Source organism: Scyliorhinus canicula, chromosome 7 (genome assembly GCF_902713615.1).
Source record: "Scyliorhinus canicula chromosome 7, sScyCan1.1, whole genome shotgun sequence".
NCBI classification, from domain to species: Eukaryota; Metazoa; Chordata; class Chondrichthyes; order Carcharhiniformes; family Scyliorhinidae; genus Scyliorhinus; species Scyliorhinus canicula.
Window position 1 is genome coordinate 160,528,046 of NC_052152.1, and position 121,896 is coordinate 160,649,941.

At 49.7% G+C, this 121,896-nt stretch overlaps 1 protein-coding gene across 1 annotated transcript; it reads left to right on the forward strand.

Moving 5' to 3' along the window:
- Nucleotides 1-42,591: 42,591 nt before the first annotated feature.
- On the forward strand, nucleotides 42,592-105,793 carry LOC119968657 (opsin-5-like). The gene is made up of 7 exons (XM_038801275.1): nucleotides 42,592-42,805; nucleotides 59,871-60,023; nucleotides 61,074-61,164; nucleotides 85,732-85,894; nucleotides 86,571-86,698; nucleotides 87,910-88,244; nucleotides 105,155-105,793. Exons 2-7 carry the CDS (start codon nucleotides 59,991-59,993, stop codon nucleotides 105,551-105,553), a joined length of 1,149 nt encoding a protein of 382 aa, XP_038657203.1. The 5' UTR covers nucleotides 42,592-42,805; nucleotides 59,871-59,990; the 3' UTR covers nucleotides 105,554-105,793.
- Nucleotides 105,794-121,896: the final 16,103 nt, after the last annotated feature.

Here is a 121,896-nt window from a genome sequence, read left to right on the forward strand (position 1 = left end):
GACCCACACCCCCAAAAGTACCATATCCCTTACCCCCCGTGGGGGCAGCGAAGGGAATCCCTCCACCTGCCGCCTAGCAAACGCCTTGACCTGAAGGTACCTGAACATATTCCCCGGGGGGGAATCAAACTTCTCCTCCAATTCACCAAGGCTCGCAAATGAAGGCTCAATGAACAGGTCTCCCAACTTCCTAATACCTGCTCTGTGCCACCCCAGGAACCCGCCATCCATGTTCCCTGGGACAAACCGGTGGTTCCCCCGCAGCGGGGCTTCCACCGAGCCCCCCACTTCCCCCCTGTGTCGCCTCCACTGCCCCCAAATTTTGAGGGTAGCCGCCACCACCGGGCTCGTAGTGTACCTCATTGGAGGGAGCGGCAGCGGCGCCGTTACCAGTGCCTTCAGGCTCGTTCCTTCACAGGACGCCATCTCCATCCGTTTCCATGCTGCCCCCTCCCCATCCATTACCCACTTATGTACCATCGAGACGTTAGCCGCCCAGTAGTACCCAGAGAGGTTGGGCAGCGACAGCCCCCCTCTATCCCTGCCCCGCTCCAAAAAGACCCTCCTTACCCTCGGAGTCCCGTGCGCCCAAACAAATCCCAGAATGCTGCTGTTCACCCTCCTAAAAAAGGCCCTCGGAACGAAAATGGGGAGGCACTGAACCAAAAACAAGAACCTCGGGAGCACCGTCATTTTAACGGACTGTACTCTACCCGCCAATGACAACGGCAGCATGTCCCACCGTTTAAATTCCTCCTCCATCTGCTCCACCAACCTAGTAAAATTGAGCTTGTGCAGAGTCCCCCAGCTCCAAGCCACCTGAACCCCAGGAACCTAAAACTCCTCACTGCCCTCTTTGGCGGGAGCCTACCAATCCCCTCCTCCTGATCTCCCGGGTGTACAACAAACAGCTCACTCTTGCCCAGGTTCAATTTATATCCCGAGAAACTCCCGAACTCAGCAAGAATCTCCATCACCACCGGCATTCCCTCCACCGGGTCTGCTATATACAGCAGCAAGTCGTCCGCATACAGCGACACTCGGTGCTCCTCCCCACCGCGCACCAAACCCCTCCACCTCCCCAACTCCCTGAGAGCCACGGCAAGAGGCTCAATTGCCAACGCAAAAAGCAAGGGGAACAGGGGGTACCCCTGCTCATCCCACGGTGGAGCCTGAAGTACTCGGACCTCCTTCCATTTGTCGCTACACTCGCCATCGGGGCCTCATACAGCAACCTCACCCATTTGATAAACCCCACCCCAAACCCAAACCTCTCCAACACCTCCCACAAGTACCCCCACTCAACCCTGTCAAAGGCCTTCTCCGCATCCAATGACACCACAATCTCCGCCTCTCCTTCTGCTGCCGGCATCATTATCACATTTAGCAGCCTTCACACGTTAGTGTTCAGCTGCCTCCCCTTCACAAAACCCGTCTGATCCTCATGTATCACCCCCGGCACTCAGTCCTCTATTCTAGTGACCAAGATCTTTGCCAGCAACTCGGCGTCTACATTCAGCAGTGAAATTGGCCTGTATGATCCGCACTGCAAGGGGTCCTTATCACGCTTCAGGATCAGGGAAATCAGCGCCCGAGACATCGTCGGGGGCAATACATCCCCCTCCCATGCCTCGTTAAAGGTCCTGACCAACAGGAGGCCCAGCAGGTCCGCTTATTTCTTATAGAATTCAACCGGGAACCCATCCGGTCCTGGCGCCTTCCCCGACTGCATGTGACCAATCCCACTGACCAGCTCCTCCAACTCGATCGGCGCCCCCAGTCCCTCCACCTGCTCCTCCTGCACCCTTGGAAATCGCAGCCTGTCCAAAAGACTCTCCATTCCCCTCCCCCTCCCACCGCCGGCGGCTCCGACCGGTACAGTTCCCTGTAAAAGTCCCTAAAGACCTCATTGACCTCTGCCCCCTGCCGCACCACATTCCCACCCCTATCCTTCACTCCACCAATCTCCCTAGCCGCGTCCTGCTTATGAAGCTGATGCGCCAGCATCCTGCTCGCCTTCTCTCCATACTCATAGACCGCTCCCTGCGCCTTCCTCCACTGTGTCTCCGCCTTTCTGGTGGTCAATGAATCAAACTTGGCCTGCAAGCTCCCCCAGCAATCCCTCCTCCGGGGCCTCCGTGTACCTCCTATCCACACTCAACAGCTCCCCCACCAGTCTCTCCCTCTACCTCCTCTCCCCCCTCTCCCTATGGGCTCGGGTGGAGATCAGCTCCCCCCTAATTACTGCCTTCAGAGCCTCCCACACCATCCCCACCTGGACCTCCGCAGTATCATTGACCTCGAGGTACCTCTCGATACATCCCCGAACCCTCCTACACACCTCCTCATCAGCCAACAACCCCACGTCCAGACGCCAAAGCGGGTGCTGGTCCCGCACCTCCCCCATCTCCAGATCCACCCAATGTGGAGCATGGTCCGAAATCGCAATAACCGAATACTCGGCCTCCTCCACCCTCGGGACCAGTCCCCTGCTCAAAACAAAGAAATCAATGCGGGAATAAACCCTGTGCACATGGGAGAAAAAAAGAGTACTCCCGAGCCCTCGGCCTCCCGAACCTCCAGGGATCCACTCCTCCCATCTGGTCCATAAACCCCCTCAACACCTTGGCCGCCACCGGTCTCCTGCCTGTCCTTGAACTAGAACGATCCAGTAGGGGATCCAGCACCGTATTGAAGTCCCCCCCCCCATGATCAAGCCCCCCACCTCCAGGCCAGGAATGCGGCCCAACATACGCCTCATGAAACCAGCATCATCCCAATTTGGGGAGTACACATTTACCAACACCACCCTCCCCCCTGCAGCTTACCGCTCACCATCACATATCTGCCGCCACTATCAGCCACAACCTCAGACGCCTCAAACGCCACCCTCTTCCCCACCAGGATCGCCACCCCCCCCGGTTAGAACATAGAACATAGAACAGTACAGCACAGAACAGGCCCTTCGGCCCTCGATGTTGTGCCGAGCAATGATCACCCTACTCAAACCCACGTATCCACCCTATACCCGTAACCCAACAACCCCACCTCCCCCCCTTAACCTTACTTTTTAGGACACTACGGGCAATTTAGCATGGCCAATCCACCTAACCCGCACATCTTTGGATTGTGGGAGGAAACCGGTGCACCCAGAGGAAACCCACACACACGGGGAGGACGTGCAGACTCTGCACAGACAGTGACCCAGCCGGGAACCGAACCTGGGACCCTGGAGCTGTGAAGCATTTATGCTAACCACCATGCTACCGTGCTGCCCGAGTCCGAGCCCGAGCCTGAGTTGGTTGTTTGCTGGTTCTTCGAGTCCAGCCCTGAATGGAAAACCTGCCCCACCCACCCCTTCCTCAGACAGACCTGATCCTCCACCTTCAGGTGGGTCTCCTGGTGCATGGCCAAGTCCGCCTTCAGCCCCTTCAGATGTGAACACAACCGGGCCCGCTTAACCGGCCAATTCAGCCCCCTCACGTTCCACGTAATCAGCCGGATCAGGGGGCACCCCGCCCCCCTCCTCCGTTGACTAGCCATAGCCCATCGACTGCTCGCCCCTGGCCAGCACCCATTCGGCACGTTTCCCACGGCGATAGAACCTCACCCCGACCCTCCCGAGCCGCACCAACTCCTCCCTGGCCAATCCAGCAGCAACCCGGTATCCCCCCCCGCCCTCCCCCCCAGGCTTGGACCCCTCCTAGCCGCGACGCTCCCTCCACAGTACTCCCGTGAGCCAGCTGACTTCTGCTGACCCCGGCAGCTCCTGCCCTAACTCCGACCCCTCCCGATATGAGGTCCCCCCCTCCTCCCCTGCATCAGCTCCTTGGCACCACTTCAGCGCGGGAAACCCGGTCTAATAACCACGCCCCTCGCCACCAGCTCCACCCCCCTCGTCCCGCAGTGCAGGAAACCATAGAAAAGCCCGCGCTTTCACACTGCCCCACACCACCAACGCAGCTCCTAAACAGCAGTCCCAACCCATCCACCAACAAAGACACAGATCAACCACAAACCCCAATACCCCCCTTAAAACACAAAACCATAACCCACATCATCCGAAAGCGAGAGAAAAAACAGAAACAAACAGAATAACCAGCAACAGCATAAACAGTGATACAGAAATAGAAAAACTCCCACAGCCCCCAATCTCTAGTTCGAGTCCAGCTTTTCAGCCTGCACAAAGGCCCACGCTTCCTCCGGGGACTCAAAGTAGTGATGCCGGTCCTTGTAGGTGACCCACAGGCGCGCAGGCGGCAGCATGCTGAATTTCACCTGCTTTCCATGGAGCACCGCCTTCGTCCGGTTAAACCCAGCTCTCCGCTTGGCCACCTCCGCACTCCAGTCCTGGTAGATACGCACTACCGAATTCTCCCACTTGCTACTCCTCACCTTCTTGGCCCATCGGAGAACACACTCCCGGTCACTGAACCGATGGAACCGCACCAGCACCGCCCGCGGGGGTTCATTCGCCTTAGGCCGCCTGGCCAGTACTCTGTGGGCCCCCTCCAGCTCCAGGGGCAGATGGAAGGATCCTGCCCCCACCAGCAAGTTCAGCATCACGGCCACATAGGCCAGCAGGCCCGACCCCTCCAGCCCCTCCTTGAGGCCCAGGATCCGCAGGTTCTTCCTCCGTGACCGAAGCTCCATCTCCTCGAACCGATCTTGCCACTTTTTATGGAGCGCCTCGTGTATATCCACCTTCCCCATGAGGTCCGAAACCTCCTCCTCGCGCTCAGAGGCCTGCTGCTGCAACTCAAGTATCGCTGCACCCTGGGTTGTCTGGGTCTCCAGCAGCTTACTAGTCGTCACCTTCAGGGATTCCAACAACTCCCCTTTCAGCTCCGTAAAATAGCGCAGAAGGGCCGCCTGCTGCTCCTCAGCCCACTGCCTCCACTCCTCAGGGGCTCCACCGGCCGCCATTTTGTCCACCTTCCCCGCTTTTCCAGGGGAGCTGATGCCGTTTTTCTCCTCACCCCACTCCGAGTCCCCACCATAAATCCCGGGGGGCTTTGCTCCAGACCCTTTTATCCACCGGGAATCGTTGAATCGATGCCGTTTGGGGCCCTTCAAAGAGCCCACAAGTCCTATTAAAGCCGGAGCTGCCGAACGTGCGGCTTAGCTCCGCATAGCCGCAACCGGAAGTCCCCTCTCTTCCCTTCCTATCCGCTATTGGCCTCTAAGAAGTCTTCGAACAGGCTGATGAATAGCTCCCACACTTTGTGAAAGAATTTGTCCGACACTCGGATGGTGTATTTCATCTTCTCCAGATGGAGCTATCCGGCAGGTCTGCCAGACAGTTTCCAGTCTCGAAGAAGGCTATCCAGAACCCGACAAGTCTGGGGCCAGCCCAGAACATGTGGGCGTGTTTGGCAGGGCCTCCCTGGCACCGTTCACACTTGTCTCCACCTCCGGGAAGAACCTGTTCATTTGGGTTCTAGTTAGGTGAGCTCTGTGCACCACATTGAACTGCATGAAGTTTAGCTTTGTGCAGGAGGAGGTGGAGTTTGCCTTGCTCAGTGCTTTGCTCCAGAGTCCCCACCCTACCTTCATCCCTAGTCCGTCCTCCCTTTCTGTCTTGCTCCGTCTAGTGGTGTCCTCGCCCTTCCTAACAGTCGTCTGTAAATGTCCCCACAGTTCCCCTTCTCCATACCCTCCGCCTCCAGCAGTTCCTCCGGCATTGTGACTCTCGGGGCCCAAGAGTACTTCGTCGTCGCCTTGCAGAAAAAGTTTTTGATTTGTAAATGTTGGAGCTCCTGTCCGTTCAGTAGCTCCAGTATCTCTGTCAGCTCGTCTACGGTTACAGGTCTCTCCCCCATGTTGAAGTCCCTAATCGTTAGCACCCCCCGTCCTGTCTCAATTTCTTAAAAGTGGCATCTAGCATGGCTGGTTATAATTTGCAGTTACCGCAGATGGGGGCCATGGTGGACTCCATGGTTAAGCCGAAGTGTTGTCTCATCTAGTTCCAAGTTTTTAACCTAGCCACCGCCACTGGGCAGTTTGCCGGGGGGGCGGGGGGGGGGGTGGGGAATGGAAGCGCTGTCATGGCGAGGGCTCGGGGGGGTGAGGGTCATTCCTGTATAGGAGACTCCTCCATTTTCACCAATTCCTTGTTTGGCTCTCTTACCCATCCCCTCACTCTCTCAGCTGTGGCTGCCCAGTGTTAGTATTGCAGGTCCAGAAGGTCGAGGCCGCTCATGTGTCTTCTCCTCTGCTGTGTTGTCTTGGGAATTCTTGGATTCCCCCCCCCCCCCCCCCCCCCCCCCAAACAGCCTTGGGGATGAAAATCAATATGGATCTAAACATGAAAAGGAACCTTGGCAGTACATTAATCTTGATTGATTGCACCTCCCTGCCGCAGGTCCTTTTTAACTTCCTCCGGTAGACTGGTCAAATTCCACTTATGGATCCATGTCCAGTTGTGGGCGTTCTGAATCCCCAGGTAGCGGGATTTGTTTTGGGCTAGTTTGAATGGTAGACTGTCCAGTTCTGTCCCTCCCCCGTTCGGGTTCACTGCGAATGCCTCACTCATGCTCAGGTTGCATTTGTAGCCCGAGAAGGCCCCAAAATTTCCAGGAGCCTCATGATTTCCTTCAAGCCATTCTGCGGGCCTGAGATTTAGAGGAGCAGGCCATACACATAGAGTGAGTCTGTGCTCTCTTTCTCTTCTTTGGATACCATTTCAGCCTTATGCATCTCGCAGAGCGATCGGCGAGGGTTCGATTGCCAGGGCGAACAGGAGCGGAGACCATGGGCATGCCTCCCTGGTGCCTCTGTGCAACTGGAAATATTCAGAGCTGGTGGTGTTGGTCCGAACGCTTTCCTTGGGAGCGTTGAACAGGAGTTTCACCCATGAGGTGACCCCGTCCCTCACCCAAATTGCTCCAGTACATCTATGAGATACTTCCATTCGACTCTGTCGAAGGCCTTTTCTGCATCCAGGGAGACGATCACCTCTGGTGTTCTCTCCCCGGATGGGGTTAATTTCAAATTCAGTAGCCGTCTGATGTTCGCAGTTAGCTGTCTACCCTTGATAAAGCCTGTCTGGTCCTCTGCAACCACTTCTGGTACACAGTCTTCCAGTCTCTTGGCCTGAACTTTCACGAGTATTTTCGCATCTACGTTAAGCAGTGAAATGGCTCTATATGATCTGCATTCCATCAGGTCTTTGTCTTTCTTGGATAGCGGTGATATGGTGGCCTGTGTTAGCGTAGGAGGCAGGGAGCCTCTTGCTAGCGAGTCTGCGAACATCTCCCGTAGGTGTGGGGTCAGAGCTGATGCGATTTTTTATAGAGGTCTGCTGGGGACCCATCAGATTCCCCGTCTGCATGGAGCTGATAATCGCCATGGCCTCACCCAGTCTTATTGGTGCTTCCAGCTCACTCCCCCTATCGTGCCCCACGACACATGTCCAGTCCATCGAGGAACCATTTCATCCCTGGGTTCCCGCCTGGACCTCAGAGGTATACAGCCCCCGGGGGAAGACCTCAAATGCTTGGTTGATCTTTTTTGGTTAAGCTACCAGTCCGCCTCTGCTATCCTTTACCTCGGCTATCTCCGTCGTGGCTGCCTGCTTTCTCAGCTGATGAATCATCAGGCGGCCAGCCTTCTCTCTGTGTTCATAAAAGTTCCCCCGTGTTTGGCAGAGTGGGTGCACTGCCTTCCTAGTGGATGGCAGGTTAAAATCCATTTGTAATTTTTTCCTCTCCACCTGAAGCTCTATGCTCGGGGCCTCGGAGCGCCTTCTGTCGACCTCCAGGATGGAGTTGATCAGTAGTTGTCCAGCCGCCCTCTCTACCCTATCTCTACGGGCCTTGTAGGCTATAATCTCTCCCATAATCACTGCCTTCAGTCCCTCTCAGAACGTGGAAGGTGAAACTTCCCGATTCTGGTTATTAGTGATGTGCTCGCCTATGGCCTGTGATGTTTTCTGGCAGAAGACCTTGTCAGCCAAGAGGTTTGTGTCCAACTTCCATGCGGGTCATTGGGCATGGCCCATCTCCAACCTCATACCAATGTAATGTGGAGTTTGGTCAGAGATGACTATCATGGAGTTTTCCGTTCTTACTATGTCTGAAAGCACCAATTTCCCCACTGCAAAGAAGTCAAAATAACATAAGAACATAAGAACTAGGAGCAGGAGTAGGCCATCTGGCCCCTCGAGCCTGCTCCGCCATTCAATGAGATCATGGCTGATCTTTTGTGGACTCAGCTCCACTTTCCGGCCCGAACACCATAACCCTTAACCCCTTTTTTCTTCAAAAAACTATCTATCTTTACCTTAAAAAGATGTAATGAAGGAGCCTCAACTGCTTCACTGGGCAAGGAATTCCATAGATTCACAACCCTTTGGGTGAAGAAGTTCCTCCTAAACTCAGTCCTAAATCTACTTCCCCTTATTTTGAGGCTATGCCCCCTAGTTCTGCTTTCACCCGCCAGTGGAAACAACCTGCCCGCATCAAACCTCTCTATTCCCTTCATAATTTTAAATGTTTCTATAAGATCCCCCCTCATCCTTCTAAATTCCAATGAGTACAGTCCCAGTCTACTCAACCTCTCCTCATAATCCAACCCCTTCAGCTCTGGGATTAACCTAGTGAATCTCCTCTGCACACCCTCCAGTGCCAGTACGTCCTTTCTCAAGTAAGTAATATGGGTGTACACCTTGAGCACTGGCAAAAGGAACAAGAATTCCTTCTCACCAGGGTGCAGGAACTGGATCTACTGCCCCCATCTGCTCCATGAATGCCTCCAATTTCCCAGCCATGTCTGTCTTGTTCCCTATTGTGGGGTTTTATCAGTCTGTCAATGGGTTCTGTACACAGTTAAAATCCTCTCCCATGATCAGTCGGTCTGTGTCGATGTGGGGGATCTCCGCCATGGTCTTCTTCATAAAATTTCTGTCGTCCCAGTGGGCGAGTACAAGTTTACCAGGACTACCGGTGCACCGTCCAGCACACTGCTGATCATGATGTACTGTCCCCCTGAGTCTGTAACCGTCCTCTTAATAATCAGTGTGGCTATCCCCCTAGCCCACATCCCGTAACACGAATGGTACGTCTGTCCCACCCAGTACTTCCTTACCCACAGTTGGTCTTTCTCCCACAGGTGCGTCTCTTGGAGGAAGACTATGTCGGCTATCAAACTTCTCAAATGGGTGAATACTCTGGATCTTTGCACTGGGCCATGACTATCGGGTTTGGGAGGGGGGGGGGGGGGGTTCTATCCACTACTTCCTATGTGATCAACCGTACTTACCTGGTGCACATGCCCCTGCATTCCAGGTTTTCCCTTTGTTCGGGGGCTGTCCAAAATGACCGTGTTTGCCGTTTTCACCATAAGGCTGAGCCACAGCACTCCCTTTGTCCAGGGGGCACACAACATGGCTGTCAACTGATCTTTTGTGGACCCAGCTCCACTTTCCGTGTGTACGCCATGTGGGTGAGCCTCTGCACACCGGGATTTCCCTTTGTTTAGGGACTCTCCAAGTGGCTGCTTGCAGAACCATCTTGTTCCTTCAACCTGCACCTTACCTGTTGAAGCCAATCTGAGACCCATCCTTTTCTTTTCCTTGTGTCCTCCTAGTGTTACCTCTTCCCCTCTCTATCCCACCTGCTTCCCCCTCCCCCATTATTGCTCCCTCCCCAGATCCCCCCTTACATACCCCCTCCTGCCAGATGCTCCTTCCCTGCCGGGAGGTGCTCCGCAGCCCCTCTTGCTTTCACACTTGCTGCGCTAGCTTACCCCGCTAGTATGGTGGCCCTCCTACCCGGGTTGATCTTACCCCTTTCCCATGTCCACTAAATATCTGGTCTTCCTGTCTCTGCCTCACCCTCTCTCGAGTTCCGCTGCCCTTGCCCTTCCCTGTGGTCTGATCTTTCTGATCAAAGCGAGGCGGTAGGGTCCCATGCAAATATAGTATGTGTCCATCATAGTTCTCTTTTCTCCCCTCTTTCCTCCTCTGCTTCATCCTCAGCATTGCCTTGCCTGCCCCTTATCCAGGCCGCTCGTCTGAACAAACTCATCCGCCTCTGCCATGGTGTTGAAATAATGTCCTTATTTTGGCACGTGACCCAGAGCCTGGCTGGGATCAGCATTCCAAATCTCACTCCGCTCCTCCACAGGGCCGATTTTGCCTGGTTGGACTCGGCCCTGCGCTTTGCCAGGTCTGCCCCAGTCCTGGTAGACCTGGATTCTATGACCTTCCCAGCTGCTCGCCTTTGTCTGCCTTGCCCACTGTAAAGATCCTCTCACAATCCTGGTAACGATGCAGTTTCTCAATTATCAGCCTTGGTTGTTCCCCCGCTTTGGGCTTCGGTCAGAGTTATCTGTGTGCTTTGTCGATCTCCAGCGGGTTGGGGAAGTTGACCCTCCTGACTAGGTTGCCCAGCATTTGGGCCACATAGTCCGTCGGGTCCCTGCTCTCGATTCCTTCTGGCAGGCTCATGATTTGGATATTCCAGCCCATTTGGTCTATGTTTACTTTATCGAGGCCTATTCTCCTGGTCATCGACTTTCCTCTTCAAGCTACAGATTGTGTTGCCGCCAACCTTCTGATCTGGACCTCCAGAGCGAAAATCCTGCCGTTCTGGTCGGTCAACGCCTTTTGCAGCTCGAGGATCATCTTCCCCTTTGACTCCACCTTCTTCCCCAGTCCACCGATCACCACCTGCATGGCGACCAACGCCTCCATTACTGCCACCTTGACCGTCACCTGGATTTCCACTTTTATTGCCTCTCTCATCGCAGTCAGTTCCTTTGTCAGGAATGTCTTCCATCCATCTCCAGGTTGTTGGGCGGAGACGAGGGGGGGAGGCATTGGTCGGACCGTTGGTCTCTCTGGGGTGGCCGGGGTCCCCACATCGACCTGTCCACCCACTGCTTGTGGCCTTTCCCTCCGCTTCTGCCGTCTCTGTGGCCTCTCCAACTCCAGTTTGCTGGCATGATGATTCTGCCCTTTCCCTTTCTTAGCTGTGGGTGAGGTGCGACCGCATCTTTGGGCTAATTTCAACTAAAAGTGCCTATTTGGCCATGTTCTGGAGCGGAGCCACCTGATGTCTGTCTGCTCAGCACATCACCATCACCAGAAGTCACTTGATAAACAGAGTTAATGAAAACTTGAACAACTGTATTATTCTTTGGCTGCAATCCTACAAATATCACATATCTCTGAAATAGAGTATTAAAAATGACCATTTGTTTTGTTTTTAGAATATTCCCTCCTGTCCATGACACCAGTACAACAGACCTTGCTGCAAATTTGGAAATATTAAAACAAGAAAGATCTGAATTTAAATAGTACCTTCCACAACCTCCAGACATCCCAAAGTGCTTTGCAGCCAATGTGTTTCGATGTGTCGTAATAGTTGCAATGTCAGAAACACAGCAGACAAATTGAGCTTCCACAAACAGCCATATGAGAAAAAGAATAGAGGAACAAAGGAACAGAAGTAGGCAATTCAACCCCTCGAGCCTGCTCCAACGTTCAATCAGATCATTGCTGACCTCTTCCTGGTTTCAAATCTACCTCCCTACCTGTTCCTCATATCCCTTTAACCCACTTTTAAAATCAAAAATATATCTATCTCCTTGAAACCAATTAATGATTCAGACTCCACCGCACTATGGGGCAGTGAGTTCCACAATTTCACCACCCTCTGTGAGAAGTAGTTCCTCCTCATCTTAGTTTTAAATCTACTGCCTCCCAACCTATATCTGTGACCACTCGTTCTAGATTGCTCCACAAGAGGGAACATTTGGTCTACATTTACTTTATTAATCCCTCTTAGTATTTTATATACCTCGATCAGAACCCATCTCATTCTTCTAAATCCCAGCGAGTATAAGCCCAAACTGTTTAATCTCTCCTCATACGTCAACCCTTTCATTCCCAAAATCAATTTGGTGAAACTCCTCCGAACTGCTTCCAATGCCACCACAGCCTTCCTCAAATAAGGAGACCAAAACTGGACACAATACTCTAGATATGGGGTGCTCTTCTCCGGAAATTGGCGGGGTGGGTCAAAACGGTGCAGTGGAGTGGCGAGAACAACTCCGGCATTGGGCCGCCCCAAAGGTGCGGAATCCTCCGCACCTTCAGGGGCTGGGCCGGCGCCGGAGCAGTTTGCGCCCCGCTGGCCGGCGTGGAAGGCCTTTGGCGCTGCGCCAGCCAGGGCTGGAGAGACTACGCCGGCCAGCGGGGGTCCGCGCATGCGCAAGAGCGTCAGCGTCTGCTGACACCATCCCCGCGCATGCGCGAGGGCGTGTTCGCCTTCGCGCCGGCCATTGTGGAGGCTTACACGGCCGGCGCTTAGGAAAAGTGTGCCCCCACAGCACAGGCCCGCCCGTGGATCGGTAGGCCCCGATCGAGGGCCAGGCCACCGTGGGGGCACCCCCCCGGGGCCAGATTGCCCCCCCCCCCCCCCGAGAGGACTCTGGAGCCTGCCTGCGCTGCCAGGTCCCGGAGGTAAGGGATTAACTCCAATTTACGTTGGCGGGACCGGCATAGAATGGGTGGGATTTCGGCCCATCGCGGGCCGGAGAAACGTCGGCAGGGGTCGGAGAATCCCGCCCATGGTCTCACCAACACCCTATACAATTAAAACAACACTTCTGTACTCTTTTATACTTCTAAACACTTTTATACGTCAGTCCTTTTGCAATAAACGCTAACATTCCATTTGCTTTTTATATGGGCAGCAGGGTAGCATGGTGGTTAGCATAAATGCTTCACAGCTCCAGGGTCCCAGGTTCGATTCCCGGCTGGGTCACTGTCTGTGTGGAGTCTGCACGTCTTCCCCCTGTTTGCGTGGGTTTCCTCCGGGTGCTCCGGTTTCCTCCCACAGTCCAAAGATGTGCAGGTTAGGTGGATTGGCCATGATAAATTGCCCGTAGTGTCCTAATAAAAAAAGTAAGGTTAAGGGGGGGTTGTTGGGTTACGGGTATAGGGTGGATACGTGGGTTTGAGTAGGGTGATCATGGCTCGGCACAACATGAAGGGCCTGTACTGTTCTATATTGCCTTTATGCTGTACCTGCATTCAAACTTTCTGTGTTTCATGAACAAAGACACCCAGATCCCCCTGCCCAGACGCATTTTGAATCTGCTTTCCATTTAGATAATAATTTGCCTTTCTATTTTATCGGCCAAAATGGATAACCTCACACTTATCAACATTAAACTCCAACTGCCCAATTTTGGCCCAATCTCCCAGCCTATCTATATTCGTCTGTAAAATCTTTATCTTCTCTTCATTACCTGCTTTGCCACCTATTTTAGTATCATCCACAAATGTTGCTATGTTACACTCTGTCTTTGCTTGCAGATCATTTATATAGATTATAAATAGTTGAGGTCCGAGGACTGACCCCTGCGGCACCCTGCTGGTTACATTTTGTCAGCTAGAGAAGGAACCATTTAACCTGACCCTCTGCTTCCTGTCAGTCAGCCAATCCTCAATCCAATCCAATACTCTACCCCAATCCCCTGCGATCTCACCTTCTGGATCAGTCTTTTATGCGGCAACTTGTCAAATGCCTTCTGGAAGTCTAGATATATCCCATCCACAGGTTCCCCATTATCCACCTTGCTGGTTACATCCTCAAAGAACTCAAGCAAGTTTGTAAAGCAAGGTTTACCATTCACAAAACCATGCTGACAATGGTGGATTGAGCTTTGTTTTTACAAATGTTTAGTCATCTCCTCCTTAATGATTGATTCCAGCCCAGCAACCTTCCCACCACAGAGGTCAAGCTAACCGGTCTATAGTTTCCTACTTTTTGCCTCTCTCCCTTTTTGATTAGGAGCATCATTTTATCGTGTTTCCCATCCACTGGAACTCTTCCAGAATCCAAGGAATTCTGAAACATCATAACCAATGCACCCACAATCTGTGCTGCCACCTCACCTAATACCCTAAGGTGCAGGCCATCAGGTCCCGGAGACTTATCTACCATTAATCCCATTAGTGTATTCAATATTATCCTCTACCGTGAAGACAGAGGCAAAATATTGGTTCAGTGCCTCTGCCATCTCTGGGTTCCCCATTATGGCCTCACCAGTATCGTTCTAAAAAGGACCAACATTTGGCAATGTGCTTCCTCTTTTTATAATTATAGAAGCTTTTGGTATCAGTGTTGCTAAACCTTAAAGTTCTCCCATCCTCCAGCTTACCACTGTACAGTCCTGACATGGTGCTATCTTCATGCTGACTTCTACCAGACTCACTGTTACACTCTATTACTGCCATGTGTCAGCCTCAACATGATGATGTGGGCGGCACTGTTTCACACTCCCACATTAACCCTTACAGTCCCTCACACACTAATATTATAACCTCCACCATCACAACACCTGTCTCAGGCCCAATCTTGCAGCTGTCTCCCTCAGGACTGGGCAGTTTTCTCAGTAGTGGTACTACTGAGTCACCTCTGAATAATGGACATTGATGTCCTCCCACCCAGAGGAGCTGTCAATCATAGCAAGAGTGTTTATAAACATTATGGTTGGTATAAAATCGGGTACTTAAGAAGCATTCAAGCATGAAGGGAAAGATAGATAAACAATCCACCAAGCCCCTGTCTCTGGATTAATAAAACTGTCAACCATTGGCTGGTGAAATGCATTGCTGTGTGAAATTGAATGGGAACTTTGTATTTCAAAGGCTGTCAAGGGATTTGAAGCCCTTTGAAGTGTACTTGGCTTTCAAGGAAGCCTCTGACACTTGTAACAGCTGCTGCTTTAAACACTTTAGTCATAGGCAGCAGATGTTAATGAAGGGTAAGAGAAAATGCAGTGAGCTTTCCTAATACTGCCTGGGCTGCTCTTCAGCTTACAAGCAGGGGTGACCGATGGGGGTTTCTGATGTGCGGTTTCTGATGTGGGTCTCTGACTGAACGCTCTGTTGGCACCCTCTGATGCGGGTATATGAAGCGAGGTCCAAATATGTCCCTAATGCGGGTGACTGATGGGGAGGTCTGATGGGGATGGTTGGTGAGGGAAGGGTTCAGGTCACCCTCAAGCCTACTGTGGGAAGGGGGGATGACCCATTACTCCTGTGGGGGAGGTGGATTTGTATTGTGGGGCAAGGGAGCATTGCGGGGGGTTTTGCAGTTATGCACTGACACCCTCGACCCACCTTGGGGTCCACAGCTCCAGGACCACGTTTGGGGAAACTAGCACCAAAGTCCCCCCAGTGGATTTTCTGCTTTGGGAGATCAGTGCATAACAGGAAGGGTTGAATTAACGGGTTGAATCGGGCTTCCAACCCGTTAATTATATTGCCATTATATACACCCTCGTGGGGCGGCTGGTGCACTGAGGCCACCCGTGGGGTGCGGATGGGAGCATCACAACCCACCAAATCTTTATTCTGGGCGATGCTCCATTCCCGATGGCGGCATTGGGCAAGGGCAATGGAGAATCTACCCCTTAGTTTATAATTTAGCTCAGTTGCATCACATGACGAGGAATGCACTTTATTTCAGCTGAGTGAAACTATATCCTTATTTGGTAATAAGTACCAAATGTGTTGTCTGGGAAATGTTTGGTTTGTCATGGTTGGCTCAAACAGGCTTTCAATTATTTTCATGTATTAAAGTGCCCCTTATTATGTGTAAAACCTATATGTGGCGACTGCATAAAATGTGTCCTTTATAAACAATGGCCTTCACCTTTAACTTTCCCAGAACACAGTTTTTTACATTAAGAGATAAGATAAAGAATCTGGAGGCACCCTTATATGTGACTCCCATAGATTTTCATATTAAAAGTCACAAATTGGTTACATGCCAGAATTTCTAATGGTGCTTGAAGCGAAGCAGAGGAGTACTAAAACAGAAAATGCATCCTCGTTCTTGCCTGAAGTCCCTAAAGTAATCAATTTTTAAAAAAAATCCACGGGCATTCAGTTTATATGTTTTACTCAAAACTACCCCTCTGAAAGGCTGGCACGATCCTGGGGATAATTTTAATCTTATTTCAAATCTTTTAATTAAAAAAAAAACTTTGGTGCCAGGGGAAGCAGCAATTAATCTCAATTCAATAATATTTGTCACCACCCCAATTCCCTTCAGAGTAGAGTTCAAGCGCTGCCATTGGCCAGATGGTTGGTCCAAAATTGGTTACTGCAATTGGTCAAGATCCCTGTTAATGTCACAAGGAGATGGGGCTTGAAGACCAACGGCCAATGATCCTTAGGCTCTCAATTTGGATGTGGGTTGCAAGAACAGTCCAAAATTATAATGTATCCTTTAGCTCAAATATTTTCTTTTCTTGTCCAAAGCAAACTTGGCAGCACTAATTAGCTCACAGTTCAAGCCTTGTTTTTCAGGCACGCAGGACCTAACGGCCAATAAAGGCTTTAGTCATGAGTTCTGACATCAATAAATAAATGAACACTTATGTAATTAAATCAGCAGACACCATGAACATATGTAACTAAATCAGCAGACACCATGAACATGTAACTAAATCAGCAGACACCATGAGACCAAACGGAGAGTGACAAGATGTTCATTTTGATAAATAAGTAAGATGTCCTGTTAGAAATGAAAATCATTCAAATCAAAAGCAGATCTAAATGCCAAACACTTCAAATCAGAAAATTTCACAAATTAACTCAAAAAGCCCAATCCAAGGGACAGTAAGTTGCAAGTTCTATTATTCTACTAGTTATTGTAATGGCTCCAACAGTGGAAATGCTTTACTCTGCCCACGTGCTAAACTCTGGAATTCCCTCTCTAAACCTCTCTACCTTTTCATCCCTCCTTCTTCTTTAATAGCTACTTTTTTAACCAAGTTACTGTTCTAATATCTCCTCACGTGGCTCAATGTCAAATTTTGTGTGATAAATGCTGTTGTTGAAGTGGCTTGGTCTGTTTTGCAACATTAAAGGCGCAATATAGTTGCAACTCGTTGTTATTCATCTGTAGAAATGTTTGAAATGATGCTGCTATGGCCTTGTTGGTGTTGACAGTATTTGTAAAAAGTTGCAAATGTAGTTTCAGTCTAAGGATATAAAAGGTAGAATTTTTAAATCTTTTACTGAAAGGCGTTTCGTCCCTCATAGTAAAGCTTGCTTTAAAATTTCATACATGACTACTATTTTCACACTTTGGTCCTTACAATATACCTCAGCATCTCAAAGGAGAACTGAGTTTGGGGGGAAATAAGTCCTTTTTGCATGTTCTTCTCAAAGGGTGAGTGCGATATATAACTGGAAGCAACTTGGATTAACTCAAAAATGTCTTTGGCATTTAACGTCTTTTCTGTGTCTGAGAAGCCGTGCGCTGTTTATAGTGTACGTTCTCCACTGACCCGAATGTAATCATTTGGACCATTTCAGTCAGCGTGCAAAGGATGCGTTTTAAATATATATGGCCTTATGTGCAATCCTTTCAGCAATGAGTCAGCCCCCGGCCTGAGGTGTCGCCCCAGTCTGAAAATAGCTGGCACCTGCAATTCGGTGCAGTGGCGATATTGCTGACCAACCCATCCCGTTTGAGCGCCTGTGCGCTCTAACACTCCAGTGGCAAACTCACCACCACAATTGTCCTGGAAAATAATTTGATCGTGCTGCAGTGAATGTTTAGCTCACTGAGATCAGGATCAGCACCACTCTTTGTGGTGATTGCACATCCAGCGCTCAAAACAGAACACAGTGCGAAGTCTGGTTAAACTTGTTTAAATGTCTTTGAAGAACAGTGAAGGTGCATAAAACATATGTAGGACTGTGGTGAATGTGATTCACACCGGATTATAATCTGTATATACATGTGTCTATATTGTAAGTGCAGGTGCACTACCTGACCACCAGGGGGAGTAGCTCTGGGAATGCTCGAGAATTGTACTGGGCTTCTCCCTTGGCTCCGCCCAGGACTCCCCCTCGCTGGAGCTGCTGTATAAAGATCAGTGCCACATGGTCAGCCGGCCAGTTCACCGAAAGTTCAATGGCTAGCAGGCTGGCTCTGTTGTGAGTATATTAAAACCGCTATTCTAATCCTACAAGCACGTGTCCGTAGAATTGTTGGTTCCAACAAGGACGTGATTCGCCGGAAAAATATTGAAATGTGATAGCGAGTGGCAATTGTCGCGAGGGCACCAATGCAATCACGGGCTTCTCACCACAAATGAAGAATCGGCAGCTGATTCACCAAGGCCGCACTTTCAGGTCCCCGCTAACAAGGTCGAGCAGCACTTAAGACCAGCCTGAAGATTTGGGGACACTGACCTGGGGAGCCTCTTAGAACCATGGAGGCCAGGAGGCATGTCTTGATCCGCCGGGGGTGAGCCACAAGGCAGCCAGTGCTGCCTGGGACGAGGTAGCGGCAGCTGTCAGCTCAGGGAGTGTGACCAGGAGGACTGGCCTCCAGTGCCGAAAAAAGGTCAACGACCTACAACGTGCAGCACGAGTGAATAGACTCCAACGCTCCCTCCCGCACCCGAGGTCTGTCTGGCCCCACTGGAGCATCTACTCCCCAACTCCCCATGTGACCCTCAACCCCCCCTCCACCCCTCTACCCCTTCAATCCCCTCCCCCCAACCGCTCCTTCACACCCCCCTTCAGGTGGAGGCAGGAAACCCCAGGCGAGACAACAGTTGGAGGTTTGCTGGATCCCAGGACCCAGCTGGGTCCCAGCCTGATGCTGAGCTCGTGATACAGAGTTGCCTGGAGCTGAGGAGATGATAAGGAGCAGCCGCGACATTCAGAGGGAGATGTTACTGCCACTCCAGCAGATCCATTGCCGCTTGGAGGAGTCTCAGAGGCTATGAGCCCGGGAGATGTCACTGGAAATGCATGGCAACAAGGCAAACACTGCTAGTGAAGGTATCCAAAGCATCGCGCAGTCAGTGACGGCCATGGCTGAGGGTCTCGGCAGAATGCCCGCCTCACTCGGGGATGTCACCCAGTACCAGGCTGACCTTGATGAGGTTCTGCGGGATATGTCCCATTCTCAGATGGAAATGGCCGAGGTGCTGCAGAGCATGTCCTCGTCACTGAGGAGCATCGCCGAGGGCGTCGACACGATGGCACAGACATTGGGTAACCACCGGGGCTGCCAGAGCCAAATGATGCAGGGACAGCCGGGGCTCGAAACAGTTGCCCCTCCATCCCAAGGTGAACCCCAGAGTCCTATGGAGTGAAAGGAGGGGGCACTAAGTGCTATCCCGGACCCATCCCATGGTGTGGCGATGGTGGCCACCAGCTCACCCGAGTTCCAACCCTCTGATGAGGCCACATCTTGAAATCAGCACAGGGGACAGGGCGGCATGGCTGTGCATGCTATTTATGGCTGTGCTTTCTCTTATCCAAAAGTGGTCATATTACTAACTTTATTTTGTCCTTTTGACAATAGCATGCTGAACGATTTGGCAAACTACCAGTTCCAAAGGCAGCAAAGGGGCTGGTTTAGCTCGAGGGGCTGGTTTAACTCACTGGGCTAAATCGCTGGCTTTTAAAGCAGACCCAGCAGCATGGTTCGATTCCCGTACCAGCCTCCCCGGACAGGCGCCGGAATGTGGCGACTAGGGGCTTTCCACAGTAACTTCATTGAAGCCTACTCGTGACAATAAGCGATTTTCATTTTCAATACAATACAGATAAAGCCATTATTAAATGTATCAAAAGAATCGCCCTAACCGGTCCAGGTACAGGAATCACATCTTGAACAGTCCAATCGTCTGCACATGCATTGATGCGTGTGCCTCATTGTAGTGAGCCTCAGTGGATGTTTGTGGCCTCCGCACTGGTGTCATCAGCCACCTCCTGAGTGGGTACCTTTTGTCCCCAAAGAGGGATCCCTCCAGCCGTTGCTTTCTCTCAAAAACAGCTGGGATCTGCGAGCACCCCAAGATGTAACAATGATGGCCACTCCACAGGAAACGGGCACACACCTGCATGATGCTTATGCTGTGGTCACAGACAATTTGGGCATTGATGGAATGGTATCACTTGCAGTTCAAAAATGGAGCCCCATGCTGCCATGGGGAATGCAGAGCACAAGGCTGCAGATGGTGACACCCTGCGCCCGGTATGCCTGCTATGTGGGCGAAACCCTGCCATCCTGGCTCGTTTTCTCCCAGCCCAAGTTGATGTTCATGTGGGCCCTTGCAAACAGCGCATCTGTGACCTCCCTTATGCACTTGTGCGCTGCTGACTGGGACATTCCACACAGATCACCCATGCATCTCTGGACCCAGCCACTGGCATAGACGTTCAGTGTGGAAGTGAATTTCAAGGACACAGGCAATGGATGACGTCCCAGTCCATGTGGTGCCAACTCTTGCATTGCCTGGTACAGGAGGTCTATCGCTCCCAGGACAGACACAGTCTTCTACAGCACTGAACCTCTGACATCTAGATAACCACAAAATTCCTACAGTGCAAGGAAGCCATTCAGCCCATTAGTCTGCACCGGCACTCTGAAAGAGCTCCCTACCTAAGCCCACTCCTCTGCCCTATCTCATAAACATACCTAATATTTTTTGGACACTAAGGGGCAATTTATCATGGCCAATCCACCTAACCTGCACATCCTTGGACTGTGGGAGGAAACCAGAGCACCCGGAGGAAACCCACGCAGCATGGGGAGAATGTGCAAACTCTATACAGATAGTCACCCAAGGCTGGATCTGGGTCCTTGGCGCTGTGAGGCAGCTTTGCTAACCACTGTGCTATCGTGCTGCCCCAAGGTAGGAAGTTCTAATTCGGAACATCCGTGGCTGGTAGTGTTTCACCTGAGGTTCCAACATCTGTGGCCCTGTTCCAGGAAGATCAATGGGCCCTGCCTCCCCCTCCTGTGCGGGGCGCTGGTCCAGGCCATGTGCAGCGACTCATTAACGCCTCTGCTGCTGGTCGATCACAATCAAAAGAATTGCCAACTCGACTGACTCGATGATTCTCCAGAATCAAAAACTGAAAGGAAAAAGACATCAAAGTGAGTGTTGAGGAGTTTGGACAATGCCCTGACCCTTAATCCTCTCAGGACCTGGGACATCATAGAATTTCATAGAACTTACAGTGCAGAAGGAGGCCATTTGGCCCATTAGGTCTGCACCGGCCCCTGGAAAGAGCACCCTACTTAAGCCCACACCTACACCCTATCCCCGCAACCCAGTAGCCCCACTCAACCTTTGTTGTTGGACACTACTGGCAATTTGACACTACTGGTTTGACACTACTTGACACTACTGGTTTAGCTCACTCGGCTAAATCGCTGGCTTTTAAAGCAGACCAAGCAGGCCAGCAGCACGGTTCGATTCCCGTACCAGCCTCCCCGGACAGGCGGCGGAATGTGGCGACTAGGGGCTTTTCACAGTAACTTCATTGAAGCCTACTCGTGACAATAAGTGATTTTCATTTCATTTTTCATTTTCATTTTCATTTCATTTCATTTAGCCTGGCCAATCCACCTGACCTGCACATCTTTGGACTGTGGTAGGAAATCGGAGGAAACCCACAATAAACCCATACGCATCTCCCAATGTAAGCGCCTGTTCACTGAACCTCATTTCCTCCCTTGTCACACAATAGCCACTTCCCGTCTCAACTTCACCTGGATGAAGCGCTTTGACCCTTGAGAGCCTCACTGGTCTCCATGTGTCCTCAATTGTGAGGAGTGAGGATAATTCAATGGAATTGTTTTTTAACCTCATAGGGGAACAAGACGCTTCTTACCATCATCCCTTGAATGGGGTGATTGATGAGTGAATTCACCATAAAACCTTGCATTGGGGGCCACATCTGTGTCATGTGGACGTGTCATGTACATGTGAGTATGAGCTTGGGCACTTTGGCGCCAATCAGTGGCACACTGCAATGCTGATGAAATTGGCACAATTGACTCATCAAGGAAGGGTCCGATTACACCTGATGTGGCTGAAGACTGAAATTATCATGTCAACTTTATCCTTCGAGGGCATCCGCATACTCCCAGCTCACAAGAACTGCAGATTAAACAATCCTTCCAACTTTTTTCTTAGAAATATTTTTATTCTCCTCCTTTTTCACATTTTCTCCCAAATTTGCACCCACCAACAATAAAGAATAAGCAGTAACAAATATAATGTCAATCCCCATATCAACAACAACAATCCCATCCTTCCACCAACCCACAAACCACTGTCCACATGTTAACATAAACAAATAACAAAAAGGAATCAGGAATCGCCCATAGTCACCATTAATACATACAGTCTCTCTCCCCCAAACCCTCCCAACCCTCTGTGGTGAATGTATTCACCTAATGCATGTATGATACTGTAACCTATGACCTATGACCTAGAAGTGGTGATACAAGCTGCTTCCAGGTACTGTACTGTAACCCCGGTGGGCTTCACCCCTGGCTCCGCCATATATAGACCGGCCGCCTATGGGTGGCATTCATCTGTACAACCGACGCTGGCAAGGCAAGTTCATGATTAATAAAGCCTAATATTCACTCGCTCTCTCTGCCTCTCGGTGAATTGAAGGTATATCAATTTATTAATCATAGACAGCACTATGGAAGCCACTCTAAACTCAAACTCTAAGGTTTGAACTCGATGCCCGCACGTCTGAAGTCAAGGAGATATTCGAACATTGGCTTTGATGCTTCAAGGCCTACCTCGATTTTTCCACAACACCTCCCATGGAGACCCTCAAGCTGCGACTCTTCCACACTCGGGTGAGCCATCGGATCTCAGTAATGATAGAGAAAGCGGCCACGTACGAGGCGGCGGTTGCAACCCTCAAGGCACACTTCGTGAAGCCCATAAATGAGGTGTTCGCCAGACACCTCCTCACTCCTCACTGTCAACGCACCGGAGAATAGCTGGACGAGTAGCTGGGAACCCTGACCCTACTCGCGAGACACTGCAGCTATCGAGATGTAACGGCGGAGGAACACATGAACTCACAGATCCGGGACACCTACGTGGCGGGGGTCCGCTCGAACTACATCAGGCAGCGCCTGCTGGAAAACGGGACCTCCGACCTGTGGGACATGGTAAAGCTAGCTACCTTACTAGAGGTCGCCTACTAGAACCTCAGTGCGTTCCTCGCGGGCCTGGCGAACCCCTCGTGGAGACCCTCATCGCGGCCTCCATCGGACCCGACAACGTCGCAGGCCTGTGCCGCGTGTCTGCCAGCCCAGCCCAGGGAACTGCAGTGCTACTTCTGCGACCAGGGCCAACACCCCTGGCAGCGTTGCCCAGCCCGCACAGCGACGTGCAGCGATTGTGGGGAAAAGGGACACATCGCTAGAGTCTGTCTGGGCCGACCTAAGGCACAGAAACCAAAAACGCACCAGGCCCGATCCATGGACTCACAGCCCCACAGACCCAGCAATGTAGCTGCGTGCCTGCCCGAAACGCCCCCATCAGATGCGTCATCAGCATCGTGCAACTCGTGGGGGCCGCCATCTTGGTCGGCGGCTCCGGCACCGACCAACACGTGCGACCAATGGGGGTGGCCATCTTGGTCGCCATCTTCGCTCCAGCCCGGCACGTGCGACTCATGGGGGCCGTCATCTTGTGATTCCACCAACCACACAGGCTACCCACTGCTGGGCACAGTCACCCTCGATCAGTCGCAGCCGAAACAGCTGAAGAACTCCATGATGGTCGTCCGGGTCAACAGGCACGAGACCCCCTGCCTTTTCAACTCCGGGAGCACGGAGAGCTTTGTCCACCCCAACACGGTAAGGCACTGCTCCCTCCACACCTACCCAGCCTCCCAAACAATCTCCCTTGCCTCCGGTTCCCATTCGATTCAGATCCGGGGGTACTGTATCGCCAATCGCGCGATGCAGGGCGCAGAGTACGCTCATTTTAAGCTCTATGTCCTCCCCCACCTCTGCGCCCCCTACTGCTCGGATTGGACTTCCAATGTAATCACCGAAGCCTGACCTTACAGTTCGGCAGACCCTTGCCCCCCTCCCCCCCACGGTGTGCAGCCTCGCGACCCTCAAGGTCTCCCCCCCCCCTTCACTCTTTGCGAACATCACTCCTGACTATAAGCCCATAGCCACCAGGAGCAGGCGGTGCAGTTCGCTAGACATGACGTTTATCAAGTCGGAGGTCCAGTGACTGTTGAGTGAAGGGATCATCGAGGCCAGCAACAGCCCCTGGAGAGCGCAACGGGTGGTCGTCCGCACCGGTTAAAAGAATCGGATGGTTGTGGACTACAGCCAGACAATTAACCGGTTCACGCAACTGGATGCTAACCCCCTCCCCCACATAGCGGAGATGGTCAACCAGATCGTGCAGTACCGTGTGTTCTCAACGGTTGATCTGAAGTTGGCCTACCACCAGCTCCGAATCCGCCCAGAAGTGCGTCACTACACTGCCTTTGAAACAGCCGGCCAACTCTTCCACGTCCTCAGAGCTCCCTTCGGCGTCACTAATGGGGTCTTGGTCTTTCAGAGAACAATGGACCGAATGGTGGACCAGTACGGTTTGCGGGCTACATACCCATACTTGGACAATGTGACCATCTGCGGTCATGATCAGCAGGACCATGACGCCAACCTTCAGGGGTTCCTCCAGGCCCCCCAATCCCTCAATCTCACATACAACAAAGAAAAGTGCGTCTTACGTACTACCCGACTAGCCATCCTCGGTTACATCGTGGAGAACGGAGTCCTCGGGCCCGACCCCGACCGTATGCGCCCCCTCAAAGAACTCCCCCCTCCCCACAGGCTCAAGGCCCTAAAACGATGCCTGTGGCTGTTCTCATACTATGCCCAGTGGGTCCCCAACTATGCGGACAAAGCCCGCCCACTTATTCAAACCACCAGTTTTCCCCTGACAGATGAGGCCCGCATGGCCGTCAGCCGCATCAAGGCCTACACCACCAAGGCCGCAATGCACGTGGTGGACGAGTCCACCCCCTTTCAGATAGACAGCGATGTGTCAGACGTCGCACTGGCCGCCACACAGGCGGGCAGGCCAGTAGCATTCTTCTCTTGGACCCTCCACGCTTCCGAAATTCGACACCCCTCGGTCGAGAAGGAAGCACAAGCCACAGTGAAAGCCGTGCGGCACTGGAGGCACTACCTAGCCGGTAGGAGGTTCACCCTTGTCACTGACCAGCGGTCGGTCGCCTTCATTATTTGACAACACACAACGGGGCAAAATAAAAAATGACTAAATCTTGAGGTGGAGGATCGAACTCTCCACATTGATGTGACCATCAATTCACTAGAGACACGATTGGAAGTAAACTGTGGTTTTAATAGTCTTACAACTGAGCATGCCTGCGACCAGAGGAACTGAGAGCAGGCTTACGGCTGCAGCACTTTATACTTCCGGTAGTGGGAGGGGCCATGAGTGGAGCCATGGGCGGAGCCAAGGGTGGAGCCCTGTACAAGCTCCTCATCTCCCCCTATGGGCAGAGCCACGCAACGGCTCACATACAGAGCCCACAAGGACATAATACAATGCAATGTAATACAGTGTGAATTACAATATAGTATAATTCACCACATTCACCCCCTGTAAAAAATCAAGTCCGGCGGGGGTGACGGGTCTACAAGTGGAGCCGGTCCGGTGGCCGAGTCATCCTTTGGGATCGGCGGAGCACTGGGGTTGCAGCCTCTTCGAGTGGCTGGGTGGTGACGATCGGTATGGGTATGAGGGCGGACTCCGGGGGTGTTTCGGTCCGAGCTTCATACCTGACCGGTGCGACGGGGGGGGGCAGGAAACCTACAGGCGCGGGGGTGCCGAGCGTGGGCAGGGAACCTATAGGCGCGGGGGCGCAGGGCGTGGGGGGTTGGGTGGGGTGTAGTGTGAGGGGTACCTCGGCTGTGGTGGTGGTGGTGTTGGATCCTGTAGGCGCCAGGTCCTGGAGGGAAAGTGTCCTGACGGCCGTCGGGGTATTCAATAAAGGTGTCTTGGTGGTTCGAATGAAGCAGTAGCACTCTCTCCACTAGCGGGTCTGTTTTGTGTGTGCGGACGTGCTCCCGGAGGAGAACCGGGCCGGTGTCCTCAACCAGGATGGGAGTGAAGCCCCCGTGGTAGTGCCCCTAGAGTAAACAAATAGTCGTTCGTGAGGGGTCTGGTTGGTGGCGGTGCATAGGAGGGACCTAATTGCATTGAGCGCGTCGGGGAGGACCTCCTGCCAATGGGAGGTCGGGAGATTCCTGGACCGGAGGGTCAGTAGGATGGTCCTCCAGACCGTCATGTTCTCCCTCTCCACCTGCCCTTTCCCCCTGGGGTTGTAGCTGGTAGTCCTGCTCGAGGCGATGCCCTTGTTGAGCAGATACTGACGCAGCTCGTCGCTCATGAAGGACGAACCCCTTTCGCTGTGTACGTAACTGGGGAACCCGAACAGGGTGAAGACATTGTGCAGGGCTCTGATGACTGTGTGGGAGGTCATATCGGGGCACGGGATGGCGAAGGGGAAGCGGGAGAACTCATCGATGACGTTCAGAAAGTACACATTTCGATTGGTCGAGGAGAGTGGCCCTTTGAAATCGATGCTCAGGCGTTCAAAGGGCCGGATGCCTTTACCAGGTGGGCCTTGTCTGGTCTATAGAAGTGCGGTTTGCACTCCGCACAGATCGGGCAATCCCTGGTGATGGCTTTGACCTCCTCGGTGGAGAAAGGCAGATTTCAGACTTTGACGTAGTGGGCGAGCCGGGTGACCCCCGGGTGGCAGAGGTCATTGTGGATAGCCTTCAGGAGGTCATCTTGTGCGCTGGCGCACGTGCTGCGGGACAGGGCTTCTGGGGGATCGTTGAGCTTCCCCGGTCGATATATGATATCGTAATTATAGGTGGAGAGTTCGATCCTCCACCGCAAGATTTTATCATTTTTAATTTTGCCCCTTTGCGAGTTGTCAAACATGAAGGCAACCGATCTTTGGTCGGTGATGAGGGTGAACCTCCTACCTGCGAGGTAGTGCCTCCAGTGCCGTACGGCTTCCACAATAGCTTGAGCTTCCTTTTCGACTGAGGAGTGTCGAAGTTCCGAAGCGGAGAGGGTTCGGGAGAAGAAGGCGACTGGTCTCCCTGCCTGATTTAGTGTGGCTGCGAGAGCGACCTCTGAGGCGTCGCTCTCCACTTGAAAGGGGACAAATTCATCCACCGCCTGCATGGCAGCTTTGACGATGTCCTCCTTAATGCAGCTGAAGGCCTGGCGGGCCTCAGCTGACAGTGGGAAGAGTGTGGTCTTAAATAGTGGACGGGCTTTGTCGCATACTGAGGGACCCACTGGGCATAATAAGAGAAAAATCCCAGGCCCCTCTTGAGGGCCCTGGGACAATGAGGGAGAGGGAGTTGTAAGAGTGGGTGCATACGGTCCGGGTCGGGGCCCAGGACTCCGTTTTCCATGACATAGACGAGGATGACTAGTCTGGGTGTGCGGAAAACGCATCTCTCCGTATTATCGGTGAGATTGAGTTTCTGGGCGGTTTGGAGAAATCGGTGGAGTTTGGCGTCGTGGTCCTGCTGATCATGGCCGCAGATGGTGACATTGTCCAAGTACGGAAACATGGCCCGCAGCCCGTACTGGTCCACCATTCGGTCCATTGTTCGTTGGAACACCGAGACCCCATTCATGACGCCAAAGGGGACCCGGAGGAAATGGAAGAGGCGGCCATCGGCCTCGAACGCCGTGTAGTGGCGGACCTCCGGGCGGATTGGGAGCTGGTGGTAAGCAGACATCAGATCCACCGTGGAAAATATGCAGTACTGGGCGATCTAATTAACCATGTCTGCAATTCTGGGGAGGGGGTACGCATCGAGGTGCGTGAACCGGTTAATGGTTTGGCTATAATGAACCACCATTCGGAACTTTTCCCCGGTCTTGACAACCACCAACTGAGCTCTCCAGGGGCTGTTACTGGTCTCTATGACTCCCTCATGTAGGAGCCGCTGGACTTCGGCTCTAATAAATACCCTGTCCTGCAGGCTATGCCGCCTGCTGAGAGTGGCTACGGGTTTGCAGTTCGAAGTGAGATTAGCGAAGAGTGGAGGGTGGTCGATTTTTAGTGTCGCTAGACTGCAGATAGTGAGTGGAAGTAGGGGTCCGCCAAAGTTGAGTGTGAGGCTCTTGAGATTACATTGGAAATCGAGTCCAAGTAAGAGTGGGGCACATAGGTCGGGGAGTACGTACAGCTGGAAATTAGAGTAGCTGGCGCCCTGAATCGTTAGGGTCGCAACGGTGCGCCCTTGTATGTGGACTGAGTGTGAGCCCGAGGCAAGGGAGATAGTTTGCCGTGCAGGGAAGATAGGGAGCGAACAGCGTCTTACCAGGTCAGGATGTATGAAGCTCTCGGTGCTCCCGGAGTCAAAGAGGCACGGTGTCCTTTACCCATTGATTTTAACGGACATCATCGAGCTCTGGAGGTGCTTCGGACGCGACTGGTCCAACATGACTGTGTTGAGTTACGGGTAGTCGGCGGCTCGATCAGCTGTGCTGGAGTGGCCCCGTGATGACTGTCCGCGCTTCGGACGCGACTGGTCCAACGTGACTGCGTTGAGTTGCGGGTAGTCGGCGGCTCGATCAGCTGTGCTGGAGTGGCCCCGTGATGACTGTCCGCGCTTCGGACGCGACTGGTCCAACGTGACTGCGTTGAGTTGCGGATAGTCGGTGGCTCCATCAGCTGTGCTGGAGTGGCCCCGTGATGACTGTCCGCTGAGGTCGTAGTCGTCGAGGTTCGATTCGGTTGATGGCCAAGATGGCGGCCCCTGTTGATCGCACGTGGCGGGTGCTGAAGAAGATGGCGTCCAAGATGGCCGCCTCTGTGGATCGCACGTGGCGTGGAGGAAGGTTGCCAAGATGGTGGCCCCCATGAGTTGCACATGTCGGGTGGAGGCGGAGTCGGCAGACACGCTGCAGCATTACGGGGCCTGCCGGCCTGTGAGTTTGGGAGGCGATGCTCTAGACTGCGGGGGAGTTTGGAGTTTTTGACTTGGCCAGGCATACTCGGGCCTAGTGTCCTTTGCGACCGCAGCTGCTGCAGGTCGCGTTGCGGGAGTCGGGCAGTGCTGCCGTGGATGCTGGGGCTGGTCGCAAAAATGGCGTGCTGGCGCTCCATCGTGGGTGGGTGGCCGCGCGGTGCATGCCTGGGGCAGTCGCTGGTCGGGGGCCCACGATGGGGTCGCTTGGTCCGCGGGGAATGAGTTCAAACTGCGCTAAGCGACCTCCATAGTCGTAGCTAACTCTACCGTGTCCTCCAAGTTCTGGGCCCCTTTTTCAAGCAATCGCTGGCGCACATAGTTGGACCTGAGCCCTGCAACGTATACATCACGGACAGCGAGTTCCATATGCTGGGAGGCTGTTACAGCCTGAAAATTGCAGTCCCGAGCTAGGGCTTTAAAATCACGCAGAAAGTCTTCCAGCGACTCCGCGGGGTGCTGGCGGCGGGTCGTGAAAATGTGCCACGCGTAGACCTCGTTTATCGGCCGCATGTACAGTCGGTCGAGCATAACCAGGGCCTCAGTATATGAGGTGGTACAATTGAGTTGCGTAGAGATACAATGGCTCACCCGTGCGTGCAGTAGACTGAGTTTCTGCTCCTCTGTAGTCTCGGATGTGCTTGATTCAGCCAGGTAGGCCTTGAAACATCAAAACCAGTGTAGGAAGATTTCCTTCACCTCTGCAGCCTGCGGGTCGGGTTCTAGTCGATCAGGTTTGAGGGCTGATTCCATAGTAGTTTTCTTCAAGTTTTCTAAGACTATTAAATTGATGTGACCATCAATTCACTAGAGACACGATTGGAAGTAAACTGCGGTTTTAATAGTCTTACAACTGAGCCTGCCTGCCTCCTCCCCCCCTCCTTCCTCCCCCCCTTCCTTCCTCCCCCCCCCTCCTTCCTCCGTTAGTGGGGGGGGGGGTGCGGCGTTAGTGGGGGGTGGGGGGTGGGGGGGTGCGGCGTTGGAGGGGGGTAGGGGTGGTGAAGGGGGTAGGGGTGGTGAGGGGGGGTGGTTGGGGTAGGGGGCAGCGGCGTACAGAGGGGGGGCGACGGTGCGTTGGCCCCGGGCATCCGTCACCCCCCCCGATGCCGCAACCCCCCCCCCGATGCCGCAACCCCCCCCCGTTGCCGCAACACCCCCCCCGATGCCGCAACCCCCCCCCGATGCCGCAACCCCCCCCCCATGCCGCAACCCCCCCCGATGCCGCAACCCCCCCCGATGCCGCAACCCCCCCCCCCGATGCCGCAACCCCCCCCCCGCCCGATGCCGCAACACCCCCCCCCCCCGATGCCGGATCTGTCTCTCTCCTCCTCCTCCCCCCCCAAATGCCGGGTCTGTCTCTCTCCTCCTCCTCCCCCCCAAATGCCGGGTCTGTCTCCCTCCCCCCCCCCCCCCCCCCAAACGCCAGGTCAGTCTCTCTCCTCCTCCTCCTCCAAAAAACGCCGGGTCTCACCACTTCCGCAGCTGGTGAAACTGACGCGTATCGCGTCAGTCAGCTGCTGGCCCCTCCGGGAATGGAGAATAGCGGCCTTAAAGAAGGTCCCGACGCCGGAGTCATGTACACCGATTTTTCTCGCCGGAAATCGGCGTTACGACGGTCTGCAGAGAATTTCGCCCAGGCTCTCCCGAGGGCCCGGGTCCCGTTTCACGTGCATCACTTTAGGGATTACCCTAAACACCTCCTTCCAGTAATCCTCCATCTTTGGACAGGACCAAAACATATGAACGTGGTTTGCGGGGACCCCCTGCAATGTTCACAAACATCTTCTACCCCCTCAAAGAGCTGGCTGATCCTCCCCCTGTGAGGTGTGCTCTATACGCCACCTTCAGCTGTATCAGCCCTAAACTCGCGCATGAGGTTGAAGCGTTAACTCTCCGGTGCACCTCACACCAGAACCCCTCCTCCATACCCTCTCCCAACTCTTCCTCCCACTTTGCTGTAATTCCTTCCAGTAGTGCCTTCTCCTCTTCCAAAATAGCCCTGGGATCCATCGACCACCCCCTTCTCCAGTCCCCCTCTCGTCAGAACACGCCGGAGGTTCTGCACATGCGCCAACTCGCGCCGACCCATGGTGGCCCTTCACCGCCAGTTGACGTGGCACCAACCCCTCCGGCACCGGCCTAGCCCCCGGAAGTGCGGAGGATGCCGCAACTTCCGGGCAGCCCGACGCCGGAGTGATTTGCGCCGCTCTTGGCGTCGGCGTCGGGCTATCCAGCCAGTTGCGGGAGAATCCCGTGATCTTTGGAATCATTTGGAGACTCTATGAACTGAAATATAAAGAGATTATTGTACTAAACTAAGAAAGATTGTAAAACAGCTTGGGATGTGCCCTGACATGGTACACCACCAGAAAAAAATGATACAAGGTCAGGTACTTCGAGATATTGCATGTACCAACTGACGAAGAATGAAAGATCATCAGTCAACGGAGCACTTGAAGAGACGTTGCCACAGCTATCGGGGAGGCAAAGACCGGATTTATGAAAGGCAGCTGTACACTGATGCCTACATTAAGTACCTGACTTAATGCATCTATTGTCCAGTTCACATAACAAGCACGTTTTTTGAGACTTGTGGGAGGATACCGGAGCACCCAGAGGAAACACTCGCGGACAACGTGCAGACTCCGCACAGAGAGTGAACCAAGCCGGGAATCGAACCTTGGGCGGAATTCTCTCATTCCGTGGCAGAGTGTCCACGCCGTCGTAAAGGCCATCGCATTTTACGACGGCGTGAACAGGTTGCTGCCAGGAGTAATTCTGGCCTCTACAGGGGGCCAGCATGGTGCTGGTGGGATTCATGCCGCTCCATCTGCCAATCCCGGCATGAACAGGCCGCCAAAGGATCCGCGCATGCGCAGTGGCGCCGGCGTCAACGTGCACAGGTGCAGTGGCGCCGCTGCCAACGAGCGCATGCGCTGTGGCCTCCTTCAACGCGCTGGCCCCGACACAACATGGCGCAGCCGTACAGGGACCAGCGCGGGAGAAAAGAGGCCGGGGGACTGAGAGGCCGGCCCGCCAATCGGTGGGTCCCGATCGCGGGCCAGGCCGCATCGGAGGCCCCCTTGGGGTCGGAGCACCCCTCCCCCACCACAGGCTGCCACCCGACTTTTCCAAGCAGTTCCCGCCGGCTGCGAGCAGGTGTGGACGGCGCAGGCGCGCATCGGCATTTTCACAACGGCCGCTCGGCCGAGAATCGGCGGGTCGGCTGCGTAGAGCGGCCCGCGACTGGCACCGCACCAAGCACACCGGCACCAATGGCACCGATTCTGTGCTCTGAGGAGAATTGCGTGCCGGCATCGGGGTGGCGTGGCGCGGTCGTGGGGATTCTCCTGTCCGGCCCAGGGCTGAGAGAATCCTGCCTCTTATGCCTAGGGGCTGGTTTAGCTCAGTGGGCTAGACAGCTGGCTTGTGATGCAGAACAAGGCCAGCAGCGCAGGTTCAATTCACATACCAGCTGAGAATTCTGAATTTTCCCTCTGTGTACCCGAACAGGTGCCGGAATGTGTCACCCCATTGTACCCACTTGGACCATTTCCTATTTAAATAAGCACGACTGGTCATGACTATTTCCTTTCTCTAAGGTATGTCGCGGGTGTACGGCAATCAATTGGCATAGTTTGCACTAAATTCTCTTCCACAGAGTTTACCCAATTCCTTGACTATCCTAGATCAGAATATGCAATTTGTAAACATTGTGTTCCAGACACCTGGTTTATAGCCCAATTTACTGGTCCAAAACGGTATGTGTCCTTCACTCACTTAAGACTGTCCTTCACATGGGACATTTTCCCTCTTAATTCAGGCTTAGACTAAGTACTGAAGAACACAGGTCGGTGGGTTCGAATTCGGAGCAACCTAGTCACTTCTTATCGAATGTCCACCCAGGGACGCCAGATGTCTTGTCTGCCCAATTCAGATACTTTGACCAGTCTGTTCACTCAAAGGTTTTACCCAGATGTCTTTAATAGCAAGGAGAACAAATGATAATACAAGTCTAAAATACAATCAACTTTCGTGTACAGCACAAAATTAACCCTTAAATTAACCACATACAATACAAGAGATACCCAAGAGTCGGTTATATTACCCATAAAGATGGCTTGGTCAAACATTGCGTCCGATTCCCGAGTAGCTTTGGTCGATCGTCACAAAGGTGAGTCTCGCTGGCAGCTTCCTTTCTTCCTTCCTTCTCTGGTCATTCCTTTGGATGGTGAAGGTCACCTCCCCATGCCGAGTCTTCGCTCCTGAGGGGTCTTGGGCGTCTACCTTTATCACACTACGTTCATGCTTTTCTGGAAGCTTCTTTGGCTTTCTGCCAATGATGTCTCGGGAGGGGGTCCCAACACCCAATGAATTTTGTGATGACAACTTGACAGGACACCAGAGGTATAGTTTGCATGTATCTTAATGCCATATAAGGTAATGGCGGGAACTCTGGACAACTGAGAGTCTGGCTTGATCTGAACTGCTCAAAACAAAGTTGGTGCATAACAATCGAATCGAAGATCTTCTGACGTGTGCGTGACGGGTTAGGCCCAGACATGGCAGTTTGGCTGTGTGTTGTGTATTTGCCTTCTAGTCAAGTCCAAACTCCCATCAGCCTGCCTGAGGTTTGACTGCAGTTTGATTTAAAGTGCCCAGTTCTTTAATTTTAAATATCCGATTTAACCGGACCTACAACTAGGCCATGACTGGTTACCACACCAAATTAACAAGAAACAACAATCACGGAAAACATTCTCACCATGCTTATGGTGTTTCTTATATACAGCAGTCAGATGGAATATTTCCCCATGATTAGCGAGTTTGCTAACTTTAGTCTACAAACATTTTTGCATGATTGCTGAACATCTGGATCAATCCTGACCTTTATTTTTCTCTTGTACAATGGTTCATTCAGTCAGGATAAATTACTTCATTCTGTTTGCATAATTTTATATATAATCTTTTGAACAGTGATGGACTGTTTAGATATTTAAGTGATTGCCTGGAGTTGGATGGCAGGAAACCCTCGGACAGTGGCAGAATGAAAGTCACTTGGCTGTGAGAGGACCCAATGGTGAGCATTGCTCCCTCTCTTCTGCCTTCCAATTACTGACCTTTTTATAGACCACGGCCCAATTTGAGGTGGGGTTTAGTTGGAAACTCTAGCCCAACCGTCCTCTGGTGCCACACCAACTTTGAAAGAAAATAGCAGACAGTTGAGCAGGAGCTAAGGTTTTGGGTGAATTTCCTTCATGATTAAAAACTTTGCCCTGCATTAAACAAGTGCACGAATCATTTTAATTAATCTTCATCATTATTGTCACAAGTAGGCTTACGTTAACGCTGCAATGAAGTTCCTGTGAAAAGCCCCTAATCGCCACATTCCGGCACCTGTTCGGGTACATAGAGGGAGAATTCAGAATGTCCAAATTAACTGACAACACGGGCGAAATTCTCCCAAAACGGGAGAAATCGTCAAACTGCCGTAAAACCCGGGCGGGTTTTACGGCATCGCGCCCCTTCCCGACGGGGGACCGATTCTGGTCCCCCGTCGGGGCTAGCAGCCTGACGTCGGAGGCCCCGACAAGTCGGGCTTAACGAAAATCGTTAAGCCCGCTTGTCGGACTTAGCGCCGGCTGACGCGTCATATGACGTTAGCCGCGCATGCGCAGGTGGAAAGACTCCACCCGCGCATGCGCGGGTGACGTCATCGCGTTTTTGCGCGAAACCCGCGCATGCGCGGTCCGGGTTGCCCCTCAGCCGCCCCGCGTATTGATACTGCGGGGCGGCGGAAGGACAAATAGTGCGCGGGCATCGGGCCCGCTGCCCGCGATCGGTGGGCACCGATCGCGGGCCCATGGCACCCTTGGCACGGCCGTGGTACTGCCGTGCCAATCGGTGCCATGGTTATTTTTTTCCAGGTGGTCACGACGTTTTTACGAATGGCAGGACCAGGTGTGTTTGCCGTTCGTAAAAAGGTCGTAAAGGGCTGGGACTTCGGCCCTTCTAACAGCTGTGAATCGCTGCCGGCCGTAAAAAAACGGCGGCAGCGATTCGTGTCGGGATTTCGGCGGGGGGGGTGGAGAATAGCGGGAGGGCGTCAAAAAAGTCGGGAAGGCCCTCCCGCTATTCTCCCACCCGTCGTGGGGGGGGGAGAATTTCGCCCCACATCTTTCGGGACTTGTGGGAGAAAACCGTAGCACCCGGAGGAAACCCACGCAGACATGGGGAGAACGTGCAGACTCTGCACAGTGACCCAAGCCAGGAATCAAGCCTGGGACCCATTTTACATAATTAACCCATAATTAGCAAATGAATCCTATGCACTCTAGATTTGCCTAGACTGGGTTATTTTTTCAGTTCATATGGAGTAATTTTAGACAGTTACACAATGGCAAATGCTCTAATTTATCACCGAGAGGGTGTGTAATAAATATGCAGAAACATAAGACGTTGGCAGTGAGAAAAGATCATTCAGCCAGTCAAGGTTTGTCCTCCAATATTTTAGCTCTCCCATCCAGTGGTTGCTTGAACAATCCCAATATTTTTGCCTTCTTTTGCATTGGACGGTTGATTATACAACTATATTTTGCCTTCAGCAGCGTTTTTCTATGATTCGGATTTTTGTTGACTCAGTTAACTATCGTTGAGCAATGCCAAATATTATGCCTCATGTGTGAGCAGAAGTTCTGCATAGCCAGCTACTGCTCAGGCAACTGAAGTGAGCAAAACATTTATTACTTCCAACATCAACGATGAATTGTCTTACAATTGATTAGATTGGTTTGCTTGCTGTTTGTAATTTAAGTTCGCTCCCATCTTTTTTAATAACCTTGAATGTTGCTTTACAATGTCGCTAAAGTGTTAATAAAGGAAAGTATCATAGGTGATGCTCAGGGCCGGCTCAAGGCACCGGCAACTCGGGCAGTCGCCCGGGACGCCATGTACTAGGGGGCGCCAGAGACTCGGGTCCCGCGCATGCGCAGTTGGGCCGGTGCCAACCAGCGCATGCGCGGTGGCCGCCCTCCCCCAGGGCGGCCCCCCGGTCCGCCCCCCCCCCGCTCGGTCCGCTCCCCCCGCCCACCCCCCTTGTCCCCCCCCTCGGGTCCGACCCCCCCTCGGGTCCGCCCCCCCCGCCCCGCCCTCGGGTCCGCCCCGTCCCTCCTCGGCCCCGCCCCCCCGTCCCTCCTCGGCCCCGCCCCCCCTCGGCCCCCCTCCTCGGCCCCGCCCCCCCTCGGCCCCGCCCCCCCTCGGCCCCCCCCCCCTCCTTGGCCCCCCCCTCGGCCCCCCCCCCTCCTCGGCCCCCCCCCTACTCGCACCCCCCCCACCCTCCTCGGCCTCGGCCCCCCCTCGGCCCCGCCCCCCCCCAAGGCCCCCCCCCCCCCCCCAAGGGCACCGAAGTTCAGCTTGCCTGGGGCGCCAGCAACCCTAGGGCCGGCGCTGGTGATGCTCTTTATTAGGGTACAAGGAGATATCACCTGAATGGCATAATCGGGCTCGATTTAACAGAAGTGAAACAGAGTCCCATGTTGAGCGCATTTAGCCGGGTGTTTCCCGGCACTGTTAGAGCCGAGAATGACCCTGCTATTAAATGGGACTCTACTTCATTTCTGGGTATTGGTGAGGAACGCTCCTTCAAGGCTGCACTTAGTCCCATTTCCTGAACTAAGGAGCACCGCAGTGCAAAAAGAGTTTGGTAATCTCTAGACCCCTCCCCCCATCACCATGGCAGTCTCTGGATGCCCCAACTCACTAATAAAGGGGCAATGAGCACCCCATGTCATAAGGGTAGGGTACCCCTGGGCCCGATTCAAAGCACAGGCACGATGCCACTTTGGCACCTTGGCAACCTGGGTGGCACCCAGGTGGCACTGCCAGGGTACTAGGCTGACAGTGCCATGGTGCCCAGGTGGCATAGAACATAGAACAGTACAGCACAGAACAGGCCCCTCGGCCCTCGATGTTGTGCCGAGCAATGATCACCCTACTGAAACCCACGCATCCACCCCATACCCGTAACCCAACAACCCCCCCCTTAACCTTACTTTTTAGGACACTATGGGCAATTTAGCATGGCCAATCCACCTAACCCGCACATCCTTGGACTGTGGGAGGAAACCGGAGCATCCGGAGGAAACCCACGCACACACGGGGAGGACGTGCAGACTCCACACAGACAGTGACCCAGCCGGGAATCGAACCTGGGACCCTGGAGCTGTGAAGCATTTATGCTAACCACTATGCTACCGTGCTGCCCATCGGGTGCATTGGGTGTGCCAGGGTACCATCTTGCCCAGAGCCCAACAACCCAGGTAGCCCAATCACCCGGGAGATCCCCCCAAGTGCCAGTATGCCTGGTCCACATTTGTGGAAACAATGCTAAATAGCCGCTTGGGTCTACAAGACAAGGCCTTTAGGTCCCAGGTGTTGGGTAAATCCGACATAGACAGATTTAAGTAAGACCAACTGCTCACTCGAATATGCAAATCTGGGTCCCGACCTCAATGGGCGGGATCTAGATCTTGATGCCTCGTGAGATCCTGTTAGATCACACGAGGTGTGATGAGGCCGGTACATCCCGCGAGAGGCCTATCGCGAGATTTATCAGCCTTGTCGCATCCTGGGTCAGGATGTGCAAAGATGGACTCCCAACAACTTGCAGAGGTTTATTTTGACAGTGCTTTCCAAATCTGGTGACCTCTACCACATAGAAGAGCAAGGGTGGTGGGTGTATGGGAACACTACTATCTGCAAATTCCCCTCTTAAGTCACAATCCTCCCTGATGTGGAAATGTATCGCCCTTCATCTGGTTATGTCCAAATCTGCAAACTCAACACCACTGTGAGTGTAGCTACATCACACAGGTAGCAATTGTTCTTTTTAAAAATAATTTTTATTCAAGTTTTCACAAATTTTTGCCAACAAGAACAGAAAGAAAAAAGAACAGTAACCCTCCCCCCCCGACACAAATAATAAATTAACAGAAATAATTAACATGAAAGCAAATATACACGCCCAATAAAGAAAAACAAACAAACCCTCACGGTGGCACAGTGGCTAGCAGTGCGGCCCGGGTTCAATTCCCATCTTGTCTGTGTGGGGTTTGCATTTTCTCCTTGAGTCTGCCTGAGTTTGCTCCAGGTGCTCCGGTTTCCTCCCACAATTCTGCAGGTTAGGTAGGTTGGCTATGCTGAATTACCCTTGGTGTCCCAAAGGTTGGGTAGGGTAACGGGGAGTGACAGAGTGGGCCCAGGTTTGGGTGCTCTTACAGAAGGTTCACACAGACCTGTTGGGCCAAACGGCCTCCTTTTGCACTGTAGGACCTCTGATAATTCTCTGAAAGATTTTCTTCAAAATCCCTGATGCTATCACGCTTGAAGAAGAAATAAAGGTTCGAGTCAACGGCAAATATTTCTAGCACAGTTGTGTATGGTACATATGTCAATCTTGAATTACGTCACGGGGGTAGGAACAAAGTGCTGTTATGTGAAGCTTCAGGGAAACAGAGGCGGGTGTGGATTACTCAGTGGTCGCTGTGTTTGAAGCGGGCTGACCTCCTCGGGGAAAGCAGTGAGTGAGCAGTCAGTCAGTCCCAACTTCCCTGCATGCCCACATTGTGCTGCTGATGTTCTGCAGCCGTGTCAATTGAAGTCGGAGCTACAGCCAATCGTGCAAGAAACCTTTTTCTATCAGTTCTGAGAAGAGGACACTTCCCGTTAAGGTAACGATTCACAACATCTTTCATTTAATCTATTCCCCTGGTAGACGTTTGTTTCTTCAGTTCTCTGTTTACTTAATCGATTTGTTTCCATTTTTGTTAAACTATTTAAGTAACAACGTGATTAGATTTGTAAAGGATGAGGAATAGGATCTGGGGAATGGACAGACAGATATAAACAGCAACAGTGAACACTAATGGCAGCTATGGTCTGAATTGTGAATGTACAGGAGGAACTGACAGTACCTCAGCAATGGCTTTATTTTCACGCTGACCACCATTTGACATGTGTACCTGGGCTGTCAGAGGGGAGGGGGTCTCTCTTACACTTCCACGCCATCTCAAGTCGGTGACATTCGTTTCACATTGTACTTTGCAGTCACTGACGTCCGATTGAAATGAACTTGTTCTGCGACTGGTTTTCAAAATCAGATTTGCCCACAGTCCCAACAGCAGCCAAAGGGTGTGATGCCTTGTGCTGTGGCTGGGCTTTACAAATAGGGGCCGGGGAGGCGGCTGTGGGAGGAGGTACTCAGCAATAGCTGCATCTGTTATCTCAAAATGTTAGGAAAACAATTAAAGAAGGATAAGGAATTTACATTTGTAATGATGGAATTAGAAATAAGGTATCGCTTTAAGTGTGTTTAATGTTTCTGTACCCGGAAGGGTGAAGCCTATGGTTAGATTCATGCTGGACAAAGCATGTATGGTGATTGGTTTCAATTCCAGCTGTGATTCTATTGTGCTGAAGAGTAAATAAGCCGGCAGTAATTGTTTAACAATTAAGGCCAAGAAACTTTTCAGTTTTAGTTGAGCTAATTGATTGATTGCAGTTGGAGATAGGTAGTGAGAGAGAAGGCAGCTCCGTTAGAAGCAGTTGGTTTTAGAAGGCTAAATAGGGAACATCTTTCTCAGCCTTGCTAGAAGAAAATCCATACTATGGAGTAATGGTTAAGAAAACAGATGCCGGAAATCTAAAGTCCAGCTAGTTAAGGAAACTAGAGGAATGAAGTTAATGGGAGTCTGAAGCTAACGGAACAGGGGGAACTGGGAACCAGAACAGATTACTGTTCAATAAAGTCACAGAGTTGTGAGAGGCCAGAAGGATATTTGCTGCAGTGCTACGTTTTGTGAGAAATTACTGCAGTTTGGGAGACATTATTTAAAATAATTGTGGAAATCGGCGGCTGGTCCTGGGCCTATGGAAACACCATTATGTCAAAGCAAACCTGAAAGGAGAGGTGTAAAACCTAAAAGTGAAACCGTTATGGAAGCAGTGGAGGGAAACATAATTTAAAAGATTTGAAAGTGTAACTTTTGAAAGTGGAATTGAAATCACTCTCGTGGAAGTCAGAGTTCAATGAGACAAGATGACTCATGGTATAAGAATCATCGGGGGATTCTGAGGAAACATTCCTCATTCACTTGGGTTCACAGTCATCTTGTGTGCTTAAAAGGGACTTTGTGCATTAATGGGACCATTGTAGTTTAAGATGTACCTTGTAATCCGTGATAATCTTAAAATCTGTGTATAATTGTGAAGCTAATAGGGGAGTAAAGGAGTATTGTATCATGATCAGTTTTTCATGTTGAATAATTTTTTTCCTTGTTAAAACCAGCTCTCAGTTCTGTGATTCTGTTCCTTCAAGTTTTATTTTAAAAAAAGTCAAAGTTACGGTCTTTTGAACCAGGACTCCATTCTGGGATCTTCCCTTCCAGTTATAACACCAACTGGGATTTTAACGAAGAGACCATTGATTCTCAGTGGTAAATGGCAATGAAATTGAGAAAAGGTGACAGGCACACAGGAATCTGGGAGCTGGAATATGTGCTAAATTTGCACTTAAAACTCAACAGGCACAGAGACTGTAGCAGAGCCATGGTGGAACATATTGGCATGGATTGAGGATTGGCTAGTTAACAGGCAACAGAGAGTTGGCATAAATGGGTCTTTTTCTGGTTGGCAGGATGTGACGAGTGGTGTGCCACAGGGATCAGTATTGGAGCCTCAACCTTTTACAATTTATATAAATGTCTTAGACAAAAAGACCAAAGGTGTGGTTACTAAAGTTGCTAATGACACAACGATAGATAGGAAAGTAAATTGGGGATACAAAGGGACCTGGATCGGTTAAATGAGTGGGAAAAGATCTGGCAAATGGAGTAAAACGTGGGCAAATGCGAAATGGTCCATTTTGGCAGGAAAAATAAAAAATAAACTTAATATCTAAATGGTGAGAGATTGCAGAGCTCTGAGATTCAGTGGGATCTTGGTGTCCGAGTGCATGAATCACAAAAGGTTAATATGCAGGTCCAGCAAGTAATTAGGAAAGCTAATAGAATGTTATCATTTATTGTGAGGGGAATTGAATACAAAAGTAGAGAGGTTATTTGTCAGTTGGTAAGACCACATCTGGAGAACTGTGTACAGTTTTGGCTCCTTATTTAAGGACAGATGCAATAGAATCAATTTGGAGAAGGTTTACTAGACTAATACTAGGAATGGAGCATGTTGTCTTATGAGGAAAGGTTGGACAGGTTAGGCTTGCATTCACTAGAGTATAGAAGAGTAAGAGGTGACTGGATTGAAGCCTTTAATATCCTGAGGGGTCTTCACAGGGTCGATGTGGTGAGGATGTTTCCTCTTGTGGGAGAACCTAGAATTGGGTGTTACTGTTTAAAAATACAGGGCGCCCATTTAAGACAGAGATGCAGAGAAACATTTTCTGTCAGAGGGTTGCGAGTCTCTGGAATCCTGCTCCTCAAAAGGCAGTGGAGCAGAGTCGTTGAACATTTTAAGGCAGAGCTGGATCGATTATTGATTCACAAAGGGGTGGAAGTTATCAGTGGTGGGCAGGAATGTGGGGCTGGTGTTACAATCAGATCAGCCATGCTCGTATTCTTTTACACAGCTCAATGGGCCAAGTGGCCTACTCTTGCTCCTAACTCCTATATTTGTATTGTCATATGTTCATTTGAGCAATAAAAGGATTGTGTTTGCAGGGGCACTATCCATCTAACAGGTACAAAGGGCTGAGTTTTCCACCAGTCTACCTGTTCCCCGATGGCGGGACAGGTGAGCCATGCAAAATGCCATGGGCATCGGCGGGACTGGAAGATCCTGTCAGCAGCCATTGGCGAACCACCTCCGTGGTCGGAAAACACCCTATGATGGGGTGGGGGCCTGGAAAATCCTTCCCAGAGACTCAGTATCCTTGATGTCTCGAAGGTCTAGGGCTTCCTGAGGCTCAGATTTACAATGAGAGGTGGCCATAAACATCCGCAGCCTTCTAGAAGAAGGGCTGCTCGTAACTTGACCTGGTTGCTGTGAATTACCAATCAATGTGAATTATAGAATGTCTGCAGTGCAGAAGGAGGCCATTCGGCCCATTGAGTCTGCACCAACCCTGGGAAAGAGTACCCTACCTAGGCCCATGCCCCGACTTTATCCCCGTAATCCAGTAACCCCACACAACCTTTTGGACACTAAGGGGCAATTTAGCATGGCCAATCCACCAAACCTGCACATCTTTGGATTGTGGGAAAAAAACGGAGCACCCGGAGGAAACCATGCAGACATGGGGAGTGCAAACTCCACACAGGCAGTCGCCTGAGGCTGAGAATTAAACCCAAGACCCTGGCACTGTGAGGCAGCAGTGCAAACCACTGTGTCACTGTGAAAGCCACGTCTGCTTTCAGTTTAATCCCCTTTGGCTCCTACAAAAGTTAAAAACATATCCAGGGTCTCCCAAACTGCTGCACGTGAATGCATGGGGTAGATGACAGATGGATTGTTTGCCACGACTGCGAGTTACGTCAACATCCCCTGCAATGTCAATAGACAGAATTAACAGGCAGTCGGATTTGATACAGGGTGCCACAACGGGAGTTTTCATTCCACCAATATGCAGCTGCAAGGAAAAGATTCATGCAAGTGTCTGCCCGATTCCCTGAGCACAGTCTGCGACAGTCCAAGGTTGCAGATGCTTCACTGCGAGCAGTCTTAAGCGATGGCTGTTTGAAGATAAAGAATACCCTCTGGCATGAACAGGGCAAAAACCTAAATTGTTGGCATTCCCAGTCAAACGAATTAAAGGATGTCCTTAAAAACAAAGAAGAAGCTTGTGACAATCAAATTGTGATGTGCCTTGAAGACATTTTCATCAACAGGGAAACTTCCATGCAACCATCTTAAAGGTGAGGACAATGATGTGAGTAAAGCATTGGCTAATGGGGGTGTTTAGGTGTGGGCCTGGTGTTCATTAATTAAAGTATTTGAGTGAAGCTTCTTCTTGCAGACATTGGGTTTTCTCCCCCCACATGCCATTTAGTGCAGCTCATTCCCACCCTTCACCACAAAGGTTTGCACCGCCGGAGGGACATAGCCGAATTGACCCTAATATATCTGTGCACAAAATATCAACAAATTAGGATTCCCTGACAAGTTAAATCGAGTCTGCAATTTGATCAGTGAAGACACACACATTGAAAACTAATTTACTTTGAAACATTCTTGTCACATCCGATCCTGTTTCTGAGACACAGAACTGAAGATCAGCATAAATTGCCGGAGAACTGAAGCATGCTTGAGAGCCATTTTTGTTTTGTAATGACAGATTGCATATGCAGTGTCATTTATTAAATTAGCTCAATAAAAGACATTGTAGTCTACTTCAAGTATTTCAGAATCTTACACAACCTTATAATATGTAAAGCACTTAACTGCTGGAAGCACTTTCATTAAAGTAACTGCAGAAATGATGGATATATTCAGATAAGCAAGCTGTGTTTTAGCTTCACGGCATACTGGGAACGGGAATGTTTGGCAGCACATGGGAAACCCAGAGATAAGTACAGTGTGGTGAATGTATTATGCTAATAATCCACCAGTGTATTTATATCTGTGCTGTTGCACTTGTATTTGTATCTGTGCTATGCTGTTGCCCTTGTGGGCTTGACCTATGGGCCATTGTATGGCATTATCCATGGGGGAACATGCTGGGGCATGTATTGGCTCCACCCATGGCTCCTCCCCTTGAAGAGAGGTATAAAGAGCAGTCGACCTGTAGGCAGTTCTCAGCATTGGTTCAGTCGCAGGCAGGCACTGTTCTAAGTTGATTAAAGACACGGTTTACTTCTACTCATGTCTCGAGTGAATTGATGGTCGCATCATACAGTACTGTCGGTGTCTTTTTAACTCCTCTCTGCATTGCCAAGTGTTCCCGCTGTTGGAAGGATTAAGAATGGGAGGGCACAGATATGAGGTGATTGACAAAAGAAGCAATGGAGACAGGAGAAGAAATCTTTAGGTCCTGAAATAAGCTGCCTGATGGTACAGTGGAGGCAAGTTCAGCTGAGGCGTTGAAGAGGGATTTGCATTATTATCTGAAAAGGAAGAATGTGCAGGGTTAGGTGAGAAGGCGGGGGAAAGACACTGGGTGCATTGATCATTTCGAGAGCTGGTGCAGGCAAGTGGAATGGCCTCCTTCTGTGTAGTATCAATTCTTTGTGATCGTATTACTTCTGGGTTTTCTGAACAATTAGTGTGAGTAGACACGATGATTGCATGAGGCAATTTCAACTTTGTTATTTAAATGGACAGTCCAAACTTGCAGTTTGATGGGGTTTGAAGTTGAGAGCACACCAGCAAGTGCCATTGCCGAATGGAGTCCAGACGTTCAATCGCTGTGCCTTGTTTTCATGACACCTCCCTGGATGTGCTACTGGGGGCTGTAAGGGCCCACAGGATTAAAATGTTCATTACTGAGGGGAGGAAGAAACCTGCCGGTGAAACCAAGGAGATGTGGGTGGAGATTGCTCATGAAGTCAATTGCAGGAATGTGGTACTGTTAATTTGATGTAATGGGCCACTTTACTGTATCCCTGTAGCTGGGGAACTGGGTTTTCCTAACCAGTTCTTTATGTCTCCTGGATTGACAGCAATGGAGGGGAGCCAAAGCTGGAACAATTGGCGTCATCATCCTTTGTCATGGCGGTAGAGCAACCTAGTCAGCACCATCACATTAGTCAAGCACACCTTCCACCAGCAGAGGTACATTCACGTCAGTGGGGCCTAGCACACGTTTAGAGTACGCAGAACATCGTGGAGCAGGTGAGAGAGGCAGAGTAAGCTGTGGTAGGCCCCCTCAGGAGGATAGAGGACAGGCATGGCCATGCTCAGCTGCACAGAGATGCAAATCTTTGGGAGTCATAACTGTGGTGGAAGATCTGTGCCCAAATGTTGGCATTGCTTGAGGCAGTGCAGAGTCTTGGGCAGGGTTTGGAAGGGTGCATCCGTGGCATGTGTGTCGCCTTCTCTCAGGCATTTGAGCACATGAGCTCAACCAACCAGAGAGTGACCAACCTCCTGGGGAGCCAGGTATGGTATCAAGCTGTGTGGATGTAGGAGCAGTACACTAGCAGGCACAGTTTGTATGCCACATTCTGTAGCATTTAACAGCCAGCGGTACTGATATCCCAGCTGGTGTTTGCCCCTCTAGTTCAAGGGCCACATGAAAGGGCTAACACAGGTAGGAATAGGGTGGAGGGGCTGCCCCTCATGAGGTATGGTCAGCCTCCGACTGAGGCATCATCAATGCAGGAAGGCCCAGTGGTTGCTGCAGGTGGGACAGCCTGTTGCCAACACTGGCATCACAATGATGAGGCCGACTGCTATGGGGTTTTCAGCAATATCCAGACACACGAGCGAGCAACCTGCCTTCTCCTCAGTCATTGGGGGAAGATCCCATTGGAGCAGCCTCAGGCGGAGGGCGCCAAGTCAGTTGTCTCACAAAGCGGCCCAGGTGGATGTCATTTACTTTTAGAAGCGATCAATTAAGATGAATCAGTGTAATGAAAATGTGAGTGGTTGAATCCAGACTTGAGTGATTCTAATGATCGATGGCTATAAGGCAGAGATGTGGAAGAGAGACGCAGAGGTGGATTCTCTGCTGCTTGCTGCCAGTAGCAGATTCCCAATGCAGCGGTGAATTGTGCGTTGGTGTTGCCAATCCTGTTCCGTTGCTCCCGTTCCCTGGAGCCAGATACCTGCTTCTCCATGCCACCTTAAACATAAAGGAATAGAGAGACTTAGAGTGTATGTCCACCGATCTCTAATTGCACCAGCGCAGGTGAATAAGATGGCTAAAAAGGCATGCAGGATATTTTTCTTCATGAGCCGAGGCCTAGAAAACTCGAGCAGGGAGATTATTCCAGAACAATGCAAAATACGAGTTAGGGCAGAGTAGCCAAGGCTGGAGTAATTTAGCGACAGGGAAAGACTGGATATGCTGGTGTTGTTTTCTTTAGGACAGTGGAAGCTGAGAGGAAATTTAATCAAGGTGTTAGGGGCCAAGATTGAGGAAGGATTGAACTCTTTTAGCAGTGAGGTCAGGATATAGATTTTAAGTAATTTGTGGACGGTTTAGAGGGGTGTTAAAGAGATGCTCATGTGGGTCTGGAACTCACTCCTTGAAAGGGTGGTAGAGGCAGAAACCCTTATCACACTTAAAAAGTACTTGGGTTTTCACTTGAAGTGTCAGAGCCTACAAGGCTATGACTGAGAGCTATAAATAGGGACAACAAGAATCAATATCAAACTGTGTTTCTAATAAAAATTGTTAGAAACGTTGTTGAAGTGCAAAATCTACAGCAACTATCTGGTCAATAAAGGTCCAGTCTACTCACACAAAAACAAAGTGAGATTTTTAATTAGTTATTGATTCAGTGATTCCCACTTTGCTAACAGCATATCTATTGGCACATAACTCAACTATTAGTTATGTGCTTAATCATCACTTTATGTCTTTGACAATTGGACTGAGTAATAAATTGATTTTTCAATAAAATGACCGTTACTAGTATCCATCTCCAAATGAAATGTCCAATACAGGCGCACAGAAGAAAAACAAAAAACTTGCATTTATGGAGCATGTTTACATATTAATATGTCTTCACAAGTCATTGTTGCTGATGGTTCGGAAGTACAGATTATTTAAACAATTTTTATTTTGCGGACAGGCAACAGAAAATGGACAAGTTAGAAAAGGGGGAAAGCGAAAAGGAGAGAGACAAAGCATTCCAGTTTAAAAGGCTGACAATTAAAGGAGAAACACCAGGTGAAGGTGAGGAAGGACTTAGCTCCAGACAAGAACCTAGTGGGGAGATATTTAAATTTATACAAGCCCTTCCAAAGTTTGAGGAAAAGGATGTGGAGGCATTCTTTCTTTTGCTGGAAAAGGTAGCTCAGTAAATGAAATGGCAGAGTTCATGAGGTTCATGCATCATTGTCAGAAGAGATATCTACACAGTATGATGCAATAAAAAAGCTATCATTAATGTAAATGAGTTGGTTCCAGAGGCGCACAGGCTAAATCTTTGGAATAGAAGGAAACAGCCTGGGCCGACCAATATAGAATTTGAGAGGTTAAAGCAAAGTAATGTTGGCCGTTGGATTTAGGTATTGAAGGTGGAGACAACATATGATGTTCTTGGGGAAGTAATTTCCTAAAAATAATTAAAGATTTACTTCGGTAGTTAGAACCTATGTTGGGGAACAGAGGATTAGAACAGCTAGCCAGGCAGCTGAGATGGCTGATGATTTGGAGGTGGTACATAGAATTATCTTTTTTCCGATACCCTGTTAAGCCTGAGAAGGGTACGGAGTGGAAAGGTGAAAAGAAGGCAAGTAGTCAGGGAAGAGATGGGACAGTTTGGAATGTTCAGGAAATTTCTCCTCAGACCAGAAAGGAAAGTGCTGATAATGGAAGTGACAACCAAAAGCCTATGTGTTTCTTCTGTAACAATGTGGCACATATTTGAACACATTGCTGGAAACTACATGGGAAACCAATTGCAGTGGCAAGAAAGGTAGCACCAGATTAGGAAATGGCTGTTAAAACTGTAGCAGTAGCACTGGTGAAACATGTTCCCTCAGAATCTACAAGAAAGGAGGATAGGGTTCAGAGTAGGTAAGAAAATTATTTGATTACTGGTGAAGGAAGTCAAGCTATTAGGGGTTTTGTTTTGACGAAAGAAGTGTTCCCTTACTCTTCCAACATGATAAGTAGTCAGTTCAAAATTCTGAGAGATACGGGGACAGATCAATCATTGATGGTGGCTGATGATGTAATTTGTACTCCGTTTTATGAAGGAAAAGGTAACAGGGGTTTTAATGGAATTTAGGAGCTTGATTTTTTAATGTAAAATTAACTTAAGAAGTGACTTTGCGTGGCACAGTGATTAGCACCGATGCCTTAGGGCACCGAGGACCTTGGTTCAATTACATCCCCAGGTCACTGTCCTAATGTAGTTTGCACCGTGTCTGCATGAGTCTCACCTCCACAACCCAAAAGGATGTGCACGGTAGATGGACTGGCCAGACGAAATTTCCCCTTAATTGGAAAAAAAGAATTAGGTACTCTGCCAGGGTCCCAGGTTCGATTCCCGGCTTGGGTCACTGTCGGTGCGGAGACTGCACGTTCTCCCCGTGTCTGCGTAGATTTCCTCCGGGTGCTCCTGTTTCCTCCCACAGGTCATGAAAGATGTGCTGTTAGGTAATTTGGACATTCTGAATTCTCCCTCTGTGTACCCGAACAGGCGCCGGAATGCGGCAACTAGGGGCTTTTCACAGTAACTTCATTGCAGTTTTAATGTAAGCCTACTTATGACAATAAAGATTATTATTATTATGAGAAGTCCATTGTGTTTATATTATATATATATTTTTTTTAAAATAATTTTTATTGGAATTATTTGAAAAATATATATCAACAAAACAATAATAACAATAACAATAATAATAATAAACACGTGCCGGCACCCGTAACAACGCATATAACAAACTCCCCCCACCCCCCCAAACCCAATAAACAACAAATTAAATTAACAATAAGCAAATTAACTTAAACACTATCCCCTAAACCCCCCCCCCCCCCCCCCCTTCCCCCCCCCCCCCCCCCCCGGGTTGCTGCTGCTGCTGACCTAGTACCTTATCGTTGAGCCAGAAAGTCGAGGAAAGGCTGCCACCTCCTAAAGAACCCTTGTACCGACCCCCTCAGGGAGAATTTGACCCTCTCCAGCTGAATGAATCATGCCATGTCATTGATCCAGGTCTCCACGATCGAAGGTCTCGCATCTTTTCACTGCAGCAAGATCCTCCGCCGGGTACTAGGGTCACAAAGGCCAAAACATCAGCCTCTTTCGCCTCCTGCACTCCCGGCTCCACCCCAACCCCAAATATCGCGGGTCCCCAGCCTGGCTTGACCCTGGATCCCACCACCCTCGACACCGTCCTCGCCACCCCCTTCCAGAACTCCTCCAGTGCCGGGCATGCCCAGAACATATGGGCATGGTTCGCTGGACTCCCCGAACACCTGACGCACCTATCTTTGCTCCCAAAGAACCTACTCATCCTAGATCCGGACATGTGGGCCCGGTGCAGCACCTTGAACTGGATAAGACTAAGCCTCGCACATGAAGAGGAGGAGTTCACCCTCTCCAGGGCGTCCGCCCATGTCCCCTCCTCAATCTGCTCCCCCAGCTCCACCACCCACTTAGCCTTCAGCTCCTCTACCGACGCCTCCCCCACCTCCTGCATTGCCTGGTAGATGTCAGACACCTTCCCATCCCCGACCCACATCCCCGAAAGCACCCTGTCTCTTACCCCCTGCGGGGGCAGCAAAGGGAACCCCTCCACCTGTCGCCTAGCAAACGCCTTGACCTGAAGGTACCTGAACATATTCCCCGGGGGAGCTCAAACTTCTCCTCCAGTTCACCAAGGCTCGCGAACCTCACGTCAATAAACAGGTCTCCCAACTTCCCTGGATGCCACCCCAGGAACCCGCCATCCATGTTCCCTGGAACAAACCGGTGGTTCCCCCACAGCGGGGCCTCCACCGAGCCCCCCACTTCCCCCCTGTGTCGCCTCCACTGCCCCCAAATTCTGAGGGTAACCGGGCTCGTAGTGTACCTCGTTGGAGGGAGCGGCAGCGGCGCCGTTACCAGTGCCTTCAGGCTCGTGCCTCCACAGGACGCCATCTCCATCCGTTTCCATGCTGCCCCCTCCCCATCCATTACCCACTTACGTACCATCGAGACGATAGCCGCCCAATAGTACCCAGAGAGGTTGGGCAGCGCCAGCCCCCCTCTATCCCTGCCCCGCTCCAAAAAGACCCTCCTTACCCTCGGAGTTCCGTGCGCCCAAACAAATCCCAGAATGCTGCTGTTCACCCTCCTAAAAAAGGCCCTTGGAACGAAAATGGGGAGGAACTGAAACAAAAACAAAAACCTCGGGAGCACCGTCATTTTAACGGACTGTACTCTACCCGCCAATGACAACGGCAGCATGTCCCACCTTTTAAATTCCTCCTCCATCTGCTCCACCAACCTAGTAAAATTGAGCTTGTGCAGAGTCCCCCAGCTCCTAGCCACCTGAACACCCAGGTACCTAAAACTCCTCACTGCCCTCTTTAGCGGGAGCCTACCAATCCCCTCCTCGTGATCTCCCGACGTGTACGACAAACAGCTCACTCTTGCCCAGGTTCAATTTATATCCCGAGAAACTCCCAAACTCAGCAAGATACCTCCGGCATTCCCCCCACCGGGTCTGCTACATACAACAGCAAGTCGTCCGCATACAGCGACACTCGGTGCTCCTCCCCACCTTGCACCAAACCCCTCCACCTCCTCGACCCCCTGAGAGCCATGGCAAGAGGCTCAATTGCCAACGCAAACAGCAAGGGGGACGGGGGCGCCCCTGCCTCGTCCCACGGTGGAGCCTGAAGTACTTGGACCTCCTCCTATTTGTCGCTACACTCGCCATCGGGGCCTCATACAGCAACCTCACCCATTTAATAAACCCCACCCCAAACCCGAACCTCTCCAACACCTCCCACAAGTACCCCCACTCAACCCTGTCAAAGGCCTTCTCCGCATCCAATGCCACCACAATCTCCGCCTCTCCTTCTGCTGCCGGCATCATTATCACATTTAGCAGCCTTCGCACGTTAGTGTTCAGCTGCCTCCCCTCCACAAAACCCGTCTGATCTTCATGTACCACCCGCGGCACCCAGTCCTCAATTCCAGTGGCCAAGATCTTCGCCAGCAACTTGGCGTCTACATTCAGCAGTGAAATCGGCCTGTATGATCCGCACTGCAAGGGGTCCTTATCACGCTTCAGGATCAGGGAGATTAGCGCCAGAGACATCATCGGGGGCAGAACACACCCCTCCCATGCCTCGTTGAAGGCCCTAACCAACAGGGGGCCCACCAGCTCCTTCAACTCGATCGGCGCCCCCAGTCCCTCCACCAGCTCCTCCTGCACCCTTGGAAATCGGAGCCTGTCCAAAAAACTCTCCATTCCCCCTCCCACTGCCGGCGGCTCCGACCGGTACAGTTCCCTATAAAAGTCCCTAAAGACCTCATTGACCTCTGCCCCCTGCCGCACCACATTCCCATCTCTATCCTTCACTCCACCAATCTCCCTAGCTGCGTCCCGCTTACGAAGCTGATGCGCCAGCATCCTGCTCGCCTTCTGTCCATACTCATAGACTGCTCCCTGCGCCTTCCTCCATTGTGTCTCCGCCTTTCTGGTGGTCAATAAATCAATCTTGGCCTGCAAGCTACGCCGCTCCCCCAGCAATCCCTCCTCTGGGGCCTCCGCATACCTCCTATCCACACTCAACAGTTCCTCCACCAGTCTCTCCCTCTCCCTCCTCTCCCCCCTCTCCCTATGGGCTCGGATGGAGATCAGCTCCCCCCTAATCATTGCCTTCAGGGCCTCCCACACCATCCCCACCTGGACCTCCCCAGTATCATTGACCTCGAGGTACCTCTCGATACATCCCCGAACACTCCTACACACCTCCTCATCAGCCAACAACCCCACGTCCAGACGCCAAAGCAGGCGCTGGTCCCGCACCTCCCCCATCTCCAGATCCACCCAATGTGGAGCATGGTCCGAAATCACAATAGCCGAATACTCGGCCTCCTCCACCCTCGGGACCAGTCCTCTACTCAAAACAAAAAAATCAATGCGGGAATAAACCCTGTGCACATGGGAGAAAAAAGAGTACGCCCGAGCCCTCGGCCTCCCGAACCTCCAGGGATCCATTCCTCCCATCTGGTCCATAAACCCCCTCAACACCTTGGCCGCCGCCGGCCTCCTGCCTGTCCTTGAACTAGAATGATCCAGTAGGGGATCCAGCACCATATTGAAGTCCCTCCCCATGATCAAGCCCCCCACCTCCAGGCCAGGAATGCGGCCCAACATACGCCTCATGAAACCAGCATCATCCCAATTTGGGGCGTACACATTAACCAACACCACCCTCTCCCCCTGCAGCTTACCGCTCACCATCACATATCTGCCGCCACTATCAGCCACAACCTCAGATGCCTCAAACGCCACCCTCTTCCCAGGATCGCCACCCCCCGGTTCTTCGAGTCGAGCCCTGAGTGGAATACCTGCCCCACCCACCCCTTCCTCAGATGCACCTGGTCCGCCACATTCAGGTGGGTCTCCTGGAGCATGGCCACGTCCGCCTTCAGCCACTTCAGATGCGAAAACACCTGGGCCCGCTTAACCGGCCCATTCAACCCCCTCACGTTCCACGTAATCAGCCGGATCAGGGGGCACCCTGCCCCCCTCCCCTGTCGACTAGCCATAGCCCATCGACTGCTCGCCCCTGGCCAGCACCCATTTGGCCCGTTTCCCACAGCGATAGAACCTCACCCCGACCCCCCCCGACCCGCACCAACTCCTCCCTGGCCAATCCAACAGCAACCTCATGTCTCCCCCCCCCCCCCCCCCAACCCAGGCTAGGACCCCTCCTAGCCGCGACGCTCCCTCTACTGTACTCCCGTGAGCCAGCTGACTTCTGCTGACCCCGGCAGTTCCCACTCTAACTCCGACCCCTCCCGATATGAGGTCCCCCCTTCTCCCCTGCATCAGCTCCTTGGCACCGCTTCAGCGCGGGAAACCCGGTCTAATAACCACGCCCCTCGCCACCAACTCCACCCCCTCGTCCCGCAGCGCGGGAATCCAGAGAAAAGCCCGCGCTTTCACACTGCCCCACCCCACCAACGCAGCTCCCAAACCGCAGTCCCAACCCAACCACCAACTCCGTACAAACAAAGACACAGATCAACCACAAACCCCAGTACCCCCCTTAGAACACCAAACCATAACCCACATCGTCCGAAAGCGAGAGAAAAAACAGAAACAAACAGAATAACCCGCTACAGCATAAACAGTGATACAGAAATAGAAAAACTCCCACAGCCCCCAATCTTTAGTTCAAGTCCAACTTTTCAGCCTGCACAAATGCCCACGCTTCCTCCGGGGACTCAAAGTAGTGATGCCGGTCCTTGTAGGTGACCCACAGGCGCGCAGATGCAACATGCGAACTTCACCTGCTTTCCGTGGAGCACCGCCTTCGTTCGGTTAAACCCGGCTCTCCGCTTGGCCACCTCCGCACTCCAGTCCTGGTAGATACGCACTACCGAATTCTCCCACTTGCTGCTCCTCACATTCTTGGCCCATCGGAGAACACACTCTCGGTCACTGAACCGATGGAACCGCACCAGCACCGCCAGCGGGGGTTCATTCGCCTTAGGCCGCCTGGCCAGTACTCTGTGGGCCCCCTCCAGCTCCAGGGGCAGATGGAAGGATCCTGCCCCCACCAGCAAGTTCAACATCATGGCCACATAGGCCGGCAGGTCCGACCCCTCCAGCCCCTCCTCGAGGCCCAGGATCCGCAGGTTCTTCCTCCGTGACCGAAGCTCCATCTCCTCGAACCGATCTTGCCACTTTTTATGGAGCGCCTCGTGTATCTCCACCTTCCCCACGAGGGCCGAAACCTCCTCCTCGTGCTCAGAGGCCTGCTGCTGCAACTCAAGTATCGCTGCACCCTGGGTTGTCTGGGTCTCCAACAGCTTACTAGTCGTCACCTTCAGGGATTCCAACAACTCCTCTTTCAGCTCCGTGAAATAGCGCAGAAGGGCCGCCTGCTGCTCCTCAGCCCACTGCCTCCACTCCTCAGGAGCTCCACCGGCCGCCATTTGGTCCACCTTCCCCCACTTTTCCAGGGGAGCTGCTGCCGTTTTTCGCCTCGCCCCACTTCGAGTCCGCACCATAAATCCCGGGGGGTTTTGCTCCAGACCCCTTTATCCTCCGGGAATCGTCGAATCAACGCCATTTGGGGCCCTTAAAAGAGCCCACAAGTCCTATTAAAGCGGGAGCTGCCGAACGTGCGGCTTAGCTCCGCATAGCCGCAACCAGAAGTCCCTGTTTATATTATATTAACATATAAGTTTACATTTACCTTCACACTAGTTGTACCAATTTTCTGGATGGAAAAAGTAAAGAAAAGTATTTATTTTCACCGAAAGGTGCGCGATAGTTTGGAGACTACTTGGTTTCAGGCAAACCATGGGGCAGAGAACAGTTTCTCACTATCTGAATACTTGCGACGGATATTAGGAATTTATCTCCTATTTTAATGTGGTTTTATTTTATATTTTCCTTCAGGTTATTCTAAAATTCAAGAGTGTATCATGAATATTACATTAAGTGAGTTAATATATAAAGTATGCAATTACTTAAGTGCAGCACAAGTGCTCACAAGGACAAGAACGTGATCAAAATTCTTATGCATTTTGTGTTTAGATAGCAGGTATTGCAAAAGCATTGGCCTTTTAAGTATTGGCAGTAGGCCCAAAATTCTATTCTACTAATAACTGGAATATGGGTCCTGTCAGTGTGGCAAAGCTTACTTGCGAGCTGCATTGACACTTACCTCTGTTCTCCTAAGGTTTTTACATTATCAATAAGACAATTCAGCTATGGGAGCTAAATTAAGGATATTTTCTGTGCCTCATGGCGCCGAGGTCTATGGTTCGATCCCTGCTCTGGGTCACTGTCGGTGGGGAGTTTGCACATTCTCTCCGTGTTTGCGTGGGTTTCACCCCCACAACCCAAAAGATGTGCAGATAGGTGGATTGACCACGCTGAATTGTCCTTTAATTGGAAAAAATGAATTGGGTGCACTAAATTTGTAAAAAAAACCTTAAGGATATTTTTCTCTTAAATTTGATTTCTCAAACATTTCCTCCTCACCCTTTCCTGGAACCTTCAATACTTTTCCAAGTGCATTATTTTTCTTTCCTTTACATAGTTATTCCAGACCCCTGGCCTTTATCTATTTCTTGTCTTAATATATATTATGTAACCCGATTCTGAAGTCTCTATATCATTCACTTTGTTCTAGTTTGAATCATTAAGAAACTATGTGCGGAGTGTGTGCAGTGCATACCGTACTACACACAGATCTCAGCCCCTGGCTAGAGATCTGTTTGTTCAGTGTCTATCTTTAAGACAACTCCAAAAAGGACATTGGAGGGTTCAATAAGGTGTGTAAAATGTGTACACTCATTCTATGTCGGGAGTGAGCAGTATTACATATTGGTTAGACCACCCTCTTGCCATCAATGGGCCCACACCTGAAATTGGCATTAGCCTCCCTTAGGAAATGGGCCCAATGTATGAATCAGGGTCCTTCATGAATTTTATGAAGGACAGCAATGCTGCACACTCTGTGGAGGAAACCTTTGGAAGCTGCCAGATAAGTAAACCATTTTTCATTTCCTGAATGTCTAGCCATGAGCAGTCGGTGTCGCTACCTGGCTCCTGGCTTCCTGGCTGCACATTACAATTGTCAGTTACGGGGCAGCATGGTGGCCCAGTGGTTAGCACTGCTGCCTCACGGTTCCAAGGTCCCAGGTCGTCCGTGTGGAGTTTGCACATTCTCCCTGTGTTTGCATGGATTTCTCCCCCACAACCCAAAGATGTGCAGGGTAGGCCACGCTAAATTGCCTCTTAATTGGTAAAAATGAATTGGGCACTCTAAATTTATTTTAAAAAAAACACAGTCACTACCAGCCACAGCTCGCTTTCCTTTCATCTGCCCCCCCCAGACTGGCGGGCACTTGCTGTCATCAGCTGTCACTCCCTGCGGCTGATTCTGCTGTTCACCAACCCTTCTGTCCTGTTGCACAGAGACAAACTGTTTCAGGGCTGTAACTGCTGATTGCCAGCATTTTACTAATGAGGCAGGTGGACCTGTCCTGCCACTGCCCCCTTTAGGTTTAAACAGTGTACATGAGTCGCTCACCACTTTGTTTTGTTTCTTAGTGGTACTGAACTGCAACATGTGTGGAAATGTCTGACCGCTTCTTGTTTAATGCTCAAATCTGTAAATGTTGGACAGAACGGGTCATCTCATAATGAGCACTCGTTAACCTGAAATGAATTGACACAGGAGGTAATTGAGACAGATACCAGTGTTTCTTTCAAAAGAGGAACAGATAAGTTTTGAAGTAGAGGCTGATACTGAGCTACAGGGAGATAACAGAACGTGGGATTAGTTTGTTCTTGAACGAGGCCCAAATAACTTCTATAGTTCTTAACATTGACCTTCATATTGCATTTATTAAACAGCACTGGCCTTAGATCAGCCACTACGTGGTGTGTTTTACAGCCATCAGTAAACTTGTGATGCTTTGGTCGATAGATCACATTCTCACAACCAGGAGAGAGCTCCATAGCTATACCTTTATAAAGGTATGCTGAGCATTTACCTGATGTTAAGAAATGAGGTTAGATTTTTTTTAAAAATCCTGTTTGATGCATTCTGTGCCATGAAAATGTCATTTTTGTAGTTAATAGCACTAGAATTTGTAACATACATTATTGTTAGAAGCTGAAAAATAGAGGGCTGATGTTTGTACTTCATTTTGCCCAGCTCTGTTGTCCACACTAAGGTGTGTGAGTGAAACTGTGGTGACAGATACATGTTTGGTTTCCCCATGCATTAATACCGCCAGGCAAGCACCCGATCTATTGGTCAGGAAATATTTAATCTTCTGGTGCTCTTCTAGCAGTTTGAGGGAGAACTTGGACTCAGTAATGGCTCTGTTTAGGTCCTTTGCAGCCTCTTAAATGACGTCCAGGATGCATGCACACAATTCTAATGGGAGGTACACCAAAGATCATCTTAGTGAAGGGGTTTTCATGCACAACACAACTTCAATGACAGTGTGCAGAGCAGGCAGATAATGGCATCAAACAGTGTGGACTGCTAATCTGAAGCACATGTTGCTATTTTCAAATGCCATACTTCAGCCCTGACTTAGGCTGAAGGACTGCACACCCACATCAGCACTATTTAATGGGATCTTGAACTATTTACAGGTTTGCACCTAAATTATTTCTTCCGGATGCTGGTGCATTTGCATCCATTTTTGGAGGTTAGGATGCCTAAAGTTTCAATGGTCTTCAGTAAGTGGTCTGGCTGGTGCGTAGGTACTTTCTGTTGATTTAAAAGCTTGTACTGAAGCACGTTGCTTCCTGTCAGTGTTAGCTTGTAGGTTTTCCCATAGAAAAGAACAGAAGTTATGTAGAGTATGACAAACTGCTAGAAGAGGGAGGAGTAAGGGGATTGGAGGGCACTCATCAGGCTGCATATCCAGCAAGCGCTCTGAGGGAACAATTCTCCTATCTCATCATTAGCAATGATCACTGGTTGAGATTTTCTCGTTTCACTAAAGCAGTCATGAATGTGTAGTAAATGGGTCTGGCACATAAAAAGTTGATATTGGATTGTGTACAATACTGCCCACACAGTGATGTAAGAGAGCACATGACCTGCACTCAGAGTCAGTTGAGTGTTGGACAGAGCCGTGTGTACCAGCAAGGATGGAGACAGCTCCTAACTTGTACCTGTATATTTGGAAATAGCTCAACAAAAATCTACACATGACTATAAGGCCTTCTTCAGACCTGCCAACTGTAACCAACTGCCTACAGTAGAATGAAACCTGCAAAATGCTACGTCCACAAAAACAGCCATAAAGCAAGACAAGGACTGCACTGCCTTTGGTTGTCAACGCGGTTGTGCCATTTTTATACATTTGGCTCCTTCTGGGTGACTGCTGGTAACATAAACAACATCTCACAATTTACTGCTGCATAAAAGAGGTCACTGAAGCTTCTACATACCCATGCCAGCTTGGGGTATTTTCATGAACTGAAACATATTCCATTACGGCAAGAGAGCCTGCAAGTCTCTTTGAGCAGTGGTCTCATAGCTGGGCTTGCAGAGCAACAGGCAGAGATTTCATGATCTCGCTTGCTCTCACTTGCAGCTGCCACTGGGTAGATTGAGCTGTATTGGAGGCTGAGACATTGGCCATCAGGCAATGCATCATGGCTGGGTCCACAAGTGCATAAAATTAACTAATGCTTCCATTCCAGAAAGCATTGGTTCCAAGCCCCGTGCCAGCTTGCAGCTGAACTCCTATATGCTCCTTGATAGTGACAACAGGTTTCCTAGAAGGTCTGCTAAAGCACCGAGCATTTCTGTGTTCATACCTTCTGCAACAGAGCACGTCCATGACCTCACTCTCTGGGCAGCTGGCACATGCGCTCTCCCCCTCCTCGCTGCAGCTTGCTTTTGCTGAGTGACTCATCGCATGAAGATCTCAACTCTATACAAGCCTCCTGCACTCAGTATGTGTAATGCTAGTATCTGAGCTGGTGACTGCGAGTGCCAGGTCACTTGACGGTGCTTCTTCCTCAGAAGTGTGTTCTCCTTCTTGCCTTTCATCATAAAACTACGCTAGTTAGGGCGGCACAGTAGTGCAGTGGTTAGCACTACTGCCCACGGCACTGAGGACCTGGATTTGATCCTGGCCCCGGGTCACTGTCTGTGTGGAGTTTGGACATTCTCCCCATGTCTGTGTGGGTTTCAACCCCACAACTCAAAGATGTGCAGGATAGGTGGATTGGCCAAGCTTAATTGCCCTTAATTGGAAAAAAAATGATTGGGTACTCTAAATTTAAAAAAATAAATAAAAAAAGACTGCATTGGCTGAGCATGTAGCAGATTCTTGTTTTCTGAAAGCATAAATGCACGAGAGGAAGATTGGGGGAGGAAAGATGGAGGGTGGAAGTATGTGGGTTGGCTGGAAAGCAAGGGGCTCATGGTGACACCATTTGCAGTTTGTACTTCCGATCAGATTATGGGGGAGGGTGCTATACTGGTGACTCCAACTCAATATGTCAGAGTTCAATGGAATAATTGGCCTAGCGATTGGAAGAAGAACCTTTTGCTTTGAGCCTTTTACTTGACATCTGTTTCCGATTCACAAAATCCCCTGGGTCCACATAAATATGTTCCTTTTTGACATAGTTGAGAATTTTAATTTTGATTTCCATTTGTGAAATAACTTTGAAAAATAAATTTTGGGCAAAATTGACAATGTTTTGTGAAGAGACGGAAAGATTAGAAACTAATAGATATAGGGAGTTTTCAACATTAGAAGGTTGTCCAAATTTCATTTATCTAATTGATTGTAGACTGTGTGACATACTCTGCAACAAAAGGTCGATTATTGAAAAATACACTATTGTGTTGAACTCACAGTGTGAAAGTAATTACATTTAATGGATTTGGTGCTTATTTTAAATAACTTCAAGTAGCAGATGGCAGAATCCAAAGGAAATCATTGGTGAGTTTGCTAAATTGGAATTGCACCATACAATTTTATTTTGAGGACTACTAATTTTAGTATCTTTAATAAAATCTTTCTTCATATCTATAGTTGCAGAATTAAGTTTTATGTTGCATAACATCACACACTTAATGTCCTTTCAAGAAACACATTGTTAGCACAAGTTTAACAAATTAAAATAATTAACAATATTTTTTCAATATTTAACAGTGAAATGCTAAGCCATAAAATAGAAGTGCCAGGGAATAATAAACTGTAAACAATGCTGTAAAATGCCTGGTCGGTGTAAATTGTACCTTTTATAAGATTCCCAAGGATGCAAATACACTTGGGAGGAGTTGGGAGTGGGGTGGGCGCTTGGGGGGATGGGCAAAGGGGGAGGGGAGAACTTAGTGTTTACTTAAATTTTTGGATAATGTATTAAAGAAAATATTTTTCCAACAATCAGTAGTGATTATTCTTTTCCTTTGGTGAATGTTTTTCTCATCAAATTTAGCTGTGGACTGATATGACTTTGTTTAAATCTGTAATGCTGACGGATTTAGTACAAACTTGCAATTGCAACCCTGCCCAATAATGTAAATATATGAAGTGACAGATGATATTGTTCCCATAACTATTCAACAACAAATACATTGGTAAAGGACAAAACTTGGCATGGCGAGATAAACAAGTTTTCCTCTTTTTTTAGGGAAAGATACTCGACTTAGTACTACTCTACAGCAATGAAGCAATACAACTAAACCATCAGTCCTCTTCAAGATCACGACAGGACCATCACTACAAAAATGTAAAACTCTTAAACCACACCATGATACCTACGGCAGGAAAGCAAGACACTGCTGTGAGTACCGTCCTTCTTAACACATTCTGGGGGTGAAATTCATCTTGGCCATTCAGAGTTGGGCAGACGGTGGCAGAGTGGTTAGCGCTGCTGACTCACAGCATCAGGGGCCTGGGTTCTATTCCGGCCTTGGGTCACTATCTGTGTGGAGTCTGCACTTTCTCCCCATGTCTGTGTGGGTTTCCTTCGGGTGCTCCGATTTCCTACCACAGTCCAAAGATTTGCAGGTTAGGTGGATTGGCCATGGTAAAATTGCCCCTTAGTGTCCAAGGATGTGCAGGTTAGGTGAGGTTACAGTGTTATGGGAATAGGGTGGGGGAGTAGGGTAGGGTGCTCATTCAGTGGGTCGATGCGGACTAAATGGGCCAAATTGCTTCCTTCTGTACTGTAGGGATTCTATGTTCATAACTGATTTAAGAACCATCTAACATTACATTCCAATAGAAATTTGGGCAAGGTGTAAAACAAGGTGTAAAAATTAGCTGTGGCCCGCTTTGCATTTTGCCCAAGACAAATTTCATCCCATTTAGGTTTGTGTCCTCTATTGCTTTTTATCAAACCAAAATGCCTCCATGGCATATGAGCAGGGTAGTTGTGCATATCACAGTGGTAATTGTCCTCTCATATGCATCAAGGGTGCTGAGTTCCTTGGCCCGACATCAAGAAATCTATGAACGCCAGGTCTTCACTCATTTGTGCTCCCGAGGGATTTCTGGTGTTTAATCACTGGGAATTAGGAGGGCTACTTCACCGGTAAATGGCTCACCACATTTGATTCTCCTTCCTGCACTTCATTCAGGTATTTATTTACTATGAAATGGGAGAATGTGCCCTGGACAACTCCCAGCAGAAGCAGCATAAGTAGTCCTGCCACATCTGGTTATCACAGATAATTAGGATTCTACAGGATAGTTCATTTTCCATCCACTATGACAATAAAACAACTGAGTGAAGAGAATTAAAATATCTGCTGGATATAACTTATCCCGAGTGCCCATTCTTCAGAAGTTGAATCTGTAATTCTTAAAAATGTGAAACCTTCCTTTCCAGATGGGAAATACCAGTGAGGAGACTAATATCTTCCTGTCATCTCTATCAAAGGAGGAAGATATTATTTTTGGAGTAATTTATTCCATGTATGGTAAGAGCCAGTTAATAACATGATAAGCTACCATATTTATATACTGTGTTCAATGTAATGTCAATTTTAAATGGTTGGATTAGGGAGGCGCAGAAATAATAGCTAAATTATTGAATTCCAAATGATCTCTGTAATGTGGAATAATGAAGAAATAGAGCACTTAAAACTGATTTCCAGTGGAATAATTAATTACAAACTTTTGATCAGGCATCGCCCTGAATATTAACTTAACTTCCTTAGCATATTGCAGTATTATCATGCTTTACAGAAAATTTAATAACAAGACCCAGTTAATAACTGCACAATCATCCCAATAATGAGAATGTAAATGTGTATAATTTTTCATAAATGTAATTGCCTAATAATTTGTACATCCCAATCCCATGGAAGTTCTTTACTGTATGATTTTAATTAATCTGTGGAGAATCCATTTATGGATTGAAAAATTATTCAGGATGAGTTACACGTCAGTATTATTTTATTTAGAAGATATCATTCTATCCTGATGCTATTTTGTAATGTAAAACTTTAATGTGGCGAAGCGAACAGTACTTTCTGTCTGGCGAAGCCCTCTTGAATGACCTGCGTCAGCTCCTCCATCGATGGCTGGGCCGTCTGTGGTGAATGTGATTCACCCCGGATTGTAATCTGTATATACATGTGTCTGTATTGTAAGTGCAGTTGCACTACCTGTCCTCCAGGGGGTGTTGGTCGTTCTGGGTGAGTGTGCTTACCGCTCTCTTGGCTCTGTTTCTCGTTCTAAGCTCTGGAGTCGCCAGGTGCCGTTAGACACCACCACAAGTTTCAAGGTGAAGTTCAAAGCAATAAAAACCGTACACCAATTAGTAAGTCCAAACAACTAGAGTTTATTATAACACAATTATAATAACTACCCATGCACACGCTAAAGAATTAAACTTACTCCTACCGCTAAACAACTAATACTTATCTCGAAGGAACTGCGAGGTCAGGGAACAAGGCCTCTTGCTCTGCTCTGGTCTGCAGACTTCGGATTGCAATCAGTTGCCAAGGGTGTCAGGAGTGCCTATGTCTGGTAGCAGTCGTTGTCTTTAGGCACTTACTTGTTGGTGGCTGCTGCTCGACGGCTGTAGAAGACAGGAGCCCGGAGACAGGAGACTGAACCACGTGTGGGACCTTTCTTTTATAGGTCCCAGGGGGTCCACGCCCCTTTGGGCGGACTCCCTTACCTGCTTGGAATCGATTGGGTCTCTTCCCAATCGATATGTTTGAACCCCCCAATCCTAGGGCAGTTCCTTGGTTGCTGGGGCGGTTCTTGGGACCTTTTGTTTTGGGCTTCTCTGGCGCCACTGGGTCTGGCCTTCCATAGAATGTATCAATTTGTGCTAACTTGTGTCCATTGTATCTGGGACTCGCCCGGTATTGCCTCATTAATATGTTAACGGGTTTTCTTTCACAGTGCTATCTGGTCTCTGCAACAGTCAAAACCGGTTTCTGCAGTCGTCCCAATACACAATCGCCTTGCAAGCTGCTTGCTTTCCAACATGTCCATTTTCCCTGCATTCTTTGCAATCTTCCATTTTGTGTTGGGGAGAGGCCACCCCAGGTGGCTACAGGGAAGTAGCTCTGGGAATGCTCGAGTTGTACGGGGCTTCTCCCTTGGCTCTGCCCAGGACTCCTCCCCCGGAAGCTGCTGTATAAAAGGTCAGTGCCACATGGTCAGCCGGCCAGTTCACCGAAAGGTCAATGGCTAATAGGCTGGCTCTGTTGTGAGTATATTAAAACCGCTATTCTAATCCTACAAGCACGTGTCCGTAGAATTGTTGGTTCCAACAATTTAATATACTCAGGAAACAGTTGAAGAAATCATGGAAGCAGCCCTCAAGCCCGGACGCCTAGAACTCGACCCAGAGGATGCAGAGGCTAAGGAAATTTTTTCCCACTGGCTGAGATGTTTTAAAGCCTACCTGGTAGAAGCCAGCACCGCCGGAACAACGGAGGAACAAAAACTCAGCCTACTGCATGCGAGGGTAAGCCACAGAATCTCCACACAGCTAAATCCGGCCGGTTCTTATCCCGCAGCGCTGGCAATATTGGACAAAATGTACGTTAGGCCCCTTAACGAGGTTCATGCACGCCACGTGTTTACGACCCGCCGTCAGCGGCCTACAGAAACACTAGCCGAGTTTGTAACAATCTTTCCAATGACTGTAATTATCAAGCCGTTATCGCGGCTGAACATAGGGAGCTTGCTGTGCGGGACGTTTTCGTGGCGGGCCTTAGGTCTAACTATGTGCACCAAAGACTGCTAGAAAAGGGGGCCCAGGACTTAGACACTACTGTGGAGGCTGCTACCACTATGGAAGTTTCACCTCGTTTCCCGCGGACCCCGCGACCTCATCGTGGACCCCCGACCAACAGTCCCCCCAAGCTTGTGCCGCATGGCCCCCCAGCTACCGCGCTGCCAAAGCCAGTTACTCTGCTGCCCCAGCCAGCTACTCGGCTGTTTCAGCCTGCCATTTCTGTGGCCAAAGCCAGCACCCGCGGCAGCACTGCCCGGCCCGTAACGCGACCTGCAGCAGCTGTGGGTGAAATGGACACTATGCCAGAGTGTGTCTGGTGAAGAAAGCCCCAGCCTCTAACCCTCCCACGGCTCAAAACACTCGTTCCCTGAATTCACAGGCCTGCAGGCCCCGAAATGCTGCAGCCTGTATGCCGACTCCGCCCCCACCCGACATGTGCGACTCATGGGGGCGGCCATCTTGGCAATCCTCCTCCATGCGGCCGGCCATGTGCGACTCATGGGGGCGGCCATCTTGGGATCCATCCCCTTCAAACTCTGAAACTCACCTCGACGACTACGAACTCAGAGGGCAGTCATCACGGGGCCACTCCAGCACAGCTGATTGAGCCGCCGACGACCCGCAACTCAGCGCAGTCACACTGGATCAATCCCGCCCCAAGCACTTACGAAGTTTGATGGCGGAGGTCCAGATCAATGGGTACAGCACGCCATGCCTCTTTGACTCCGGGAGCACTGAGAGCTTTATACATCCAGAGCTGGTAAGACGCTGTTCGCTTTCTATTTTTCCGGTGAGCCAAACTATCGCCCTCGCTTCGGGCTCCCACTCAGTCCAAATCCAAGGACGCACCGTTGCTACGCTCACAATTCGAGGCGCTAGTTATTCTAAATTTAAACTTTATGTCCCTGCCCAACCTCTGCGCGCCACTCTTATTAGGCCTGGATTTCCAGTGCAACCTCAAGAGCCTCACCCTCAGCTTCGGTAGGCCCCTGCCCCCACTCACTATCTGCAGCCTAACCACGCTGCACATCTCCCCCCCTCCGCTCTTCGCCAATCTCACTCCAGATTGCAAGCCAGTAGCTACTCGGAGCAGGCGATACAGCCTACAGGATAGGGTCTTTATCCGATCGGAGGTCCGACGGCTGCTCAGTGAGGGGATCATAGAGGCCAGTAATAGTCCCTGGAGAGCTCAGGTGGTGGTCGTCAAGACCGGGGAAAAATTTTGCATGGTCGTCGACTACAGCCAGACCATAAATCGCTTTATGCTCCTAGACGCGTATCCCCTCCCCAGAATTGCAGACATGGTTAATCAGATCGCCCAATATCGGCTATTTTCCACGGTGGATCTGAAGTCTGCATACCACCAGCTCCCAATCCGCCCGGAGGACCGCCACTACACGGCATTCGAGGCCGATGGCCGCCTCTTCCATTTCCTCCGGGTCCCTTTCGGCGTCACTAACGGGGTTTTGGTGTTCCAACGAGCAATGGACTGAATGGTAGACCAGTACGGGCTGCGGGCCACGTTTCCGTATCTGGACAATGTTACCATCTGCGGCTATGACCAGCAGGACCATGACGCCAACCTCCACCGTTTTCTCCAAACGGCACAGAAATTAAATCTCACTTATAACAAGGAGAAATGCGTTTTCCGCACAAACAGACTGGCCATCCTCGGCTACGTCGTGGAGAACGGAGTCCTGGGCCCAGACCCGGACCGCATGCGCCCCTTCTTAGAACTCCCCCTCCCTCATTGCCCCAAGGCCCTCAAACGGTGCTTGGGGTTCTTCTCATACTACGCCCAGTGGGTCCTTCAATATGCGGACAAAGCCCGCCCACTCTTTAAGGCCACACAATTTCCCCTGTCAGCTGAGGCACGCCAGGCCTTCAGCTGCATCAAGGAGGACATCGCCAAAGCAGCCATGTGGGCGGTGGATGAATCCACTCCCTTTCAGGTTGAGAGCGACGCCTCAGAGGTAGCTCTAGCAGCCACTTTAAATCAGGCAGGGAGGCCCGTTGCATTTTTCTCCCGTACCCTATCCGCTTCAGAACTCCGACACTCCTCTGTCGAGAAGGAAGCACAAGCCATTGTGGAGGCTGTTCGTCACTGGAGGCACTACCTCGCAGGTAGGAGGTTCACCCTCATCACCGACCAACGATCGGTTGCCTTTATGTTTGACAACTCGCAAAGGGGCAAAATAAAAAATGATAAAATCCTTCGGTGGAGGATCGAACTCTCCACCTATAGTTACGATATTAAATATCGACCGGGGAAGCTCAACGAGGCCTCGGATGCCCTATCCCGCGGGACATGCGCCAGCGCGCAGATCAGCCATCTGAAAGCCATCCACGTTGATCTCTGCCATCCAGGGGTCACCCGGCTCGCCCACTACATCAGAGCCCGAAACCTGCCTTTCTCCAACGAGGAGGTAAAAGCGGTCACCAGGGACTGCACGATCTGTGCAGAGTGCAAACCGCACTTCTATAGACCAGACAGGGCCCACCTGGTCAAGGTTTCTAGGCCCTTTGAACGCCTTGCGATCGATTTCAAAGGGCCACTCCCCTCCACTAACAAGAACATTAATTTCCTCAACATCATCGACGAGTTCTCCCGATTCCCTTTTGCCATTCCATGCCCTGATATGACCTCCCGCACAGTCATTAGGGCCCTGCATAGTGTCTTCACCCTGTTCGGTTTCCCCAGCTACGTGCACAGCGACCGGGGTTCGTCCTTTATGAGCGACGAGCTGCGTCAGTACCTGCTCGACAAGAGCATCGCCTCGAGCAGGACTACCAGTTACAACCCCGGGGGAACGGGCAGGTAGAGAGGGAGAAACCGACGGTCTGGAAGACCGTCCTGCTGACCCTCCGGTCCAGAAAACTCCAAGTCTCCCAATGGCAAGAAGTCCTCCCAGACGCGCTCCACGCAATCAGATCCCTCCTCTGTACAGCTAAAAATCAAACCCCTCACGAGCGACTCTTCATTTTTTCTAGGGGCACTACCACGGGAGTCTCACTTCCGGCGTGGTTGAGGACACCAGGCCTGGTCCTCCTGAGGAAGCACGTCAGGGGGCACAAAACTGACCCCCTTGTTGAAAAGGTGCACCACCTCCATTCCAACCCCCAGTACGCATTCGTGGAGTTCCCGGACGGTCGCCAGGACACAGTATCCCTTTGGGACCTGGCACCCGCTGGATCCAGCCCCCCCTACCCCCACTGAGGAACCCCTTACCCTGTTCCCTATGCTGCCGCCCCCTCACGCCCCCGATTCCGCAAGCTCACCCCACCGGTTCCACGCGCCAGAACCAGCCCGCCCCCAGCGCCCCCAGTCTCCGGTGGAGCCAGAGGTGTATGAAGTTCGGACGAGACCCGCCCCGGATTCTGCCATCGTACCCCAGCTCTCAACACCCACACAGCCACCGCAAGAGGCTGCAACCCCGGTGCTCCGCAGATCGAAAAGAACAATTCATCCACCGGACAGACTAACTCTGTGAGCCACCATCCCCGCTGGACTTGATTTTTTCACAGGGGGTGAATGTGGTGAATGTGATTCACACCGGATTGTAATCTGTATATACATGTGTCTGTATTGTAAGTGCAGTTGCACTACCTGTCCTCCAGGGGGAGCAGCTCTGGGAATGCTCGAGTTGTATGGGGCTTCTCCCTTGGCTCTGCCCTGGACTCCTCCCCCGGAAGCTGCTGTATAAAAGGCCAGTGCCACATGGTCAGCCGGCCAGTTCACCGAAAGTTCAATGGCTAATAGGCTGGCTCTGTTGTGAGTATATTAAAACCGCTATTCTAATCCTACAAGCACGTGTCCGTAGAATTGTTGGTTCCAACACCGTCGCAGCAGGGGTTCGGACCTCGGCCATGTTAACTTCAGCAGCCACTTCTACCCAGCCCTTGCTTATCTTTCTGTTTCTTCCCTTACGGTCCCTTGGGGTTCTCCGTTCCATGCACCACTGCGTGGATCCAGTACTTAAATGTCCACATTTTCCAAATCAAGACTCAAAGCCGCAAAAAAGTCGGGGGAAAAAGATCCAAAAGCCCGGCCAGAGCGGGAGCCACCAACTATGCGACCTACTCCCTCATAGCCGCCACCGGAAGTCTATCGTGAACAATACTTTCATTTAGTCATTATACAAGCTGCCATCAGAATTTGCCATTTTTAAAATAGAAACCACCTTGCTTAATTTGAAATTGATGAAACAATGCAGCTAAACCTCTTACATTCAAGTCATAATTTATTAGGCCGAGACTTCTGAGGACTGGCAATCACAGTTGGATTGTCACTCGACTCCGTTTCACTTACACTAAACTGCAGCCGTACCTCACCTGCACAACTTTTCAACTCTAGCCCAGTGATAATAGTCCAGTGGAGTGGGTTCCCATGCCCTTCAGTAGAGGGCAGAAGAGTTGGGTGAAAGGAAGTCACGCCTGCTCTTCACAGCACTTGCTGCCTTAAGGCAGGGAGGTGTAAAGATCCTCCTTGAAAAACTAGGGAGAAGGTAAGTGGGTTGATTGGGGTGGGGGGGAAGGCAGGTGGATGGGAGGGGGAGTGGGGTCAGTGGGGGGAGTATTGGTGACCAGGGGTGGAGTGAGTAGTGTTGGTGGAGAGTAAACCAGTGATAAGTGGATCGGTGGGTTCATTGTATCATAGAATTTACAGTGCAGAAGGAGGCGATTTGGTCCATCGAGTTTGCACTGGTCTTTGGAAACAGCACTAACTTAAGCCCGCACCTCCACCCTATCCCCATACCCAGTAACCACCTTTTTGGACATGAAGGGGCAATTTTATCATGGCCAATTCACCTAACCTGCACATCTTTGGACTGTGGGAGGAAACCGGAGCACCTGAAAGAAACCGAGGCAGACATGGGGAGAAAGTGCAAACTCCGCAGACAGTCACATGAGACCGGAACTGAACCCAGGACCCTGGTGCTGCGAGGCAGCAGTGCCAACTGCTGTGCCACCGTGTTGCTGGGTTGATCTGGAATGGTTGGGGGTGGTCATTAGGGTGGGGGTGCAGTCGGGTGTTTGGGAGAGTAGCCAGGGGGATGGGAGGGTAGTCGGGTGCTGGGGTCATCAGAGAGTCAGGATGGTAGTCGAGGATTCAGGAGGGATGTTCAGGGTGGACATGTAGCCAGGGGCTCCAGTGGGGGGGTCGAGTGATGTCACGACTACAGTTGCCCAAGTGTTTGAAGTTGCTTTATTCCTTCTAACTTTTCCTGAGTAACTATTTCTGTATGACAGTCAGAAATGTCTCAAGTGTGCAACTTGAATCAGAGTATTAGATCGTTTGCAATCGAGTTTGAACTTCCCGGGCAATTGAGGTGCAATCCTTAGCTGGCGACTTCTGGGAGACTCCCCAGTGCATCTTGGGGGGGGATTTAAGTATTTTTAGATAATTATTATTTGCTTATTAAAATATTTCCCAAAGCGAGAAGTAAATTTGTACCAACATAATTTTATAATTCATAATTAATTTTCAAATATTTGTCCGCCATCTATTTTTAAACCAAAGTTGGTTTCACTTAATAAAGATGTGAATTCTTCAGATATTTTAATAAATATATTGTATCCAAAGTTGTGTTTGTTTGAGTTGTTTGGACATTTGCATCCGGATTGTTCTTGGTGCATAGCTTGCTCTCATTTATCTCAACACCTAACATCAGGTCCAGGGAGGCTTCTATGCCCAGCCTCAATCACAATGCCTCAGCTCAAGTACCATACAACTATAGAATTCCGACAGAGGAGAAGGAGGCCATTCGGCCCATTGAATCTGCACCGACCCTCTGAAAGAGCACCTTACCTAGGCCCACTCCTCCAACCCATCCCTGTAACCCCATAACCCCACCTAACCTGCACATCTTTGGACACTAAGGAGCAATGTAGCATGACCAATCCACTTAACCTGCACATCAATCGGACGCCAAAGCACGTAGTGAAGCAATGGGGAAGGTAACACTGACAAAGGAGAGTACTTGCAGGCAAGGAGATGGGTTGATGTGTGTATACTTTAATGCAAGAAGCATCAGGAATAAGGTGGGTGAACTTAAGGCATGGATCGGTACTGGGACTACGATGTGGTGGCCATCACGGAAACTTGGATAGAAGAGGGGCAGAAATGGTTGTTGGAGGTCCCTGGTTATAGATGTTTCAATAAGATTAGGGAGGATGGTAAAAGATGTGGGGGGGGGGGGGGGCATTGATAATTAGAGATAGTATAACAGCTGCAGAAAGGCAGTTCGAGGGGGATCTGCCGACTGAGGTAATATGGGTTGAAGTCAGAAATAGGAAAGGAGCAGTCACCTTGTTGGGAGTTTTCTATAGGCCCCCCAATAGCAGCAGAGATGTGGAGGAACAGATTGGGAAACAGATTTTGGAAAGGTGCAGAAGTCACAGGGTAGTAGTCATGGGTGACTTCAACTTCCCAAACATTGAGTGGAAACGCTTTAGATCAAATAGTTTGGATGGAGTAGTGTTTGTGCAGTGTGTCCAGGAAGCTTTTCTAACACAGTATGTAGATTGTCCGACCAGAGGGGAGGCCATATTGGATTTAGTACTTGGTAATGAACCAGGGCAGTTGATAGATTTGTTAGTGGGGGAGCATTTTGGAGGTAGTGACCAAAATTCTGTGACTTTCACTTAGTTATGGAGGTGGATAGGTGCGTGCAACAGGGCAAGGTTTATAATTGGGGGAAGGGTAAATATAATGCTGTCAGACAAGAATTGAAGTGCAGAAGTTGAGAACATAGGCTGTCAGGGAAGGACACAAGTGAAATGTGGAACTTGTTCAAGGAACAGGTACTGCGTGTCTTTGATATGTATGTCCCTGTCAGGCAGGGAAGAGATGGTCGAGTGAGGGAACCATGGTTGACAAGAGAGGTTGAATGTCTTGTTAAGAGGAAGAAGGAGACTTATGTAAGGCTGAAGAAACAAGGTTCAGACAGGGCGCTGGAGGGATACAAGATAGTCAGGAAGGAACTGAAGAAAGGGATTAGGAGAGCTAAGAGAGGACATGAAAAATCTTTGGCAGGTAGGATCAAGGAAAACCCCAAGGCCTTTTACATATATGTGAGAAATATGAGAATGACTAGAGCGAGGGTAGGTCCGATCAAGGACAGTAGCGGGAGATTGTGTATTGAGTCTGAAGAGATAGGAGAGGTCTTGAACAAGTATTTTTCTTCAGTATTTACAAACGAGAGGGGCCATATTGTTGGAGAGGACAGTGTGAAACAGACTGATAAGCTCGAGGAGATACTTGTCAGGAAGGAAGATGTGTTGCGCGTTTTGAAAAACTTGAGGATAGACAAGTCCCCCGGGCCTGACGGGATATATCCAAGGATTCTATGGGAAGCAAGAAATGAAATTGTAGATCCGTTAGCAATGATTTTTCGTCCTCGCTGTCAACAGGGGTGGTACCAGAGGATTGGAGAGTGGCGAATGTCGTGCCCCTGTTCAAAAAAGGGAATAGGGATAACCCTGGGAATTACAGGCCAGTTAGTCTTACTTCGGTGGTAGGCAAAGTAATGGAAAAGGTACTGAGGGATAGGATTTCTGAGCATTTGGAAAGGCACTGCTTGATTAGGGATAGTCAGCACGGATTTGTGAGGGGTAGGTCTTGCCCTACAAGTCTTATTGACTTCTTTGAGGAGGTGACCAAGCATGTGGATGAAGGTAAAGCAGTGGATGTAGTGTACATGGATTTTAGTAAGGCATTTGATAAGGTTCCCCATTGTAGGCTTGTGCAGAAAGTGGGAAATTTGACCAGTTGGATAACTAGCCTGGAGCCCAGTTATCAGTGGCGTACCGCAGGGATCAGTTCTGGGTCCTCTGCTGTTTGTGATTTTCATTAATGACTTGGATGAGGGAGTTGAAGGGTGGGTCAGTAAATTTGCGGATGATACGAAGATTGGTGGAGTTGTGGATAGTGAGGAGGCTGTTGTCGGCTTCAAATAGACATAGATAGAATGCAGAGCTGGGATGAGAAGTGGCAGATGGAGTTTAACCCTGACAAGTGTGAGGTTGTCCATTTTGGAAGGACAAATATGAATGCGGAATACAGGGTTAACGGTAGGGTTCTTGGCAATGTGGAGGAGCAGAGAGATCTTGAGGTCTATGTTCATAGATCTTTGAAAGTTGCCACTCAAGTGGATAGAGCTGTGAAGAAGGCCTATGGTGTGCTAGCGTTCATTAGCAGAGGGATTGAATTTAAGAGACGTGAGGTGATGATGCAGCTGTATAAAACCTTGGTCAGGCCACATTTGGAGTACTGTGTGCAGTTCTGGTCGCCTCATTTTATGAAGGATGTGGAAACTTTGGAAAAGGTGCAAAGGAGATTTACCAGGATGTTGCCTGGAATGGAGAGTAGGTCATACGAGGAAAGGTTGAGGGTGCTAGGCCTTTTCTCATTAGAACGGAGAAGGATGAGGGGCGACTTGATAGAGGTTTATAAGATGATTAAGGGAATAGATAGAGTAGACAGTCAGAGACTTTTTCCCCGGGTGGAACACACCATTACAAGGGGACATAAATTTAAGATAAATGGTGGAAGATATAGAGGGGATGTCAGAGGTAGGTTCTTTACCCAGAGAGTAGTGGGGGCATGGAATGCACTGCCTGTGGAAGTAGTTGAGTCGGAGACGTTAGGGACCTTCAAGCGGCTATTGGATAGGTACATGGATTAGGGTAGAATAATGGAGTGTAGGTTAACTTCTTAAGGGCAGCACGGTAGCATTGTGGATAGCACAATTGCTTCACAGCTCCAGGGTCCCAAGTTCGATTTCGACTTGGGTCACTGCCTGTGTGGAGTCTGCACATCCTCCCCGTGACTGCGTGGGTTTCCTCCGGGTACTCCGGTTTCCTCCCACAGTCCAAAGATGTGCAGGTTTGGTGGATTGGCCATGAAAAATTGTCCAAAATTCTATGATTAGCCTAGGACAAAAGTTTGGCGCAACATCATGGGCCGAAGGGCCTGTTCTGTGCTGAGTTAATAGGGAAAGACAGAAAAAAATGCAAGAGAAGAAAAATAAAAAAGACAGGAATAAATATGCAAAGGGTGATTAACATTGTCAGCTTTAAATTTAATTTTTTTGCCCACTTACTGGTACCTTGATCAATATTTGTGAGATTAAAAAGCAATGAAAATTTTCTGGCAGGCCCTGGCCCACACAAACTTGGCATGATGCGGCCTGAATCACGAAAGCCCTGCTTTGAGCTTTTAATATTATGTCCTGTCTGTGAATTTTGCTTCTGGCCAACATTTGCTCAATCAAGATTGATGAAATGGAAATATTGAAAAGACTCACAGGAGAAACACAATGATCTTGCATATATTCTGAAAATGATATCTGTAAGTGATTGCAACTATCCGATCCCTGTGGTCATGCGAGTTTATCATAGTTGCATGTGTCTAGTCTCTGGTAGTCTGGTCAGTGTGTGGCATTAATTTCTGGTGCGATGCTTAGTCTGCAAGCAGTTCCCATTGATATAGAACGGAAATTGAGTTTCATTTTTTAAAATATAAATGTAGAGTACCCAATTCATTTTTCCAATTAAGGTGCAATTTAGCGTGGCCAATCCACCTAGCTTGCACATCTTTGGGTTGTGGGGGCGAAACCCACGCAGACATGGGGAGAATCTGCAAACGCCACACAGACAGTGACCCAGAGCCAGGATCGAACCTGGAACCTCGGCACCATGAAACAGCAGTGCTCACCACTTTGCCACGTGCTGCCCGGAAATTGAGTTTCATGATAGGAATACAAACAATCCCCAATTGTTCAGTGGGAGACGTATAATTCGTTATGTATATAAATACCTTTTGGTATGTGTTCCAGTCTTTCAGATGGTAGAGAAATAATTTTTTTCCTGTCATGGGTGTCTTAATATATCAAATTTGGATCCAGTGAATCCAAGTTTTGGATCCTAAAAAGCCAGTGGGAAACACCCTGCCACACCCGGCCAAATTTATATTTAGGCCGTGATTCTCCAGAAAAATTTCTAATTTCTACAAGGTGGTGGCAGCTGTGAGCGCCGGGAATATGACCAAGAGGACTGGCCCCCAGTGCAGCAAAAAGATCAATGACCTACACTGGGCAGAATGTGTGAGTGGACACCAATGCACACACCCCCCCCCCCACCCCAGAGACCTTTCCGCCCCCACGAGAGCATCCACACCCCAACTCTCCATGCAACCCCCAAGCCTCCCTTCACCACCCCTCTCCTCTCAATTCCCCCAACCCTTCCTTCAACCCCCCCCTTCAACCACTGTGAACCACGCATGTGGCTAACGATGCCCTCTCTGTAAGAAGCTCTCTCACAATCACCGGGAGAGGACCCAGACTGGGGGTGATGTGCCGGACATCAGAATCCTCACTTCCTTCTAGGAACGGGCCCTGGAGGTGACGGGCGTGGCCGAGGACAGGGTGGTCACTAACGCGGAGGATGGCAGATGCCGCAGAGGTGAGGAACCACCGGGCTCCACCTGGACGATCTGTCTAACGTGAGTTGTTATTGACTTAGTGACTGACCCATCCCTCCCACTGACTACGTCCATTCTCCCACAGGCCTCAAGCTGACGGCGCCGGCCCGTCCGGGTGGCCCCCTCTCCAGCCTGCCAGCAGAACACTTCGGAGGAGTGCTCTGAGGAAGACACAATCGAGGTGTCACAGCTGTCATCCCCACCTTCCATCAGTGCAGATACACGCACCGCGGTGAGAAATGTTAGTGGACAGGCTTCTGGAGCACAATCTGGTGAGCACCACACAGCTGCTGATGCACATCAGGTGGAGGCAGGAAGCCCCAGGCATGACAGCAGTCGTAGGTCTGCTGGATCCCAGGCCTCTGCTGGATTGGATTGAATTTGTTTATTGTCACGTGTACCGAGGTACAGTGAAAAGTATTTTTCTGCGAGCAGCTCAACAGATCATTAAGTACATGGGAAAAAAAGGCAATAAAAGAAAATACATAATAGGGCAACACAAGATATGCAATGTAACTACATAAGCACCGGCATCGGATGAAGCATATAGGGTATAGTATTGATGAGGTCAGTCAGGTCAGTCCATAAGAGGGTCATTTAGGAGTCTGGTGATAGTGGGGAAGAAGCTGTTTTTGAGTCTGTTCGTGCGTGTTCTCAGACTTCTGTATCTCCTGCCCGATGGAATAAGTTGGAAGAGTGAGTAAGGCGGGGGGGGGGGGGGGGGGGGGGGGGGAGGGGTCTTTGATTATGATGCCCGCTTTCCCCTGGCTGCGGTGGGTGTAGATTGAGTCAAGGGATGGGAGGCAGGTTCATGTGATGGACTGGGCGGTGTTCACAACTCTCTGAAGTTTCTTGCGGTCCTGGGCCGAGCAGTTGCCATACCAGGCTGTGATGCAGCCCGATAGGATGCTTTCTATGGTGCATCTGTAAAAGTTGGTAAGAGTTCATGTGGACATGCCGAATTTCCTGAGGAAGTATAGGCGCTGTTGCGCTTTCTTGGTGGTAGCGTCGACGTGGGTGGGCCAGGACAGATTTTTGGAGATGTGCACTCCTAGGAATTTGAAACTGCTAACCATCACCACCTCGGCCCCGTTGATGCTGACAGGGGTGTGTACAGTACTTTGCTTCCTGAAGTCAATGACCAGCTCTTTAGTTTTGCTGGCATTGAGGGAGAGATTGTTGTCATTACACCACTCCACTAGGTTCTCTATCTCCCTCCTGTATTCTGACTCATTGTTATTCGAGATCCGGCCCACCATGTATTGTCAGCAAACTTGTAGATGGAGTTGGAACCAAATTTTGCCACGCAGTCGTGTGTGCACAGGGAGTAGAGTAGGGGGCTAAGTACGCAGCCTTGCGGGGCCCCGGTATTGAGGACAATTGTGGAGGAGATGTTTTTGTTCATTCTTAGTGACTGTGGTCTATTGGTCAGAAAATTGAGGATCCAGTTGCAGAGTGGGGAGCCAAGTCCTAGGTTTTGGAGCTTTGATATGAGCTTGGCTGGGGTTATGGTGTTGAAGGCAGAGCTGTAGTCAATAAACAGGAGGCTGATGTAGGAGTCCTTGTTTTCGAGATGCTCTAGGGATGGGTGTAGGTCCAGGGAAATGGCATCTGATGTGGACCGGTTGTGACGGTATGTGAATTGCAGTGGATCAAGGCGTTCTGGGAGTATGGAGGTGATGCACTTCATGATCAACCTCTCGAAGCACTTCATTACGACTGAAGTCAGGGCCACCAGACGGTAGTCATTGAGACACATTGCCTGGTTCTTCTTGGGCACCATCACCACCACGGTATGAGGGTAGTCTTCTTGAAGCAGGTAGGGACCTCGGAGTGGAGCAGGGATAGGTTAAAGATGTCCGCGAACACCTCTGCCAGCTGGTCCGCGCAGGCTCTGAGTGCACGACCAGGGATCCCTTCTGGGCCCGTCGCCTTCCGAGGGTCACTTTCAGGAAGGCCGATCTGACTTCGGAAAATGTGATGGTGGGTATGAGGGAATTATGGGCTGCTGGGGTACTCGACTGCGGATTGTTGGTTACCTTCTCGAACCGAGCATTGAATGCATTGAGTTCATCAGGGAGGGGTGTGCTGCGGCCAGAGATACTGAGATACTGCTCGGCTTTGCTTTGTAGCCCATTATGTTGTTTAGTCCTTGCCACAACCGCCAAAAGTCTGTCTGTGACTCTAGCTTGGTTTGATATTCTCTCTTGGCATCTCGGGTGGCTTTGCAGAGGTCATACCTGGATTTCTTGTATAGGTCAGGGTCGTCTGCCTTGAACACCTCAGACCTATCCTTCAGTAGGGAGTCAATCTTGCGATTGAGCTGTGGTTTCCGGTTGGGGAACGTATGTACTGCTATCTTTGGCACGCAGGCATCCACACATTTGCTGATGAAGTCTGTGATGGTGGTGGCATACTCATTTAAGTTGATCGCTGAGTTCTTAAATATGGACCAGTCCACTGTCTCGAAGCAGTCACGTAAGAGCTCTTCTGTCTCCTCGGACCAGCACTGCACAACCTTCTTAGCTGGATTCTCCCGCTTGAGTTTCTGCTTGTAAGCTGGGAGAAGGAGCACAGTCTTATGGTCTGATTTCCCAAAGTGCGGTCGGGGGATGGAACGGTAAGCGCCCTTGATTTTTGAGTAGCAGTGGTCAAGAGTGTTGTCGCCCCTGGTGGGACAGGAGATATGCTGGTGGAATTTTGGCAGTACACTCTTGAGGTTGGCCTTGTTGAAGTCTCCGGCCACGATGAACAAGGCCTCCGGGTGATCTGTTTTGTAGTTGTTTATAACTGTGTACAGGTCATCCAGCGCCTTCCTCACTTCTGCCTGGGGTGGGATGGAGACCGCTGTGATAATGGCTGAAGTGAACTCATGTGGAAGATAGTATGGGCGGCACTTCACAGTCAGGTATTCCAGGTCCAGGAAGCAGTCGGTCGCCAGGGTCGCCACATCCAAGCACCAGGAGGAGTTGATGAGGAGACAAACCCCTCCACCCTATGCTTTGCCTGATGACGCCGTGCGATCCGCCCAGTGAATTGAGAAGTCTTCAGGTTGTATGGCACAGTCCGGTGAGGCGGGGGCGAGCCATATCTCTGTGTAACAGAGCACATAGCAGTCTCTTACTTCCCTCTGAGAGGTAAGGCTGGCGTCCCAGCTTGATGCTTAGCCTGTGGCAGAGATCATCCCGGAGCTGATGGATACATTAGGGTGCAGCGGGACATTCAGAGGGAGATGTCAGCGGTACACCAAAAGATCCGTAGCCCTTGTTGGAGTTCCAGAGGCTACGGGCACAGGAGATGTGGCTGGCAATGTGAGGCCAACACTACTCGGATGGTGACCTCAGTCGGGAGCCCGGTGCACGACATCGGCACCATTAGTGAAGGTGTCCTAGGTGTCGTGCAGTCGGTGACAGCCATGGCCGAGAGTTCGACAGAATTTCCACCTCGCTGAGGGATGTCACTCAATACCAGGCTGACCTTGATGAGGTTCTGTGGGAGATGTCCTGCTCTCAGATGGAAATGGCAGAGGTGCTGCGGAGCTGGTCTCCATCACAGGTGGGCATGGCTGAGGTGCTGCGGAGCATATCCCAGTCACTGAGGAGCATCGTCGAGGGCATTGACACGATGGTGCAGACCACGGAGAACCGCCGGGGTTGGCAGAGCCAGATCATGCAGGGGCAGTCGGCACTCCAGCCAGCTGCTCCTCCATCCTAAGGTGAACCCCAGGGCCTTATGGACATTGACCAGGAGGAGGGGATGCTGAGTGCCAACCCATACCTGACCCATGAGGTGGGAATGGTGTCCATTAGCTCACCCAAGTTCTGCCCCTCTGATGAGGCCGCGTCTCAGCCAGCACATGAGACATGTAACGCCGATAAGTGAGCCCCCAGAGGATGCCTGCCAGGGGCATCGAAGGCCACGGGACAAGATAGGCAGCCGCCACCTCAGATGTGCATCCTGAGGACGCACCTAGATGTTGTGGTAGATCTAGGAAGGCAAAGCACCTTGAGGATCACTGTGGGCATCAGGGGAGGAGGGATGGGGTGAGGGGGGAAAGGTAGTGGATGAGGGGGGCATGGAGGGTGGAACACGATCACCTTTGGTTCAGTGCAGAATTGTAAAACACAATAAATGCCCTTGTGCACAACCAGTATGACGCCTCTGTCACGTTCTTCCGCAATGCGGGCCAACCTCCGAATCCTTGGCCCATCTCTCCAGGCATCCCCGCCATCCTCCCCTGGAACACGGCGTACAGGTGATGGGTGTGAGCGAGTATTCAGCAGCCAGGCAGAGGTCAGACTTTGGCATAGATTGTGGAGCACTGGCACTCAACTCTCTTCGGGCTATCATGACCCCCATGCCCTCAACAGTGACCGCTGATGGTGCCAACACAGTTGCAGCACCCTGGAGTGATGTGACGCATACCCTGGGAGGGTGGGAAATGGGAGTGGAGGGTGGCAAACCTGGTCATGTCCCAGGTGAATCGGGCGAATATTGGGCCTCCCTGACCCTCCCGACTTGCCGGACCCTCACTGCTGCCGCCTGCAATGCAGTCTCCTGCTGGTCCTCAGGTTCATTCCCGGCCCCGTCCTATAACCCCTGCTCATCCAGCGCCACCTCATCATCTCATTCAACTCTCGCTCCTCAGAGGTGGCCGCATGTTCCTCTTCACCAATCTCGAGCCCGTCGCCCTGCTGCTGTGTGAGGTTGTGGAGGGCACAGCAGACCACCACAGAGCAAGCGACCCTCTGGGGGGTGCCCTGCAGAGCGGTCGGAGGCATCGGAACCGCATCTTAGGGAGTCCGATGCACTGCTCAATCACAGCCCATGTGGCCACATGGGCCTCGTTGTATCGGGTCTCCGCTTCAGTCTCTGGCATCCGTACTGATGTCATAGCCAGGCCCTCGGCAGATACCCCATATCTCCCAGGAGCCAGCCTTTCATCCTCGGGTGGTCCTCGAAGAGGCAGGGGATGACCGACTGCCCCAGGATGTCGCTGTCGTGCAGATTTCATGGGAAGCATGCACACAAGTGCATTATCTTCATCTGGTGGTCGCATGATCTGTAGAGGGAGTGTTGATCATAGAATTTACAGTGCAGAAGGAGGCCATTCGGCCCATCAAGTCTGCACCAGCTCTTGGAAAGAGCACCCTACCCAAGGTCAACACCTCCACCCTATCCCCATAACCCAGTAACCCCACCCAACACTAAGGGCAATTTTGGACACTAAGGGCAATTTATCATGGCCAATCTACCTAACCCGCACATCTTTGGACCGTGGGAGGAAACCGGAGCACCCGGAGGAAACCCACACACATACGGGGAGGATGTGCAGACTCCGCACAGACAGTGACCCAAGCCGGAATGGAACCTGGGACCCTGGAGCTGTGAAGCAATTGTGCTATCCACAATGCTACCGTGCTGCCCATGGCAGGGTACTTCCAGATGACCCGGTGAGCAAGGGTAACATGCGTGGCACCTATTACCCCCTGAACCTGGGGCATCCCGGCGATGGTGGAGAAACCTGTAGCCCAGGCATCTTGCTGGGTATGGTCCATGTGAAAGATGATGTAGTTTTCCGCACGGGCATACTGAGCATCCGAGAGCTGTCGGATGCACCTGTGGGCTGTGGCCTGCAGGTTCACTGGTCCCCACTTGAGCACTGGAATGATCCCGAGATGCAAAAGTTCAGGGCAGACGGACTGAGACAAGGGTTGCCCCCGGAACGGGTGCACACGGTCCAGGGGTTGACATGGTGATGCTGTGAGCGGTTGCTCCCTGGTTGCCCTCCCCCAGCGCCACTCCCCATGGCGCCCCACCCCTGCGGAGGGTGTCCCTCGCAGCTGAGGGTCCCCCCCACACTCGGCCGAGCACTGGGGTGATAAACCCAGTGCTCCTGGGCTCTTTGCCTGTGAGCAAAGATGGCTACTCACCTCCTTGGTTCCCCACAGAAGCCCTTCCACCAGGTTCATGTTTTTAAAAAGTGTGCTGATCGGCACCAGCGTGACCATTAGCTGGGGAGGCCGGTGAATGGATAAAAGGTGTCTTCCGTTAATTTTATGGAAGTAGGGCTTAAATGGTGATAATTGGTTTCTTGCCAGGTTATGGTAAGGTCCCGATTTCGCCTATGGGAGCCGGCCGGTTGCATTGCAAACTGTTTGCCGCTTTGTGTGGTTCTCATTTTTGGCCTCTCTGGCTATTCACCAGCTTCGTTTTGCTTGAGCTGGAGCAAACGATGCCGGAGAATCGCGTCCTTTGACATTTTTGGGGTGAATTGCACCCAATGTTTCAACAAATGTTCAGGCCAGACAGACATACTTAAAAAAAAAATTTAGTGTACCCAATTCATTTTTTCCAATTAAGGGGCAATTTTGCGTGGCCAATCCCCTTCCCTGCACATCTTTGGGTTGTTGGGGCCAAACCCACACAAACACAGGGAGAATGTGCAAACTCCACACAGACAGTGACCCAGAGCTGGGATCGAACCTGGGACCTTGGCGCCATGAGGGAGAAATGCTAAGCACTGCGCCACCGTGCTGCCTGCTGACAGACACACTTTACTTGGATAGGGAACAATATCTTCATAATAGGTTGAGCTTTCTTTTTTTTCCTGAATTTCCTTGCATATTGACCACCCCTGAGAGACTTGGAAGGTCACTGCCTCCCTGGTTTCAGCCTCTGATTCACTCATTCTCCAGGGTTCTCCTGGAGTCTCCAGGAAATGAGCATGAACACAGGGCAAAAATTATCGTGGAGTTGGAAAAAGTTTTCCTTTTCATTTCCTGTGAACTCTTTCATTTATTAGCTTTAGACATTTTGCAAATGGGAAAACGGTTTGTTTCATTTTAGCGCCTGTTGTAGGTGGGAGATCCTGCAATAAAACCTCTGGCAAACCTCTGTTCTGGCAATTCTACTGTTGGACAGTGACTGTTCCTTGTATCTTGTGAACATTGCTGTCTGAAAGCTACTATTATAGTTGCAAATACATTCTATGACACAGGACTACTGAACCTGCTCGATCTTCTTGCGCTCAAACCCTTAAAGCTTTATTCCAAGATTCAGAGAAAACAGATATTATTTCCTGCTCCTGCTTCACTGTCTTTTCTCCTGTTCTTGAACTCGCCATCACAGAAGCCTGGATTTTGTGGTCAGCAGTGAATGAATGCTGCTCATAGTCACATTGAGAAAAACTGCCCACATTTTAATGGACACCAGTGCACAGACTTTCTTTTTACTGATCTCAGTTAGAAATTGGGCTTCCACAGAGAATCTGTAACATGGCAGGTGGCAGGAAGTGTGATTAGCCAATGAGATTGAAGACTTCTCACAGATGGCAAAGCAGGAGGCATAGGCTACAGAAAAGTTAAATGACATGAAACTGTATTGGAACATGCACGTGGAATTGAGGGAGGAACCTAATTAGCAAAATATAAACTTTATTTTTTTCCAAACAAATCTACAATATTTGAATTAGTAGTTCTCAGAATATTTTGACCCTGAATTATTTAAGTGGGGAACGAGAGCCCACAGACCAGCTACCAGTGCTACCCCATCTACTTGGGAAGATTGGTGTTGCTTTGAATGAGACACCAATAAAGTGATGTCTGCTTCCAAGCTGGAGAACTTCGATCTCATGTCAGACTCCACATTTAGCCAATCCCTCTTTGTTTTCAGAACCACAAGTGTTGAAAGTCCAATCTGAAAATGGAAATTCTACAATAACATAAACTTTGCTCGTAAAACTACATTGGTGTTGCTTGCCCCTATGATGACTTGTGTCACACACACGGGAGGCAGTCTAGTTTGTGATATCATGTGCATGGTGAGAATAAAGGTTCTGATTCGTTTTCTCCGCATACCGGTGCGGCTATCTCTGCGGCCCCTCGCAGCATGTTTGACCGCAGCTGCCTCTGAGTGAGTGTATTGACCTTAACCAATTCGGTGGCCTGCGTTGCAAAGTATACTGGAGAACACCTGCCAGTAGTGGGCTCCACTCTCACCCCTGTGACCTACAAGCGTCAGTTGGTTCACCTTCCCTTTATTGTCATGAAAGTGGACAGTGACTGTTAGGCCGTGACTGGTTGCACCGGTTGCACCCTGACTGGCCACGTTGTCTTCAAGTGGAAACAGGAAGGTTGCATGCAGAATTGAACAAATGTCCCTACATTTTTGGACCAGGCTTGGGAAAGATAGCGGGGGCTATGGCGATAATACAGGCTGACCCACGGGACAGGCCTCAGTTTTTCCATCCAGGCCAGACCCCTATGCACTTCTATGACGGGTAGAGGCCGAATTGCAATGGTTAGAGGATCTCGGGAAATTCCAGCTAATTTGTTTCGCCGACTGGACAGCCCCTGCGGTCCTGGTATTGAAGATGGATCAGACGGGGCAGCGCGGTGGCGCAGTGGATAGCACTGCTGTCTCATGGCGCCAAGGTTCCAGGTTCAACCCCGGCCCTGGGTCACTGTGTGGAGTTTGCACGTTCTCCCCATGTCTGTGTGGGTCTCACTCCCAAAACCCAAAGATATGCCAGGTAGGTGGATTGGCCATGCTAAATTGTCCCTTAATTGGAAAAAAAAATAACTGGATACACTGAATTTATTTTTAAAAAGATAGATCTGACTATCTGCCTTTGCCGCGATTACTAATTAACCGTAAGTACGTCATCCCGTTTGGACCGCTAGCCGCCTCCTGCCATCAAAAACCTTAACGCCACACAGTGGCAGGAGGCTCAGCTTTTTTGAAGCTTGACATGAGCAATGCTTATCTGCAACTCATGTTGGAAAAAGTGTCAAGAAAATTCATCACCAGTAATACGCATAAAGGGTTGTATGAATATACCAGGCTTCCGTTTGGCATTTTGTCCTTCTGCGCCATCTTTTAGCACGTTATGGAGGGTATTCTATGCATTCTTCCCAATATGGTGGTTTACTTTGACAATGTGCTCATCATGGGAGCGCCAGAGGCCTAAAACTTGCAAAACCGAGAGGCCGTTCTGCGGCATCCGTATCCACAAAGCCAAATGTGACTTTAATGCAAAGGGGGTCATTTAGTTGGGTTACCGGGTTGACCACGAGGGCCTTCACCTTATGGTTGACAAGGTGCAGGCTATCAAGCTGGGTCCAGCACTGGTGAATGTTACGGAGCTTCACTCTTTTCTGGGCCTCATTAATTATGTCGGACCTTTTTGCTGAACCTGGCTACAATCCTGGCCCTCCTTCATTGGTTGCTACAGGCCTTGGGCATGGGGTAAAGAACAGGGTGCAATTTTTCAGCTTGTGAAGCAGACGCTGGCTTCTTCCAAGGTCCTCACGCATTTTGATGCCACCAAGTCATTATTCCTGATGTGCGAATCGTTGCCAAATGGCATCGGTGCCATAATAACACGCCATATGGGCGACGACCTTCATCGGCAAATTGCCTCTGCCTCCAGGATACTGATGGCTGCAGAGTGCAATTATGCGCAGATAGAAAAAGAGGGACTGGTGGTCGTTTTTGAAGTTAAGAGGTTCCATCAGTATGTGTATGGCTGTCATTTTTATGTTGTTGCTGATCACAAACTGTTACTTGGCCTGTTCCGAGAAGATAAAGTGGTTCTGCCAATCCTCGGCCAGTAGTCAACAACGTGCCCTCCTTTTGGCAGCTTATCATATTCCTTCAAGCATAGACCCGGCTAGTCTATAGCACATGTGGTTGCAATAAGTCAGCTTTGTTTGCCCATGGTATCTGCAGACCCGTCCACGGCCGATGAAGTTGTGACTGTGCTCAACTTCATGGATACCCTACCTGCATCCGGGACCGGATGCAATACGATTAAATCCTTGCGAAGGTATGCCATCTTTTGTTTCGACTGGTGGGCCACGCCAACAGTTTCCGGTTGAACTCAACGCGTTCTCGACAAAGCTGTCGGAACTAACTCTTGAGGACGGGCTCCTCCTGTGGGGCATTAGGGTTGTCATTCTGGAAGAGGGCCAATCCGTCATTTCGAAGAATCTCCATGTGTGCATCCTGAGATTTCCAGGTAGCATCGCCTCTCCACTCTTGGGAATGGCTGGGGCGAACCATGTCCACACGGATTTCGTGAGACCGTTTTTGTGATCGATGCTCCTCATTTCAGTGGACGCACATTTTAAGTGGGTGGATGTTCACAAGATAGCGTCCATCACCTCCCGTGCCACCATCAACCGCTTACATGCATCTTTCGCCACACATGGTCCTGGTGACAGACAACGGGGCCTCATTTACCAGTGAGTTGTTTGCCGCTTTCGTCCGGATGAATGGAATCCGACATGTCCGAACGCCACCATGTCATCCAACTTTGAATGGCTCATTTTCTCTTTTCGTATCACAACACTCCTCATGCTGTTACAGGGGTTGCTCCAGCCGAGCTGTTGATGGGTCTCCATCTTCATTGGGTTTATTGCTCCTTGACATTGGCACCAAAATACGCCGCCGCTCACAAGAAACAAAAGAGTTTGCCTCAGTGGGCGTTGCTCCCTACGCTGCATCGCACCTGACCAAGTTATCAGTGTTCGCAACTTTGTCGGCTTCTGGGCATCGTCGTCCATCAGACCGGTCCCGTTTCGTACCAAGTCCGTGTGCAAGGCCAGTTGATGAAGCATGATCTTGATCATCTTCATGCCAGGCAGTCTGCTGCTTCATCAGGTCCTCATCGTCCCTTGTCTTCACTTAGGCTGACCGTTAAGACGTCGCCTCAGGGGCCTCCACCCATTTCGGCTGGCTCCGCCACTGTTGCAGTCCATGCACCCAGTCCCACCTTCTTCTCCCAGATATACCAAGATGCCAGATGTATGCTTGTCAGATTCCGATGTGGAGACCAAGACATCTGAGATCTCCGACTCTGACGTTGTCATCCTGCCATCGCCTGGTGATTCTACACCATGTCGAACCAACCGCAAATGCTGTTCACCAGCTCGGTGCATGCCAGCTACTCTGGTTGCTCCGCCAGGAGGTGATGTGCCCCAACCAAAACGCCTGCATCAACCACCACTTGTCGAGACCGGGCCGAATTCTTCTGCTCTGTCTTCGCCATCGGTTCTTCGAACTTCTTCTTCACCTTCTCGTATTCTTCGTTATCTTCATCAGTCCCTGAGGGGGGTCTTCGGACTTAGGGGTGGGGGCAGGGGAGTAGCCTGCATGGCGGACATAGGACAAGCTTACTCATATTCCCCCTGTGGCTCGAGGTGTATGAACTCCCCACTACTCGGGGCTGGGTTACGTTGTATTTAGAGGCCTCACGGTAGCATGGTGGTTAGCATCAATGCTTCACAGCTCCAGGGTCCCAGGTTCGATTCCCGGCTGGGTCACTGTCTGTGTGGAGTCTGCACGTCCTCCCCGTGTGTGCGTGGGTTTCCTCCGGGTGCTCCGGTTTCCTCCCACAGTCCAAAGATGTGCAGGTTAGGTGGATTGGCCATGCTAAATTGCCCGTAGTGTAAGGTTAATGGGGGGGGATTGTTGGGTTATGGGTATACGGGTTACGTGGGTTTAAGTAGGGTGATCATTGCTCGGCACAACATCGAGGGCCGAAGGGCCTGTTCTGTGCTGTACTGTTCTATGTTCTATGTTCTATAAGGTCAGCCAGAATGTAATGACTGATGGAGAGAAAGGACCGGTGACTTTCCACCGGATCCCTTGTGTATTTGTTAATAAACAAGTTTATGTTTGTGACTCGACAGATTCCGTTTGTCATTACTAAAGCTTTGTATGTATGAAGGGTAGCTGTTCCTACTGCAAAATGCTTCTAATATTCACTGTCGAATAAATATCATTGTGTTTTCGCAGGTTTTTTATCCGTGTTTGGAAATGGCGCTCTCCTGTTTATAGCATACCGGAAAAGACATACCCTTAAACCTGCTGAATATTTCATTGTAAACTTAGCTATCAGTGACCTTGGAATGATGTTAACTCTATTACCACTGGCCATACCATCATCTTTTGCACACAGGTAATTAAACACACAAATTAATTCATACCAAATTAATTTTGAACATTTGAGGTTTTTTTGTTATTGAGTCATCAGGTGTGTCCATTATTGGTTGGACCAGCATTTGTTCCTCCTCCCTAATTGCACTTGAAATGAGTACTTTGCTAGGCTGTTTCAGATGACGTTTACATTACATCCATCGCATTTGCATCCACATTGCGGTGGACTGGAAGTCACACGTGAGCCATGTTTCCTTCCCACTTAAGGATGTCAATAGCCTGGATTCAGGAAGGCCACCCATGGGACAAGATGGGACAAGAATGTTGCAGTGTCCCCACTCATAACCTTCCAATCTGATTAGATACCCCCTTAACACCAAATATACAATGGAGTTATGCATCAAATTCCTTTTCCTCTGGGTGGCAAAAAAATCTTCCAGTACAATCGTTTCATTCAGTTAATATTAAGGATCAATCATTAAGTCGAGTTCAACATTTTTGAATATTTTAATAGAAGCACAAAGCATCTCCAATTTCAAATTCAAAAAGGAAGGTTGACAACTTTTTCAGATTAAAAAATATATCTCAGCAATATGAAACATTTAAATTGGTTTCTCTTCCTCAATCCCAGATACAGGATCATTTAACCTTATGCTTACTCTTACTAGATGACTACCAGGTGACTATCTTTATTCCAGATGGTTGTTTGGCCAAGGAACATGCATCTATTATGCTTTCTGCAGTATTTTGTTTGGTATCTGCAGCCTTACTAACCTGACAGTGTTGAGTGTTGTCTGCTGTTTGAAGGTCTGTTACTCCACATATGGTAGGTTCTAAACTCTTAGTATTTAGTATTTTTCATAGTTTTATGATACATGTTGAATTTCAAATACAATTTCATGAATATTTGCATCTGATCCAGAAGTTGAGATCGCAGGGGATTGGGGATAAAGTACGAGGTTGGATTGAGGATTGGCTGATTGACAAAAAGCAGAGGTTCGGGATTAATAGGTCCTTTTCCGGCTGGCGAACAGTAACTAGTGGAGTGCCACAGGGATCAGTCCTCGGACCTCAACTGTTGACAAACTATATAAATGATCTGCAAACAGGGACAGAGTGTAACATAGCAACATTTGTGGATTATATTAAAATAGGTGGGAAAGCAGGCAGTGAAGAGGAGATAACGTTTTTAGAGATGGATATAGAAACTTTAGGAGATTGGGCCAAAATTTTGCAGATGGAGTTTAATGTAGATAAGTGGGAAATTATCCATTTTGGCCAAAAAAAAATAGAAGAGCAAATTATTATCTAAATGGAAAGCAGATTCAAAATGCACCTGGGCTGAGGGATCTGGGTGTCTTTGTTCATGAATTGCAGAAAGTTGGTATGCAGGTTCAGCATGTAATTAAAAAGACAAATGGAATGTTAGCGTTTATTGCAAAAGGACTGGAGTATAAAAGTAGAAGTGTTGTTACGGCGGCACGTGGCGCAGTGGACAGCACTGGGACTATGCCGCTGAGGACCCGGGCTCAAATCCCAACTCTGGGTCACTGTCCATGTGGAGTTTGCACATTCTCCCCATGTCTGCATGGGTTTCACCCCCACAACCCAAAGATGTGCAGGTTAGGTGGATTGGCCACGCTAAATTGCCCTTAATTGGAAAAATTAATTGGGTACTGTAAATTTATTTAAAAAAAGAAGTGTTGTTGCAATTGTATAGGGTGTTGAGTGTGAAGTTAGGGATCAGAACTGTGACATTTCCTGTAGATTACAGCAGACTAGGGTTGAATTTAACTGTAGATAAGTATTCTGAAATTTAGCTTTTCTGGGGGATGATGGAATATCTAAATAGTACATTCCCTACTGAAAGTAAAGAGGTGGGAAAAGCCATTAGCTGATTAAATTGTATGGGCCATTTGAAAGGATTGAGTTTTGACGGATCTTTCAATGTGCTGCAGTGAATTTGCGCATCATGTTGTAATTAGTACTTCCTGTTTGATTCTAATGAACTGTTTTTATATTTTTATTCTACAACAGGCAACAGATTTACATTAGAATATGCACGTCTCCTAACGACCAGTAGTTGGGCATATGCTTCTATATTTGCCATTTCTCCTCTCGCAAATTGGGGTCATTATGGACTGGAGCCTTACGGAACTGGCTGCTGCATAGTTTGGAAAGCACCCAATACAGATTCCAATGCTCTGTCCTATATCATTGCACTCTTTGTGTTTTGCTACATCTTCCCCTGTGGTATAATCATGACGTCATACACTCTCATCCTGCTAACTGTAAAAGGATCAAGAAGAGCAGTGGAACAGCATGTATCCCCACAAACAAACTCAAGCTATGCTCACAATTTAATTGTAAAGGTGCGTCTAGAAATACCATAAAGCAAAGAAGAGAATAACTTGACTAGAAACTCTTAGCCACTGGTGTCGTAAAGTCAGTCTTAGATGGGCTAGTGGTTGTGTGGGGGTGGGGGGGGGGGGGGGGGGGGGGAGGTATTTGGGACTCAAGCTGTTACAGCTCAATGCCTTTATTTTATGCACAGTGCTTGGGGAACTGCATTGGAATTGCATGTCGACCAGCCATGGTGGCAGCATTCGATGGTCGAAGTCTCAACCTCCATTGTAGCACAAGCAAAATCTTGGCTTGGCGTTGCCATGCAAGCTCAAACTGCTGCCGTCATGGTTGCAAATGTGTTTTAAGCGGTTTGCAGGGTGCACAGGAGTCTGTCCTCCAGGATCTCACTCCAGTCATGTTCACAGGATGAGAGAGCAATGCGCACATCAGGTGTAGAGTTCTGTCAGTACCTTTGTGCCGTTTTCATCTTTGTGAGAACGGAAAATCTAACCTTGCACATGTAGTCCGTCGTGAAGGGCAATAGCAAAAAAATGCTTTCTTTACTCAGCACTGGATACTCCTGTGAGATGCTACTCCAGAATGCTGACAGCTTCATGGGCTATTGGCATGTTTTTAATGTGCTGTGACAGGTCAGGCACAGCAGCTGTGGGCTTTGCATCCTTTTTTTTGAAAACGAAGGATAAACAAGGATAAAATAAACATACCAAATCTATATACATTGGTTACAGTTTACAATTTACAAGTGCCCGGCACTTGAGTTGGCCTCCGAACCTCAACTCCCCCTACTTCCCTGAGACCCCCTCCCCTTTTGCTCTCTGGCATGTTTTCTTTGTTTGCTGGTTCATTAGTCCTGAACCTATTGGGGTAGCGTAGTAATACGTATGTTACACCTTGCTAAGTTGTTCTTATTTAGTTGCCACCCCCACCCCCAGTATGGGGTGTGGTTGGGGTCTGTGCCTCCTTGTTCCCTCACTCTCTCTCCCCTCCCTACCCCTCCCTCACCCATTTTGTTTGTGTCTTTGGTTTCTCTGTGGGTCCTCCCCCTCCCCCTGGCCTATTGGCTGCTGGCTACCAACAGGTCTTGGAACAGGTTGGTGAGTGACCTCCACATCTTGTAGAAACCTTCTTCCAACCCCTGGATGGTGAATTTGGTTTTCTCCATTTGGAGAAATTCCAATAGGTTGGCCAGCCAGCCAGAGATTTAGATGGTGCTGCCGATCACCAGCTGAGCAGGATTCTTTGGCGGGCGAATTCACCCTGTTCAGGGCTTCCGTCCAGAGTCTACAGTGTCCAGTAGTTCTTCTGATAGAGATTGTTTCGGTGCCTGTGGATATGTCTTGGTTTCCTAATGTAGGAAGTTTTTAATTTGCATATATCTTAACTCGTTTCCCCGGTCAGTTGAATCTGTCTGTTCAGACCACGGTGGGAATTCGGCGACCGCTCTCTGCACGATCTTCCCGATACCCTTGGAGAATCTCACTTCGAAAAATCCTGAGCTAGAGCATTGAACTTGACCCTGGTAGCATTGCACACCAAACAACCCACTCAAGATCGGCATTGGAATTCTCTGCTTGGGAGACCATTAAAGGCTGGATTCTCTGTTTGGGAGACTCTGGCCGGGATTCTCCATCCCAGGACGTCTGGAATGGGTATCTTGATGGGACGGAGAATCGGATGTCAGGGGAAAATTGGGATCAGCGCTGGGCAGAAATCCGAACACGATGCTCCCACCTCCCCCCCCCCCCAGAAGGCGGGAACGAGGTCCATGTTGCACGCCGGAGAAGGGATTTGAAAAAATGCAAATGAGTCTTATTGACCCAATAGCATCTATCAGGCAGGCCCAGCACCCTATGATCCGGCCTCCCGTGATTCTCTGGTCCCAGCGGCCGGGAATCTCGTGGGCACGGATCACTTGTGGTCTCAGCAATCATGAACCTGACATGGTGGAGGTGACCCACTGTGAGGTCCACCACGTCAGGTTCACACTCATAGAGACCAACTGAGCCCATCCAAGGGCCACACCCTCCAATGATGCACTACCTGCCCATGCCTCCTCTAGCAGACACCCCCACGCCCCTCCCTCAAGACCCCATAATAGGGGGACCCCCCCACATGGATCCCTGGAATAAGGGGACCTCCCGGACTCCTGTAATATGGGGACCCCTCACAGGGACCCCTGTAGTTGGAAGGACTACCCTCCAGAAAAACCCTGTAATAAGGGACCCCCCCTGGAACTCCTGTAATAGGTTACCCCCTGCTTAAGGGTGCATTTAAAAGAAAGACTGCAGTAATTGCGGTGTGACCCAGGCGGCCCCAGTCCCAAGGGGGCACCCTAAATCCATGGACTTGGCACGGAGGCATGGGATTGAGGGTGATTTAGCAATTTGGATCAGAAATTGGCTAGCTGTAAGAAGACAGAGGGTAGTGGTTGATGGGAAATGTTCAGCCTGGAGTCCAGTGGTGTACCACAATGATCTGTTTTGGGGCTACTGCTGTTTAATTTTATAATTTTTATAAATGACCTGGAGGAGGGTGTAGAAGGATGGGTAAGTAAATTTGCGGATGACACTAAAGTCGGTAGAGTTGCGGACAGTGCGGAAGGATGTTGCAGGTCCTTCTTCTGGCTCACAAAATCATTGTTGAAAGTTGTTTTTCCTCCGTTTTTTTGTTTACGGTCAAGATCTCGTTGCCAGTTTCTCGTTTGTTACGTTCTTTACTGTAGCCGCAAAGAGAAAGAATCGTAGACGTCACACACCGGGTTTGTACAACATAGTGCAAGGCGTTTATTTACAAGATGCTGCTCAAGCAGGGCACAATGGTGAACTCCACATTGGAGTCTGTGAATCGCTCCGATTATATAAGTGCGTAACATCTGACCGTACACCAGCCAGTGGTGTTACTCTGATACATAATATAACCCGACATAGAAACATAGGAAATAGGAGTAGGAGCAGGCTATTTGGCACTTTGAACCTATTTCATTATTCAATGTGATTATGGCTAATCCTCTATCTCAACACAATACTCCCGCTTTTACTCCATTACCTTGATGCTTTTAGTGTCTAGAAATATATCTTTCTTAAATATCTTCAGTGATTTGGCCTCCACAGTCTTCTGTTTTAGAGAATTCTGCAGGTTCACCATCGTCGGAGTGAAGATATATCTCCTCATATCAGTCCTAAATGGCCGGCCCCGTATCCTGAGACTGTGATCCCTAGAATGACCTTCAGCCAGGGAAAACATCACCCCTGCATCCAGTCTGTCCAATCCTGTCAAAATGTTACACCTTTCAATGAGACCGACCCCCCCCCCCCCCCCCCCCCCACCCCCCTCCCCTGCCTCGTTCTTCTAAACTCCAGAGAATACCGGCCTAGTTGGCGCAATCCCTCCTCATACGACAATCCTGCAATTCCAGGAATCAGTCTGGTGAACCATCGCTGCACCTTTGCTCCATAACTGTTAATATGTTTGGCTAACAAAAAAAATAAATACATTTCATTCTTTAATTTAACAATTGTCACCTGTGGCACAATTCCAAACTTCTTTCACCCTTTCCTTGTAAATGTGTTTTTTTAATTTCACTCCTGAAACATCTGGGGATTTAATGTTCAGACAATAGCAACCAACGGAAATAATTTCTCCCAATTTGCCCAACTTGTTCCTTTTAATAAGTTGAAAACTGCCATCAAAACAACCGTCAGCTTCTAAATTCCAGGGAGCGCAAACTTCAACTATCTCTCCTTGCAGCTTAAGCCTTGATGTTCAAGAATAAACCTAGTAAATATATGCCTGCACTCCTTTCGATGTCAGTAAATCCTTCAGAAATGTGGTGCCCAGAACGGCTCATAGTAACTCCAGGGGTGGCCTAACCAGTGCTTAATAACAGCTGAAGCATGACATCTACCTTCTTGTATTCCAGTCCTTCGGTTATAAAGGCCAGCAATCCATTGGTCTTTTTGGTTATGTTTTGGTACCTGTTGATAAGATTTTAAGGATCTCTGTACCTGGAACCCAGTCCATACTGATCTTAACTGTTTCTAGCTTTTCACCATTTAAAAAGTACCGTGTTCTATCTTTCATGGTCCAAAGTAGATTACCTCATAATTGCTCACATTGAAATACGTTTGCTACACTTCAGCTCCTTCACGATATTTCTTTGTATTTTTATGCATCCATCTACCACCTATCTCTCTGAATGACAAATGTAAAGAGGTGGCTTTCTATTCCATCATTTAAATTATTTTTTTTTTAATAAACAATTTTATTGAGGTAGTTTTTGGCTTTATAAACAGTTACAGACATCATCAGAAAGGAAGCAAAAAAGGCAAAAATGTGCAAACATCCACGTACTTTCAATACTTCCACCGTAACATATTGCACAAGCCCGCTCCCCTCCCACCGGTACTACCCGCCATATTTTCCCTCCTACTCTACTCTAACCCCCCCTGCTGACGCTCACTCTCCCGCAAAGAAGTCAATAAATGGTTGCCACCTCCGGGTGAACCCCTGCACAGAACCCCTCAGGGCGAACTTGATTTTTTCCATCCCCAGGAAACTCGACATGTCCGCAAGCCACCACTCCGTCTTCGGGGGCTTTGAGTCCCTCCACGCCAATAATATTCGTCGCCGGGCTATCAGGGAAGCAAAGGCCAGCACATCGGCCTCTTTCTCCCCCTGGACGCCCGGGTCTTCCGAAACCCCAAAAATTGCCACCCCTGGGCTCATCACCACCCTTGTTTTTAGCACCTGGGACATGACCCCCGCAAATCCCTCCCAGTACCCCCTCAGCTCAGGGCATGCCCAAAACATGTGAACATGGTTCGCTGGTCCTCCCGCGCACCTAGCGCATTTGTCCTCTATCCCGAAAAATTTGCTCATCCGAGCCACCGTCATATGGGCCCGGTGAACGACCTTAAATTGGATCAGCCCGAGCCTAGCACATGTCGCGGTCGAGTTTACCCTACTCAGGGCCTCTGCCCACAGTCCATCCTCCATTTCCCCGCCTAGCTCCTCCTCCCATTTAAGTTTCAGTTCCTCTGTCTGGGACCCTTCCTCCCTCATGAGCACCTTATAAATACCCGAGACTCTACCCTCCCCTTCATCCCTCCCAGAGACTATTCTGACATCATTTAAATTATTAATGAATGCAGTGAAATGCTGAGGCCCCAACACGGCTCCTTGTGAGACACCACTAAACATCTTGTTAATTGTCTCTACTCTCCGTCTCTTTCCACTCAGCCAATTTCCTAACCAGGTCAATAATCTGCCTTCAATTCCATAGGCTTCAACAAATACCTTCTGGAAGCCCATATAAATAACATCCATAGATGTTCTCCTGTTCACTATCTCAGTTATCTCTTCAGTCTCATCAGGCATGGTCCACTCATTAGAAAACTCAGCTGGCCTGCCAGATTTTGAGTTCTTCTTTCCACCAAAGTGACACAGAATGCCCGGGCACGGAAGGGGAAATATATCCTCAGCATAGTCTGAATTTTCCTGGCCCACTGGGGACAGGCTGGGAGGCCGGAGGGAACCCATTGTCTTCTGGCTGTCATACCATATTGCCAGTAGCAGGGGGAAGAAGGCAGTTCGTACACCTACCAGATGGCAAATTGAGTCACTTAATCGATCAGGTAAGGGCAGCTTTCTGCTTCTTTGGGCATTTTATCTATGTCAGGAGGGCCTGCTGTCATGTGGGAGACTGCCCACTGAAACCTGGTGGCCTCTCAGTGGGATCTGGGCCTCCTTCATGGGAACTTGCCAGCAGGTGTTTTTATGGCAACTCACTGCAGATACTTCACAACCCCAGCACCCTCCAATTGCCCAAGCTTGGCTACCTGGCCCCAGCAGCACTCAATCGACCTCATGCTCTTCCAGGTTCATCGCCATTAATGTGCCTTTGACCTGAAGCTGCAGCCTGAGCAATGACTACTGACATCAATAGCACAGTTGAATTGAATTGAGGACAGCACGGTAGCATTGTGGATAGCACTGTGGACAACTGCTTCACAGCTCCAGGGTCCCAAGTTCGATTCCGGCTTGGGCCGCTGTCTGTGCGGAATCTGCACATCCTCCCCGTGTGTGCGTGGGTTTCCTCCGGGTGCTCCGGTTTCCTCCCACAGTCCAAAGATGTGCAGGTTAGGCGGATTGGCCATGATAAATTGCCCTTAGTGTTGGGTGGGGTTACTGGGTTATGGGGATAGGGTGGAGTGTTGATCTTGGGTAGGGTGCTCTTTCCAAGAGCCGCTGCAGACTCGATGGGCCAAATGGCCTCCTTCGGCACTGTAAATTCTATGAGAACTATGAATGATTTGCTGGATGTTTTGGTGCCTGGAAGCTCTTGGAGTGGGTCATCATCCTTTCATGATCAGTGACCATCCCGGCATCCTGTTAATTGGCTGCCACTGAAAAGATGCTAGCCTAGATCCCATCGCCCACCAAAGTGAGGTTATCCCCACTTTTGACCTGAGCAGAGGGACTTGCCAGTGATCGATAACATTCAGCCCCATGTTTCAGACCATTCTTACAGGTGAACAATATGTTGGAAAAGAAATTATAATACAGCAATGTCTTGCTATTTCTTCTAACTCACAGAAGCTATCTTCCTTAACTATGTCTCCTTGAAAGCTTAAAAGGTGGGATAATTGAAAACATTATCAGATTCTAATAACAGGAAATGCTGGAAAAACTCCCGCAGGTCCGGCAGCATCTGTGGAGAGAGGAATGGTTAACGCTCTGAGTCTGTATTGTTGCACGTTTTACTTGAGTGTATTACGCGTTTTATTGGAGTGTATTAACACGCCTCCGTTTAAAGGCCGTGTGCTTAACACTACTACAGCTCTGTGTATGTAATTATGCTCGGAGTCGCCAGGTGCCGTATTTAGACACCTCACAAGTATATCAAGGTCAGGTTCAAAGTAATAAATCTGTACACCGATTAGTAAGTTCAAACGATTGATATTTATTATAACCAATATAATAAATACACATGCATACGCTAAAGAGACTAAGTTACTTCTAAACTAAACGACTAAAATACTTATCTAAAACAGGAACAGGCAAGGTCAGGGAGCGAGGCCTTCGTCCCGTTCTTGGTCTGCCACTCTCAGAACGTTAGAGGTCGTCAGGGTCTAGCAAGTCTGGTTCACGTAGCGAGCGTCGTGGTGAAACTTACAGTTCGATGGCTGGTGGCTCAACGGCTGGTGATGGAACTGGAGTCAGGATGCGATGTATCAGCAAAGCGATGAAGACAGCAGAGAGCCGGAGCCAAGACAACAGACAGGACCATGTGCGGGGTCTACTTTTATAGGTCCCCCAAAGTCCGTGCCTTTTCGGGGAGGTTCTCTACCTGTCGTGTATCGATTAGACCTTCTTCCAATCGATATTTTCCAAACCCCCCCAATCTGAGGGTCTCTTTTCGATGGGTGGGGCGGTCTCTATGGTGCTTTGTGATGGATACTTATGGTGCCGTTTCGTCTGGGCGTCCACTCAAAGTATCCATTCAAACCTAAATGTTTCTATTGTATGTGCCTGGATCTGGATCACCTCATTACTATGCAAATCGTTGTTGCCATTTACACCTTTAGCTGAGATTCTGCACCTGGCCATAAACTAGTTTTTGTACGTGCAGAATGCTAATTAGCCTTCTGCAAACTGCTTGTCCTTGCTAAGACTGTTTTCTCCCTGCAGCCTTAGCAGTTCTCCATTTTGTAGCCCAGTGTCCATCTTAGGTGGCTACATTCCCTCCTTGTGTTCCTCACAATAAAATTGTGAAGGATCACCTATGCACGTTGCTTTGAGTGCTTCTGGGTGCCCTCTTTGGGTTCCCTGACCTCAGCAAGTTCCTGGGCGTCTACTCTGTCTTTGACTATGGGAAGAAAATTTTTTATCTGACATTTCTACTTGGCGCTATGTCAAAGGGGACATGCATTACCAAAACAGGGAACCTCTACCTATCACAACTATTATCCTTATCCTTACTTTAAACATTTTATTACAGTCTAAAAACCTTATCCATTCACACCACATTACATATCACTTCCTGACTCGGCAGTCAAGTTCAGGACAATATAATACATGGGTATCCTTTATTAACATAGTGCTTTATTCATCAAGGGGCAAGGGGGATTGATGAAACCGAAAAATAGGGGATCGAACTCCATAAACGGTTGAGGGGCAGGAACGGGAGGCTCTCCTTTTCCATTTCCTCAACCTGAGGGTCTGTACAATTATGCAGAGGATTGCAATCACTAGCAGTGATTCAATCATGTATGACATGGAGTACCATGTCATACATTTTGTGCACCAGGTCTGAACTTCGCTGATCAGAGCTGAGCACGGGGAAGTTGGTGTGAGGGAAACATTGACGGCGGGGGTTGTGGGGGAAGCGTGACTCGCTTCCACATATACAAATATAACATTTAACAGTAATAGGTAGGCTTCCATCATGGTCATCTCTTCGTTCTCTTTCTCATCCTCCTGTATGGTCGATTCTTGCAGTGAACCCTCTTTCGTCCTTCGAAAGCTATGGGATCAAGCACAGTATCTGTCAATACACAGTTTAATATCCGTACTTGTTAGTGTATCTGTCCTCTAATTCCAATTGACCCATTAAAATGACTGGCCAAGTCACACCCTGTGACTCCCCTCATTTTTTTTTTTTTCGAAAGCGAATTTTAGGAACAGAATACACCTAACAACTTTCCTCCTGCGAGCCGTCTCGCAGGCTTTGCTAATTTACCATCCGAATGTTCCTGGATGTAAATAGCATGTGGGATGGTGGCCTAAGGGCTACCTAACGAAAAATGAAAACAAATTTGAAACAAAAGGTCGAATGGGTTGCGTATGGGCCGCTACGGGTAAGATTTGAATGGGACCCCCGGGTAAGGCGTGCTGTGCCATACCCGAGCTTGGCTGACCAAAGTGGGTTCTCAGACAGGGCGGGTCCTCAGTGCCGTTTGTCCACTGCCTGAGTAACCTGGATTAAACAGGCAAGAATGTGTTTACCGTGGGTTTGCAGCCTCTATTCACCGAATAGAGGGGCACCTAAAAACAAGGGAGGAGCCAAGGTGCTCCAACATCTGAAAACAGTGAACTGAAGTTCTCAGAGGTATCTGCAGATAAACTAGTGTGCGTGTAAGGCGGTCACAAGCCTTACAGCTGAAAAAGTCTCCAATCAAACCATTGGGTTGGGAACCGAAGTTCTCAAAGGTATCGGCGGACAAGCTAAAGTGCGTGCGAGGTGGTCACAATCTTTTCAGCTGAAAAGAAGGTGTCCAACCTCCAACTGAACCAATAACATTAAATCAAACAAACATAAACTAACGAACAAAACATATGTGCAGGTTCCATCAGAAAGGATAGCGCTTCCCTCAAGCGGTTCCTATTTTACATCATCTGGACACCTCACTTTTTCTCTGCCTCTGTGAACAGGGTCACAAAGGGGTTGCCGTATCGGGAGTCAGACACCGTGTCGTCCTGCTCTCCCGGATCCCACACCCTTGTGTGGATCAGGCATGCAATTTTGTAATTATGTGACCGGGGGTCACTTTCGTCATTACGGACAAGTCTGTACGAATTGTCCCTGTGCCATAGTGTTGGGTCTAAATTTGAATGGGCATTGTCGGGGTAGTCAGGGTCGGGTGGTGGGTCTGGATATTTGATATAGGTGACTTCCATGGGGTCACTTGAGTCGGGGTCATAGTCGCTGCAGTGTGGGCTGTAGGGTTGTGTGCTGTGGCTGTCCTCAGAGTCAGCGTCAGTATCGCTGTCTCTGCTGCGGCAGCTTGTGGGCGTTTCGGGGCGTGGTCTGTTATGGTCAGTGGGCGGAGTCGTGGGCGAGTCCGATGATGAACTGGTCTGTGAGGGGGATGGTGGAAACGTGTCTCTAGTGGGCGGGGTGATGTGTTCTGCTGCGTCTAGCAGGACATGGTGTGCATGGTTAGACTGTGTTCCATATGCCTTTAGCTGGTTAATATGGAACCACGCAGTCTTTCCGTTGGGGTATTTTATCCTGTAAACTGAGGGGCTAATTTTGTCCGAAATTGAATACGGGCCGGAATATTTTGGTGCCAAAAAACTGCTGGGGTTATATACAGATAGCATTACCTGTTGTCCAACCTGGAATTCTGTGGGGTGTACGTTCTTATTAAAGCAGGCTGTGCGTTGTCTGCGTCGTTTCCCTAGTTGAACTGCGGCTGCGATCTGTGCAGACCTCACAGTCTCAACTAGGTCTTTAACAGCTTTCTCATGGGTGAGGGCCGTCACTTCGGGGCTAGTCATGTCCAGTCCTAAAAGGAATTCTGTACCTTTCATAGGGCGTCCGGTCATGAGTGTGTGTGGGGTGAAACCTGTAGATGTGGAAACCGTATTTCGGATAAACATGAGTGCAAATGGGAGTACTGAATCCCATGTAGAATTGTTCTCTTGAACCATTTTCCTAAGGGTCGATTTTAGTGTCCGATTCATGCGCTCTACAATCCCGCTGGACTGTGGGTGATACGCAATATGAAAATTTTGTTTGATGCCGAATATGGTCAGGACGTTCTTCATGACACGTCCTGTGAAGTGAGATCCCTGGTCCAAATCAATACTTCTGGGTAAACCCCATCTCGTGAAGATGTGATGGGTCAGGATCTTTGCAGCTGTCTTAGCTGTATTTGTTCTTGAGGGGAATGCCTCTACCCATTTGGTAAAGGTATCAATTACCACCAGCACGTATTTATAGCCATTCCGACAAGGGGGCAATGGTCCTATAAAGTCGATCTGGAGGTTTGTCCAGGGGCCATTAACTGGTCGAGTATGCCGAAGCTGTGCCTTTTTGGAATACCTCTCCGGGTTATTCTGGGCGCAAATAAGGCAATTCTCAATGTAATGGGTTACATCGGTCCTTAGGTTAGGCCACCAACAGAGCTGCCTGAGGTGCCTCGTGGTCGTGTCGATTCTTTGATGTCCGTGTCCGTCATGGAACAAGGCAATCATTTGGTTTCTGTCCTGCTGCGGGACCACATAAAGCTGGTCCTTGATGATCACACCCTCATGTGTGGTCAGAGCGTGTCTAAACTTATCATACTGAGGCACAAAGTTGCCTTTAAAAATCTCCCTCACATCCTCATCCTGTTTCTGTGCTTCTGCTAAATCCTTAATGTCAGTCTGTGAGACTTGAACTGCGCTCACAGGGGCGCTAGCTGGTGCGCTAGCTGGGGGTGTCCACAAGTGTCCTCGCCTGGAACCTGCTTTAGCCAGTGCGTCGGCTTTTATATTCCCAGGGGGGGATGACCTATGGTGGCTTCTAACTTTTATAATGCCGAAGGTCCTATCCTTCGCTTTGTCTAGAATGTGGCGGAGCAAAGGGGCTGATGGAAGGGGTTTCCCGTCTGCGGAGACAAAACCTCGTGTCCTCCACAGGGGTAGAAAATCTGTTAGACTGTTGCAGACATATAGACTGTCCGAATATATGTCCGCCGGGCTGGGGAAAGAATCGGGGTGGTCCACTATATAAGCTATGGCCGCGAGCTCTGCTGCCTGCGCGCCTAAGTGACCTGGCAATTTTAAAGCTATTTCTTCGAGTGCGCAGCCCTGCGCGTCCTCGACATAGATGCCGCATCCAGTGATACGCTCACCATCTAAAACCGTGGATGAACCGTCCACGTATATCCTTAGTGGGCCACACGTGTCTGTGTGTTGGGGGCTTTGTCTTGGGTTCCCTATCTTCCTGGGGGGTGTCTTCGCTATAAAGGGTCCTGTGTTGTGTAGGGGTGCTACAATTTCACATTCATGGGACTGTCCTGGATATTGGAGGTTGTCGGCTAAAAATGTGTGTGTCCGGGTCCGTTTTACCGTAATGTCGCGTCCTTGTAAAAGTAGTGTCCACCTAGCTGCCCTAATCTGGCTAACTGAACCGTCCTTCAGTCGACCGTCTAGGAGTAACTGTGTGGGGGTGTGCTCGGTCAAAATGGTGATGGGGTTGAGTCCGGTGATGTAGGAGAAGTATTGCACTGCCCAGAAAACTGCAAGGAGGTGCCTCTCGCAGGCTGAAAATCCTTGTTCCACTGGGTCTAAAAGTCGGGAGGCATAAGCCACTGGTCTTAGCTGCTCGTGCCGTTCCTGAAGCAACACGGCCGAGAGGGTCAGATCTGTGCTCGCTACGTCTATTGCATAGGGGGAAAGGTGGTCTGGGACTTGCAGCGCGGGTGCTGCGCTAAGGGCTTTCTTTAACTCCCCCACAGCCTCTGTATGCTGCGGAAGCCATTCCCAGGGGGCTCCTTTCTTAAGGAGGTCTGAGAGTGGGGCTGCCTTTGTCGCGAATCCGTCGATGTGGTTCCGACAATAACCAACCAGTCCTAAGAACGACCGGAGGGCTGAAACATTCTGGGGAAGGGGCAATTTGACAATCGAATCAATTCTTTTGAATTCGATCTCGCGTTTGCCGTGTGTGATGACTGTTCCCAAATACATCACTTTATTTTCCAAAATCTGGGCCTTTCTTGGGTTAACTTTACATCCAATCTCGGTTAAAAGTTCCAGGAGCTCGGCCAGAAGCGTAATGTGCTCTGCCTTTGTGTCTGTCTGCAGTAGTAGGTCGTCTACATACTGTACCAGACATTCGGGGCGGGAAAATTTTTCTAAACCATTCGCCAGCTGTCAGTGGAAAATGGAGGGGGAATTGTGGAATCCTTGTGGGAGGCATGTCCACGTATACTGTTGTGCTTTGAAAGTGAAGACAAATTTGTACTGGCACGCCTTTGCCAATGGGATTGACCAGAAGCCGTTGCTAATGTCCAATACCGTGAAGAATTTGGAGTTGAGTCCCTGTTTGAGCATGGTCTCGGGACTTGTTGCTACCGTGGGGGCTACTGCTGGGGTTACTTTATTGAGCTCCCGATAATCAATGGTCAGACGCCATGATCCGTCGGGCTTTCTCACTGGCCAAATAGGGGCATTATTGGTGGAGGCTACTGTTCTAAGTACCCCTTGCTCCAATAAGCTACCTATTACCTTCTCTATTTCTCCCTCTGCTTCTAGGGGAAATCTGTATTGTTTCTGTGGTCGGGGGTCAGGTCCGGTAACGTGAATTCGTCCAGTCATTCTGCCGCAGTCGTGCCGGTGACTGGCAAATGCTGTCCTGTGTTTATTTAATACTGCTTTTACTTGTCTGTCCATGATTAGTGTAGTCAGGTCAAATGAATAGTCGCCTACTGCGCTAATCCGATTAGCGTACTCTCCTACTGTGAGAGTAGCGGGTGCTCTGTCCAATCTCGCCATTCGCCAGACACACTGGTTAACTGGGTCGAACGACATTCTATGGGCATTCATAAAATCTATCCCCAGTATGTGTTCTGCTGTCCGGGGAAGATTTACTAGAACGACGGGGTGTTTGGTGGAAATGTTCCCTAGCTGGATTGCTACGGGTGCTGTAATGTGTCCTGCTGCGAGTGTCCTGTGAACCCGCTAAGTGTGATGGTGGAGGTGGTCGGCCACGTGTCTGCCTGTGCCGTGGTGGTGGAATTAATCGTGGTGCAGGACCCTCCTGTGTCCCAAAGTAACTCTATGGGCCTCCCTCTAACCCTAGCTGTGACTACCGGTCTTCCGGATTGATCCCAAAGAGTGTCACAGACCCAAGTGGGGGAGCCCGAACACCGTCAGTCCGTCCCGTCCACATTGGTCTGTCCTGACTGGATCCCTATGCTATGGATCGGCTTTGCTTTGTTTCTATTCAGAGTGCCTGTCTGCTGGCCTCTCTGTGATCTCTGGGGTGCATTGCATTCCTTAGCCCAATGTCCTAACTGGCCACAGTTGTAGCATTCCTGCGACTTCTGTGGAGGGCTGCTCTTCCCTTCATTTACCCATGCGGGGTTTTGGTGCGCTCTCACTGCCTGAATGTCCGCTGCAGCCTGAGCTTCTTCTGGGGACTTTACTTTGCCTCTGCCCTGAACTGATTGCTCCCAAGCGCGGGACAATCTTTTCAGGACCCATTTCTCATCCTCTTCTGAGGGGTCATAACTGTTGCAAGCACTCTGTCCTGCATGGGAAATTATGGTGCGCGTCCATTTAACCATATTTTCACGGTTCAAATGGGCTCTATTTAAATCGCCGAAAACTGCGTTAAAATGGATCCACAGCCTTCCTGTAAATGCTGTGGGGTGCTCGGTTTTCTTTTGTCGGCACTTGTTAAGTCCTTCAACTGGGTCACCTCGGTTATACCCTATGGCATCTAAAATGGAGGTGTGCATTTCCTCTAGGGTGCCTCCGCCAACGTTCTGTGGGTCGGGGAGGGCTGCTACTACCGATTGGTCTAAACTCAGAACCGTGAGCTTAACCTGCTCTCTCTCGTCCAGGCCGTACATGGTTGCCTGCTGTTTCACTTTCGCGAAAAACTGGTGGGGGTCTGCGGTGGGGAGAAACGGAGTGATCTTCTCACACGCGTCCCTGAGTTGGGTTACAGTTAAGGGGGTGGTGTAGGTAATATCGGGTGCGCCTTCTGTGGTCGCTTTCCTTTGGGTGGTGACTGGATTCATTGGTGCGGTAACTATCTGATCTGTGGGGGGTTGGGGTGCTTGTCTTTTCTGCTGCGCTGCTGGCGCACATGTTCCCTGAACATAACGCTGCGCTGTCTCACTTAATTCCTTCCAGTCTGGGGCATTCTCCTCATCTAACTGCGTTCCAAATGTGCTTTGGAACCCATTTTGCACTGAAAGCAGCGATTGCAGCTCCGCAATCTGCTTCCTGCATTTTGCATGGTCTACTGTACTCTGTCTTTGTTCTATGGTGGCAGCATGGAGTGCTCTTAAAGCTGCCTTTAGGTCAGAGCATTGCCTCTGCAAAGCCTCTACCTGCTTCTCTGATTCTTCTCTTATCAGGACGGCACGTTGCACGTCCTGATAGGCCTTTTCGTACTGGGTCTGGGAACTGCTGAGATGGGCTAGACAAGACTGATGTGCCCTCTTGGCATCATCCACCTCTCTACCTTTCTCTGCCAACTTCCCTCTAAGTTCCATATTCTCTTTCTCGATGTCCCTGACATCCACTTTGCTCATCCGATTTCTCTCTTCTAATTCTGCCCGGAGCGTCTGAACGACCTCCTCTGTGCCTCGCAACTGTCCCAAACAGGACACGATTGCCATCGGCTTGCGTGCTTTACTAAGGTTTTTCTTATGAATTTGAGAGAGGTTCTCCCACCAAGTATGTCCTATACTTCCGGGACCTGTCTCCTCATTCATACAGAATTCTTTCCAAAGGGGCCATCTCTTTCCTTGCAGATACTTGTGGAGTTCCAGCTCCCACACGGGACACTGACCTACTCGGCTACTGCTGGTCGCTGCGACCACAAACCGTTCTGGATTCATGAGGCGTTCCATTGCCTGCATGGCCATTTTCTCTGACTCACTTAAATTTGGAACAGGGGGTGTTGAGGTTATGTCTTACGAAACGGGTAAGGCTTACGCTATGTTCCGTTCACAAAACTCCGGAAAGTTTGTCGCAACAAAAATGCTTTCAGGTTTACCTTACAACCCTGTTAGTACGCATGCACTAAACACACTTCCGAATTACGTTTATTCGTTTGAACACCTTGATTACTTGTGATTTCTTTTCTTTTTCTTTACTCAGATTTCTAATTCAAATTTCAGGGTCCTCGACGGAGTGGGGGTGCCACTTGTAACCGCGTCCCATCTGGGTCGCCACTAAATGTTGCACGTTTTACTTGAGTGTATTACGCGTTTTATTGGAGTGTATTAACACGCCTCCGTTTAAAGGCCGTGTGCTTAACACTACTACAGCTCTGTGTATGTAATTATGCTCGGAGTCGCCAGGTGCCGTATTTAGACACCTCACAAGTATATCAAGGTCAGGTTCAAAGTAATAAATCTGTACACCGATTAGTAAGTTCAAACGATTGATATTTATTATAACCAATATAATAAATACACATGCATACGCTAAAGAGACTAAGTTACTTCTAAACTAAACGACTAAAATACTTATCTAAAACAGGAACAGGCAAGGTCAGGGAGCGAGGCCTTCGTCCCGTTCTTGGTCTGCAACTCTCAGAACGTTAGAGGTCGTCAGGGTCTAGCAAGTCTGGTTCACGTAGCGAGCGTCGTGGTGAAACTTACAGTTCGATGGCTGGTGGCTCAACGGCTGGTGATGGAACTGGAGTCAGGATGCGATGTATCAGCAAAGCGATGAAGACAGCAGAGAGCCGGAGCCAAGACAACAGACAGGACCATGTGCGGGGTCTACTTTTATAGGTCCCCCAAAGTCCGTGCCTTTTCGGGGCGGTTCTCTACCTGTCGTGTATCGATTAGACCTTCTTCCAATCGATATTTTCCAAACCCCCCCAATCTGAGGGTCTCTTTTCGATGGGTGGGGCGGTCTCTATGGTGCTTTGTGATGGATACTTATGGTGCCGTTTCGTCTGGGCGTCCACTCAAAGTATCCATTCAAACCTAAATGTTTCTATTGTGTGTGCCTGGATCTGGATCACCTCATTACTATGCAAATCGTTGTTGCCATTTACACCTTTAGCTGAGATTCTGCACCTGGCCATAAACTGGTTTTTGTACGTGCAGAATGCTAATTAGCCTTCTGCAAACTGCTTGTCCTTGCTAAAACTGTTTTCTCCCTGCAGCCTTAGCAGTTCTCCATTTTGTAGCCCAGTGTCCATCTTAGGTGGCTACATTATGACTCTCTTTGCCTTTATTTTCGATTTTAATAACTGTTAATTTTTTTGATTGACAAAATTCTATAACTTTCGTGCCAAGTTTAGATTAGATCCCTGCCGATGAAACTGGTTGCGTACCGTGATTGGGTTAAAGATGTTAACATCAACCTTAAGTAAAAAATGCTTCACGTTTGTCACAATCACTATTACCGTGAATTAAAATAATGTGACCATTTGCTTTTCATTCATTTACAGTTGAGTGTGGCTGTGTGCTTTGGATTCTTAACGGCATGGACACCTTACGCAGTTACAGCGATGTGGGCAGCATTTGGGAATGCTGACAGAGTTCCACCTCGAGCGTTTGCTCTGTCAGCTATGTTTGCGAAAACCTCGACCTTATACAACCCGGCCATCCATTTGCTGTTTAAACCAAACTTTCGAAAGTTTCTGAGCGAGGACATGTCACATTTACTCAATCTGTGCAGGCAGCAGGGCCGGCCCTGCAATGGCAGACCAGACCTCTCTCTGAAATCAGTTTGTAATCAGACTGTCATAATATGCACTCATGTTCATAATGAGATACAGACAGGCAGTGATGGACACACACAGGAACCAATCACCACACAGAATACAGAACAACCAATCACCAGGTAGGACACTACAGGGTACATTACCAGTATAAAACACATGAGGCAGGAAGGCTCGGCCTCTTCGTACTGGTGATAGCTGTAGCAACAGTCAGGGTGTAATGTACAGTCAGCACCTAATACACATGGCACAGAGCAAGTCTGGGCAAGCCAGACCAAGGTTAGCAAGCTTAGATTAATAGAGTGTTGATCCACAGCAAATTGTGTACATTACTCGGCAAGTTCAATAAAGCAGTGTTGAACCATCTACAGCGTTGGAAGCCTGTTTTCAAGTGATACTGCATCGAGTTGCAGTCTGTGTTAATCCAACATATATAACACATCACAGACCACATTCAGTTCTTGCAAACTCCCAAATGGATTTGTGGATCTGCCAGCTGCCTGCAGCACGTGCACTGATGCACATCTCAGTAACCACCCAAAATCTCAGAGTTCATGACGATCCACATCCAAGGGCAGTACCGATATTGCAAGTGATAACAGTGCAATGCATAAACATTTGAAAACAACTACCCTTGTGATGCTGACTGGAAACATGACGTGTTCAACTGAAAGTATTGAAGTTGCAATAAATACATTGTCACCAAGCTTACTAAGGATCTAATATAACACTACGATAAAATTTAGACCATGAAATTTCAACAGTACAAAAGGAGGGCATTCGGCCCAGCAAGGCTGCACTGACCCTCTGAAAAAGCATCCTACCTAAGCCAATCTCACGCCCTATCCCCATAACCTAACGTGTACATCCCTGGATATTAAAGGGCAATTGAAAATTGCTGATTGTGTAACATCGGTGCATGAGAAACGTACATGGTTGTGTCTACTTATCACAGCAGTTATTTTCCTTGAGAAGCATTAATTAATTTAGCTTTAAATTTAACATCTTCAGCACTAGGTTTACTGGAACTTGGGAAACTGACCAGGGAAACACAGGTGAGCCTCTGTACTCCATCCAACCACATTAAAGCTCATTCTTCTCTTTCTTGCGCAAATTTATTTCTCTCTTCATATTCTGTTTTTCTGTTCCATCTGATAAGCTGTTCAACTGTAATATTTTCTGGTCCTGATTTAGGACAACGCCTGAAAAGTCGACTTGTTACTTCTTTACACAGAGGTTGTGCCTGATTGGCTTTGTGCTCCTAGCATTTTCTGTTCTAGCGTCACTAATTTATTGGCAAGTCTTTTCCAAGCCCCCGTCAGCAGGTTTTCAAAAATTCTCTGGGTGGTCTTCCTGCCGCCTACCCACCCGCTCCCAGAATTCTGCAGGGGTGGATGAGTCCTATGATGAGTACTATGATGGCCTGCCCATCCTCGTTTTCAATTGATGCCCTTAAGTGACCAATTGTAGGCCACTTGAAGGCTGTTTCTCACCTGGCTACTATTTTAAGACCAGTGAGAGATGGTCATGGATGTAGTGGAAGTCCAGCAGATATTTGGTCATGCCTCAATAGGTAGAAACACCTACATCAGTGCCCTCCACCCCCCCCCCCCCCCCTCACACACAATGTCTCCCCCCCTGCCCTTTGACACAGGGTTTTTCCTCCCACACTGGTCTTTGCCCCTCTCGATGTCTCCACTCCCCCTCTCAGGGTCTCCACTCCTCCTCTCAGGGTCTCCACTCCTGTTCCCACCATGAGACCCCAAAATTTACCTTTGTCCTGGGCCCGAACATATGAATTTAATAATTAGGAGCCGAAGTACGCCATTCAATAAGATCATGGCTGATCTGGCTGTGACCTCAACTCCACCTTCAACCCACCCGATAACCTCGAAGTACTCTCGGCCCTTAGAGGGTGGGATTTACTGGCCTCATCACACCCGATTTGCTATCGTGACAAGGTTGTTGAATCTCGCGAGAGGCCTGTCACGCTGTGTGAGATCCAGATCAGCATATTTGAATGATACATGCGCCTGATTCTCCTGGCACCTGTGAACTAACGGCCTCCCCAGCGAGGCCTCGACCGGGACTGTTCAGTACTGGTCCACACAAACATGTGCCAGATATAATGACACCTGGGATGACACATTAGAGACCCCTGCGATGACAAATTAGAGACCCCTGGGTGGTCGGGGACAGGTCAGGGTGGCAGCCTGGCTCTCCCTCTGGCAACCGCTATATTAGCACTGCCACCCATGCATTGCCAGGGTGCAAAGAGAGCACTACCAGGGTGCCATGGTGGCACTGCCAGTGTTCCCAGGTGGCACTGCCATGGGTTGGGGCCTGAGGGTGTCCATGTCCATGAAAGGAGGAGTGAGGGGTGTATGAATGAGCCTCAAAGTTTTGGGGGTGAAAGTGGTGGGGCCCGAAAACTGGGGCGGGGTAGTGTGGGTAGGCCTGAATAGGGCGATCCCTCAGTGACCCTAAAGCGCGGTGTCCTCACATGGAGGGGTGGAATGCCCATGGGTGTGGGGGTGACATTGCCTGTGGGTGGGGATTGTGAGGAACACTGAAGCTCACTTAGAGATCAGGGCACCCTTTCAAAATGGCAGCCCGATCTCTGAGGAGCCGGTCTTGCCGGTGAGTTCAGCTGCCCATGAGTGAAAAATTTCTAAGTTTGGAGAAAGTCCCCAAAGCCCAACAAATTGACTAAATGTGGTTGAATAGTGCTGTGTACCTCACCCAAAAAGCTGACGAGAAACAACCTGCCAAACTCACCCAAAGAAATCTTTTGGTTGAATTCCTCCCAGAATCCCAGGCCGCCTGTGGCTCCAACAGTACCCACTGCTCCTGTTGACATGGCTGGGACTACAGATCTGCTGTCCAATCAGATCGAGAAGGGAGGTTTGAGTTCCTCCTGAATGAAGGTCTCCGGCCAATTAAAGCTCAAACTGCAGGGATGCCAACATCGGCAGGAATGTATTCCCTCTGGAACTTTTTGTGTCAGGATTGGAAACCCCACCGTTTGAAAATTCCTGCCCATTGCATTGCTTGCAAAGTGGCTCACTGCGGATATCCTGGTACTCGCTGTTTAGTTAGTGATGATCCAAAACCACACTAAGCACAATGACTATCATAGGTTGAAGGCTCAGAGAAGCAGCTGGAGGAAAGATTGATGAATTGAAAATCAAGGATGGTGTCCAGAAATTGAGAACTTAGCATTCAAATCAGTTATAATCAAATACCAATTTGATTCAATGTTAATAAATTCATGAGGAATAAGAATGAGCTTATTCACCATGAGTCAGCTGGTATCACCGTACTTCATTGTGAATGGTTGTAGGCGGAAAACAGAATATCATCATTTGAATATTTCATTTTCAGTTAAACCTTCTGACACAACGCTCATTTGTAACAAATGAATTCATTCTGGGAGTGTCATTTATTTCATTTGGTGTTTTTACGATTTCCATCGTTGCCTGAAAACGGAGGCCAGGAATTGGACCAAATTACCACAATGACCATTTATTAATGTTTGTTGTCAGTAGAATCATTGAGCAAAGTTTATAAATCAAAAGATGCAAAAATATTATAACATTTATAAAATATTGACGAGAGATAATGTCGGGGTTTAAAAAAGATAAGAAAAAAAGAACATGCTCGAGTAAGTAGGCAAGGCCAGCATTCCTAGAATTACCGCTGAGGTAACACAAATGATTCTGAGGTATCCCAGTGTACAAGCTGAAACCTTAAACAAATAGCAGTATGGAAATACAGAACTCCCTGGTGCTGCACTATTGTAGGGATTAAAGCGATAACAATGATTAATATGACAGCAGTGATTAATATTTTGGTTCCTGGGTCTTTTGCCCACCTGGAAGCGATTACAGTGGTTAAGCTGCCATGCTGACCAACGTTTGGAAAATAAGGGGCTGGATTCTCCGTTATTGGGACGATGTCCCCACGCCGGCACCAAAACTGTGGAGTTTCACGCCAGAAAAGCTGGCAGGAAAGGGCCACCTACTCCGAGCTCTGCAGGGGGCTAGCAGGGACCCAGCGTAGATCTAGCAGCTTTTGCTACAGATACGGGACCCCACACGTCCGGGTCAGAGGCCGCGCATGCACATGGTGGCTATGTTATTCTCTAAGTCTGAATAAAGATTGTAGACTTCCAGTTAACACATATACTTTATTCAATGGGTTCGTTCTGTTTCCAGAGCTTAACTAGATATAATACAGTCAAGAGTTATGACCAATGAAGCTATGTAAACTGCCGATGCTGAGCTGTCTCTGTCTGCTGCTGCTCACTAGCCCTGTGATTCTGAAAGAGGCGGATCCTCCTTTGGGCTGGACCCTTTATACCCGTCTCTGATGCTGCCCTCTAGTGATGCTGTGGCTGTTACATCTGTCTGTAGTCCCTGGTAAATGTGCAGAAGTATGTACAGATGTACAGATCACTACAACGGCGGCCTCTGGTGGCCGTGCTCCCTGCTCCATGGCTCATGGAGCTGGACCAAAAAAATAAATCCCCTGATCGACTGCGCGTCCGACCCTCAACGCTCGCACAAACATTTCCCAGCCGCCTGTAAAGCCCCCTCTGCCTCTGATCCGGCCGCCCCCGACCAGGGCGCCGTGGACTGAGTATCCCTACCGGCTGGACCATATTAGATCCACGCCACCGGGACTTTGGCCGTCGGGGGCGGAGCGACCTCTAGCAATGGCCCCAGGTAAGTCCGAAGCAGCGTGGAGTACTCCCCGCGTATGCTGCTTTTCGGGGCCTGCAGAATCGGGGAACCGGAGCCATTCCCGATTCTTTGCCGGAAAATGGATACTCTGCACCTGCGCCAGCCGCTATTTCAGCGTCGGGGTGCACAGAATCCAGCCCAAGGAATTCTGGCAAGTTCAATGATTTCCCTTAGAGTTCAGTTCACCAGACGTCAAAACAATTCCATTGTGAGATTTCCCCGAATGGTGAATATTGGATTTGAATGGCCACAGATCTTCTCAGTCAATCTGATGAGTTTTTATTCCATTAGCTAGGTATGGAAGCGCTCCAGAGTACCTAGAAAATGATCATCCAGAAGACAGTCAAGTTCCCAGTTCAATCCTGACTCCATTAATTGTTTTTTAAAAATATTTTTATTGAAGTACCGTATTTGTAAAATTTTATAACAATAACAGTAAACATTAACAGAGTGAAAAAATAGACATTTCCCCAATCGGCTCTATCTTCACAAACCACATGAAATAACATAAAATAACCCCCGCCCCCCGGAATGTTGCTACTGCCGACATTTTAAATTTCTCCAAGAAAGTCGACGAACGACTGCCACCTTCGGGAGAACCCTAGCATTGATCCTCTTAAGGCAAACTTTATTTTCTCGAGGCTGAGAAACCCAACCATGCCATTGACCCAAGTCATTGAGACTCGGGGGTTTTGAGTCCCTCCACATTAAAAGGATCCATCTCTGGGCTACCAGGGAGGCAAAGGCCAGAACGTCTGCCTCTTTCACTCCCTGAACTCCTGGGTCTTCTGACACTACAAAGATCGCCACCTCTGGACTCGGCACCACCCGCGTACCTAGCACCTTGGACGTTGCCTTGTCAAACCCCTGCCAGAACCCTCCAAGCTTCGGGCATGCCCAAAACATATGGATATGGTTTTCTGGGCTTCCCGCACACCTCCGCACATCTGTCTTCTACCCCGAAAAACTTGCCCATCCTCGCCGCCGTCATGTGAGCCCGGTGGGCCACCTTAAACTGGATTAAACTGAGCCTAGCACATGATGAAGAGGAATTGATCCTACTTTGGTCTTCCGCCCACAGACCCGGCTCTAACTCTCCTCCTAACTCCTCCTCCCATTTGCCCTTAAGTTCCCCCAGAGGGGTTTCCTCCGCTTCCAGCATTCCCTGGTAGATATCCGGCACCTTCCCTCCCCCACCCAGGTACCGGAAACTACTCTATCCTGTATCCCCCATGGAACAGCAGCGGGAAGGCCACCACCTGTTTCCTCAGGAAGGCCCGCACTTGCAAATATCTAAAGCTGTTCCCTGGCGGCAGTTTAAATTAGTCCTCCAGCTCCTGCAGGCTGGGAAAGCTCCCATCTATAAAGTGGTCACCCATCCTTTTAATACCTGCCCTCTGCCAGCTCTGGAACCCACTATCCATCCTGCCCGGTAGAAACCTGTGGCTATTCCATATCGGGGTCCAGACCGACGTGTCTTCCACCCTCTTGTACCTCCTCCACCGCCCCCAGATCTTCAGTCCCGCCACCACCACCGGACTTGTGGAGTAACGGGCTGGCGAGAATGGCAGAGGTGCCATTACCAGCGCTCCCAAACTGGTGCCTTTACATGACGCCGCCTCCAACCACTCCCATGACGACCCCTCCCCCAATACCCACTTCCTAATCATGGCTATATTGGCCGCCCAGTAGTAGTTGCAAAAGTTCGGCAATGCCAGCCCACCCTCCCCCCGACTGCGTTCCAGCAGCACTCTCTTTACTCGCAGGGTTTTACTCGCCCACACAAATCCTGAGATGATCTTATTCACCTGCTTGAAAAAGGCCTTAGGGATGAAGATGGGAAGGCACTGAAATACAAATAGAAATCTGGGGAGGACCGTCATTTTCACGGTCTGTACCCACCCTGCCAGTGACAGCGGGAGCATGACCCATCTTTTAAAGTCCCCTTCCATTTGTTCCACCTGCCAGGTCAAATTCACCTTATGCAACAAATCCCACTTCCGAGCCACCTGTATTCCCAGGTAGCAAAAGCTCTTCTCTACCATCCTAAGCACCAGCTCACACAGTCTCTTCTCCTGCCCTTTAGCCTGGATCACAAACAACTCGCTCTTCCCCACGTTCAATTTATACCCTGAAAAACTGCCAAATTCCCTCAAGATCCGCATGACGTCCCCCATCCCCTCCAATGGATCGGAAATAGGAGGAGGTCATTCGCGTAGAGCAAGACCTGGTGCTCTATCCCCCTGGACCAGCCACTACCAGTTGCTAAAGCAAATAATAGCGGGGAGAGGGGGCACCCTTGCTTCGTCCCCCAGTGCAATTTAAAATACCCCAAGCTAAGCCGGTTCGTACGCATGCTTGTCACAGGCGCCTGGTACAGCAATCGCACCCACCGAATAAAGTCCTCACCAAACCCAAACCTACCCAGCGCCTCCCACAGGTACTCCCACTCCACCCGATCAAAAGCTTTCTCTACATCCATCGCTACCACAACCTCTGCTTCCTCTCCTTCCGTGTTGCATCATAACAATATTTAAAAGCCTCCGCACATTGGCATTAAGTTGCCTGCCCTTAACAAATCCAGTCTGGTCTTCCCCTATCACCCCGGGACACAATCCTCTATCCTTGTGGCCAAGATCGTAGCCAATAGCTTGGCATCCACATTTAGAAGCGAGATTGGGCTGTAAGACCCACACTGTTCAGGGTCCTACTCCCATTTAAGAATGAGTGAGATTGAGGCCTGTGACATTGTAGGAGGAAGAATTCCCTTCTCTCTAGCCTCATTAAAGGTCCTCATCAGCAGTGGGCTCAATATCTCTGAAAATTTCTTGAAATATTCCACCGGATAGCCATCCGGCCCCGGAGCCCTGCCCGACTGCATGCCCTCTAGCCCCTTAATAATTTCTTCTAACTCAATCGGGGCCCCAGCCCCTCCACCAGGCCCTCCTCCACCCTCGGGAACTTCAACTGGTCCAGAAATTGCCTCATCCCTTCCGCTCCCGTTGGGGGTTCCGACTCATATAATTTGCTGTAGAATTCCTTAAAAACTTCATTCAATCCCTCTGGGTCCAAGACCAAGTTACCCTCCTTATTCTTTAGCCCACCAATCTCGCTAGCCGCCTCTCTCTTCCTAAGCTGGTGTGCCAGCATCCTGCTCGCTGACTCCATTTATTGTTAATCAACAACTGTTTCTACTTGGATAAGTGCTGTACTGGTGTTCACAACCGCTCTAACAGGCGAGACATAAATAGCAGGCAGCAACACTAAAGTGACCCTGCCAGGTTTGCACTAATCATTGGATGGGAAGATTTGTTACTCCATTGGGGTCTTCTGGTAACTGCTCATGGTAAACGCTCACAAGTTTACCGAAGACCATAAGGCCATAAGACATAGGAGCAGAATTAGGCCATTCAGCCCATCGAGTTTGCTCCGCCATTCAATCACGGTTGATATGTTTCCCATCCCCATTCTCCTGCCTTCTCTGCATAACCCCTGATCCTATTATTAATCAAGAACCTGTCTATCTCTGTCTTGAAGACACTCAATGATTTGGCCTCTGCAGCCTCCTGCCGCAATGCGTTCCACAGATTCACCACCCTCTGGCTGAAGAAATTTCTCCTCATCTCTGTTTTAAAGGATTGTCCCTTCAGTCTGAGGCTGTGGCCTCGGGTTCTTGTTTTTCCTACTAGTGGAAATATCCTCTCCACGTCCACTCTATCCAGGCTTCGCAGTGTCCTGTAATTTTCAATAAGATCCCCCCCCATCCTTCTAAACTCCCGAGTACAGACCCAGAGTCCTCAACCGTTCCTCATACGACAAGCTCTTCATTCCAGGGATTATTCTTTTAAACCACCTCCGAACCCTTTCCAAGGCCAGCATATCCTTCCTTAGATACAGGGCCCAAAACTGCTCATAATGCTCCAAATGGGGTCTAACCAGAGCCTCAGAAGTACTTCCCTGTTCTTATATTTGTGGTAACCCACTGTTACACCTGTACTAGATGATGTAAGGTAGGACCTGTACTAGAGGTTGGCTGGTAACCCCTGCCTGCTGGCTCCGCCCAGAAGGAGGAGCGTGTCCTCTATTCAGCAGCCATTTCGCCAGCTGCTGTGGGAGGCCACACATCTTACTGCAATAAAGCCACAGTTGTATCCAACCTTAATCTTTGTACAATTGATCGTGCATCAATATTCTAGCCCTCTCGACATGAATGCTAACATTACATTTGTCTTCCTAACTGCTGATTGAACCTGCACGTTAACCTTAAGAGAATCTTGAACTAGGACTCCTAAGTCCTTTTGTGCTTCTGATTTCCTAAGCCTTTTCCCATATCTGTTTTTATATGCCTGTGCAGGACACATGAATCAGGAGCTACTGGTGCTAACACTGTTGTTTTGAACAGGACAATTAATTGTGAGAAAAAGGGCCTGATTTTTACTCTTATGTCAGTGAAAGAGTTTAGAGTCAGTTAAGATCTGACCCATACAGCGAGCAACATCTCTCTCCCACTATCAAGAATTTTAGCTCAGTAGGCTGGGTAGTTGGCTTGTGATGCAGAGTGAGGCCAACAGTGTGGGTTCAATTCCCAAACCGGCTGAGGTAATTCATCAAGGCACCACATTCTCAACCTTGCCCCTAGTCTGAGATGTGGTGATCCTCAGGTTAAGTCACCAGCAGTCAGCCCTCCCCCTCAAGGGGGAAAGCAGCCTATGGTTATCTGGCACTATGGCAACTTTACTTTTTTGCTAAGAGTTAGATAGACCAATGAAGATATTGCCGGCCTGTTAGAAAATGCATCAATAATCATCTCAACTCCTGTTTTTCCTTTTCCTTTGACTTGACTTGATGAATAATTAGGGTTCTTTATTAGAGGAACCCCATAAACCTGCCTGTTTCACATTGGAATGTACTTGCTATGGGAATAGCAATCTGACATTGTCGTAAGGTCCTGACAACTATTGAATGCCATCTTCATTATAATCTGTTCAAACCTTTCCCCATTTGATTTCACCACTTTACTTATTTAATGTGAAATGTTCTCACTTTTAACATGGTTAAGCTGTCTTGAAAAGTCTTTCTTTTCTTGAACCACTTTGGCACATTTCGGTATCTGAAAAAGAGAGAGTTTAAAATAACATCAGATTTGGCCATATGTTACCAGAGTGAATTTTTTGTCAGCTATGCTGTTAGAAAGTGGACACATAGAATTTCATAGAATTTACAGTACAGAAGGAGGCCATTCGGCCCATCTGGTCTGCACTGGCTCTTGGAAGGAGCATCCTATGCCTCCACCCTATCCCCGTAACTCAGCAACCACACCGAAACTTTTTTTTTGGACACTAAGGGCAATTTATCATGGCCAATCCACCTAACCTGCACATCTTTGGACTGTGGGAGGAAACCGGAGCACCCGGAGGAAACCCATGCACACACGGGGAGAACGTGCAGACTCCGCACAGACAGTGACCCAAGCCGGGAATCGAACCTGGGACCCTGGAGCTGTGAATACATGCTGGTATTATAGTGTAAAATTGTACTGGTGATATATAGTCACCAAAACAGACTATATGAATCTTGCCATTTGTGGCAAACACCAGAAAAATGAACTGGAAAGCTTTTGGAATGTGGTTGCTGCGATTGTCGGTCTTGTGACTTCAGTCCCAATGACATGTAGTATTGATAATGTCATCCAGATCACCCAAAACAATAAACCTCACTTGGTGATTAACAGCAGATAATAAACTCCACAACAATTCTGAACCAACATCAACAGTTTCTGTTAGCTCTCTTCTCTCTCCACAGATGCTGTCAGACCTGCTGAGATTATCGAGTGTTTTCTGTTTTTGTCTCAGATCCCAGCATCCGCAGTAATTTGCATTTGTCAATTTTTCAATAGCTGCTAAAGCAGCTTCAAGTCAAACACAGGGACGCAGTGCAGCTGGTACTTTGTTAATTTCACAAACATGCAGCATAACAGTAGAGCTGGAATTTCCCGGATGCTGGGCCTCCACCAATTCTGGGTACCATCCACATAAACGTGTGAGGAATGGAAGTTTTGAGGATGAGCGATCCCACTTGTACACTTCAGTCACTGCTTGGTGCTTGCGTGTTGTTGGTGCACTGACTAAGAGCAGGAGTATCTGCCTTCAGTGGATACATAGAGTTACTGAGGAGGAAACAGTATAAAACAGCATGGTAGCATGGTGGTTAGCACAGTTGCTTAACAGCGCCAGTGTCCCAGGTTCGATTCCCAGCTTGGGTCCCTGCTTGCGGAGTCTGCATGTTCTCCCCATGTCTGTGTGGGTTTCCTCCGGACGCTCCGGTTTCCTCCTACAAGTCCCGAAAAACCTGCTTGTTAGGTGAATTGGACATTCTGAATTCTTCCTCAGTGTACCCGAACAGGCGCCGGAGTGTGGCGACGAGGGGATTTTCTTAATGTAAGCCTACTCGTGACACTAATAAAGATTATCATTGTCATGCCTAACAAATCTTTTGAGGAGGTTGTAATGTTCTTGTCGGAAGGCCTCATTTATACTACAAGAAGACATGTAGCTGAAACTATAAATGATTTATTAACATTAACTATGGGTCAACTGTATACAAAACAACAGATTAATAACAGTATTAACATGCGCGAGCAACCTCTCTCTTCTCTGCTCGCCAGTCAGTCTGAGGTCACCCGACTCTATCATTCAATTATATACTGGATAAAAGCAAATTACTGAGGATGCTGGAATCGGAGATGAAAGAGAAAATGCTAGAAAATCTCAGCACGTCTGGCAGCATCTGTAGGGAGAGAAAAGAGCTAACATTTCGAGTCCAATGACTCAAAGCTTTGACAAAGAGTAATTGGACTCAAAACGTTAGCTCTTTTCTCTCCCTACAGATGCTGCCAGACCTGCTGAGATTTTCCAGCATTTTCCCTTTCGATTCACTTCTATACTAGTGACACTCCTAGTGGCCAATCGGTGATTTACAGCACAACCATGATATGACTATAGAGGTTACCAGGAGTGTAGATGAGGGTAGTGTAGTTGATGTAGTTTATGTGGATTTCAGCAAAGCCTTTGATCAGGTGTTACATGGGAGATTTATAAAGAAGGCAAATGCATATGGATACAGGAAGAAGTCTTACTACACCAGGTTAAAGTCCAACAGGTTTGTTTCAAATCACTAGCTTTCGGAGGACTGCTCCTTCCTCAGGCGAATAGAGAGGTGGGTTCCAGAAACATTTATATAGTCAAAGTCAAAGATGCAATAGGATACTTTGACTGCAAGTCTGTGCAGGTAATTAAGTCTTTACAGATCCAGATGGAGCAACTGGAAATAGGGATAATCACAGGTTAAAGAAGTGTGAATTGTCTCAAGCCAGGATAGTTGGTAGAATTTCACAAGCCCAGGCCAGATTGGGGGGGGGGGGGGGGGGGGGCTGGGGAGTTGAATGTAATGCGTCCCAGTTGAGGCCGTACTCATGTGTGCGGAACTTAGCTCTAAGTTTCTGCTCGGCTATTCTGCGTTGTTGCATGTCCTGAAGGCCTCCTTGAAATTGTTTCTGGAACCCACCACTCCATTCACCTGAGGAAGGAGCTGCGCTCCGAAAGCTAGTGATTCAAAACAAACCTGTTAGACTTTAACCTGGTGTTGTAAGGCGTTTTACTGTGCTCACCCCAGTCCAACGCCGACATCTCCACATTATTGGTACAGGGTAATATGATAAGATGGATTCAAAATTGGCTTAGTTGGAGGAGACAGATGCTGATGACAGATGGCTGCTTTAGTGATGGGAATTCAGTGTCCAGTACCAGAGATCTGTGCTAGGTCCCCTATTATTTGTCATTTATATAAACAAAATAGATGACTATGTGTGGGGTAGGATCAGTAAGTTTGCAGATGACACAAAGCTTTGCTGGGCAGTTAACAGTGAGATTGAGTGTCTTGGGTTACAGGAAGGTATTGACGGGATGGTTAAATGGGCAGGTAAGTGGCAGATTTAACCCTGCAAAGTGTGAGATGATACACTTTGGGAGGAGAAATTTTACAAAGAAATATTCAGTGAATGGCCTGACACTAGGAAGTTCTGGGGAACAAAGGGACTTTGGCTTAATTGTCCATCGATTTCTGAAGGAAGGCAGGTTAATAAGGTGGTGAAAAGGCATATAGGACACTTGCCTTTATCAATTGAGGCATAGCTTACAAAAACAAGGAGGTCATGTTGGAGTTGTATGGAACTTGGGTGAGGCTACAGCTGGAACACTGTGTGCAATTCTGATCACCACACTATAGGAAGGATTTGATTGCACTGGAGGGGGTGTAGAGACGTTTCACCAGGTTGTTGCCTGGGATGGAACATTTAAGTTATGAAGAGAGGTTGCATAGGCTTGTGTTGTTTTAGTTGGCGCAGAGAAGACTGAGGTGTGGCCTGATCGAGGTGTACAAGATTATGAGGGGCATGGACAAGGTAGATAGGGAGCAGCTGTTCCCCTTAGTTGAAGGGTCAGTCACAAGGGGACACAAGTTCAAGGTGAACGGCAGGCGAATTAGGGGGGATGTCAGGATACACCTTTTTACCTGGAGTGTGGTGATGGTCTGGAATGCACTGCCTGCGAGGGTGATAGAGGCAGATGCTTCACATCCTATTAAAAGAACCTGGATGAGCACTTGGCAATGGGCCAAGTGCTGGGAAATGGGATAAGGTAGGTCAGCTGCTTTTCATGAGTTGGTGCAGACTCGATGGGCCAAAGGACCTCTTCTGCACTTCATTTCCTATGATCCTATGACAGCCAACAACGAGCTGCCTGCGACCACCAACAGCGAGCTGCCTTGCGACCACCAACAACGAGCTGCCTGCGACCACCAACAACGAGATGCCTGTGACCACCAACAACGAGCTGCCTGTGACTACCAACATCGAGCTGCTTGCGACCACCAACAACAAGCTGCCTGAGACTACCAACAATGAGCTGCCTGCGACTACCAACATCGAGCTGCCTGTGACCCCCAACAACGAGCTGCCTGCGTCCACCAACAACGAGATGCCTGTGACCACCAACAACGAGCTGCCTGTGACCACCAACAGCGAGCTGCCTGCGCCCACCAACAACGAGATGCCTGTGACCACCAACAACGAGCTGCCTGTGACTACCAACATCGAGCTGCTTGCGACCACCAACAACAAGCTGCCTGAGACTACCAACAATGAGCTGCCTGCGACTACCAACATCGAGCTGCCTGTGACCCCCAACAACGAGCTGCCTGCGTCCACCAACAACGAGCTGCCTGTGACTACCAACGGCGAGCTGCCTGTGACCACCAACAACGAGGTGCCTGTGACCACCAACAACGAGCTGCCTGCGTCCACCAACAACGAGCTGCCTGTGACTACCAACGGCGAGCTGCCTGTGACCACCAACAATGAGCTGCCTGCGCCCACCAACAACGAGCTGCCTGCGCCCACCAACGAGCTGCCTGCGACCACCAACAGCGAGCTGCCTGTGACTACCAACATCGAGCTGCCTGCGACCACCAACAACGAGCTGCCTACGCCCACCAACAACGAGCTGCCTGTGACTACCAACATCGAGCTGCCTGCGACCACCAACAACGAGCTGCCTACGCCCACCAACAACGAGCTGCCTGTGACTACCAACATCGAGCTGCCTGCGACCACCAACAACGAGCTGCCTGTGGCTACCAACAACGAGCTGCCTGCGTCCACCAACGAGCTGCCTGCGACCCCCAACAACGAGCTGCCTGTGACCACAAACAGCGAGCTGCCTGTGACCACTAACAGCGAGCTGCCTGTGACTACCAACAACGAGCTGCCTGTGACCACCAACAGCGAGCTGCCTGTGACCACCAACAGTGAGCTGCCTGTGACTACCACCAGCGAGCTGCCTGCGACCACCAACAACGAGCTGCCTGCGATCACCAACAGCGAGCTGCCTGTGACCCCCAACATCGAGCTGCCTGTGACACCCAACAACGAGCTGCCTGTGACCCCGAACAATCAGCTGCCTGTGACCACCAACAGCGAGCTGCCTGCGACCACCAACAACGAGCTGCCTGTGACCACCAACAACGAGCTGCCTGTGACCACCAACAACGAGCTGCCTGTGACCACAAACAGCGATCTGCCTTGTGACCACCAACATCGAGCTGCCTGCGACCACCAACAACGAGCTGCCTGTGACCACCAACAACGAGCTGCCTGTGACGACCAACAACGAGCTGCCTGCGTCCACCAACAATGAGCTGCCTGCGACCACCAACAACGAGCTGCCTGTGACCAACAGCGAGCTGCCTGTGACCACAAACAGCGATCTGCCTTGTGACCACCAACATCGAGCTGCCTGCGATCACCAACAACGAGCTGCCTGTGACTACCAACAGCGAGCTGCCTGTGACCACCAACAGCGAGCTGCCTGTGACCACCAACAGCGATCTGCCTTGTGACCCCCAACAGCGAGCTGCCTGTGACCCCCAACAACGAGCTGCCTGTGACCACCAACAACGAGCTGCCTGTGACCACCAACAATGAGCTGCCTGCGATCACCAACAACGAGCTGCCTGCGACCACCAACATTGAGCTGCCTGCGACCACCAACATCGAGCTGCCTGCGATCACCAACAACGAGCTGCCTGTGACCACCAACAACGAGCTGCCTGTGACACCCAACATCGAGCTGCATGCGACCACCAACAACGAGCTGCCTGCAATCACCAACAACGAGCTGCCTGTGACCACCAACAGCGATCTGCCTGTGACCACCAACAGCGAGCTACCTGTGACCCCCAACAGTCATCAGCCAGTGCCCCTACCAATGAGCAACCTGTGACTCCCAACAGTGAGCAGCTTTTGACCCCCCGCACTCAGCAGCCTGTGACTCCCAACAGCGAGCAGCTTCTGACCCCCCGCACTCAGCAGCCTGTGACTCCAATAGTCAGCAGCCTGTGACCCCCAACAGCGAGCAGCTTCTGACCCCCCGCATTCAGCAGCCTGTGACCCCAATAGTCAGCAGCCTGTGACCCCCAACAGCGAGCAGCTTCTGACCCCCCGCATTCAGCAGCCTGTGACCCCAATAGTCAGCAGCCTGTGACCCCCAACAGCGAGCAGCTTTTGACCCCCCACTCTCAGCAGCCTGTGGCCCCAATAGTCAGCAGCCTGTGGCCCCCAACAGCGAGCAGCTTTTGACCCCCGCACTCAGCAGCCTGTGACCCCCAACAGCGAGCAGCTTCTGACCCCCCGCATTCAGCAGCCTGTGACCCCAATAGTCAGCAGCCTGTGACCCCCAACAGCGAGCAGCTTCTGACCCCCCGCACTCAGCAGCCTGTGGCCCCAATAGTCAGCAGCCTGTGGCCCCCAACAGCGAGCAGCTTTTGACCCCCGCACTCAGCAGCCTGTGACCCCCAACAGCGAGCAGCTTTTGACCCCCGCACTCAGCAGCCTGTGACCCCCAACAGCGAGCAGCTTTTGACCCCCGCACTCAGCAGCCTGTGACTCCAATAGTCAGCAGCCTGTGACCCCCAACAGCGAGCAGCTTTTGACCCCCCGCTCTCAGCAGCCTGTGACTCCGATAGTCAGCAGCCTGTGACCCCCCGCACTCAGCAGCCTGTGACCCCGATAGTCAGCAGCCTGTGACCCCGATAGTCAGCAGCCTGTGGACGCTCCAAGTGTCAGTGACGATACTCACTATGTTCTCTCATCTACTCGGACTGGGCTTGTAA

Coding starts and splice junctions, on each gene's coding strand:
- LOC119968657 (XM_038801275.1), top strand. CDS start 59,991: ATGATACCTACGGCAGGAAAGCAAGACACTGCT. Junction 61,165..85,731: donor AGTAATTTATTCCATGTATG/GTAAGAGCCAGT, acceptor GTGTTTTCGCAG/GTTTTTTATCCGTGTTTGGA. Junction 88,245..105,154: donor CTCACAATTTAATTGTAAAG/GTGCGTCTAGAA, acceptor ATTCATTTACAG/TTGAGTGTGGCTGTGTGCTT.